Source organism: Stegostoma tigrinum, chromosome 3 (genome assembly GCF_030684315.1).
Source record: "Stegostoma tigrinum isolate sSteTig4 chromosome 3, sSteTig4.hap1, whole genome shotgun sequence".
Lineage (NCBI taxonomy): Eukaryota > Metazoa > Chordata > Chondrichthyes > Orectolobiformes > Stegostomatidae > Stegostoma > Stegostoma tigrinum.
Window position 1 is genome coordinate 31,285,982 of NC_081356.1, and position 115,530 is coordinate 31,401,511.

The 115,530-nt window shown below is 39.5% G+C and overlaps 1 protein-coding gene and 1 long non-coding RNA gene across 2 annotated transcripts; one reads left to right on the forward strand and one right to left on the reverse strand.

Annotated features, from left to right (window-relative positions):
- Nucleotides 1–831: 831 nt before the first annotated feature.
- ecpas (Ecm29 proteasome adaptor and scaffold) lies at nt 832–112,374 on the forward strand. Its single transcript, XM_048527982.2, has 49 exons — nt 832–909; nt 15,242–15,372; nt 25,890–26,006; nt 27,246–27,364; nt 31,989–32,138; nt 33,949–34,102; nt 36,042–36,181; nt 40,568–40,649; nt 48,953–49,072; nt 50,931–51,016; nt 52,758–52,836; nt 53,753–53,802; nt 55,235–55,301; nt 55,396–55,518; nt 56,260–56,363; nt 57,096–57,222; nt 58,899–58,979; nt 61,226–61,445; nt 64,124–64,215; nt 65,075–65,206; nt 66,385–66,547; nt 67,532–67,704; nt 68,682–68,783; nt 70,576–70,699; nt 71,802–71,947; nt 72,390–72,444; nt 76,317–76,431; nt 76,898–76,966; nt 79,798–79,915; nt 80,085–80,252; nt 82,781–82,860; nt 85,588–85,693; nt 86,192–86,239; nt 87,451–87,572; nt 91,415–91,565; nt 91,659–91,724; nt 93,766–93,855; nt 95,420–95,486; nt 96,291–96,382; nt 97,335–97,401; nt 101,130–101,321; nt 103,666–103,877; nt 104,763–104,806; nt 104,980–105,172; nt 106,611–106,746; nt 107,569–107,674; nt 107,781–107,869; nt 107,960–108,031; nt 109,580–112,374. Exons 1-49 carry the CDS (start codon nt 888–890, stop codon nt 109,717–109,719), a joined length of 5,502 nt encoding a protein of 1,833 aa, XP_048383939.2. The 5' UTR covers nt 832–887; the 3' UTR covers nt 109,720–112,374.
- On the reverse strand, nt 80,320–91,289 carry LOC125451173 (uncharacterized). The gene is made up of 3 exons (XR_007247242.2): nt 91,151–91,289; nt 89,230–89,321; nt 80,320–80,551 (listed from the first exon to the last, which is right to left on the reverse strand). It is a non-coding gene; the product is annotated as an uncharacterized LOC125451173 (long non-coding RNA).
- Nucleotides 112,375–115,530: the final 3,156 nt, after the last annotated feature.

The window sequence follows — 115,530 nt, forward strand, 5'->3', positions numbered from 1 at the left end:
ATGTGAGGGAACAACTGAGGAGATGCAGGGGAGTAAGTCTGTGAAGGAGGGAGTAAGAGCAAAAGAGACAACAGTGTGGAGCAGGAGGAATACAGGCAGCATCAGAGTAGCAGGAAAGTTGACGTTTCAGGTTGGGACCTTTCTTCAGATCTTTGAAACGTCAACTTTCCTGCTCCTGTGATGCTGCCTAGCCTGTTAGATTCCTCTAGCTCCACATACTATGTTAACGCTCGACTCCAACATTTGCATCCAGCTATCTCTGAGTAACAGCAATAAAACGTCTCTGTGAGACTGAGGGCAAACACACACACGATCGTCTGCAACGTCTTCTAACCTCACCAAAAACCAATCTGCAAGTCAGGCAGGGAGAGGAAAATAGAGGTTGAAAACCAATCCACTTCCAAAATCCCACGTTTATATGAAATAAATACAAAGATGGAGAGACTCAACAAGTCGGGCAGAATCTGTGAAGAAAGAAATAGTCGACGTTTCGAGTCTGCTACGACAGCTGTAAGGACAGCTGGTTATGCAGCAAATGGTATGAACGCGCGCGATTTCTCACCAGCTTTTTAAAGCTTATTTGCAAAAAAATGTTTGGAAATGAATTACAACAGCAAAGCAATGCATCGCCCACAGGTAGGCACACAAAATCTCGGCACAAGTCTACGGGTTTGACAGCTGCCGGAGGGGATGCGCATGCTCAGAAGGTCGAGCTGTCATTCCGGGGCTGGGACAGGTCTCGTCTCCAACGTGCGATCGGGATGGATGGGACAGGGTTACGCGCACGCCGCGTGGGCTGTGGTGGGGTACGCGCACGGCGCGTAAGTGGGCGTGGTCCTCGATTTGACTCTAGCACGTTGAGTCGGTGTTCCTGCTGCTGCTGCAAGATGGCCGCTCAGGACGAGCTGAGTAAGTTTATAGCGAGAGTTAATGGAGGATGAGGGAGGGGGAAAATGAAGAAGCTTTTATTTATAATAATAAAAACAAAACCCACTCGCACTCTGACACTACCTCACACGAAGAGTGAAGGACCATTAGAGTCATTGCAGGGAGTTTGAAGCCTTATTGTTTTTATTTTTTTGTGTCTCTTACCTATTAATGGATCCGAGGAGGTATTTTACTTATGTTTTTTTTTAATGCAATACCGTTCTATTTAAAAGGTGAGGTGCCCAGGGTTTATCTCCATTTTGACACCGCTTGGGAAAAAAAGTGTGGGCCCAGCCCCTGCGTTAGTGAAGCACATTTAACCCAGTACACTGTCAGGGATTTAAATTTCTGTTGGATAACTTCCTGGATGTATTTTCATTTTTTCGGTAATTTTGAAAGCAAATTACAAGCTGTGGTATTGTAGGCCTCTATTAAAAGATGCCATTTAGCTGCTTCGATATGAAATCAAAAGTGGAAGTCCCGGGTAGGCGTTCTATACAGAAAATAATGCATAAACTCTTACTTGAGAAGAAACATTATTTGTATCTGTTTTAATTCGTTAGTTCACATCTTAACGCAGTTCTGTACACTTCTCACTTTATTCTTCTAGATGTGCATATCATCATTGTGTAAATTGGAATTAGATTTTTGAGGCCTTATGGTTAAGATCGAAATATTTAGAAAATCTAAGAATGACTTGGTGCAAGCCCATTGCATCAGTTTTCTTTTTATAACATTCAGACCATAACACAAACTGTATGCCTCACTTGGTATAAAGTCACAGAGGCTAGGACCCTGTGCCATTCCTAGTTCATAACAGCTAGCTGTTCTCAGTATATAATTGTGAACTCAGGGGGGCTTATGGTGCAGTGGCTGTGCCCTTAACTTTGCTTCGGAGGAGCTGGGTTTGTGCCCAGATACCTTGATTGTGAAACATATTTGAACATTGATAAAATAGTTGTAATTGTGAACCCTAAAGTTGATTTCTGTGCCTTTCAGACAGTGAAGTGGTAGGGGTAAAATACCTCGCATTTTCCAGCCCTGTTTGCTGTTCAGTGATCACAGGAAAAGATGGCCAAGCCTGATAAGATAACCCTTTCTTGCTTGTATTGTCTTTCACAAGAATCTTCATTTGGGTGAGATTTCATAGGGAGCAATGCCTGTGAGTTAGAGGTTAGAGAATAGTGACCAGACAAGGACCTCTGGATGGTTGCTGTTTTGTTTGGAAAATACATAAGGTTCCACAGTTAAGCTTGTGTCAGTTTTTTTGGAAATATGAAATTGTACTCTAAGCAAGATTGTGTCTCAGGTTTTACCAGTTGTAATTGGAGCAGTTACACCCTGGAAAAAGTAAACTACTCCATGGAGTAGTTAAAGTAGAAGGCATTAATAAATTTAAAGGGAAAAGAGTGATGACATGAAGGAAAGGGGATCAGAAAGATACAGGAGTACTATCAGAACATAAAATGATTTGAAATTTGTTGTGCAGTACAAGCACCGTTATATTTTGGGCTGAATGGTCTGCTTGTCTGTTGTAAATTCTGTACAAGCTTTAACCAATAGGGTCAAATGTGATAAACCGTGAGAGAGCTTTCATGTTTATAATTGTAACCTGATCCGCAAAATTAGGTTTCCATCCTTAAGTCAGTTCTGGTCATCTGTTTAACTGTTGTTACTTTATTAAGGCTTTATTATATTTTGGATCAATTAATATGCTCGCATTGGCAGTCTGTGCTTACATTACTAAGGTTATCATTACTTATTACATGATGGTATTTGTAATTAGCAGAAGCCAAATTAATATTAACACTGAGCATCTCTATACTTTAATCCTTTGCAGCAGTGATTAAAGTTAATTCATAGGTAGACTAGCTAGTACATTCTGTAAATTGAAATATAGAGTCTGATTACCCAACTTAAAAGTATTGTACTATTTCACTGCTGTAGAGGAAAGTGAGACACTGCTACAGATTAATGTATTCTTTTGCAAAGTATTCCAATTTTTTTCAAAGGACGTACCAGAAAGTGATTACAAAGACTTATTGGTACATTGGAACAAGTCTGACCCAGAGGCAACTGAACAATTTTAGGATAGTCTTGGAAATAGACAGGGATTAGCCATCACTATAATAAGTTTAATGTACAGTTAGGGTTGGCACGTTGCCTCAGTAGTTAGCACCGCTGCCTCAACTCCAGGGACCCAGGTTCGATTCCAGCCTTGGGTGACTGTGGGGTTTGCACGTTCTCCCCATGTCTGTGTGGGTTTCCTCCCACAGTCCAAAGATGTGCAGTGTAGGTGAATTGGCCATGCTAAATGGTCTGTAGGGATGTGTAGATTAGGTGGGTTATGGGGGGATGAGTCTGGGTGGGATGCTCTGAGGTTCATTGTGGACAAAGGGCCTGTTTCCACACTGTAGGAATTCTACATTGGAGTTCAACACCAAATGGTATCTTAGGCTAAAATAATTTGTTTTTACAATGCTAATATTATGTAATTGATCAGGAAGGCAGAAGGCACTTACATTTAATACAACAATTTCTTGTTTGTAAGCAAATAAGACAAGGAATTGATTTTAAGTTACATCAAAAGAGAACTATGATTATTGGGTTGAAGTGCTAGTTCTTCTGGTGAAATACTATACTGCAGCAAAGAACAAGTTTCATTATCCTGAATTTGTGTTTCTAATTTTGTTTATAAATATTTTCTCACAATTGAGAATTTCATTGTGACACGAATTCTAGTTAATTTATCTTATGGACACCATTCTTTCTGTCAACAGAAGAAGCAAATTTAGTGATCATTAGTCTAATTTGCTGTTTGTGGGTCGTTACTGTGCATATTTAGCTGTGACACTTCCCTACATAACAGCAAAATTTATGGACTGCGAAATGGTTTTAAAGATCCCAAGGAAATGATATTTTGCAGGACATTAAAAGAACATTAGTATTTCATCATCTGCAGAGATGCCATAAAGCTTTCCACTGACCTCAAAGGTTCAGCAATCTTAGAGGTGTGGATGTCAGTTTGAATCTGGCATCAGGTCAACGGAATCTCCAGGCATTCACCAACAGTAATGTCATCATGTAGGATAGGCACTAACATATTCTCACAGATGGCAAACCAAGAAGTAAAAACAACTCATTTTTGTTTTTGTCAGTTGTTAACATTCTATACATGGTGAAACAAATGGTGGACGTAGCAATACAGAAGTTTAATATTCCACAAAAATAAATGTTTCCAAGGTCAATAGGCTGTGTTAGTAATAATTATGAACTTGGCATCAGCTGAAATCCTGTTTATACCTCATTCAATAAGGTGTAATTTTTTTCAGTGTTTTTACAGTGGCACTTGAAAACATAAAAGTTGAAGCTCTCCTCAGTTTACCAGTTTGTAATTGATTGCTAACTGAAGGAACTTGAGCAGCTCACCCTCTGGAGATGGAAGTAAGGAAGGTGATTTGTTGTGTTTAGAAACTAGAAATGCATGACTTGGTTAAACTATCTAGTATCCAAGCCTGCAAAGTACAGTTACAATTCCATACACTCTGATCTTTTCTGCACTCTATAAAATAATTGACTGAATAATCAGAAGCATTTTGGGATTACCTTTGATTAGACTTTTGATCTGAGTATTTTTGGGGGGGGCGGAATGCAGGGGAAGAGGAGAACTAGAGGTCACATGACTTCACTTCCCTTATTCTGTCTTCCCACCCTCATCTCCCATATTTTTTATAACTGAAAATAAAGTTTCAAGTTAACAGGAAATCATCCCATTTAAAATGTGCTTATGGTCTTTGACCGTCCTTGATTGCTTGCATTGGTGCTCTAAGGTCAACTGTTTAATTTAAAACTGTCTTAAAAACACAGGTTTATCCAATTCATATTACAACATTTTTCTGGTAAGGTATGTTGTAATTTCTCTGGGTTGTTCATAATAGTTGAAATTCTGTTTCATTTTGTAGAACTGCAGAAATATATATCACAGGAGGTGGTAATTTGGCCCTTGTGCCTATTCCAGCCCTTTGTAGAGTTACGTAATGAATCCAGCTCATCTGCAATTTCTCTATAATATCATAAATTTTTTCCTTTCAAGTATCGTTATTGTTGAAACTGCTTCCCAATAACCTTTCAGAAATTGCATTTGAGATAGCAACTCATACAGGAAAAGATTTTATCATTCCTTCCTCATTAAACTTATATCTATGTCCTTTAGTTATTGACCCCAAACCAAAAATTTATAGCATGTGTTCAGTTTTCAAATTGTTTTTGCAATTTGAAATAGTGTGAAAGTCACTGTTAAAGCGCTTTCTGGTAGCTGGCTTAGTACATCACCTGCAAAATGAATTAGCTTTATTGTTGCATGTGCTCAAATGTTGAGTACAGTGAAAAGTTTACAAGTTGCCACTTACGGCACCATCTTAGGTACAAAAAGTACTTGGGTACAGATTCCACAGTACAAGTTCTTAGGAAAAAAAGTTAGAAATAAAGAAATGAAAAATCTCTAGTTTTGCAGATTGTAGGAATAAATTAGAAAGTACAGAAATAAAAAGTTAAGAGCAACAGTCCTTGCTACCCAGTCCATACTGCTGTCTATCCTTCAGACTTCACCAGGCTTCCCCTCAAGGTTCTTGGGGCCAGCAGACCACTTTAGACTGGACATTCAAGCTGAGGCCCTGCTGGACCCCTGAGAGACTGCCATGTCAGACTGAAAGGCCGTATTGTTAGGCTGCCGCACCAGGCAGAGAGGACGTCACACTGGGTCTGTAAGGGGGTTGGGAGTCTAAGGCTGAGAAGAGAGGTGATAAACAGACCACAATGCAAGCAGTGTATTGAGTTGCCCACACTCTGACTATCGTGCAAATACCTTGAGTGTAATGCCTTGTAAGCAGTTAGCTTTTGTCCTTTTTATTTATTGGACAATTTCTAATGGAAGCCAAGTGCATTAGCGGAAGAAGTTCCTTGAGAATGAGGGTGGTCAGTAAGTAGTCATAATCTTGTCAGAATTAATAACATATTACTGAAATTGCATTCTGCTCTTAAGCAGTGTGCTCAACCCAGCTGAAATGGTGGAGTTGAGGGCACTTCCATGGGGCTGTGAGGTAATGACCATATTTTCAGATCATTGGTTGGTTAATTACCCAGGCTTCTGCCCCATGTTGTAGGATGTTATGCTTGCTTGTACTGCTAGCCAGTCAAATAAGCAGGCCATCACTCCTGGAGAGTGTTACTGGGAGTGCTGTCCACTGCTGGGACTGCAGTGAGTCTCTCTTAAGGAGTCATGGAGTAGTTGGGGTACAAAATTAGGTATGGTGGCACAACAGGGCCAATCAGGCAAGCCACAGTGAGAGGTTGGTGTTCACAGTTGGGAAGGGTAGCAGTAACTGATGGAGGATCTTCATTAGTCACTTGTCCAAAAAGGAGGTAAATTCTGTAGCCAGCCACCTGTCTACTCTTTTTGCTGTATAAAATACCAGTGACAGCAAGAGGAAGTCCCTTAAATAGCCTTTAATTGACTGCTTTCAGGCCTCAAGTGGGCCAAGATTGGGCCCTTTGGTGTAAAACAGATGATAAACATGGCAGTGGCCTCTGGAAACCCACATTGTTTTATGCTGCAACTTGCACTAAATCCCTCCAACCCCAGCTACACCCAGCATCTGTTCCTGGGTTTCTAGAACTGGGTTGTTGCTGCAATTGATAATCTCAAATTATATACCATTATGAGAGAGAAATATGCATATAAGGATCTTTAGGAAGAAGGGATAACAAGGTGTGGAGCTGGAGGAACACAGCAGGCCAGGCAACATCAGAGGAGCAGGAAAGCTGATGTTTCGGATCTGGACCCTCCTTCTGAAGAAGAGTCCAGACCCAAAACATCAGCTTTCTTGCTCCTTTGATGCTGCCTGGCCTGCTGTGTTCCTCCAGCTCCACACCTTGTTATCTTGGGCTCCAGCATCAGCAGTTCCTACTATCTCTTCAGGAAGAAGGGATTCACTTTCCTATGGCCCTGGCTTTCTGCCAGTTCTTCGGCAGAAGGAAATTGTACTAATGACTTTCCTAACACCTGAAGAGCAAGGCGCATTAGTGAAAAAGAAAATCAGAATGGTGGAGAGGGAAAACAACAACAAAAGTGAAATTTGTGAAACCAGTGGAACTGCGACTGAACTATTTAATGCAGAAATTAAAGAACAAAACCGAGGAACCATTGATAGCAGTCACCAAAGTGTGACTGTAACTGGGTTTCAGGTTTGCAGCTAAAAGTTCTGAAATTTCACATTTGAAGGAATAAAGAGAGGAGAGAATGTCTTAGGGTGATCATAATGCCATATTGGAGCGTAAGGAATGTTTTTTGCAGTTGAGGAATGTTTCTGTTTAATTGCTATCCTGGCAGGGATAGGGGGTGATTCGGTGAATTAGTTCTCCTCAGATCACAATCCTTATTTATATATATCTTCTAATTTGTCGACAGATGTCATCCTCAATTCCCTTTCAGCTAGCTAACAGATGCAAAATGTCTCCAATCATACATTGATTTGGTACTATTCCTCAACCTAATTCATTTTGTATATACATTACGTTAACTGATTAATATTGAGGATACTGCTACCATAGATGTACTAAGTGACCTGTTTCTGCACTGAAATCTATTCTGCCACATGAGTCTGTTTCTCATGAGGCTAAATCGTAACCTTACACGTTATAGACCAGTGATGCTGTGCCATCAGAGACGGATCCTTGGTGACGAAAATGTGTAACATGGGCTCACCTCTTCCTTGGTCAGAGTCAAAGCAGGATATCTGATGTATGTGAAGGCGTGGTGCTGTTCTTGGGCCATCTGTTCAGCCAGGTTACCCCAAAGCATATTTGCTATCCAAGATGTTTTTTGTGGTGGTAGAGCATCAGTTATCTTTAAAGTTCAGGCAGACTTTTCTATAAAGCCGATTTTCAGTTCCGACGTCACACAAATACAGTGTTATTAACTAAATGTAGATTATTTGCTTTCTGTTTTCACTTTGGCCATTTTTTGTGTTCTTTGTGTTCATAGGTGTTGGGCTTATGAGCTGTCTCACTGTTATGCATGCACCTTGACATGTGACAGGCTGGCTGGCTACGGCTGCAAATATGTCAAAAGTTAAACACAAAATCAAAAGTCTGGGTATGAATGAACACAGTATCCCATGGTACTGCAGTACCCTCTGTAAAACAGTTTACAAACTGCAAATGCATTTTTCATTTTGGTATTCTAGGTATGTTTTAGAAATAAGCCCTTTTAAAATGTTTAGACATCTGAAGTAATGTTGCACTATTCATGTGTTTTTTTTCTTCATTATCTGAGCTTACAAAAATGATTATCTTTTTCATGAGGTAGATAAAGCTTTCAAGAACTATTCTGCTGGCAGAAAACCTCATCTTCACTAAAATTTTACAATTGCTTTTCATTGCATCAATATTGTATTCCAGATTTTAATATCCAGGTTATCGCAAGCAAATTATCAGTTTATTGATTGTGAATTATGGTTTCCTAGTAGCTGCTCTGTTCTGAGGGAGATTGGGAAATGAGAACGCTTTCTCATTTTCCAACAGGCTAAAGTGAAAACATAAACACAAATGAAATGCCCTAATAACCTGTTAAAATTGCTGTTAATTTAAAAGACTTCACATCCAGAGGTTTTCCTCAGGTAATGAGTCTATTAGCAATTTGATGGGAAATATTACCTTGTCTCCAACAGTGATCTTGCTAGGTTTTCATCCATAGATTAGGTTTTTGTTGACGCTTATTTAATTCCTGACTGGTTGCAATCTTTTTGGAGGAGATATTAAATAAGTTTTTAATTAATCCATCCTGTGCTCCGAAGGTCTGGATTCTGAAGGGACTCTTCGGGAGTTGATCCTCTATCTTTCTATTGTCACTTCTTTTTAATCATTTGTGGGGTTTGGGCATCACTGCATGGCCAGCATTAATTACTATCCCTAGTTGCCCTTGAGCAGCTGATGGTCAGCTGTCTGCTTGAACCCCTGCGGTCCACCTGATGTAGGTTCATCCACAGCACCATTAGGGAGGGAATTCCTAGATTTTGACGCGGCAACAGTGAAGGAGTGGTGATACATTTTCAGGTCAGGATGGTGAGTGGTTTGGAGGGGTACTGGAAGGTGGTAGTGTTCCCACGTGTCTGCTGTCCTTATCCTTCCAGGTGGAAGTGGTTGTGGGTTTGGAAGGTGCTGTCTGAGGATCTTTGGTGAATTTCTGCAGTGCTTCTTGGAGATAGTAGCAGCAGTATGTACTGAGTGTTGATGGTGGAGGGAGCAGATGCTTGTGGCTGTAGTGCCAATCAACCAGGCTGCTTTATCGTGAATGGTGTCCAGCTTCTTGAGTGTTGTTGGGGCTGCACTCATTCAGGCAAGTGGGAAGTATACCATCACACTCCTGACTTGTGCCTTGTAGGTGGTGGACAGGCTTTGAGGAGTCACAAGGTGATTCCTAGCTTCTGACCTGCTCTTGTAGCCACTGTGTTTATGTGGTGAGTCCAGTTGAGTTTCTGGTCAATGATAACCTCCAGGATGTTGATAGTCAGGGGTTCAGTGATGGTAACACTGTTGAATGCCAAGGGGCAGTGGTTAGATTCCCTTATTCGTGATAGCCAAATTCTGGCAATTGTGTGATATGAATGTTACTTGCCTTTTGACAGGTCAAGCCTAGACATTGTCCAGATCTTGTTGCATTTGAGCATGGACTACTTCAGCATCTGAGTCGTCGTGAATAGTGCTGAACATTGTGCAATCATCGGCAAACATCCCCCTCTGACCTTATAATGGAGGGAAGGTCATGGATGAAGCGGCTGAAGATCCCTGGGCTAGGACATTATCCTGAGAAATTCCTGGAGCTGAGATGACTGACCTCCCAACAATCATGACCATCTTCCTATGTTTCAGGCACGACTCTAAGCACCAGGAGGTTTGCCCTCTATGTCCATTGACTCTTACTTTGCTAAAGCTCTTTGATGCCACACTTGGTTGAATGCAGCTTTGATGTCTAAGGCTGTCACACTCACCCCCATAACAGGCCTTTGGATTTTATTATATCCCCAACCCTATCAGATATCTGAAGGATTGCTTGAAAGATATTGGCTATGAAGTATTTACAATGGCTAAATTTGAACAGCTTCATTAATGAATTCTTCTGACCCCTCTTGAATTTCTGTAATCCCCCCATAGCTGACTCTGGTGTAGCCTGCCCTCTCCAAGTATACCCAGCCATTCTAGGGTAAATATTCTGTTCCACGTACATAACTTAAAAGCATGCGAATACTGATGGCCAAAAGAAGAACCTCTGGCCCATCCAACCTGTTCCTCAAAGGGAGAGCAAGTGATGCAGACAGTGGTTTACATGTGGAATGGTCCACATGAGAATATTCTACGGTCATTTCATTCGATAGGACTCCCTCATAGGTGGACTTCACAAATTCTAGTTGGTGGTTTGGTAACATCGTCTTTAATTAGTCACTATTGCAGCAGGCTACCACCCAGTGTATCTGATTGTGGGTTTCTAGGCTCTCTGCTGAATTACAAGTCGAAATACTTCAACCATCATTTGGGAAGTTGTAGGTTCTGCCTTCTATTTAATACATTACTGTACTCACTAGAAACCTAGACACTGTGTAAAGGTGTCTGGAAGAAAATAGAGGCCTTTGAAATGTGAATGCTAAGACATATGTTGGCCATATTTGGGGAAAATGATGGCCCAGTGATATTTTCGCCTGACCACTCAACCAGAGACACAGGAAATGCTCTGGGAACCTGGGTTCAATTCCCAGCATGGACGAGGTGGAAATTAAATTCAGTAATAAGTCTGGAATTGAGTCCATGACTGAAACCATTGTCGATTACCAGGTGATTTAGGGAAGGAAACTGCCATCTTATCTGGCCTGGTCTGCACATGATTCCAAAGGTGCAGCAATGTGGTTGACTTGTCCTTGGGTAATTAGGGATGGATAATAAATGCTGGCCCTTCATTCCATGAATGAATTTTAAAAAAAGTTCATGTACACTCCAAAATACAAGTGAAGAGGCACTTGAAATTTCAGACCAAAAAGAATTCTAAAAGTGACATCTAGGGAAAATGTCAGCATTTCAGCCAATAGATCAGAGCTGAAAAACTGCCGAAATCTGTTGTAGTAAACAAAGTTGAGGACAGCAGGAAAGGAGTCACCTTAGATATGCTTGGATGGCAATACCATGGAGCAACTGCAGACGAGCTGCAGTGTATATGTGAGGACAGCGCAAGACAGATGAATATCACTTGGCAAGATTAGCTCCAGCCTGCAACAAGGTTCTACTTTTACAGTGCCAAGAATAAGAATATAACAGGTGTGAATTTAGCAGTAAATCTGAACTGATGACATTGTAGACCTCATCTGACTGTCTTCCTCCATCTTCAGACATTTCAAGTAATATCATTTCTCTCAACAAATGCCGCTATCAGAATAGTTGGTGTTTTATCTCATTTGCCACTTTGCATAAAAGTAACAGCATTCAACGGTAATTAGTTTGCAAGTAGCTTTAGCACATTGAGAACATGAGCTTTATAAATGTTAAATCTTATTTTTTAACGGTTTATATAATCACATTCTACAAAGATTGCATTATTTATGCTTCAAGAAAGGTTTTGTGTAAAAATCCTCAACTTAACACACACTTTAAGCTTAAATATCTGAATAAGGCTTTGAAGTACAGTTGCAGTAAGATTTTGGTGTTTTTTTAATTTTAATTTTTCCCACCACCCTTTGAATGCTAAAGACATCAGCCGGCTTGTGCAATTGATATTGTAGGTAAACAGCTGTTCTCTTCAACTACCCTCCCCCGCTTGACACATGCACAGATTTATTTATGTAACTGCCCTACATGAGAGAAGTAAATTTATTTACCTGCTAGAAGCTGAATATGGCAAGTAATATTTTCCACTTGAATATAGGCATGATATATTTCATTACATGATGCTTATAAAACTTTGTACTAACAGACTTGGTGATCATTACTGCACAGTATTCACTGGTACTGTTTAAATACGTATAGCATGAACATACAGCACAATCCATATGTTTCCCTTTGCTTTGTTGCTGATTAATTCTGACATGAAGTCTGAAACTTAACAATACTTTACAATCTGTAATGTCTGACCAAAAACAGTTAAGGCCTTGTGTAATGTTAACCTTTTTGCTTTAAAAATGGGAATTGTAATCTTAATGAGACTGGTTCTGCCTTGGTCACAGAATAATACATTGTTCATGAAATATAATTGAACTGTGCATCACTTGAATTAACATTGTGCCTCTGCACACAAATTGTAACATTTTCCATGCAGAGCACCTGGCTGGAAATTTTTTCTGCAAGTCCATGCAGTTCTCAGATATACCACTCATAGTGCTGCAGCAGCCCTACAGCCAAATGGCAAAAAGTAGACCATGAGCCCAAAGTACTTGTTAAGCTTTAAAACCACTTGTAGCAATGAGAGCCAAGTGTGCTTGGTGTGTCACAATTGTGCACAAACATCCCGAGAAGGAGGAAAGTGTACCTCCTCTTGGGGAATTCCTTGAAATTCTTCCACTCAGGTTCAGTGGGTTCTGAGATGGCTGATAGTCTGCAGACTCTTGCACATTTGGGTTATGTGTGGCTTGCTGTTACTGTTAAGGTTTTCCATGAGGTTCTTGATACTCCAGGTCCTAAACTTCACTTTGAGTGGAAGCTGCCAATTCATGATTTTATTTAAATACCGGGCAGTTGTTGCATACTATCAGACAGTTTTGGCAGAATAGGGTCTTGGTGTGCTGACAAGGAGATTCCAAAACACCTGGTGGCCAAGGTTTGTTACATGCCATGTCAGATTCTGTGCACGATTGTAGGCATGTGTAATGCAGCAGATGACTAATTTCTGTATCTTAATTCAGGAAAAACTGGCATGCCTTGCTGTGTTTCTGCTTAACCCAGGCTGACCACTGTTTAACATGCTTTTCCAACTAGACCAAAAGGTTGGGAAGCAAGAGAAACTGGGTATAAAGATGTGGGTGTGCATTTTAAAATGGATCAGATTACAAAGTAGTTTGGGTAGCACCAGTGTGGAGAGCACACATGCTCCCAGGATGAGGCATTCCACTCGCGAACATCTCAGATGCCCTGGTTTTTCCAAGGACCGCAACTTGGCCCCCTCAATGGGTGACGATGCCCTCAGCTGTGTCTCCCGCATTTCCCACAACTCATCTCTCATACCCCCTCCCCACAGTAACAACCAAAACACAATTCCCCTCGTCTCCACGTACCACCCCACCAGTCTCCGGATCCAACACATCATCCTCCGACACTTTCACCATCTGCAATCCGACCCCACCACCAAAGACAATTTTCCCTCCCCACTCTTTTATCTGCTTTCTAGAGGGACCACTCTGTCTGTGACTCCCTTGTCTGGTCCACACTCCCCTCCAGCCCCACTACACCCAGCACTTTTCCCTGCAACCACATGAAATGCTACACCTGCCGCTACGCCTCCCCCCTCATTCCCATCCCAGGCCCCAAAAAAACTTTCCACTTCAAGCAGGTGTTCCACATCTGCTAATGTACTTTATCCACTGTTTCCGTTGTAGCCTCCTCTACAGCGGGGAAACCAACTAGAGGCTTGGGGACCGCTGTGCGGAATACCTATGCTTGGTTTGCAATAAACAACTCCCCCTCCCATTCCTCAGATGACATGCCCACCCTGGGCCTCCTGCAGTGCCGCAACGTTGCCACCTGAAGGTTGCAGGAACAACACCTCATATTTCGCTTGGGAACCCCACAGCCCAATGGTATCAGTGTGGACTTCACAAGCTTCAAAATCACCCACCCCCCCCCAACCGCACCCTAAAACCAGCCCAGCTTGTCCCTGCCTCTCTAACCTGTCCTTCCTGCCACCTAAACCCACCTCAAGCCCCAGCCCCATCTCCTACCTACTAATCTTATCCCATTCCCGTGACCTGTCCAATCTCCCTGGACTGACCTATCCCCTCACTAAGTCCCCCACCTACTCTCACCTCTACTGACTCCATCTCCACCTCTTTGACCTGTCTGTCTCTTCTCCACCTGTCTTCTCCTTTATCCATCTTCTGTCCGCCTCCCCCTCTCTCCCTATTTATTTCAGAACCCCCTTCCCCTCCCCTATTTCTGAAGAAGGGTCTAGGATGAAACATCAGCTTTGCTCCTCTGATGCTGTTTGGCCTCCTATGTTCATCCAGCTCTATGCCTTGTTATCTGAAATAACTGAAAGTGTCTTTCAAATGAAGAATGTGAATATCTTGAGGTTTGCAAGTCTTAAAGGACATAAAGGAGTGAGGTGTTTAGTGTTTATTGTTGACCATGCTCCATTTTTTTCTGCAAGCCTGTGCAATAGTACATCTAGAATCAGCCAAATTTCAAATGAATGAATTTCAAAGCAGTTTAATATCTTAATACTAGTTTTGGCAGGTATTGTGTACATACTTATACCTCGTTCACAGATTTGTGGTTAGACATTCGAACTTTATCGTCCAGAAAATTCTGAAATCCAGAAATGACTTGCCATCCCCACCACGACATTCCAAACTGCAGAGATTACTGTGTTGTGTTGAAGTTAAATAATCTTGAAATGGTGTCCAAATACCTTGAGTCTGCGCCAAAGCCCTCCGATCAGAAATTAATCAGATGACAGATCCCTTGAAGGACAAAGTTTTTTTCATTATCTTAAAAATGGATTTCAACCAATCAGGAGATACCTATTTGGGAAGAATTCACACCACCTATCTACTTAAGCTATGAGGTGTCTGCAGTCTATTTGTAGACAGTAATTTAGAAATGTTGGCCTGAGAGCTGTGGTGTTTTAGTGGTAGTGCCACTGCTTCTGGCCCAGTAGCCAGGGGTTCAAATCACACCTGCTCCAGAGGCATGTAATAATAACCCTGAACAGGTTGATTAGAAAATAAATAGAAATGCTACCCAAAGGGCTTTTGTTCTGCTGTGGTATGAGGCTGGGTTTTAGTCCGACCTGCTCCAGAGCTGTGTAATAACATTTCCTAACAACTTGATTAAAATACCTAGAAATCTAAGTTCCGTGTTCAACCGGTTCAGTCTGAAGAACTGGGTAACGTTTAATGAGTACCTTTCCAGGGATTTGGTAGCACCTTTTGTTTTCATAGAACTGATCAGGGGACTTGTCCCAGTGATGTCCAAATGATGTAAACTTTCATTTATAATGAGCAGTACACCTAATTAATGATGGTATTGTACAAAGCACTGAATTTTGACTCATACGTTTTAGATCAACTCGAACGAGTCTTTATGCGGCTGGGCCTTGCTGAAACAGATGAGCAACTACAAAGCATAATCTCAAAGTTTCTTCCCCCTGTTTTGCTGAAGCTATCGAGCGTTCAGGAAGGAGTGCGTAAAAAAGTAAGTTTATATTGCACTCTTCGTTGTTAAAACTTAGAGCCTAACATTTTATGTCTGTGTAAGTGCTGTTACACGCTTCCATTTTGTGCAAGTAAATAAAGGAAGTGGGCTTGTTTTGTTTCTTTCAGTTTTATTACTGTGAACAGACCCAAAGAAGTAAGCAGTGGTAGAGCAAGTGATCAGGCTGTGGACAAACTTGCAGATGGGAACAAGGTGTTGAATTTGAACACTTTGGAAATCAGGGCTATTGAAGATGGACAAGGTCACACAAGTGGGATAGATTGCCAGAAACAATATTCCGATGAACTTAAGGCCTCGAAGGTCAAAGTTGCAGAGAAGAAAGTCAGTAATGGCAAAATAGACCGTTGGAAAATGGGTGGTCTTAATCGTGACTAGGATATAAGATTTGAAGTCCCAGATGAGTGATTTGGTTGAACAGAAACCACTTCTTAAATCATATCAATAATTTCTTATTCATTGTAGACGTCAAGGGCTAGGCCAAAGTTTATTGCCTGTTGATTGTCCAAAGGGCATTTAAGAGTCAACCACATTGCTGTGGGTTTGCAGTAACATGTAGGCTAGACTGTGTAAGGATTGCAGAATTCCTTCCCTAAAGAACGTTACTAAAACAGATATGTCTTCACAATAATTAGTTGTCCTTCAAACCCCTGACCCTTGAACACTTACTTGGGTAGATACCAAAGTCCAAATAAATTTAAATCTGATTGCTTTTGACATCCTCGGACCAATCCTTACGTAAAAAATTAATAGGTTATCAAGGGTATAAAAGAGGAGGGCGTTTGAAAATTGGGATGAGAGCAACCGCCATCTATTAACACTAATTCTCAACAGCCATTACCTCTTTTTAAAGAAAAGAGAAAGCCACTGGCTCTCACAAATCTCTAAGATTCCAGAGTATGCACCATCTAAATCAAGATACTATGGCACTCTCAGCTAATATTCTGACATAAGAATTCAACGGAGGAAAACATTCCTGGCTGGAGAACAGCAGTCAGGGCAAAGAACATTCCAGAATGCTTATCCTGGCTGTAATTTTTGAGAGACTAAGTTTTAGTTTGTTTTCCTTATTTCTTTGACACATAAGTGGAACTTATATTTATTGGAACAGCATACCCTTAGAATTTTGTTTTATTTGGGAATTGTTAGTATTTAAGGGGGATGATTGTTTGGTTTGTTAGTGATTCTGTTAATGTGCTCACTGTTTAGAGGTAGATAAATTAACTGTTACTTGTTGCTTATAAAGTGAGCATCAGGGATTTCTTTCATTTAACCACTCCTTTTACAACAGATCGGGGGTGAAAGGCAGATTATACCACTTTTCTCACTTCCTTTAACAGATTGTAAGGCAAAGTAAGCTTTTCTGGGTGTTTCGGTTTTTGCTTGCAGACTTGTGCACCAAGCTGGTGTGTTTGATTGTCGACATTTCGTCACCTTGCTAGGTAACATTGTTAGTGCGCCTCCACTGAAATGTTGGTGTTCTGTCCTGCTTGTTACTGAGATGCCTTGGCTTTCTGGGGTCATTGGTGTTATTCCAGGTTCTGCTTCTCAGTTTGTATATCGAATCCAGTTCAGTGTGTTTGTTGACGGAGTTCCAGTTGGAATGCCAGGCCTCCAGGAGTTCCCTGGCATGTCTCTTTGGCTGCTGCTATTAAGGATGTGTTGTTCCAGTTGAATTTGTCTCCACCTTTGTCCATCTGTATTGAGACCAGTGAGAATTGGTCATGTCTCGGTGGCTAGTTAGTGTTTTGTGTATCCTTTATTCTCCGTTTTCTTCCAGTTTGACTTATGTAATATTTCTCAGCTCTTTTATGATATTTTGTATATTAGAACATAGAACAGCTCAAGCCCTTCGGCCCACGATGTTGTGTTAAACGTTTATTCCAAACCTAAGCTCTATCTAACCTCCACCGCTACCTTGCACTACCATCCATACGCCTATGTCATAACCGCTTAAATGCCCCTAAAGAGGCTGACTCCACTACCTGCTCTGCAATGCATTCCACGCCCCAACACTGAGTAAAGAACCTACCTCTGACGTCTCCCCAACATCCACCACTACTCACTTTAAAACTATGTCCCTCGTAATAGCTGCCTCCACCCTAGGAAGAAGTCCCTTGCTGTCCATTTTGTACACCTCTATCAAGTCACTTCTCATCCTTCGTCGTTCTAAAGAGAAAAGCCCTAGCACACTCAACCTTCCCTTCATTCCAGGTAACATCCTGGTAAGTCTCCTCTACACCTTTTCCGCCGCTGCCACATCTTTCCTGCATTGAGGTGACTGAACCAGGGTTTTGTATAGCTGGGACATAACTTCACGCCTCTTGACCTCAATCCCTCCATTAATGAAAGCTAACACACCGTACGCCACCTTAACAGCTCTATCCACCTGGGTGGCAGCTTTCAGGAAACTATGGACATGAACCCCAAGATCCTTCTGCTCCTCCACACTGCCAAGAATCTTTCCGATAACCCTGTATTCTGTTTCCAAGTTTGTTCTTCCAGAATGAATCACCTCACCCTTATCAGGGTTAAGCTCTATCTGCTACTTCTCAGCCCACCTCTGTATCCTGTCAGTGTCCCTTTGTAACCGAGACCAATGTTTCGAGCCTGGTGACCCTTCCTCAGAAAATATGAGGTGTTTGTAACGTGTTTGCAGCACTGTCAGATGAGGTGTCAAAAGAATATGAAAAAGTAAGACCAACTACTTTGAGTGCCTATGAATTGGTACCAGAAGCGCTCAGACAGCAGTTCAGAAATATAAGGAAGGAATCAGGTCAGACTTGCGTTGAATTTGAAAGAAGTAAACATAACAATTTTGATAAATGGGTGAGAGCATTAAAGGTGGAAAAGATGTATGAAGGTCTTAGAATATTCTGCTGGAGGTGTTCATAAATTCACTTCCAGAAATGATAAAAATGCATGTTGAGGAACAGAAAGTTAAAACAGCGAGAAGAGCTGCAGAGGTGGCAGATGAATACATGTAAATTGAAGTCTAGCTTTTAACAGCAATTTCATTCCATGAAGGATAGAAATTGCAGAAAAAGTGAGGTCCTTGAATGAAAAACAAGTAGTAGATCACATTAGGAACAGTTTACCACATCTGAAAAAAGAAACCTAAAATGGTGAAAGGCCTCAGGTGTTTCCACTGTAATAGAGGGGACACACAAAGTCACAATGTTAATAGATTGAGAGGCACTGGGAAGAAGATTATGGTAAAAGAGGCTAAACCAGTGGGGATTAGTTGAGATTGTGATGGAAATTCCAAGAGAAGTCAAGGAGCTGCAGGAGAGTGCACAGCTTAGTTTCTGGCTGGACTGTAAGATAGTGCCCAATCTCTTCAAAGACTTCACCTCTGTGGTTACGGTTTATTCAGGAAGAACGGGGGGAGAAGGTGAAGAAGTTAAAATATTGACAAAAATTGAAGCTGGTCAGTTTCTAATAGTAAGAAATGAATGTATTTGCACTCCTGAAATATTACTCAAGGAAGTGATAATCTGTGGAATAAATGGAGATAGATTTAGCATTCTCCCATGTAAGGTAAGGCTGGAAAGCACAATCAAGACTGGGGAAATGACGACAGTGGGAGTAATCGAAAGAGTGGCTATTCCAGGAATACAGTTAGTTCTTGGAAACGACCTAGCAGGTTCAAAGGTGAGAGTGATGGAGAAGTCAAAAGAAAACCAGGGAACTGAGGAGTTTAAAGAAAAATACCCAGGAATTTTTCCAGATGGTGTAGTGACAAGATCCCACAGTCATAAGTTAAAGCAACCAAAGAGAAAGGCGAAGGAGTTGAGATTCAGTTGGCTGACACCCTGTTTGATGAAATAGTAAAGGAAAAACCTAGGCAAGTAGAGGTGTTTTTTTTCTTTATTCATTAACGAGATGAGGGAGTTACTGGCTAGGCAGCATTTATTGGCCATCCCTGATTGCCCAGAGGACAGTTCAGATTCAGCCACATTGCTGTGGGTCAGGAGTCACATGTAGGTCAGACCAGGTAAGGATGGTGGTTTCCTTCCCTAAAGCACATTAATTAACCAGGTGGGTTTTTCCTACAATTGATGATGGATTCATGCTCATCATTAGATTCTTAATTCCAGATATTTTATTGAATTCAAATTCAAATTCCACCATCTGTCAAGGCAGGCTTCGAACCCGGTTCCCCAGAATGTTATCTGGGTCTGAGCTAACAGTCTAGTGATAACACCATGAGGCCATTGCCTCCTTAGTTCTGTAATACTAAAGAAGTTACAACAAAAAGATGAGACAACAGAACATTTATATCATGAAGTCTGCTCAGAAAAAGAATCCATGTATTCCACAATGTTATTAGCTTCAGGATAGGATTCTATCCTTCAGGTAATAACATTCTAAGGCAGAATTGGAGGCCTTAGCATGTTAGTGCAAAGGAGAATTGGGAAGTAGTTTACCAGATTGAGACAAGGAGTATTGTGGGTAGCACAAGAATTACCGGTAGTAGGTCATCTAGTAGTGAGGAAGACTCAGGCGAAGATATAGAAATATTTGTATTGGCCTGGATAACACAAAGATGTGGTTGAATTGCGCTGTCATACATGTCAGGTGATTGGAAAGCCCCAGGCAGTAATAAAACCAGTGCCTTTCATGCCAGTTCCAGCATTTGAACTTTCACATGGACTATGATTATGTAAGTCCATTCCCTAAAACCAAAAGTGGGACACAGTATTTGCTAACCATAATGGATATGTCTACCAGATTTCTAGGGGTAATTCCATTACAGAATGTCAAGGCACAAGGGATGTGGAGGAGTTGTTGCTTTCTTTACCAGTTATGGATTACCCAGGGAGATTGTCAGACCAATGGTCTAATTTTTACTGCCAAACTGTTTAAGGAGATCATTGATAGTTTAGGCATCTAACACTTTAAATCCATTGTGTACTATCCTGAATCCCAGACAGCATTGGAAAGGTGGCATCAGATGCTAAAGACCATGGTAAGTCATTATTGCCAGAATTACACAAATGATTGGGATAAAGGTGTCCCGTTTATATTATTTGCTCTTCGAGATGCTCCAAATGAATCGACTCAGTTTACTCCGTTTGAATTGATGTTCGGACATCAAGCCAGAGGTCTTTTAAAATTAAACCAGGAAAATTTGAAAGGTACTAAGTCAGGGATCTCACAGTTGGTTTATGTTTCTGAGGTGAGTGAAAGATTAAATGAGTAGGTGAATTAGCTAGTCAACATTTGAAGGTGGCACAGCATCTAATGAAATGAGAAGCAGGTACGAAATGTAAAATTTGTACTTCACCCTTGGGGATAAAGGACTGGTGCTGTTACCGGTGGTAGACCCCTTCAAAGCAATGTTTAATGGTCCCTATCAGATTGAGAAGATGTTACGTCAATTGAATTATCTGATAAAGATGTCAGTTTGAAAAATAAATTATTGCTTTTGTTATATGAACCTGCTGAAAACTTCATATGACAGGTACAGGGAACTGGAGAAACGGGTATTAGTTACTGCCACTCGGAATGAGGAATCAAATCCAGATGACTTGGATTTTGATGTACCTCCAGAGTAAATCTAATAATGAGGAAGTCCTGAAAGAACAGGATAGGGTCCTAAGCTGTCTGTCTCAGGGACAGAAAGGCTTGTTGAAGCGCTATGAGGATGTATGTAAAAATAGAGTGAGGAGGGCAAACGCTATAGTACGTGAGGTTATGTAGGTAATGCTTTTCCATTAAAACAACACCTCTACAGGCTTAATCCACTCAAAAGCAGGACAGGCACAGAGAGAAGTGGAAATGATGCTCTAAGAAAACATCGTTGAGCCAAGATAAAGCGAGTGGATTTTGCCGATCATGTTGGCTACCAAACCTGATGGTACTCAAGGATTCAGCATATATTATTGGAAGGTCAGTGCTGTGACTAAATCAGTCACGTACCCAATTCCAAGACTGGAGGACTGTGTAGAAAAGTTGGACAAGCCTCTTACATCACAGAGTTGAACTTACTTTGTGATTATTGGCAAGTACCTTTGTTGGAGAGAGTGAAAGTGGTTTCTGTGTTTGTAGCCCCAAATGGACCGTATCAATTTAAAGTAATGCTTTTTGAAATGAAGAATGCACCAGCCACACTTTAAAGACTTAAGAACAGAGTTATGGCAGGATTGACCAATTGTGTCATCTCTTTAAATGACATGATGATCTTTAACCACTTATGGAAAGATCACATGGTGCATTTGGCAGAGCTGTTTGAGACTACAGAAGGAAAAGTTGGTCATAACATTTGGCAAAAACAAAATTCACGAAGATGGCAGTGACGTTCTGAGGATAAATTGGACAAGGATGGATAACACCAAGAAGCATGAAGATGAAGGTCATCAAGGAATTTCTAAGACTATCCTCGAAGAAGGCGGAACTATGATTTTTGGGACTGAGCAGATTCTAAGGGAAATTTGTACCAAACTTTCGTGGCATCGTGGCACCGCTCACAGATGTGTTAAAGAACACAAAATTTCAGTGGACAGACCAATGCCAGGAGGCATTTGAAAGTTTAAAAGCAGTGTTAACCACTGCATCAGTTTTAGCCACACCAAATTTCTTGAAACCCTTTGAAGTCACTATTGACATAAGCGATGTCAGGGTTGGAGCTGTGTTTTTACAGGAGGATAATTGTGGAATTAAAAGACCAATTGGTTATTTTCAAAGAAACTCTATCTACCAAAGAAAATATTCAACTCTTGAAAAAGTTAGAGTTTGGTTCTGGTCTTACAATATTTTAATATTTATATTGTGAACATTGTATCAGAGATGGTTATATACACTGATCACAGCCCTTTGACATTTTGGAAGGATTTAAAGATAAGAACCCCAGACCTTTTTGTTGGAGTGTTTTTTTTACAAGCATTTAATTCACAGATTGTACATGTTGATTAGATTAAGGTCATGAAAATGTTGCTGCAGATACATTATTGCAGGTATAAAAGGAAAATATGCACATGAGATAGACATGGTAGTGCTCAATAATAAATGTATGAAATGTGTAACTCTAGATTAATGACCTATGTATCTAGTAAAAATGGTGTTAAGTTTCAGAAAAAAAGCCATCTTTTCATAATGACGGTTCATTTTCCTTAAGGGGAGCAAGTGTTATGAAGTTGATATGAAACTTGTGAATTGGAAGGCAAGACATTAGAATTTATTTGTAAAATGATGGTGGCGGAAGAGTGCATGGTCCCTTTTAAAAGATGTTTTTTAACGGTTTGGAGATTTTAAAAAAATGCCTGCAGGCAGCATCAAATGCATAGAGTTCTTGAAATTGAAATATTGTATCAAAAGGCTATACCTTTAGCAGGCAAAGAAACCTTTTTATCAAGATGGCAAGTTTTTGAATTTAGCCAATTAATTTAAACCAGGCCCTAGGTTCCAAAGCCCAATTAAATTTGACGACCTCAGACCAATCGTAATGTAAGAAATTAGTAGGTCATGGTATAGGAGAGGGCATTTGAAAATTGGGATGAGAGCAACTGTCATCTATTAAGAAAATAACTTTCAATAACTGTCAGCTTTAAGGAAAGAGAAAGTCACTGGCTCTTACGGAAATCTCTAAGCTGTCAGAGTAAGCACCATCTAAATCAAGCTACTACGGCAGTCTCAACTGATATTCCAACGCGTGAATTTGATGGATGAAGGCATTCCTGGCTGGAGATATTCCAGAAGACTTACCCTGGCTGTAATTGTTGAGAGACTGAGTTTTAGGATGTGAGTTTGCTCGCTGAGCTAGAAGGTTAGTTTTCAGACGTTTCGTCACCATTCTAGGTAACGTCATCAGTGAGCCTCCGATTAAGCGCTGGTGTTATGTCCCGCTTTCTATTTATCTGTTTAGGTTTCCTTGGGTTGGTGATGTCATTCCCTGTGAAACCTAAACAGATAAATAGAAGGCGGGACATAACACTAGCACTTCATTGGACGCTCACTGATGTTACCTAGAATGGTGACGAAATATCTGAAAACTAACCTTCCAGCTCAGCGAGCAAACTCACATCCAGAAACTCAACCTGAGCTACAAATCTTCTCAAAGCTCGCTAGACTGAGTTTTAATTTATTTGTCTTATTACTTTGGTATATAAGTGGGACTTCTATTTATTGGAACAGCATACCCATAGAACTTTGTTTTATCTGGGAATTGTTAATATTTAAGGTGGGACAATTGTTTGGTTTGTTAGTAGTTCTGTTAATTTGTTAGCTGTTAGAGTTGGTTAAATAAACTGTTACTTGTTGCTTATGGAGTGAATATCAGGGATTTCTTTTATTTAACTTCCTTTTACAAAATATTGTGGTGCGGGGCAGGTTATACCACTTTTCACACTTTGTTTAACAAGTTACAAGGTGTGCTTTTCTGTGTGTAGAAGTTTTAATTATCAGAGAGGTGTTAACCACACCTCTGTAACAAGATAAACTTCACTGACCACTATACCACCGATTTTGGTGCTATCTGCCAATTTATTAACCATACCTCCTGTATTCTCATTGAAATTGTTTATATAAATGACAAACAGAAGTTGACCCAGTGCTAACCTTGTGGAACACTGCTGGTCACAGGCCTCTAGTCTGAAAAAACAACACTGCACCACCTCTGTCTCCTACTGTCAAGCCAGTTTTATATCAAGTTGGCAAGCTCACACTGAATTCCATCTGATCTAACTTTACTAATTAGTCTACTGTGTGGAATCTTGGGAGAGATACGAAATGAATATTTCACGTCAGATTTTACTGGCTATACTAAAGTCCATATAAACCAAACTTACCACTCTGCCCTCCTAAATCTTTTTCGTTACTTTCTCAAAAAACTCAATTAAGTCTGTGAAACATGATTTCCCTTGCACAAAACCATGCTGACTACTCCTAATCAATCCTCACCTCTCCAAATGCATGTAAACCTTATCATTCAGAATCATGTCAAATCTTAGCCACCTCCTTACAGCCTTTTCTAAGTAAAGATATAACATTAACCCATGCCCAAGTCATTTGGCATCTCGCTTAGATTAAAGATTATACAACGCACTTGGAGTATTGTGTACAGTTCTGGTCACCGCATTATAAGAAGGATGTGGAAGCTTTGGAAAGGATGTAGAGGAGATTATTTAGGATGTTGTCTGGTATGGAGGGAAGGCCTAACGAGGAAAGGTTGAGGGACTTGAGGCTGTTTTCATTAGAGAGAAGAAGGTTGAGAGGTGACTTAACTGAAACATATAAAATAATCAGAGGGTTAGATAGGGTGGATAGGGAGAGCCTTTTTCCTCGGATGGTGATGGCGAGCACGAGGGGGCATAGCTTTAAATTGAGGGGTGGAAGATATAGGACAGATGTCAGAGGTAGTTTCTTTACTCAGAGAGTAGTAAGGGCATGGAACACTTTGCCTGCAACGGTAGTAGATTCGCCAACTTTAGGTCCATTTAAGTCGTCATTGGACAAGCATATGGACGTACATGGAATAGTGTAGGTTAGATGGGCTTGAGATTGGTATGACAGGTCGGCACAACGTCGAGAGCCGAAGGGCCTGTACTGTGCTGTAATGTTCTATGTTCTATGTTCTAAATGTTTTTGCTAGATTCAGCAGCACTGTCTGGAAAGGATCCACGTAATCATTGTACCAAGATGGTCTTTTTTGGATTTTCTTGTCCTTGGCAATGTTTTCAAGTTTGTTTTTCTCAACAAATGAAATTTTTTAAAACAAGATAGAAAGTACTACACTGGGGGGCAGGGAATTCCAGATTGACAACACTTTGGGTGATGAAATTTCTCCTAAATTCAGTCCTAAATCTGCACCCCTTAATTTTGAGGCCTCTGCTAGTTTCACCTGCCAGTGGAAACATCATTCCTGCTTCTATCTTGTCTCTTCCCTTCATAATTTCATGTGTTTCTATAAGATCCTCCTTCATTCTTCTAAATTCCGATGAAAATAATCAGTCTACTCAGTGCCTCCTCATAAGCTCTCTCAATTCAAAATCAATCTAGTGAATTTCCTCTGCACCGCCTCCAGTGCCAGTACTATTTATTGCCCAGCCTATATTGCCCTGAGAATGTCATGATGTGATTTCTTGTCAAGTTGATGCAGTCTATGAAATGATGAAATTACTTCTAGTAGCCAGTTGGGTTTCTGCAACAATTCAACAGCTTCATGGTCACTTATAATTCTAGTGCTAGCTTATTTCCAGATATTTTTAATATAATTTTCAAACTGGGGGAAAAAAGCATTTTCAATATAAAAATTATTTGATAGCCTCTGTTCCTAAATGCACATTATAAATTCAGTTAGTGCAAAGACCAGCAGCCATAGTTTTTATGTTGAATGTTATTTATCAATACGTAAACATTTGAACAGTAGAGTCCCACTGACATCAACAGATAGTGCTTGGAAAAATGATATTTTTCCATTCGTGCCTGAAGCAAAGGCTCTACGTAAATACAAGTTATAGTTACAGTAACGTAAGCAGCTGCTCTGTTTTCAAATTCAGGTCATGGAACTGTTAGTTCATCTCAACAAGCGCATTAAGAGTCGACCTAAAATTCAGTTACCAGTGGAAACTCTATTGGTTCAGTATCAGGATCCTGCTGCTGTTTCCTTTGTCACAGTGAGTATCTACTAGTCACTTATCCTCTTCCAAGGTTCATGATCACTGATCAGTGTGCAATCATTGGCTTCAGTTTTCTGCAGCTGCTGCTACGCATATACCTCACAGGTCTGTGCAGCAGCTGGAGGAATTAGCGGAAATGTAGCCTACTTAATTTATATGTTATACATTTTTAAAAACATTTTTGGAGTAATTGTTTCCAACAACATGAGAATAAAAGCACTTGACAGGATGGATGCTGAGAAGATATTCTACCCCCCCCCCCCCACCCCCCCCCCCCCACCCCCCCACCCCCCACCCCACCGTGGGAGCCTAGAACTAGGGGATACAGTTTAAAAATGAGAGATTTCCCATTTAAGCCAAAAGTGAGGAGAATGCTTTTCACTCAAAGGTTTGTTAGCATATAGAATTCTCTTCCCCAGGGACAGTGGAAGCTTGATAATTGAATGCATTCAAGGCTAAGTTCAATAGATTGTCAACCCACAAGGGAATTAAGGGTTCAGGGGTGGGGCTGAGAGGGGTCGGACTTGAAGTCATATTCAGAACAACTGTGGTTTCAAATGAAGGCAAATCTGACTTGAGTAAAAGAGCCTGTTCCTAATTTTTGTGTTCTTGTGTTGGATGTGGATATGTTTGGGTTCAGCAGGTGTTCCCTCTACGGTCAAATAGCCTTCCAATAATAGTGTCTTCATTTTCAAGTGAAGAATAATCACAAGGAATGTAGCCCCATTTGCTCCTTTGGAGAGCCAGCACAGAGACAATGGGACAAATGACCTTTGTGCAATGTGACAGTTCTATGGCTCTCTACCAGAGGGTTACACAATGCACAGGGAAAAGTCAGCCCCTTTATCAGTGTTGGGCAAGTAGTTATCAATGATGCCCACATCCCATGAATAACTTTTTTAAAAAGGAAGGAAATTAGGGTGAAAATGTAATGGTCGTCATTGACTCAGTGTGTTTTTGGGATTGTGGTTAATGCTTGTGTTATTCCTGACTTGGGAACACTTGATGCTGCCTTATTTGCCAAAAGATAAAAAATGGTTAGTTTTTTGTTGCAAGTTTTGAATGTTAGATTGTTTGCACTCTGTGGAAAAGAACAGTTCCTCTTTTCTACTCATTTATAATTGTCTGCAGTGAGGTGGCTATGATATTTACTCCAGTCAAGAATAGTTTATCAACATAGTATCATTCTTCTTATAAAATGCTCTTTAACCAATTGTGTTTCTTTTTACATCCCAGAATTTTACAATAATATATATTAAAATGGGATATCCCCGTTTGTCACTGGAGAAACAGTGTGAATTAGCACCTTCCTTGGTTACTGCAATGGAAAGCAAGCCTCAGCCGCAACAAGACAGGTGCAGTATTCATCATTGCAACATTGCACGTTATAGACGAAAACCTGACTGTCAGGGAAATAAAAACATCTCAGTGGAAAGGTTTAATGTCAGTGTTATTAAAGTGCTTTGAAGGAAATAAATTACTTCTCTGATTCCTTGAACTGATACTAATACTTAAAAATGGAAACAAAAAGAAGCAGTCTTCAATGTTTCCACCTTCCTTGGATGAACGCATAAATGGTCATGTACGTAAAGTGATCAATCTGTAGTACCTTTCAAACTTTTTTAATATATGGAAGTTACTTGGGTGGTTTTTTTTAATCCATACCAAATTGCTGATGTTCTCATGACTCATTTGCATTGAATCCTGAGAAAAATCTTATCATAAACTGTTTGAAAATCCAACTCCGTCCATGTACCTAATGTTGCTGATGCCTCCTGGAAACATCTGCCAAATGTGTATTGAATGATGCAGTTCTAGGATTGAGCTCATCAGCCATGCAAGGACCCACAATCCATGACCAATCATATTGAATTTCCTAGGCACTACTTTTGGTAACAAGTGATTATTGCCGCCAGTGATCACCAACAAACCTTTTAGTTAGAGACAATTTCTGTGACCCTATGCAATTTTTTAGGACCACAAAAATTACACCAAGTTAAATGTAAAAATGATCTCCATTTCACTTTCCATCTACTGAAATAAAAACTTCTTAAAACCAGTTTTATAACCATGGTTTCATTTTTCCTAATTTTTCACCCTGTGCCCTCAACCCAAAAAAGCAGTTGGAATGTTGTATAAAATGCCATATATTTTTAGAATTTAAACATCATCTGTAGGGCTGAGTGAGGGTTAACTTGGCTTTGTTGACAGTTAAATAATAAAATGTTTCTAGCTTGCAATTATAGTTAGCCAGAACAGACCATGGAACTTACAATGGCTCAGTGTCTCAATCACAGATGTTAAGGAGACATCACAGTTTACCAAATGGGGAATATTTATCTGGCCTAAGTACGTGCATATAAAACCGTAATTGTTACTGAACATTAATGTAAGATTTTGAAAGGCAGTTGATAGTACTTATAGCCATTGCAACCAGTGAGCTTAACCGTGGCTCATTCACTGCTGCTGTATTGAGAGAATGCTTTATTGCCAGAGTTGTGGCCTGTCTGATTATATGTTAAAAGAAATCGTCATCCCCATAGTCACGTAAATATGTTTTAAGAAATCCTATCACATTGGTCTGGAGTAACAGTTGGCTTACCCAGAAGACTTCTCTCATCTAATACCACAAAACAAGCAGATTGATTCTGAACTGCTGTTTGAGATTGCCACTCTGCAAAATTTGTCGACATGAACATGTCTAAAAGTTAAAGCAGTTTCTTCCTTTCAATGAGTATTAATAAAACATAAAAACAAGAAATACTCAAGAAAGCAGTAGATCTGATAGCATCTGTGGAGAGAAAAACAAAGTTAACATTTTGGTTTGACGACTGGTTGTCAGAACTCTAGGATTGCTTCACAACATTCACGGTAATTTGCTTTTTGTTTTGATCTTAAGTAGGAATGTGCTCACCACGTCAATCTACCCAACCCATTCATGATTTCAAGGACCTCGACTTGTTTCTTATCAACTTGTTCAGAGATGTTTATACACACGTCTGGAGCAGGTGGGACTTGAACCCAGGCCTCCCGGTCCAGGGGTGGGAACCCTACCATTTTGCCACTAGACAGCAGCCTGATCACTTCTAAGTCCTTCCTTTAAGAAAGATAACTTTTCCTGAGAGCTGTCATCTCATGTTACCAACTTTGTATATTTCTTTTACGCTTGAGTTTTTATAGTCTGAAGACCACGATGTCAATAGATGTCAGTATTGTTGAGTTGCCTTTAATTTTGTCCAGACTGGAAATAACAGTGTTATGGATGTAGATTGTATTAATTTATCACAGACTAAATTTGTATTTGTCTTTGATTAATAAAATTAGTTTGCCCAGGGCCAGAAGGTTATAGTATTTTAAAATATCAAGCCACTGATGTGCCTTATGAGTTGTCAGTTATTCATACATTGTTACATCAAGGCTAGAAGAGGTGATCTGTTCCCTCTGAATTTTTTAACCAGCCCTCTGTTCATCATAAACATTTTGATTTATTTTTAGAACATAAATATCACACTTCAATTTAACTTAGTGAACCAGATCAAAAATGAAGAGCAGCCAATTCTCAAGATTTAAAGTGAAAGAGAATGGAGTTTTATTACCTATTAAGCTGGCAGAAAGTAAGTTAAAGCACATACGTACAACACAGGTAATTTAACTTAACAGTGGAGAGAAGGGTGTCAATAGGAAAGTACAGGCAGTTTTGATGAGTCCTTGACTTGCGAGGATGAATTCTGGATCGCAGAAGTGCATCTGATGTCCTGCTTCCTCTGCAATGGTGAAGTTTGCAGACAACCTGGATTTCTTGGAGAAAATTGTTTTTTCACTGTCACTTTTTCACACCTTTGGTTTCTATGATAGAGAGGGAGAGAAGAGCTTTTAATATCCTTCAGAGACAGTAAAATCTGCAGATGCTGGAGTCAGACACAACACTGTGGAGCTGGAGGAACACAGCAGGCCAGGCAGCATCAGAAGAACAGTATAGTATAGGAAAGATGTGGATGCTTTGGAGAGGGTTCAGAGGAGGTTTACCAGGATGCTGCCTGGTCTGGAGGGCTTATCTTATGAAGAGAGGTTGACTGAGCTCGGACCCTTTTCATTGGAGAAAAGGAGGAGGAGAGGGGGCCTAATTGAGGTATACAAGATAATGAGAGGCATAGATAGAGTTGATAGCCAGAGACTATTTCCCAGGGCAGAAATGGCCAGCACGAAGGGTCATAGTTTTAAGCTGGTTGGAGGAAAGTATAGAGGGGATGTCAGAGGCGTGTTCTTTATACAGAGAGTTGTGAGAGCATGGAATGCGTTGCCAGCAGCAGTTGTGGAAGCAAGGTCATTGGGACATTTAAGAGACTGCTGGACATGGATATAGTCACAGAAATTTGAGGGTGCATACATGAGGATCAATGGTCGGCACAACATAGTGGGCTGAAGGGCCTGTTCTGTGCTGTACTGTTCTATGTTCTATGTTCTAAAGTTGGTGTTTCCGTTCGGGAACCTTGTTCAGAAATAGGGAGGGGAAGGGAGTTAGGAAATAGAGAGAGGAGGGGTGGGGCTGGGGAAAGGTAGGTGGGTTGGACATGTCACCCAGGAAGTGGGAGGGCAAGGTAAGTGGGTGACATGTCCATCCTCAGCCTCCTCCAGTGCCACAATTACACCGCAGGCACACTGGAGGAACAACACCTCATATTCTGCCTCGGGACCCTACAGCCCAAGATCTTAACATAGAATTTGCCAGTTTTAAAATCTCCCCAGCTCCGGCCTCATCCCATGTCCAAACATCCCTCTCATCCTCACTTCCTTGACTTGACACATCTTCCCCACCTATCCACCCCACCTTTCCCACCAACCAATCCCCACTACCCCTAACCTGCATCCAACCTATCACCACCACACCTCCTTCTCCCAGCCCCACCCATCCTTCCTCCCACCACCTTGACCTGACACAACTTGTCTATCTTGTCTCCTGCCTATCTGCCCCACCCATCCCACTGACCAATCCCCTTCACTCCCTACCTGGATTCGCCCATCAGCATCCCACCTATCTTTCCCCAGCCCCACCCACCCCTCTCTTTATTTCCCAGCTCCTTTCCCCCTCCCCATTTCTGAAGAATGGTCTGGACCCAAAGCGTCCACTTTCCTGTTCCTCTGATGCTTCCTGGCCTGCTGTGTTCCTCCAGCTCTACACAATGTTGTCTTTCAGTATCCTGGCTGTTCTCAGTATATGCTGCTTCTTTAATCTTCTGTTGCTCAAGTCAAGCTGCTGAAATATGGTTCGTTTTTTTGTTCCAAGTATAGCTTCATTGCCTTTTTTTAAACTGAACTCTTCACAGATGATCTACTCCCAATGTGTGAACATGTATCATGCAGTTGTGAGTAAAATGTGCCTTGCTAGATTTTAGCACTTCTTGTTTAAAACTATTTCTGTGCATTCCATGTGGAAGTTGGACTTTGTCAGATAATCACATCACTCGTTTCCAGTCATTTTTAACCCATACAAGTCTCTAATATTAAAGTCAAATGATATAAGTTGAATGGTAGTAGTCCATTTTAACCAAAATTTAACAATTGGAACAGCATATATAACCTACTGAATTTTAATAGCATCTTTGATAAATTACTGGCATATGCCCGAGGATGTAATCCCATACGGTCTTACTGTGGTAGTCACAACTCCATAACAATGCACACCAGCACACAAAACTCAATTTGCCAATGCGTCCACATGATAGTTCGTCAACATACAACAGACAACTTAAGTTTGTAGATTTAAATTTTGTGCACATTTGAAACACGGAAATGAGAATACTTAGTTTGGATGGAACTTTAACATTTTTCAAAGAGCTTTATAAAATAATTTTGTAAACTGTTAGACTGAAATATTGCACTGATTTTGTAACTTTAAATACATTTGCTACACTGTAAAAGAACATTTTTATACATACCTTTTGGATAGTACAATTCAGATTGAAATCTTTTGTCTTCTAGCCTAATGCAGTTACTAATTCCAGCGTTATATCACGTGAAGTACCCACCAGAGAAGACCAAAGGAACATCTATTTTCAACCTGGGGGAGAAGCCTAAGATTGTTCAGCAGTTGTTAGACTTTATGTTGGACGTTCTATTGATGCCATATGGGTATGTATATAAAGGTTTTCCCTTCTACCCAAATGAAGTCTGTTTACCCAATGATAGTACAGCACGAGAAAATAAAGCAGTCTTCTCTGCAACTTCTTTTTCCCCCCCACTTAGGTTCCACAAAATACAAAATATTTCCACGTCTTGTGTTTCTTGATTATTTAACCAATTATGGTTTTCAACATTTTAATTATTCTGAATTTAAGCGTAGAAACAGGTCATTCGACCCACCCGATTCATAGGAACAGGTTCGTTCATTGAAAGAAGATCAAATTGATTCAGTACTAATCTCATACTTAAACGTGCCAGTTCTTTTCTCTATTCTACTTGTACAATGCTGCTGACAAAAATAGCTTGAAACATAGTTCCAAATTTAACAATATTGCTCCTGGCAAATTGAGTCTTTCTGCTGTTGAGTGGTGGAGAGACAAGGGACCCTGGTAATAAGTGTCAATTTCTTACTGAATTGCCATGTTAGTCACCAGGAAGTTTGGAGAAATAGTTGGATCAAATGGATGTCAGATTTATTACAGTCTAGTGCTTTGACAGTCTTTTGCACCAAGTAATGGTATTTATAGTTCTTAATTCCACGTGACAATATTCCTTGTCACACGGTCCAAGCAACTGAACTGGTGTGTGAATCTTCATTGCTGGCACACTGAGGTTTTCTGAACAGGCATAAAATCAGGATGTCCAGCAGCGTTACTGCTGGTTAAACTTCAGACAGACAATTTTGGGCATCTCTCTTCAGGAAGGATGTAAAAGTCAGGGAAATGGTATAGAGGAGCTTTACCAGGACATACACAATGAAATTGGGAGGAGAGGTAGCGCAGTTTTCCTTGGAATGGAGAAGGTTGTTTGACTCAATAGAAATTGTTCAAGATGCTGAGAGGTTTTAGTGGAATAGAGCAAAACCAATTCTATCTGACAAGCATGTCTCTAATAAAAAGTTATAGATTCAGAATCATTGGAGGGAAAATTAGAAATGTTGTCACTCAGATCTGGAGTGTATAGGAAGTTAATTTCAGAAGTAATTTTAAAAGGCATGTTGAACAGCCATTTAAGGATGAATGTTTTGAGGGTTGATTAGGGAAAAACAGGGATAGGAAGCTAAGCACAACAGCACATGTTTCAGAGTTAGTAGAGACATGATAAGCAGAATTGCCTCATTTGCTGTAATTCTGTTTTATTCAATCCTTTGTATTTCTGTCATAAATAAAAGCTCTCGAGCAAAAGAAAACCTCGAGTCAGGTTGTGGTGCTGTAGCTATGTTCTCTACTAATGACTCAGTAGATGAACTAATCCTCTCCTTGCATGGCAAAATATATATGTGGTACATTTACCTTTGGAGGCATTCAAGAAATGGGAATTTTGTTGGGGTTATTGCACTCAAATGGTCAGCTGTCTTCAGTATCTTTGTCACATGTCATGTGGGTACACTCAAAACATTTAAGTTTGATTGTGCTGTAAGATCCATATTTTGGGTATTGTACGGTGGGGGAAATTTGAGGATTTTGTTTTGAAACAACAAGGGACAATTCCAATTTGTTGAGCATTTATTGTAGTGGTTTCAGATAAGCTTTAGGGAAAAAGCTTTGGAAAAAATTGCAGCTGTCATTGAAATGTGCTTGTACGAATTATTTGTTTTTCTGAAATCAGTAAATGTTTTGTGAAATGGTTCAGTTGTTTGTTAAATTTAAGTAGCTCTCTGTAGTTCTTCTGCAATGATAATTCCAGCTGGAAATATTGTAACAAATGCTACCAGAAACAAGTGGGTTTTGTTGCATTTTACAATTGGTTCCTGTTTTAGGTTTGTGTTGAGCGAACCTCACAATCGTCCAAACCAGAGCCCTCAACAAGGTGCCAGTAGTGGTGGTATTGCTCAGCCACCACCTGGTATGAGTTCATATGCAGCCAAACGTGTTGTTGGTGATAACCCGTGGACACCTGAACAGCTGGAGCAGGTATAGAATTTGTGTTGGTGATCAAGTAAATTACAGCATAAAATGTTAATCTTTTAATGATCTAATAATTCTTGAAATCTGCTAACATTAATAGAATATACATTTCAGCCAGTCTTTCAACTTTGTGAATTAATGATTTGATATTAGGTAAGATGTGCTGAGGTTGACAAATTCCTTTTCCCACTCTAAAACTGTTTACTCCACCAAAAGGAAATAATGTTTCTGTTTGTCATTCTGTAGCTAGCCCTTACTGACAGAGCAGTGGAAATTGGTTTACAACATTCTGCATAAGTGCCACAATGCATACTACTGAATTGCTGACTGATTTATGAAGTAAATATGATTTATAAAATTGGTGGAACTAAATAAGTCTTCATCGATTCCTTTCCTTCTCTTCCTAAGATGCATTTTGTCAAACTGGAACAATCTGCAAACCAGTCAGTCTGGCTATTTACGTTCCAGGAAGTTGAACATATGTCTGTAAAGTCTGGCAATGCTAAACAGAACATTGTGCCATTTACAGGTGGGATAACTTGTAACCAACCTCAGATCAACACTTAATTACTGCCATTACCTTTATCACAGGTGCCACACGGCAGTCAGAAAAAATTGTTTTTTTACTGAGGTTTAATTGCCCCTTGTGATATTGTAGTTAACAGCAACCTCAGTGCAACATGCATGCTTGAAACTGATTTAAAGGCTGTGCAATCTTCTTATAATTAGCTCCCATTAAAACACAGGGGATAGTTAGACCGAAATGTACACATGTAGCTCAGTCTCCATTTAAAGTTTTATTGCCAGTCATTTGTTTCCATTATAAATTCCAAAGTCTGCATTCGTCGTGGGAGATGCCTATATAAACATGTTTAATGCTTAGGCATCTGTCCTGACAGACACTGAAGTATTGTACAATGCCGACTCTTTTATGCATTTTTAAATTTATTATTGAGGATTTCTTCATTGCTGAGGCCAACATTTATTGCCTATTGCTAATTACCCTCAAGGTGGTGGTGAGTCACCTTGAAATTCAACTGAGTGGTTTGTTAAGGCCTTTTCAGTTATCCGTGTTGCCATGGAGTTTCACAAAAACTAGATACAGTCAGGACAGCAGATTTCCTTCCCTAAAAGTACACTTGTGAATCAGTTGGGTTTTTTAAAAAATCCAGTGTTACATAGTCAGTGTTACTGCTGTTGGTTTTTATTCCAGATTTTATTTTTAATTCAGTTCAATTTCTCCAGAGAAGGAGGTGGTTCAGGTGCACCAAATTCGGTCTTGTGGGAAGGTGGGGAGTTGGGCTGGGATGGGCAGTGTATACATATATTGTATATTTGAATTATTATGTACCAATAACTGAATTAAAAATAATTAAATCGAACTGCAAGAAAAGATAAACTCAAAAAAAATTGATGTGCTTGCAGGTGTGGTCCCAGGTAATGGAATGACAACTTTGTGCCATTTCAATTTTAAAAGTTTATAATCTGTGGGGATAAGAGATGGAAGGAGAGTTTGCAGAAAATTTGACAAAAACATGTCAAGAATGAGTTCAGAGCACAAAGCGGACATGTGGGCAGATGTCAGACTTTTAGTAACATATGTATCTGGTTTTAAAACTTCAGTATGCATGGCTTTCATTTCAAGGTGTTCAGTTAGCACAAGAGCACTGCTTTAATTTGTGTATTAGCTGAAGCCACCATGAGTGCCCTGTGTTCTGAATTGTGCTCTTCACCTGAGGTGTCGTGACCTACAGTTTAAACTCACCATCTCTCTCTAATGAGAGAGTAGCCTATGGTCCTCTGGGACTATGGTGACCTTAACTTTCTGAGATCATTGACTTTTCATTGCTTAATCTTGTTAAACATTGTAGCCTCATCATTTTTAAAATAGTTTAAGGATCGGAAAGAAAACAGCCTATTAATCCTAATTAATATCTGAACATAGTGCAAACTGGGAATTGTGAAGTTCATTCAAGCGGAGCATATACCAGAAAATGAAGCAATTGTTCACCTGGTGGTAGCATCGAGTGATACTCGGCATAGCGTGGCAACTGCTGCAGATATGGAGGTGAAAAGCATGCAAAGGCAAGAATTAAGACTCATACTATTTTAAAGTCTTTTAGAATTGGTACCTAATATCAACACCTTTGAATATTTGCATGTTTACCTAGCTTCTTATGATTGGGAATTAAGCCTATGTCCGAAAGTCATCTGCATTGTTTTGCAATGGGCTTGGAAGTGTTCAGTTAGTTTTTCTTTCTCCTCTGTCTAGACAAGTCACACACAATCACTGCTTCAAGGTTGTGTTCAGCTTGTTATCGATACCATTCTAAAGCAGGGTCATTGTAGCTTGTGTACACTGCCTCAATTTTGATTTATCTATGGGAAGCCAAGTTGCACTCTAGAGCCGGATATAAACAAAATAATTTATATTTACATTGCACCTTTAAAATTGTAAAGCTTCCCGAGGACCATAGCTAGGAATGTTATAAAGCAAAATTTGACACAAATTGATGTTAAGGCAAGTAGCCAAAAGCTCTGTCAAAGAGGAAAGTTTAAGAAGCATCTTAAAAGAGGAGAGAAATGTGAAAAAGTGGACAAGTTTACAGAGGGAGTTCCAGAGATTGAGGCCTAGTTAGTTGGAGTGATGGCCCCAATTGGTAGAGTGATGAAAATCAGAGGTGCAGTAAGTCGGAACTGGACGAGCACTACAAAGGTTGCGTTTAGTAATTCGGTGGGTAGAGAACATGTTTCAGTTTCTTGCGAATGATGTAGTGTATCAGATTCAGACTTGTCCACTTTTCTAGCTATGTCCGTACTGTTTGCATCAGTAATGTATAACAGTGTAAACCATGGATCAGAAGTTGACAATATTTTTGCAATGGCAGTGTCATCTTAATGTGATCTAGTTTTTTGTGATGAACCATAATTGTTTATAACCTTGTTTACAACCACCTTGTTTATAAACTGAGGAATTAGGACAAGTCCTGAGACGCTTAGTAAATGTACATTGTGGAAAGTTTACACCTTAGTTAGTTGGGGCCATAACTGTCTTGGGGGAAGATTTGGTAGTGCTCCAGAGAGAGGGTGTAAACTAGTTTGGCAGGCTGTTGGAAACCTCGGAATTCAGACAGAAAATAGAGCTGATGATAGGAAGGAAAATAAGAAGTGAAATTAGCAGTAGAAATAAAGGCCAGTATTAAATATGATCAAAATACTGAAAAATGTGAAGGCAAACTAAAACTAACGAATACGCACAACATTTACAACAAATTAGATAAATTATCAGCATGAATAAAAGTAAACGGTTATGCTAGAATGACCATGACAGAGACATGGTTGCATATTGGTCAATGTTGAAAACAATATTCATGGATAATTAACATTTGAAAAAGACAAGATAAAAAAGAAAGAGGTAGTGCTGTTAATAAAGGATGAAATCAGTATGTTAATGACAGAGGATCTTGTATCAGAAGATTAAGAAGTGGACAATTAGTTTATGTGGAGCTAAGAAACATTACGGAACAGCTAAACCAAAAGAACAGTTCTGAGGAACAGTCACTTGGCCCAAAATGTTAACTCCGGTTTTTCTCCGCAGGTGCTGCCAGATTTGCTGGGCTTCTCCAGCAATTTCTGTTTTTGTAAGGGACAGCTAATATTGGTGGGAGTTGAGAGGCCACGAAATAGTAGTGGCATTGTAGAGAATGGTATAAGTCAAGAAATTGCAGGTGCATGTAACAAGGGTAATAGAATAATCATTGTTGATGTCAATCCACATACAGACGCAGCAAAACTAATCAGCACAAATGCTGTGGAGGATGAAATCGTGAAATATGTGAGAGATGGTTTTCTGGAGCAGTGTGTTGAGGCATAATCTAGAGAGCAGGTTATGTTAGATCTAGTATTGTGTGACAAGAAAAGGTTAATTAATTAATTTAGTGTAAAGGAATCCTTCAGGATGAGTAACCATAATTTGATAGGCTATTCCATTAAAGTTGAATGTGATGTAATCTGAAACAACGGTCTTAAATCTAAGCAACAAAGCTTCATAGGAATGAGAAACAAGTTAGTTTATGATAGTTTTGATGGTAGACATGGTTTACAACAAATACAGTCTCTTTTGAGTCACGGCCTATAAGCGGAAGCATGATCTAACTGTGGACAGTGATAGATGGTAAAAAATTTGAAATCAACGGAAGAAGAGCAAAGGCAGACCATGAAGCTCAAAAATTTTTTAAAATTTAAATTAAACTCGTGAAAAATGTTTTAACTGTATAAAACTTCAATGGTATGTAAAAGGAAAAGTTAGTATAGACAATTGTGTTAAGACAGATTTTTTAGATTTCTAAATAATAAAAATGTAAGGAACATGGGAATAGTATATGGAAAGAGCATTGAGATAGATGATGAGCCATGAATCCTGTAGAATGATAGAGTAGGGTCAAGGGATTGTATAGACTACTTCTGGTTTTATTTAACAAGGTGTAGAGTTGGATGAACACAGCAGGCCAAGCAGCATCAGAGGAGTTGGAGATTGTGGAGGATTCATGGAATAATCCCTCTTCTAAAGCTACACTGGCCCTATCCCCCACCTCTCTCTCCTTGATATCGATGACTGTTTTGGCACTGCCACGTGCTCCCACGAGGAGCCCGCACAGTTCATCCACTTCATTAACATCTTCCATCCCAACCTTAAGTTCACCTGGACCATCCCTGATACCTCTGTTTCCATCTCGGGCAACCACCTGGAAACCCATATCCATTTCAAGCCTACCAATTCCCACAGCTATCTAGAATACACCTCCTCTCACCCACCTTCCTACAAACATGCCATCCCCTCTGTCCAATTCCTTCACCTCTGCCGCATCTACTCCTGAGATGAGGCATTCCACTCCCAGACATCCCAGATGTCCTTGTTTTTCAAGGATGGCAACTTTCCCTCCATAGTGTTCGAAAACACCCTCAACCACGTCTCTCATGTTTTCCGCAACTCATCCCTCACAGCCCCTCCCCGCAATAACAGAATCCCCTCATCCTCATGTACCACTCCACCAACATCCGGATCCAACGCATCATCCCCCAGCATTCCGCCATCTGCAATCTAACCCCACTACCAGACATTTTTCCCTCCCCACCCTTATCTGCCTTCCGGAAGGACCCCTCTCTCCATGACTTCCTTGTCTACTCCAAACTCCCCACCAGCCCCACCATTCCTGGAATTTTTCCCTGCAACAGCAGGAAGTGCTACACCTGCCCCTACATCTCACCCCTTTTCCAGGACCCAAGAAAACCTTCCACATCAAACAGATGTTCACCTGCCAATGTGTATACTGTATGCGCTGTTACCGATGTGGCCTCTACATCGGGGAAAGCGAGCGGAGGCTTGGGACCCGTTTTGTGGAACACCTACACTCGGTTTGCGACAAATAACTGCACCCTCCAGTTGCGAACCGCTTCAACTCCCCCCTCCCACTCCTTGGATGACATGTCTATCCTGGGCCGCCTCCAGTGCTATAACAATGCCACCTCAAGGTTACTGGAACAGCACCTCGTATTTCGCTTGGGAACCTTGCAGCCCAATGACCTCAATGTGGACTTCACACTCTTCAGAATCCCCCAGCCCAGCTTGTCCCCATGTCTGTCCGTCCTTCACCCCCCCCCCCCCCCCGACCTCCACTCCTCCCCCACCTCCACTCCTCCCGTTTGCCCCCCCCCCCCCACCTCCACTCCTCCCGGCCCCCCCCCCCACCTCCACTCCTCCCGCGCCCCCTCCTCCACTCCCACCTCCACTCCTCCTGGGCCCCCCCCCACCTCCACTCCACCCGCGCCCCCCCCCTCCACTCCCATCTCCACTCCTCCCAGCGCCCCCCATCTCCACTCCTCCTGTCCCATCCCGCCTCTCCACCTATCCACATTGAGGCTATTGGGCTGCAGGGTTCCCAAGCGAAATGAGGTGCTGTTCTAGTAACCTTCGGGTGGCATCGTTATAGCACTGGAGGCGGCCCAGTATAGACATGTCGTCCAAGGCATGGGAGGGGGAGTTGAAGCGGTACGCAACTGGGAGGTGCAGTTGTTTGTTGCGAACCGAGTGTAGGTGTTCCACAAAGCGGGCTCCAAGCCTCCGCTTGCTTTCCTTCAGCCATCTTCCAGCCGCCTCCCTCCCTCTCACTGTTTATTTCAGAAGGTCCAGACCCAAAATGTCAGCTTTCCTGCTCCTCTGATGCTGCTTGACCTGCTGTGTTCATCCAGCTGTACACCTTGTTATCTCAGATTCTCCAGCATTGGCAGTTCCTACTATCTTTTTTTTTTCCCTGTTTTCCTATTTTGCATAGGTATAGCCAGTGATAATTGTATTTTAATTCATTTAACAAACTGCTAGTTGAATCTCCCGAGTTTGTTTTTAATTCGAAGTGGTAGAAATAATACAAGTAGTTGTAAAATTTGAAACTTAATTTTGTCATGTTTTCACAGTATAATTGACTGGAACAATCCTTTAATTGTCAATAAACTCTACAAAATTTATCTGGGGGACATACCGCTGAAGACGAAAGAGGTACGTTTGTTTAGTGTGCTGCTTTATCTTTTACTATACATTCTGTAAAGCTGAAAACTCCAGAACTGAGTGTTCAATGTTTTTATGAAAATTATGTTAAATGTGCCCAAGCCCATTTAGATAACCATAAAAGAAAGCAACACTTTCATAAAACATCGATACAGCATTGATTTCTTGCAATTTCCACCAAAATCCACATTTGTTAGACGGTGTCTGAAATGAATTCACTAATCTTGGTGATGAGCATAGGATTGTTCTGTTCATCTCATCAGTCCTCCCCCATTGGAGTGATAAAATAAGAAATGAGCTGTCAATCAACATGATTAAAAAATAAATAAATCTGTTGCTTTCACTATGGCAGTCCCCATCCAATCATGGAACATAGAACAGTACGACACAAGAACAGGTCCTTCGGCATGTCATGTCTGTGCCTGTTTGTGTCTGTCTAAACGTTCCTTAAACTTTTCTCACATTTCTACTTCTATTATCTCCCCGGCAGCATATTCCAGGCACGTACAACCCTCTGTGTAAACAAAAAAAACTTACCTGACAAATCTCCTTTAAGCTTTCCCACACTCACTTTAAACCTATGCCCCGTAGTATTTGACATTTCTTTCCTGGGAAAAAGACTGACTATCCACCCTACCCATGTCTGTCATAATTTTATATGCTTCTATCAGGTCATCCCTCAGCCTTTGAAGCTCAGGCAAAAACAATTTGAGTTTATCCAACCTTTCCTTATAGCTCTCACACTCCCAACCAGGCAATATCCTGGTAACGGATGTAGCACCCTTTTTGGAGCCTCCACATCCTTTCTAAGGTGTGATGACCAGAACTGCACACAATACGCAAGTGTGGTCTAACTAAAATCTTATACAACTGCACTTGATTTGCCAACTTTTATACTCGGTGCTCCAAGCAATAAAATTAAGCATGTCACAGGCTGCCTTAACTACCTTATTCAGTAGTGTTGCCACTTTCAGGGAGCTATGGATTTTGAGATAGTAAGAACTGCAGATACTGGAGCCAGAGTCAATACAGTATGGAGCTGGAGAAACACAGCAGGTCAGGCAGCATCAAAGAAGCAGGAAAGTCGATATTTCGCATTTACATCCTTCATCAGGACTGTGTAAACCTGAAACACCAACTTTCCTGTTCCTTTGCTGCCTGACCTGCTATGTTTCTCCTGCTCCACACTGTGTTGAGCTATGGACTTTGGACCCAAGATTCCTCTGTATGTGAATGCCCTTAACAGTCTTGCGATTAACTGTGTGCTTTCCTCTTTGATTTCATCACCTCAAATCACACCACCATTTGCCATTTCTCTGCCCAACTTTCCAACTGATCTGTGTCCTGCTGTATCTTTTGACAACCGTCCTCTTTATCCACGACTCATCCAGTTTTAATGTCAGCAAACTTCCTAATCAGACCACCTACATTTTCATCCAGATCATATAAATTACAAATAAGAGGTCCCAGCACTGACAGAACAGTACTGATCACAGAGCTCCAGTCAGAAAAATACCCCTACAATATTACCCTCTGTCTTCTATGACGAAGTCAATTTTGTATCACTTTGCCAACTGAGAGTAGATCCTATATAACTGAATGTTTTGGAACAGCCTATCATGAGAAACTTTGTCAAATACTTTAGTGAAGTCCATGTAGACAACATCCACTGCCCTGTTTTCATCACTTCTACAAAAATCTCAATCATATCTGTGACAGGATCTCCCCTGCATTAAGCAGTGCTGACTATCCCTAATAAGTCAAATTTTTCCGAATTCAAGTAAATCCTGTCGTTAAAAATCTTCAATAATTTCCCTGCTAATGATGTAAAACTCACTAGCCCTATAATCTCCTGGATGTTTCTTATTTTTCCCCTTTTAAAAAGGAGCAACATCTTCTATTCCCCAGTCTTCTGGAACCTCACCTGTGGCTAAATAGAATACCAAGATCTGTGTCAAGACTTTAGCAATGTCCTCCCTAGCCTCTTGCAGAATCCTTTGATAGATCCCATCAGGCCCTGTGTGTTTATTCACCTCCATATTTTTCAAGACACCCAAAACAACCACCACCTTAATCTTACCGTCATCTGTGTCATTCTCAGTAAATACTGAAGAGAAGTACTCATTAAGGACCACACCCACTTCCTCTGGCTCCATGCATAAAAGCCCTCCTTTGTCTTTGAGTGGACCTATCATTTCCTTACTCATCCTCTTGCTCCTAATATAAGTATAAAAAGCCCAGGGGTGGTTCTTAATCCTACTTGCCAAAGACATTTCCTGGCCCTTCTAGTTGTCCCAATTTCTTGTTTAACTTCTTTTCTGCTTCCTTTATATTTCTCAAGGGCCTTGTTTGATTTCAGTTTCCTAAACCTTACAAATGCTTCCTTTTTATTTAGATTTTTAAATACCTCATCATCATAGATTCCCAGATCTTGCCATGCTTACCATTCATCCTCCAAGGAGCATGTTGATCCTGAACTCTGATTAATAGTGTCAGCCTGCCAACTTAGCAGCTTTTCTCTTGCATTTTAAGCTATAATGATTGTTGGAAACTTGACATTCTTGCACTTGTGCTTGTAAGATGAAAATCTTCACCATGTCTGCCTCTTTAATCCACAACTGACTGTATAATTACACTTGTTAGTTTTGAACAGCTTCAGTTCCCAACATACTTTACCAGCCATAGATGCCTATTTAGCTCTATCATTCGTTGGTCTATTTTTTTGTCCTTCTGTTTTCTCTCTTGAAAATTCTGACTAACATTGATAAGGAGTTCTAGACCAGCAGTCACTCTCCAACTTCCTGAAATACTGGGTCTAGGCCCAAAACGTCAGCTTTCCCGCTCTTCTGATGCAACTTGGCCTGCTGTGTTCATCCAGCTCTACACCTTGTTATCTCAGACTCTCCAGCTTCCTGCTGTCCACACTCAATCGAGTGATTTGTCATGCAAACATTTCGTTCATACCACCTTCATCAGTTGTGAGGTAAAGACTGGAAGTTTTCTTGGTTTAATGTTTCTTGACAGAAATTATAGTCACACCAAGGGACTTATTGTAAATTATTATTTGTAAATGCTTTACTTTTCCAAACCTGCCATGATTAGTGCAAGTCTTGGAATGATAGAGGTATCCAGAGTGTCCAAATATTGTTTTTTAATTTGAGAATCCTGGCGATTGTAGATTATTTCTCTTACCCAAAGTTTGGAATGTTCTCAAACTAAACAAGTGCAACCTTAGAGCATAAATGCACAACCTCAGGATGTGTGGATCCTATTTGGACTATCGCATGTTAGCTGATCTCTGTTTGAATGATACAGATTTCTACAGTCGTTCTCTGGAAAGGAGAAGTGATATCAGCTCTTGATTTTAATCACTGCCAAGTAACCACATTTAAAACTTGCATTTGCCTGTGTATCTCGAGCTGGAAATGCATACTGTGTTTGGAAATCACTGGAGGGTAGCTGTACGGTCAAATTACATAGCAGCATCAGTTAATAACTGCAGCAGAGGAAAGGAATGTTTTGAAGAGCTGTTTCCTTCTGTCACTATAACACAATTAATAATTTAGCACAGGCCTTTTTATACTGTTACGTAAAGGTCGAACATTTGGTTAGAAATCTCCTCCAGTTTTCAGGTCCATATATTTGTATATTTAAGGAAGCTGCTTGACACACCTACTGCAGTGTTATGTTTTGCAACTATCTACTTAAGGCACACTGTGTAAGAATGAAGGGGATCATGAGATCTACTATGAATTGTGCCCAACAAATGCAGCAGTTGGAGGAGGTTGGGTGGTTGGTGGTCAAGGGGGTGTGGGGTGGGCATTCTTTGTTGTTTAGGGTTTGAGGGAGCCCCAGGTTGTTTTACTAAGAAGGAGCTGCAAAATATTCAGAGTCGTACAGCACAGACAGGCTGTTTGGCCCAAACTGATCCATGTCAACCAAATGTCCATCCGTGCTAACCCCATTTCCTTGCACTTGGTTCATATCCTTCTAAACCTTTCTTATCCATGTATTTGTCTAAATGCCTTTTACATGTTGTTAATGTATCCACCTTAACCACTTCCGCGGCAGCTCATTCTATATGCAGACCACCCTCGGTGTAAAAGAGTTACCTCTTGGGTTCCCATGTATTCTTTCCCCTCTTACCTGAAACTGATGCCCTCTAGTCCTCAATCCCTCAACCCTGGGGAAAAGACTCAGCATTTACCCTAGCCACACCTCACATGATCAAATACACTTTTATAAGATTCCCCCTCAGTCTCCTATGCTCTAAAGAAAAAAGCCCTAGCTTGTCCAACCTTTCCCTCTCACTCAATCCCTTGAATCCTGGCAGCATCCTTGAAAATTTCTTCTGCACTCTTTGCAGTTTGATAACATCCTTCCTATAGCAAGGTGACCAAAACTGAACACAATACCCGAGTACGGCCTCAGTTGTATCCTGTATAACAGCAACGTAACTTCAGTGTCTTGACCAATGAAGGCTGGTGTGCCAAAAGCTGCCTTCATTGCCCCGTCCACCTGTGGCTCCACTTTCAGAGAACCATGTACCTGAACTTCAAGGTCCCTCTGTTCCACTACACTCCTTAAGGCCCTATGACTCACCATAAAACTCCTACTATGACTTGATTTTTCAAAATGCAACACCTCACATTTACTAATGTTAAACTCCATTTGCCATTTCTTGGCCCACTTCCCCAGCTAATCAAAGTCCTGCTGAAATTTCTGATAACTTTCCTTGTCGAAGATACAGCCTATTTTAGTGTCATCCACAAACTTACCAATTGTGCCCTGTAGACTCTCTTCCACATCATTGATATAGATAACATACAGCAATGGGCCCAGCACTGACTCTGGGAGATACACTAGTCAGGCCTCCAAACTGATAAGCATCCTTCCACTATTACTCTCTGCATCATACCAGCAAGTCAATTGTGTATCCAGTTTGCCAACTCTCCCTGGATTTCATGCAATCTAACCTTCCAGAGCAGCCTACCATGACTCTTACAGAAACCCATATAGACTGTCTATAACCCTACTTAGATCAACCTTCCAAATCACTTCAAAGAACTCTAACAAATTGATGAGGCATAATCTCCCATGCACAAAGCCATGTTAGCTACTCTTAATCAAACCCTGTCATTTTAAATGTATGTATATCTTATCCTTCAGAATCTTGTCAAGTAACTTACCTACTACAGGTGTTAACCTTACTAGCATGTAATTCCCAGGCTTTTTGTTGCAGCCCTTCTTGAATAAAGGCGCAACTTTCACTACCCTCCAGTCTTCTGGGATCTCGCCCATGGCTAATGATGATGCAAATATGTCAGTCAGGGCCCTGCAATTTCTTCTCGAGCCTCTTGCAGGGTTCTTGGATATATCTGATCAGGAACAGATTTATCTACCTTCATACATTCTACTTCTTTAGACACCACCTCTCCTGTGATGTGGACTGTCTCCAAGATGACCGGAGCTGCTATTCTGGTGATTGTTAAGCAGTTGTTTTCCAAGTCCCAATGAGGTTTTAGGAATGTCAGATTTTATAAGCAGTTACACTTTAAACAATCTGTTTAATTCCAAACTAAGGTGAGATTGGGTGACTGGAAGACATCTAATTAGAATTTCTACCTGGAAACAAGACCGTGTGATTCCTGTTGCAATGGCAATGAGCATTGGGAGGGGAAGGGTCCACAGCAATTGTACAATCAGGTGCAGGTTTTGCTAAAATGTCACAGAAGTTCACAGAGCATGTCTAAAAGAATCCAAGAGAATGAGCAGCGAAATGGAGGCAATGTGGCTGATGCCTCAACCAGGTTCCTTCAAAAGCACCATCCAAACCCACAACCCATCCCAATAAGAAGAACAGATACATCAAATACGTGAAATCATCATCACCACCTGCAAGTTTTCCTCCAAGTCTCTCACCATCCTCAACTACAGTGTCATTCATTCACTGTCCCAGATCAAGATTCTGGAACTCCCTTCCTGTCAGAACAGTGAGAGTACTTGCACATGTGGACTGTAGTGGTTCAAGCAGGCAACTCTCCACTGCTTTCTTGAGGGAGATTAGGGACAACCAAGCCCTGTGAAAGAATTTGTTTGAAAGTGAAGGATGTGACTGAGTACTGTATTCTGATTAGAACAACTGAGTTCATGTTTGTTTCAAACGAAGGTGGCATGTTTGTCTAGCTTTAATTAGATGCAGGATCTCCAGCATAATCCTCACTATGAAAGCCAGTTTGAGGATTATAAATTGTCTGATTGGAGAAGGAAATACAGCTGGGAATATCTCGACTCCATTTCCACCCCCCCCCCTCCGGCTCCAACTCCCCACCTACATCGGTCACACCACGCATGCCCTCCACCACCTCCAAAACTTCTGACTCCCTGGTCCACAACACCTCATCTTCACCATGGATGTCCAGTCCCTAAATACTTGCATTCCCCATGCAGATGGCCTGAAGGCCCTCTGCTTCTTCCTGTCCCACAGGCCTGACCAGTCCCCCCACTCCAACACCCTTAACTGCTGAGCTAAACTCGTCCTCACCCTTAACAACTTCTCCTTCAATTCCTCCCACTTCCTACAGACAAAGGGGCTGGTCTTGGGTACCCACATGGGGCTAAGCTATGCCTGCCTGTTTGTAGGATATGTGGAACAATCCTCCTTCTGCATCTACACTGGTCTTAAACACCACCTCTTCCTCCATTACATTGATGACTGTATCGGCGCTGCCTCATGCTCCCACGAGGAGCTGAAACAGTTCATCCACTTCATTAACACTTTCCACCCCAACCTTAAGTTCACCTGGACCATCTCCGATACCGCGCTCTCCTTCCTGGACCCCTCTATTTCCATCTCTGGCAACCACCTGGAAACCAATATCTATTTCAAGCCTACTGACCCTCACAGCTACCTGGAATACACCTCCTCTCACCCACCTTTTTGCAGAGAATGCAATCCCCTATTCCCAATTCCTTCACCTCTGCCACATCTACTCCCGAGATGAGGCATTCCACTCCCAGACATCCCAGATGTCCTTGTTTTTCAAGGACAGCAACTTCCCCTCCACAGTGGTCGAAAATGCCCTCGACTGTATCTCTCGCGTTTCCCATAACTCATCCCTCGCAAGCCCTCGTAACCCCTCCCTGCAATAACAATAAACACAAAATCCCCTTCATCTTCACATACCACCCCACCAACCACCGGATCCAACACATTGTCCTCCATCACTTCTGCCACCTGCAATCGAACCCCACTACGAAGGACATTTTTCCCTTCCCACTCTTATCTGTCTTCTGGAGGGACCACACTCTCTGTGGCTCCCTTGTCCGCTCCACACTCCCCACCACCCCTGGAACTTTTCCCTGCAACTGCAAGATGTGCTGCACCTCCTCCTCCCCCCCCCCCCCCCCCCCCCCCCCCCCGCCCCCCCAACTCCATCCCAGGCCCCAAGAAAACCTTCTATGTTAAACCTTCCTCATATTTCACTTGGGAACCCTGCAGCCCAATGGTATCAATGTGGACTTCACAAGCTTCAAATTCTCCCCACCCCTGACTCCATCCCAAACCAGCCCAGCTTGTCCCCACCTCCCTAACATGTCTGTCTTTTTTCCCCACCTATCCACTCCTCCCATCTCAACCTCCGCCTCCACCTCCTACCTACTAGGCTCATCCCTGCCTCCTTGACCGACCAACCCCCGTCCTAGCTCCCCACCTACACTCACCTTTAATGGTTCCATCCCCGCCTCCTTGTCCACCTTTTCTCCCACCTATCTGCTCCTTTATCCATCTTCCATCTGCCTCCCTCTCCCCCCTCTCTCTATTTCAGAATCTCCTTCCCCTCCCCCATTTCTGAAGAAGGATCCAGACCCGAAACGTCAGCTTTCTGCTCCTCTGACATTGCTTGGCCTGCTGTGGTTATCCAGCTCTAAACCTTGTTGCCTGCGAATAGCTTTGGAATGGTTTCTGGAGAATGAAGTGTCCTGAAATGGATGGCAAAATTTGACTGACAGAGGATTTTGGATTGTTTTAAAAGTTAAATGGTTGATTTTTTTTTTCTCTGTAGTACGGATGTTTATTCAATGCTGCTTTTAGTTTTTGTTTCAGTAAAAGTCTTAACATTATTACCTTGTCATGTGATCCTTTCAATCATTAACTGGACATTTGAATTACTTTTTAAGCATTATTGGTCTCTGAGGGTGCATAATACACCTACATACATATAAAATATGTTGATGGCTTAATCAATTTGGCAGTCTTTGTTTCTTTAACAGAAATGTGTACAAATCTTTTGCAGGGAGCAGTGATGAAACCTGAGCTAAAACGAGAACCAGTTAGCACCCGGGTTAAACTGAAGATTCTCCCTCACTTGTTACGCTCCAGACAGGCTGCAGAGACATTCCCAGCCAGCATACAGGTGCATGCTAAATAAAAAACAAAAGAACCGTGGTTGCTGTAAATCAGGAACAGAAACAGAAGTTGCTGCAAGCTCAGCAGATCTGGCAGCATCTGTGAAGAAAAGATCAGAGTTAACATTTCGGGTCCGGTGACCCTTCCTCAGAACTGATGGTAGCTGGGAAAACATCAGTCAATATGCAAAAAATAGGGAAGCGGATGGGGTAGGGAATAAACAATAGGTTAGAACCCAAAGAGAGAGGTTTAGCAGTTGGATAGACAAAGGAGTTGATAACAAAATCGACTTTAACTCCTTTGTCTATCCAACTGCTAAACCTCTCTCTTTGGGTTCTAACCTATTGTTTACTCCCTTCCCCATCCTCCCCCCTTGTTTCTGCTTATATCTGACGTTTCCCCAGCTACCATCAGTTCTGAGGAAGGGTCACCAAATCTGAAACATTTAACTCTGATTTATTTTCTTTGCAGATGCTGTCAGACCTGCTGAGCTTCCAGCAACTTCAGTTTTTGTACAGGCACACACTTATTGCTATTGTCCGTCGGGGTAACTTTCATCCAATTGTGGCTACTTAAGCTCAAGTTTGAACATGTTTCAGCTGAATTCTAATACCATTGAATCTAAATGTGGAGTTTTTCTGCATTCATTATTTATGATTGCCATTTTATCTTTAAGTTGATCAAGTGCCACCCTAGAGTTTGTTTTCTCTTGCACTGTACTTTATTATCAGTTAAAGGGGTATATGCAATCAACAGTTTTGGTTGGAGGCCTCTTCCTTCCCTTATTCATGCTTCATTCAGATACTACTGTGTAATTGTAACTATTCAGTGCCACCTAACAGCTGTCCATGGAAGTGATATATTGCAAGTTTTACAGAAGCAGAACAGTTCCATCCTGTCACAGAATAGTGTGTTTAGATTAGCCTACTCCTCCATCTTCCCATTTCTTATGTGTAACATTCTTCGATGGAGTTCTGTATACAGAATTGAATGAATAGATGGTTCAGTTCAGGATTAGAGGCATCTGCTTGCCACATGTGTACTAAGATTATCCTTTTTCGTATTTTTGCCTGTTTACAGAGAACTGCAGATTTAGCTTTTTTGTCTTTAAGGATCAGTGAAGAGAGGTGGGTGTGGGTATTATTTATAGTATGTCATTAAGTTAACATATTTAAATGTTTGAAACTGGCAGCATGGCATTAGTAGATATTTTATATGAAAATGTGCCATAATCCTTCCCATTGGAATTTGTTTCATAAGTTAAAAATATACATTATTTTGTGGTTTTGAAGGAATAAAAGGGCATGGTGCCATCTTTAAATGATATCGAGTGGGAGAAAATTTGTGTGGAGCATAAATGCCACTGAGACCAATTCCAAATGGCCTGTTTCTGTGCTGTGAATTCTATTATAAACTTCTTTTCCTAGCTCTGTCATCTACTCACCCAGCCGTCCCTTGCAGATTGACTGGCCCTGTGTTTTTTGCCTTAGTCACTGCATGGGCTCCTTATGCAGTTTTCAGTGTTTGATTTCAATTTATGATCTCTGGTTTTAAATTTCTCAGCAAGTGGAAACACCTTCCTTCCTCCACGCTATCAAAATCACTCTATTCACTATATTCAAAGACAGATGGCAAGTGTCCCAAACAAAAGTAAGACTCAGAAATCTAGACTTTGGATGAATGGTCACAGTGTACCACGACCATCAAAGCATCTCAGACTATAATACTAGGAAATTATTGGCACATTGCTTGTTTTCTTCACTGAGTTACTATGCAATGCGCCTGTGTTTTTTCTACAAGTGTTATACTTACGTGAGGATATAGATCTGTTAAAACAGTACTGATTCACAGTCTTGTTTTCGCAGGTGGTGTATGATGGACTGTTTGGTGCCAATACAAATGCAAAATTGAGAGGACTCACCTTACAATTTGTACATCATATATGCTCAGTGTAAGTTGCATGCATATTTGTTTCACTTAAACTACAAATTGTTCATGATATCCCTTCAAAACATTGTTTCTGTGAAATACATTTTATCTAGAAGGATTGTGCCAGGAAGCTCTTGGTTATTGTTTTACAAATTTAAGAAACGCTGAATACATCTCTCAACGTGATAAGTTACCTTAGTGTTAAGATGCAGGTTAAGGTCCGTGATTTCCTGTGTAGTGAATCCCAAAATTTATATCATAGTAAACCATAATATGGTGAAATTTCGGATTAATTTGCATGTGATACATACCAAAGGATTTATGAAGTTGAAAAAAGTTAGTTCTGGTAAAGAGATAATAAAAAATTAACCAGATTGATGGCTGATAAGTTCCCTGGAACAGATAGACTGAACCTGCAGCTGAAAAGCAGCAAATATAACCCCAATATTTAAGAAGAGTTGGAGAAAAGTAACTACAGATGTGATAGGTCAACATCTGTAACAGAGAAAATGTTGGTATCTGTTTTAAGGATGACTGGGCACTTAAAGAAGAAACAATAGCAAAATTGGGCAGTCACTGTGGATTTCTGAAATGAAAATCATGTTTGACAATTCTGTTGGAGTTTTTTAAGAATGTATTTGTAGCATAGAAATAGGAGCACCAGCAGATGTGGAGTATAAAGGATTCTCAGAAGATTTTTGTTAAGGTCCCATACAGGAGTTTTCAAAAAAAAAGGTGTGGGGCATTATAAACTATGGCAGATGAAAGAGGATGTGAATAAATGTAAAGTAACTTTAATAGAAAAAAGCCAGAACTCAAAATATTTTTTAATTGGTGGGAAGTTGGGAACCTGACTGATTTTCTTTGAGTCACTGAAAGCTTGCTCTGAAACAAATCACCCAGATTTTCCAAAAAGAAAATGGAGAGCAATACTGTCAAACTAGTGAAAATAATTGAAGCAACCCAAAGGATGATCTAGGTAATTGGAAATTGGAGGGAGATGTGCACAGGATGTTACCGTTTAAAATATTTGAAATGGCTTGATTTGAACTTTTTTTTTGAATTGGCTGCTTAATCTGCTATGATGCTATTTTCTTGTTGTTGAGATTGAACTGAAGTGTGGCTTTGCATACTACCAAGTTTCTGTCACATTGCAAGATTCATCAGCAGTGTCCAGACATTTTCTGAATCAACTAACATTCTTAAAATAAACACTGCTCGTTGTTTGTGAGAAATCAATTCCTGTACTAGTTTTCTGTCATAAGTTTCTAATGAGCTCATAAATAGCATTATTCTTTTTGTAATTGTTTATTAGAGTACACAGATATTTGATTTGATAATCTAGATTTGCTTAGCCAGCAGAGTTGTCAGTTTTTGATCCAACAACAAATATGAAACCAAATATTGTGTGTTGTCCAATTTGATTTTTTTTCCTTTGATTCTCAATTAGTACAGTGGCAGCTCCATTTCATACTGTTGGCATAAACAACAATATTAGGGGGTCTTTTGAGTCACTATTTAAGATTTTAGCCAGTGTTTTACAAAAGCAGGTACAAGGCTACCATCTTGAATGGAACATCTGTTTGTAGCAAAGTCAGGCTGCTGGGGACATATTCATTGAACGCAAGTAGTGGAGCATATTTGTTTGATGTAGAGTAATCCACTGCTTTTTTTCAATTTAGCATTTGAATAATGTTTGGTTGGCCTTTTTTAAATAGTGCAAGGTATTCTTCACTCTTCATAATCCTCCTTATTGTTTACAGTTGTCCTGATAATAAAATTAAACCTTTGGGACCGATGCTTCTAAATGGGCTTACTAAATTGATCAATGAATACAAAGAGGTAAGACTTATGAAATCTATTTGATCCAAAATTAATGTATGTACTTTGGCACCTGTATTTTGCTCTCTCCTATTCTTTACTTCAGTGCTGTGACAACCCTGGGCTGGAGTTACCCAGTTGTCACCAATCCTCCAGAGTGGCTATCCTTCAAGCATTAAATGGTGCTTTGTCAGGAAACTTTGGACATTGGGCTGCATCACATCCAAATCCATTTTTGTCCTCACCTAAAGGGATCACTACAGTAATTTAGGGCAGAATATTGATGCAAGTTTTATTGATTCTCCAACAAAGAACCAGCTCCACCCAGACCAAGGATCAAAACTGACATTGAGTTCCTTTTTAATTTTAATCTTACCTCTGCACTTTCATACTCATTCCTTACTAGACAACAATTCAATGGCTGTCTTCAGCTATTTGAGCCAAGTGGTTACAAATGTATGATGTCAGATTGAATGGTGAAAGTCAGCAAATTATCTAGCTTTATATTGGCCAGTTCTGTCCATGGCCAGCCAGTGTCCATTCAGCCACAGTTAGGCAGTTCCTTGAGACAGAGGATGATTCTGTTCTACTCACTGTTATGGGTGCTGAAGGTGATGCTAAATAGCTATCCACTAATCTGGTTGATTTGGCTCAAGTGATCCTATTTAGGACAGAGTCAAGTTATATTGCAGACATAGTACAATACTGGGATTGCATCTAGAGACTTTTCTGCCTGAGGTATTCTGCCGTAACTATTTGAGGAATTGAGGGATATGATGTTGCTTAGAGTGCGCTTCAACTCATGGAAATTATAAAGTTTTATCCAAATCTTTGTGCCATTTAACTTGCAAAATTATTTCACAATTTAATCGCTTGCTTAATTCTGGACTCTATAATATATTGTAAATTTAAAATTTGTTCTTTTATTCTGATGAAGGATCCAAAAGCCCTTTCCATGGCATACTCAGCAGTTGGGAAATTATCCAGGTGAATATTTTTATATTTTTGAGATTATATTAATTTTGTAAAATGTTGATGTACATTTGTGATGCTGTGTGTTTTGCATGACCAGAAGCATTTTGTGATATAGTACATTTATTTATAAATCTAATGTAATATGTTTTTATTATATTCTGGCTTTATTTTCAAAACGGGCACTGTGAATTTGTGAGCTTGCAAGTCTGCAGCAGTATATGCTTTCTCCAATTACAAAACACCATGCACAATGCTGTTGTTAAAAGCAAGCCCTTTTCATGCACTTATTGGTTGCTTTGAATGTTCAAGAAACATTCCATAAGACAAAACTAATGGAAATTGTTCTCATTGCCAGAGGAATTTGTAACAGGAGGAGACTGTTTCATGCTATTTGTCAAAAGAACCAGAGGGGAGATGAGAACTTTTCTCTGCAACAATTAATGATGTGGAGTGCACTGACAAGTAAGGGTGGTAGAAGCAGATCCAATAGTGACTCTCAAAAGGGAATTGACCAAGTACTTGAATGTGAAACTTCTCCAGGATTATATTAAAAGTTCAGGAACAGTGGGACTGACCAGATAACTTTTTCAATGAGGCACAATGAACTGAATGTCAGCCTCCTGTGTGGTACGATTTTATGAAAGGGCAACCAAGCATTTTCATTGTACAGTTAAAATTAAACAGTGCCCAGTTTAATAAAATTTAAAGTGAATTGAAATGCACTATGTTGAAAGTAAATATGACATCGAAGGTGTAACAGGCTTGTAAACCGGAGGTATGAAACTATAAAATTCTTAAGTTCTTAAAGAAATCACTTATCTTCCACTTGTCAGCACAAGTAATTTACGAATATGTTCTTTAATCTGTAGCAAGAGAGCTTTGTGTTTCCCACGTATGAATTATTTTGCGGAGCAATAATTTTAGTTTTGTTTTTAATGGTTTAATGTTTTGTACACAGAAATCTAAAGGCAATAATAAGCTATCACTTGCTGAATCAGATTTGCTGGAACAGACCGTTGGAAATATGATATGTCTGACATGGCACTAAACAGTTTCTCTAACTCTGAGTAGCAACAATGGTTAAGTTGTAAATGCTAGATACACTTATCTCTTCCATTGGCACTTGCCTGTCATGATCTTGGTGATTGACAGAGCAGGATTACTCCAGTTTCATGTGGCCTTGTCTGCACTGTTATCCCTCCAGTACGGAGAGTGGGGAAGACAAATCACAACAGAAAACCATGAGGAGGGAAGAGTTTTTACAAGTAATTTAAATGAATAAAACTGCTGTAGCTATTCTTGTACCACTTTAAGATTTTGAAATATTCATTGAAATACAATGAAAATTTTCCTATGCTTAAAACATGGAAAATATAGATATCTGTAAATATTGCATAACCATCATATTTTGTCACTGAAATTTTTTTTTATTCTACATATTCAGCCGTCTACCACAACTTTTCACAAAAGATTTAGCACTGGTACAGCAGTTTTTTGAAGCAATGTGCAAGGTATGTGGAAATTCTCTGAACTTGTCCTTTTGCGTTATAATGCCTGATTGTATTTCAAATAGGGGATTTTTAATCTTTTTTTCAATATTGATAGGAAGCTCCTGATATCAGGCTTTCCATTCAGGAAGCTTTGGCTATGATGGTAGGAGCATACTGTTCTTTACAAGGAGCTTCTCTTACACTCATGGAAGCTCTAGTTGCTGCATATCTGGAGAAGGTATGTCCAAACCTACAAACAAATATTGTTGACTGATATAAACTTTACCTTTCATATTGTGACCATTTTAAACAAAATATTGCATTTATGTAAAACCATTGATGCAATAGAATGTCCAAAGCACTTTGTTATCAAATAGATTTTGACTCCGAGTCAATTGAAGATATCATGAGAGAACCCCAGATTGCATTAATGTGAAAGGGGATATGTTTTTCACTGAAGGATATGTGGAGAGAACTAGATGAGTATAATTGTTGGTTGTAGCCCATGTTGCGTTAACATAATGTATTAAGCATTTTGTAAATTAATTTGCAGATGACCATTAACAGTGTACTTACTTTCTGTCAAATTATTTGGTCATTTATACACAATTTTGATCTTGATTTTAAAGTGCTAATTTGACTGGACAAGCATTTATGACTTTTGTCTTCCTACTGAACAAGGTATTAAACTTATAGTTAACGTTTGTAGCCATGACTTAGAATGTCAGAGCAAACTTTAACATTTCATTGTTTTCCTGTTGCTGTCAGGTTCTGTAAACATGATGTAGCGTGTGGCAAATTAAATATTTATGTCTGTACTGAATGCAGTACATGAGAAATTTCTGAAACAAGTTGTAAAGTCTGTGAAATGGCTGTTGGTATGTGAGACTCCCTTTAAGAAGCAGCAGAAAGAAAAATGAAATCATGTTAACAATGCAAATAGGATTTCTGCAATTATTACTCTTGCTATTTTTTCTAGCCTGAAGTGCAGGTCCGACAAGTTGCTGTGAAATTTGCCAGCAAAGTGTTTGCTTCAGACCATATACCATCCAGATACATGCTGTTGCTTGCTGCAGGAGATCCGTAAGTTTTCAGTCATGGCAGGAAATATAATACAATAGAATACTAAGTGTATACATTTTTATGCAGCATCTTTATTATGGTTAAAAATTTCAAGTGCTTTACAGTAGCTTTATTCAGTTTCACATCTGGTCACCTAGGGATACATGGGAACAGAGAGCTCGATCATAGAGTTAAATTGTAAGGAGCATTTTAAGGGAGAAAAGAGGGGTCTGGAGGACTACATAGCTGAATGCACAGCTGCCAACAGTGGGGCAATGAGAATCAGAAATGCCCAAGGGACCAGAATTGGAGAAAAACTCATCTTCCAGGTTATGTGGTTGTTGGAAGTTAACGAAATGGAAGAAATAAGATTAGAGAGGAATTTGCAAACAAGGACACAGAAGTTAAAATCATGATGTTACTGGACCAAGAGTTATCATGTGGGGCTATGAACACAAAGGGCAACTTTGTGTTAATAGGGGTGTGGACAAGAGAGCGTGGAATTTGTGGGAATTGAATACACTGAAGAAAATAATAAATTAACCTGGCTTTTCAGAGCACTTTTTACTTTTAAATATTTATTACTGTGTACTGCCAACGTGTTTGGAAGTGAAATGGATTGTGTGTATATGCATCATAAAAGCATGTGAATTTGCTACGGTCTACTTGCATGTTTGTAAAAACAGAAAACAGCAAAGGATATTTTTAACCAGAGTCCAATGGATGATCTTCTAATTCTCTCTTTAAAATTAGGAGAGAGGAAGTGTATGGGGAAGCACGACAAGTTTTGAGGGCTCTACCGAATCAAACAACAGAAAAGGAAAGCACCCCTAAGGTCATGCCATCGTTTCCTGAAATGGTCCATTACATTCAAGATAAGGTAATATTTTTCTTTTCAAAAGTGTTATAGTGGAGCTCCATTCGTGTCTCCTCCTTTCCACCTTCACTAATATAAATAACTAGTGTTAAGAGTATGTAATATGCGAACATTCTAACAACTTGTGCAGTCTACTGACTGGTGTGAAGTTGCTTTGTTCAAATTAAGTTACAAACCTAATCAGATAGCCTGCAGTTTATGCCTGTGTTGGTGGTGGCTAAAACTTCACTTCATTCAGATTCACTGGTTCATTTGGATCCTTAAGTGCTTTTCCTTAAAAACGTGGTTTCTTAGACATAAACATCACAATTTTTCACAAGCTTTGACTATTTGCATTTTTTATCAATTGTTTAGCTGATTGTTGGAGCAAAACATTTTAGTGGGTGACAAGAAAACCATTCCATAGTAATGTCTGTGCTGAATACCTAAAGGCAGCTTTAATGTGATTTGTTTGTAAGGAATGATACTTAGTCTGTGTGAAGGTCTGACAAATCTAGAAACTCCAAACTGAGCATCCATGCAGTACTGAGATTCTAAGCAGCAGCAGAATTGTATTCAAACACAATCTATATCATCATGGCCTGGTATATCTCCCACTCTTACCAGTATCGATAAGCTAGGCAATTGACTCTGGTATAATGAAGAATGTAGGAGAGAGTTACCAGGAGTAGCACTAGTCATCTTGAAAAATGCTGAAAGTTATTAACCTGGTGAAGCGATAGCATTGGACTTGCATGCCAAGCAGTAAAGTCATCATGTGATAGATACTCTTGATATTGATGGGATTACTGTGACTAAATCCCCCATTATCAACATCCTACAGGTTATCATTGACCAGACAATGGCTATAAGAGCTGGTCAGAGGTTGGCAGAGTAAATCATCTCCTGACTTCCCAAGGTTTGTCCACCATCTACAAGGCGCAAGTCAGGAATGTTCTAGAATATTTTTCACTTGCCTGGACGAGCATAGCCTCATCAAAAGCTCAACATCATCTAAGACAGACTTCCTTAATTGGTGCCCTGTCCACGAACTTGAAGATTTCCTCCTTTCACTACTGATGCATAGTGGCAACAGTGTGTACCAAGTGCAAGATGCAGCAACTCACCAAGGATCTTTTGGTAAATTTCCAAACCTGTGAACTCTTGAAGGGACAATGACAACCGATATATAGAAGCGTCACCTTCAAGCTCCCTTGCAAGCCACACAATGTTTTGGCTTGGAACGGTCTCGCTATTCCTTCACTGTCTCTAGATCAGTATCCTGGACTTTCCTCCCTAACAGCACTGCAGGTATACCGAAACCTCACGAACTGTAGTGGTTTAAGATGGCAGTTTACCACAACAAATTTTCACATTAATTAAGAATGGGCAAAAAATGCTGACCAACAATGCCCACAGTCTATGAACAAGTAAGAGAGACTAAAGGGAATTGGATTTTTTTTTTGTTTCTTTGAGTCAGCAGTCGTTCAATAACAATGTGAATGTTCTTCTATCTCAACTCACCTTGTTGCACTTTCACACATTCCTTTTATAAATTTCCTTAATGGCCTAAGTAAGGGCATAAAGAATCTGACAGGTGGTTTATGCATTTTTCCCTTAAAAACAGCTTGGCTACTTCCTTCTGTCCTCTGGTGGACAGTAGGAATAGGTATTCTGAATTTGTTTTTCTATCTCCTCAGGCCTCTCAAAGGATAAAAACATCAGCAAAATATACTGCAGGAACATACATTCTGCCATTTAACCCTGCTACATACAATGAGGTAAGAACTGATTAGTTGAAGACAATCACATGGTCTATTTGCAATACTATTGTCTAGTATAATCACATATGATGAAATAATAAAGAAGATGGTGATTTAAATTGAATAACGAGAGGAGAAAGGTTCAGTTAGTGTGATAAATTGTGTGGGGTTAATAAAAAGACGACTCAAATCTTAACTGTTCTTTAAGTTTCCAAATAAAGAATTCTGTTGCATTCAAATTTTCAAGTAAACGTTTCATATTACAGTGCTTGAAAATTACTGGGATGCATTCTCCATTTCACTACCTCTACCAATTAGAATCCATTTGTCAACCAATCAGCACTCCTGTCATGTAGGTCATTCCAGGTGTGCCAAATTGCGACAAAAATAGGTTATGCAGGGAGGTACCCTTTGTCTTGGATTATTATTCTTTTTTTTAGATAATCAGTCAGTTAATCTGTGAGCACCTTTGAGAAAGGTAGTCGAAGACTGGATCAAGAGTTCTCAAGCAGCTTGGACGGGGAATAGAGAGTTGTTAGAAAGTATTTCAAGTGTATTTCTGATTTGGTGTCACTGAGCAACCATGGAATGAGGCCCATGCTTGAACTAGGTGCTTAAGGAGAGAGAGGGCTGCCAAGTGAAAGGACCCTAAATATTCTCATACCTATGAGAATGGTGGGAACACTGAGAATACTCGGTGAATTCCTGAGAGCTGTGGCAACCTTTGGTTTGGTGCCAAGAAAAATGATGGAACCTTGAAAATTCTATAAAATATAGAACAAGTTTTGAGTAGTCATAAAATTTGAACATAGGTTTCTGTTGATATTTTTGGGCTTGAAGAATATGTGAGCCAAATGTAGTGTTCTTAGTATTTGTTTTGTTTAATTCTTGTATTATGAAGTCTTCTGTTTAAACTTGAAATTTAGTGGTGTCATTCTTTCAATTAATAGCTGGGAATTCGAATTCTTTTGAGTTACAGGCCTCTGTTGAGATCTTAACTGCTAATTTAAATGTTTGAAAAGCAGGGATTCTCCTGTTCCCAAATTGTCAACCTTCAGTTTTCTAACTGTAAGGAAAAATGTATTCGCGTGCCATGCAGGAAGAACACTCTTAAACAAAATGTTTGAAGCTCTGACTATACATTTGGTTAGCTGAAACACCATCTCCCATTATATTTCTATGTAAAACTCCCCGAATTTGTCAAAATTACCACAAAATTGGATATATTTAAAACAAGGACTTTCACCTCTGAGTTAGAATACTTTGTGTTCACTGTAGAGTTGAGAGGTTAACAAAAATTTCTTTCAAATTAAGGTAATTAATGTTGTTTGTTTATATAAGTGCTGGAAGCCTGGACATTGTTCTGGCAAAACATCATCAATGTGAAATGTTAACTCTGCATCCCCCCACCCCGTGTTTTCCAGCATTTTCTGTTTTTTTTATTGCAAGCTGCAGTGTTTTGTTGGTACAGACTATCAATTTGACAGTTGTTGAACTTGGTCTTATTTCAGCTGATAATACTTCTTCCATCAACAGTTATTAGATTGAGATTGGAAGTTTGATTACTATCTAATTGCCTTCTTCCCCCTCACTACTGACCCTTCCAAAACAGGAATGCTAAAAGCACTTGACCATGATCTTCGACTTTTCCAAGCTGATCAGCTGCTTCAGTCCTGAGAAGATCTCCACCAGATCATATTGTGCAGTGTATTTTGCTCACTAAATCCTTTGGAGGAGGCCCTTATTACTCTAAAATGCTCTGTCTCGAATTTGGGAATAAGAGAAAAAGAAATTAAGCTTCTTAATTCTTTGTCAAACTGAATTCAATTAGGCTGCTGTGGTACTAAATCAAGATGTTGGTGATCCTTCTGACCTTTCAACAGTTCAATTTTATCTTGGCAGTCACAAGACTATCTTAACAATGCCAAATCAAAATAATATTTGTTGCAATATTTGTGCTTGCATTACCTACAACAACAGATGACTTTTTACTTAACTATATTCAATGTCTTGAAGAAGTCTAAAATAGTGCATGAAGGAGTAATGTATGTAATGTTTCAGTAAACATCAAACTCGATTTAGTCAGCTGTATACTAGGTTAAGCAAGCTGCTTGTCCCTTGCAACAATGGAGAGGTATGTAGCGTATTAAATCCAGACCCATGGATCTGAAAGCAATTTGAACAACTCCTCCCTCTGGCACAGTTTAGAAAACGTAGTTTTTTGCTTTAAAATATTAATGTTATGAATTTGGTTATGTCTATAGATTATCTTGTACCTGCGAATGTGCCTGGCACACAGTGCAGGGGTGGTACCCATATCTCAGAGTTTCGTCGACATGCAGGACCAAGCTCCAGCCATTAGTCGTTATGTCAGAAGTTTGATTCCTGACTCTCTAATTTCACCATCGTCATTAAAGAATGGCGAAATTAATCCAGTGCAAATGTACATTGATCTTCTTGAGCAGCTACTATCAGCCATAGGAGGTAAGATCAATCGCAATATTTGGGAGAACATAATTATCTCTAATTATGAACTGAAAGTCATGCCAGCCTTTGGAACATAAGCCAGCTTGTGGAAAGCTGAGAAAGATTGGGACTGGCAAAGTTTGTCTTGATTTTGTTTTTGTGCAAGGCCTGTTTGCTTTGAAGCATTATTTAAGTTAATTTGCACAGCCATGCACTGCTGTTATTTTCAACAAGCCTGTGTGATTCCTTCAGGTTGTATTGAATCTGTGCATGCTCTTATCTTTGAGAGAACATTTGCACCTGTTCATCATTTCTTGTTGTTTCCTGTGCTCTTGGCAGCTGTCAGTATCCTAACCATTATTTATTCGTTTCTTCCCTTTTATTTTGTGTCCCATTGTAGAAACTAAGAATACATGTTTTGGTTACAATAGTTTTCTGAAATGTACTCTGAGAGTGTCACAAGGGTTAATTGATTATACATGTTTAGGGTAGCAGACTAAATGTACTTTTTTGTAAAAAGAAATGATTTAACATAGATCATGAAAATTAGTGGTGTGTGGATTAGCCACATTTTGTAATTGTCATGAACACAGGCAACATCCATGGAACTAGCCAAGAACCCTTATGGATTACAACTTCCAGTATAAGAGAAGGCTTTATGTTTAAGAATAAAGGGCTACGGACACAGAGTAGAGAGATTTCTAAAAGGCATTTGATAAGATGTGGCATGCACGACTAATTAATAAGACCCATTATGTTGAGGTAGTATATTTGCATGGAGATTGGATTGGCTTAGTACTAGAATGCACAGTTGGCATAAAGTGGGTATTTTCAGGATGGCAACCTGAAGAGAATGCATTGCTATAGACGTCAGTGCTGGTGCCACAATTATTTATAATATACATTTAATGCCTCCAATAAGAGAAGTGAATTTGCTATAGCTTAGCTTGTAGATATGACTCAGAAGCAAGTCGTGAGGCTGATGTAAAGGATCTATATGGGGATATAGACAGGTTAAGTGAGTGATCAACAAATTGGCAGATAGAATATAATGTGAAAATGTAAAGTTATGCACTTCAGCAAGAAGAATAAAGGGCGATGAATATTATTTAAGTGGAGAAAGACCACAGAAATCTGAAGTACAAATGTGTCTATTTGACCTGTGCCATACTTGACATTGAAAAAGATGTACTTTGTAAAAGGCCTAGAATTTCACTGATCTTGTAAGCCGTTTTAAATGGGCTGACACAGTCTGTTTTTTATATTGGAAAAATCTAGTCTAAAATGTTCAACTACAAGGGAATGAATTGTGCATGAATCACAAAGAGCTAGCATCCAAGTTCAGCGAGTAATAGAGAAGGCAAATACAGTGTTGGCTTTTATTTCACAGGGAATGGAGTATAAAAATAGTGAAGTCTTGCTGAAACTTAACAAAACACTAGCCAGACCACACCTACAGTACGGTCAACAGTATTACTCCCCTATCTACGGAAAGATGTACTGGCATTGGAGGCAATCTGGAGAAGGTTCATTAGATTGACTGACTCCGGATTTGGAGGGACTTTTTTCTTTGTGGAGAGGTTAGGTGGATTTGGTTTGTGCTCATTGGAGTTTAGAGGAATGAGATGACTGACCTTTTTGAAACAAGAAAGATTTTGTAGGACAGTTGACAAGGTTCAGACGCAGATCTCACTGTGATTGATGCCTTATTTAAAAGAGATGAGGAGGAACATTTTCACTGAGCGTATTAAATCTGTGAAATTCTTCACCATAGAGGGCTGTTGGGGTTGAGATGTCAAAAATATTCAAGGCTGAGGTAGACTAATGTAATTTGTGAAAGGCAGGAAAGTGGAGTTGCGGATTATTGGATTAGTCATAATCTTATTGAATGACAGAGCAGATTCAAAGGGCCAAGTGGACTCCTTCTGCTCCAATGTCTTACAGTCTTATAGAGATAAATGGAATAGAAGCGTCATATTGGATTCTCTAAGGTATTGTGAATTATAACATCAAAGTTCTATCAGCATTTCGATAACAACTTCGCATCTTATTCCCTAGCCTTCAGAGATAATGGGAACTGCAGAGGCTGGAGAATCCGAGATAACAAAGTGTGGAGCTGGATGAACACAGCAGGCCAAGCAGCATCTTGGGAGCACGAAAGCTGACGTTTCGGGCCTGGACCCTTCATTTTTCTGATGAAGAGTCTAGGCCCGAAACGTCAGCTTTTGTGCTCCTAAGATGCTGCTTGGCCTGCTGTGTTCATCCAGCTCCACACTTTGTTATCTTTATTCCCTAGCCTTGTTCAGATGGATGCATCCTAAAAGTTCATTTCATAATGTGAATTGAGAAAAGATAATCTGATTAAAACAAAAGACCATTTCAGTTAATCAGGTGCTGAATATTTGCACACAACTGATTATTGGTGCATCAATTTCAGATCTCAGTTGTATAATACAAACAGAATAAATGATTCAGGAGAGAATGACGTGCCTGCTGCCAGAGCAGGTATTATATTGAGAAACCAATGAATTTGGGGCAGAAGATAGTATACGTTGACTGACTTCCTGATTTGTGTGTGAAGGCATATGAGTGGCAATGATATAAAGTATCATGCCTCATGATACCAAATATTCCAATTAATTTTCTGCTTTGATTTTGTTGCTCTTCTTTTCTGTCCTCCTGCCTGGAAATGCAAGGATTGCCTGTGATGTACTGTTTGTTGGAAGTAGTCTCAATCTATCCACAGAAGTTGGCTGCACAGTTCACAGACAAGATAGATTGGATTAAGGTATGCTCATTATCTGCTGAAATAATATTTTTTGTGGATGAAACTAAAACAGGCATTGAATACTAATTTTTGACCATTATACCCATGAAGGTTAAATTTTTTTCCCCACTTTATTAAGAATAAAAGTGCATTCAGCCGCTTTGGCTCAGTTGGCAGCACTCTTGTTGCTAGTTTAAGGTTTAAAGTTTCAGGTTTGCTCCAGGATTCACGTGTGCAACCCAATCTGAAGATGTGCCGTAGAACAGAAAGATTGTTGCCATCTTTTGGATGAGACTTTAAACTGGAGCCGTATCTGCCTAATTCAGGTGGATATGGATATCAGAGGTATTGTGGAATAGTTTGAGGAAAGTTTGAGCTCCTTTAGCTGATACTTCCCTATTAAAGGGTGGAAAGCATGTTATTCTTCATGTCAGCACTGTTGATGGGATGTTGCTCCTCAAAAACTGGTTGCTGCATTTCTCCATAATTGTAATGATCACAGTTTGAGACATTTCTAAAAGATGCAAAAAAAAGTGCACACAAAGAAGTTTATCTTAATTTTTAAGACCATTTTGACAGGGCATTTTGGCTAATATAAAATTTAATCCATAAATCTGAAAACATTTGAGTGTAATATAATTTACTTCAGGTGGAAACAAAATCTCATTTCTCTCCAATTGCAGTTTTGCAACAGAAGCAAATTCAACTACATTTTGTCAAAATTATTCCCTGACTAGCTTGAGCATTGATTTTATTTTAAATTGTCTTCAAAGTTTGACTTATGGAGGTAAAAAAAAGAACTTTTTTAAGAATTAAGAAATATGATTGATAAATTGTTTCCCCTGTCTTAATTGTCACTCCCTCCTCCACTTTCTAAAAGGCCCTCATGAACACAAATAAAGATGAGATCCGTGAACTGGCAGCAGAGCTTTATGCAGTAGTGCTATCTGTTATGTCTGGGAATGACTTGCAAATGGCAGTTCAGAATCTCATTAAGAGCACGAAAGATGGTGTAAGTACTTACCTTAATTAATTAAACTTTTGTTGAGTATTGCCAATTTATCTTGCACTGCTGTCTTCTCACTTTCATTGTTTGAATGTCCTCAGGTTACGCACCCCATCTGAGAAGAAGTACAGGCAAATAATGCGGGGCTGATGCATTATCTTGTTAGTAACTCTTTGGAATGTTGATTTTATCCATGAAAAGGAGTGATGGTGGTAGTAGGCTCCCTTACAGCATTGCAGTATATGAGAAGAAGGAACTCCTTATGATCTAAAGAAGTTTCCGCATGTTGCTTTACGGCATGATATATTTGTCTCCATTGCAGCCACACATGTTGTGAATTGATCTTTAAGCTAGTTAATGGGATGCTTATCAAATAGTTGCTTTGGCTTGAATGATGTCAAGCTCACGAGTGGTAGCTGCACCCATCCTTACAATTCTCATCATGCTTTTGATTTCTACTTGAGTGATGGCCGAGATACATTGCAGAATCTGGGGCTAACTCGTTCACCACAGAACATCCAGCATCAGTTACCTTGTCTGCCACTCAACATTCATGTGTCTGTTCCAGTTTTGTCACTGGTGAATGGAATATTGATAAGAGAGGACTCAGCAAAAGTCATGCCAATGATTATCATGAGCAGGTGGTTAGGCTTTTTCTTGTGGTTGCTTGAAATTTTTATGATCTGAATGTTACTTAGCACTAATCACCCCATGCCTGAATGTTGTCCCGGACTAGATGGATGTGGTACAGACTGCTTTATTACCTAAAGATTGCCAGCAGAATCCATTTGTTTCCATTTTTAGTCCATAATTCTAATGAGACCCAGAACTGTCGTTCTAGTGAAACCCAAACTGATATCTTTGGGTCAGCTATTTGTGAATAAATGACTTCTGAAAGCATTGCTGATGACCTCTTCCTTCACATTGATGACTTGGAGTAGTTTGATAGAATAATAGCTGGATTGGTTAGATTTATCTTAGCTTTGGAAATGGGATATAGCTGAGAATGTTCCACTTTTGTTCTGCAATGCTGGCATTATAAGTGTACTTTGCAAGGGGTGTGTTGAATTCTTCACAGTTGGATATTGTCAGGGCCTAGAGTCTTCACTCTGTCCAGTGTCGTCAATATTATACATAATTAAGAGCAACAAAGTAACAGACCTTTCACATTCTATTTTTGGTAGAGCCCTGAAACACAGCACGGAGCATTGTTGGCTTTAGGATTTATGATAGGACGGTACCTGGCCAGGAAGAAGAGAGCAAGTTTAGAAATCCAAGATATGGAACATTCGGATACAGAAGAACCACTGGAAGACCAACTAATCCAATCTACCACAGAAACAATTAGTAATTAACTTGCAATATCACTCTCTATAATGTTTTCGGTGTTTTATTTGTCAGAGCACCCGATCGAGCTATTCAGCTGTTATTCTAATTGTGAATCTTGCTGCCCAATGTTTTCTTTTTACCTGAAATTTCACCCAATGAAGTTACAATTTGTTAAAAATAGTTTTGAAAGATTGAGGATGTTTGAATTTCCTCCGGGCATTTAGACAAGTTCTTGATTGTGTGGTTTTGCTTTGGCAGTGCTTTTGGGCACTTAACCAGAATGGTTTCATAAAGCATAATGCTCTTCCTGCAAATTTCGGTGTTTGCCATTTGAAACCTTGCCTGAAAGGCACAATTCCAAATGTTCATCGCCGGTAAGGACATCTCACACCACTACTTCCACTTGTTAATATATTTACTCTTATGATAGCAGTTGTAGAACCGTAGATTGCTGACCATGTCTGTGCTGTAGCTTTTAACATTGTTGGGAGACGTCCCAGTTTGCAGAACTGTATACAGTATTGTCCCCACGTGTGTGCCACCACCACCAGCCTCCCTAGATGTTTACCTTCCTAGCCACATAGAACTGTACAGCACAGGAACAGGCCATTCAGCCTCCAGCGTTGTGCTGAACATGGTACCAAATTAAACTCATCCCTTCTGCTTGCCCTTAGTCCATAGCCCTCCATTCCTTGCACATGAAACCTATCAGCTGCTTTTGGGCATTGAATTGTTTGAAAAACAAATGTGTGCTGCAGATTAGTAAGTAGAGTACCCTGTTAAGTTTTTTTGTGTTTAGAAGCTTGGTGACCGGTGGCTTCATGAATGGATGAAGCTGCTACAAGATGCATACGATCCTTCCATATGCTCATGAAGTTATGATTACTGAAAGCAAAAATAAATAGTTTTTTTTCTTAGTGATTCAGCTATTATCATATCTCAAGACTGATAGTTTTATCCTTTCATTTTAAATATGGTAGCTAAATATGCCATGTATTTCAGCTTCATTTTTAGATGATGCATCCACTTCATTGGCCATGGCTGCTTGTGTAGCAGTTGGTGAAATTGGAAGAAATGGTGCTTTGCCTATCATAAATGAAGGACCTGGATTCACAAAACTGCACTTGGTGGAGAGCTTGTTAGCTAAAATCCGCTCAAGCAAGGAGAGTAACAAGGTGAGGGTCAGCCTTTATAACAGGTCTTTATACTTGTGTTGCTTTTATTTGGGACGAGACTAATTGAGCAAGACTTCTACCAATAGCACGGGCATCAGTCATTCAATGTATCTTTGTCAAATATCAGTTCGTTATTTTCAAGAGAAATTTCATACATTTTCACATGTCTTCAAGGCTCCATTCTTAAGTCTGTCTTCCTTACATGTTCGAACACAGGCACTGACTAGTACTTTCCAAATGATACCTTGCAGAATATGATTACCCACAAATTAACTTCAGAAAATGCAGATTCCCTTATCAGTGGGAATAGATTGAAACAAATCAAGTTTCTAAGTAGATTTTTGTCATCTTGTTTTGCTGAGATACCAAGTATTTGAAATTACAAAATGAGATTTTAGGACTGTTATTTTTAAGTTTCAATATCTCCTGTATTAAACAAAGAGGTTTAGCTAATGATTATCTTCAGGAGGACATTCATACGTGCATGCTAGGTGTTTGCATTGCCATTGTTGAAGTCACACATTTTTAAATGCCAGATTTTGGCATCAAAGTGTACAAATTAAATTGTTAATCTTATTCCAAACTATTACTTAATGTAAAACAACATTATATTCGAGTTAGTCTAACAAATGATAATTAAAGTTTTGAAGTTTACAGAGCAGAAATGAGTTCATTCAACCAATCAGATGTATGTGAAAGGTTATTACTTCAAATGTGGTGCATAAAGATGATGTTCAAGCACTGAAGAGTAGCCATAAGGATAATTCATTGCAGAAAGAATCTGACTTAAGAGGAACTATGGGGGGGAAAGAAATGGGCTTTTTAATCACCTTCCTAATCATCAGGAATATTGCTCACTTTAGATGTGCTTTTGTGGTCAATAGAAGAGAAATAGAAAACATCATGCTTAACTGCCGATCATTAATCACATCTAGTTATTAATTACAACAACCGGGCAATTATGTTCTATTTTGTAGATGAAGGAACGAGCAGTACAGACACTGGGTTATTTGCCTGTTGGTGATGGTGATTTTCCTCATCAAAAGAAGCTCTTGCAAGGATTGATGGGCTCAGTTGAGGTAAGCATTGCACTAAACAGACATTGAGAACCAAGCATCTCTTTTCAAATCTGTATTGTGCAACACAAGTGTGAATTTCAGTTTGTATTCCTCCTCAATTTCTAAGTGACTGTAACAAGACAGGCAAGAGTTGCCCAGCTTTAGCAGCTCTTAAGATAGTGATCACAATCTTTTTCTTGAACCACTACAGTCCGTGTGATGGACGTATTCTCGTGCTGTTTGATAGGGAGTAGAGATTTCTAAAAGCATTCTTGAGATATGGGTCTCAAAATCAACTCCAGTTTTTATTACTTTTATTGAACCATTGTTGTTATGTGATACCTGTGTACTACTGGGTTCTGGCTCTGTGGTGATAAAGTAACAGCAGTATGTGTCCAAATCAGGGTTATACCTAACCTGGAGTTGGAGACGTTTCAATGGGGCCTGTTGTTCCTGTCCTCGGTGCAAGTTGGGGAGTTACTGCACAGAATCTTGTGTGCTGTCACCATCAAGTTGAAAGCAAAATATTTTGAATGTAGAAGTGTTAAAATATTATGATCTATATTATAATTTCAAAAATTGTTGGTCAAAATGCACTTAATATCCATGATTGGATCATCTCAGCTCTTTCTCTAAGAAGATTTTATCATTCCTTGAATCTACAATAAAGTGGTGTTTTGATCATCAGGACAATGTGGAGAAGTTACGTTCCTCCTGATTCTTCCTTCAGAACTTCAATTTAATCTTCACTCCATTATACCAGCTGGAACTTCGATGCACTCACTGACATTACTGACAGAGCCAGAACGTATCCGGCACTCTTCAAAGAATCAGTCAAGAGTAAAACACAATATAAATTATGGGAATAACTATCTATTCTTGTCTGCGTTTTGGATCAAAGCTTGATGTTGGGCTATCCTATTCCTCTTGGCACATCTCATACCAAATGTACGTTTTCAGACCAGCAATAAAAGAAGAAACTCATCTGACTTTGGCCATGCCACACAGCTATACTTCAGTGTACTATTGAATCAGTGTACCTCTGCCTGCCAGGTACATTTCAACAGGTGCAGTCTTTTCTGTGTTAGCTTTGGCTGAATGGAAAGGCTCTGACTTCAGTTTAGTTCATAAGTTCACTTCATAAGTTTAGTTGTCTCCAAATTGAGACAGTTGAGCATAAAATCAAGACATATCATCCAATGGAACAAGGAATGCATGCCATACCTTGGAGCTCCTTTTAGTTGAGGCATTAACTTAAGGCCCCTCCTGCCCCTTGGTTGACAATAAAAGATCCCACAACCACTATTTCAAAGAGAAGCAGCATTCTTCCCTAGTGCCCTGGCCACTTTATCATTCAGCTAAAACAAATTACTTGGTCATTATCACATTGCTGGTTGTGGAAACTTGCTATGCACAAATGGTCTACTACCCTTCCCACAACACAACCACAGCAACGACAACACAGCCACAAGTTTCTGAGGTTAGCTAAGGTGCTAGAAATGTGCAACTTATCTTTCCTGGTCTTTCACATCTGCTGAAGTTAGCCCTTTGAATTGCCAAAAGGATCAGTGTAGATGGACTCGAGTTACCCTTAGTGTTAACCCCTCCAAAGATGAGTTTGTGGCCGATCCTGAGGATGCCATCTATTGCAAGTATATGGAGAAGCTTAAAGTTGGTTGTTGATCAATTAAGTGAGATTGCTGTCATTGTGATCTAAAGAAATTAGAATGCAGGCAGCCCCAAATCTGTTAGATTTCCAATTACCCTCAGCAATCAAAATCACAAATTGTGGATCTAAATTTGTTCTTACCAGGCAAAACAAATAGAACTGCAGTTCACAGTGGGAGAAGCAATCACCAGTGCTGCAGTCGGAACAAGTTCTCTAGCAGCTCGCGATCTGTGGGTGGTTGCTGAGGAGGAATACACCCCTCCGGTTGGTAAGTTGCACATCCTGTCTGTGTGTGTCTAATCAAAATTTAATGTCTTAGTGACAATTTCTGTAAACATTTAGGAAAGTGAATGAACTTTTAGTGGTGATGATACAAGGTGGGTTGGGGTCAGTTCAGTTGTCTGGGGCTAACTGAAATAGAGCTGTTTCAGAGCATAACAATGTGTAGTTGTATATGTTACAAAGAAAGCTGACCTGTTTTTAAAATGAGTACATCTACAAAATGCCTTCCATAAGCTACATGACTTCATGTGTGGATTCAACTGGGGCCAAAGGAGACTTTAATACTCTGTTGCCTTAAGAATTAGTCACAAGTGTGTCACTATTTCAAGGATTTTGGGACTATCCATTAAGTATTCAAAATTTGTGAAGACTATCCTGTTGAACAGGAGCTAGGACATCACAACAAATTTCAGCATAATTGACTTTACTATGTGAACAGTTCTTCTTCGAAAATTAACATTTGCAGCCATTTTGTTTATTGTGATAAAGTCTGGCTGTGCCAGCCATTTTGCAAGGAGAACCTCTGAACACAATGATAAAGAAATCTTGAAATGGTGACTGCTTCTCAGCAGAAAGGCAGAAGAAGGCACACAAGACAAAAAAAAGGCAAGCTAAAGGAGCTATTGCATTGATCCAGAGTACCAAACGACACACGATGCAGTGCCATAAAAAATGATGGAAAAAACCCTTCACTTTCATCCCTACTTTTAAACTTTTGTATCTGAACATTAACTGATAGCTTTATTTATTTTAACTTAAGTAACTTCAATAACCTTTGTTATTCTGATATAAAATGGGTCTTGTTCTGGATTTTTGAAACCATATTTGGCTGTGTTAGCAGATCAAATAATGCAAATGTGATCTGCTTCAGGCCTAGCTTTACAGCTTTCAGATTGACCATCATTAAAATTTTAGATCGAAATTATCATTCTCTTCTGAATATCACCAAAATGACAAATTGTTATAGTGCACGGAGGCCAATCAGTTATTCTCCCACCTTTCTGTAAAGAAAGATGTATTCATGTAGTTTGGATATATTTCACAGGCTCACCTGCAAATTTCAATGACCTCTTTGTTTTAATCCTCAGCTGTTAAAGTAAATGATGTTGTTCCATGGGTTCTGGATGAAATCCTAAAGAAATACATCATTAGTTCTAATCCCCACGTCCGCCAGGCTTCCTGCGTCTGGCTTTTGTCACTAGTGAAAAAACTGAGCCGACACAAGGAGATCAAGGTAAGGACATTCAATTATTTTGAATTTTTTTAAATCTTTCCAAAACGACTAAATACTTGTGAAGTTTCTCTTGATTGATGTTGTGAAATTTTGAACATAATGCAGCAATCTTTTTTAATTGTAATAATAGGATACAGGCAGTGCTGAATTGTGATTAAGGTGATAAAAATGATTTTTCCAGAGCGTATTTAATACAAGACTTTTAATTTCTTCCTGTGAATGAATAAAATAAAATGTGTCGTGCTAAGTAGCAATCATATTTTCAGTTGTCAAATTGAAAAGATGGCATGGCTGCTCATTTTTAAAATGGTGAGGAATTTAAAAGCAGTTGTTTGTATCAGATCTCAGTTTGTAGCAGTATTGCGGCTTATTTTAGGTAATGGATTTTTCTTAAAACAATCTTGTGTATGCATGTTTAAATTTAATAATGTTTTCTTTACAGTCTCATTTAAAGGAAATTCAGAGTGCATTCATTTCGATTTTATCTGAAAATGATGGTAAGCTTGCTGTGTATTTAATCTGGCTTGTACTGTAATTCTCTCAGTCATCAAAATATTGGCGGGGGGGTGCAAACAAAAGCACCAATTATAAAAGTTAAGCTACTTTTGACACTAGCATATGGACTGAGTTGTGTTGAAGGCAGTGCATCTTTAAATATGTTATTCATGAACCTTCTCGCCAGCAGTATACATGTTTCTATGCAGTTAACCTCATATACATTATTGCCTGCACCTGCAAATCATAAGTGTGCAGTAAAGTTCCAAATTTAGTAATATAGGTTGTAGAAGCTTATTTATTTGTCTTCCTAATTGAAGATTTTTTGGATCCAGTTTAGTTTTGTTCATAAATGATTACTTCGCTGAGTACATCACATTCTTCTATGAATAATAATATGCACAGTCTTAAATGTTGTGTCATCTCACCCTGCCAATCTAATATCATTTAAGTATCGCAGTTTCCGGAGAATGTTAAACCCCAGGCCACCAGTTAAATGTCCTGGGATTGTGATTTGCTCATATCCCATTCCTAACCCTTGGACATCTCCCTCACTGGCTCTGCAGCTCACCACCCTGCTTCCCCTGTGTTTGCCACTCTCTGCAAGCAAGAGAGCAGAGATCAAGGGATGATAATGAGACATCCGAAGTGGAGCATCCAGCGAGATAGTAAACAGGGCAATGAATGAGGTAGCAAGTCAAATGGCCAACAAGTTAGTGAGAATTCATTGGGCACCCAACAGTGACATCAGCAGTACTATGCATGTGCCAACTTTCTTCTGGGTATATTGCGATAATGTCAGTAGCACTGGTTTCCTGTTCCATTGTATTGACAGGATCTTAGGTCACAAATTAGTGGACTGCAACAGAATGTAAGTATTTCCCTGTGTTCATTCATAATTTACTGGTTCTCTCTGGCATGAGATGATTAGCAGAAAATACATACCTCATAGGTAGGCATGGAGGCCTGAAAGAGAAATTCATGCCCTTGCAAACCAGTTTTATAGTAGCCTTTTACAGGGCAACAAAAAAAAATAAGGAGGGAGAAAATTAAATATGGGGGTAAGCTAGCCAGTAATATAAATGAAGACTGTAAGAGTTTCTTTCGGTGTATAAAGGACAAAAGAGAGGCAAAAGTGGACATTGAACCATCGGAAATGATGGTGTAGAGATAGTCGTGGGGAACAGGGAAATGGCTGAGGAACTGAATAATTACCTTGCATCAGTCTTCACAGTAGAAGACACGAGTAGTATACCAAAAATTCAAGAGTCGGGTGCAGAGCTAAGTATGGTGGCCATCACCAAGGAAAAGGTGCTAGTAAAACTGGCCAGAAGGTGGACACATCACCTGGACCAGATGGACTACACCCCAGAGTTCTAAAGAGATAGCTGAAGAGATAATGGAAACATTAGTCGTGATCTTTCAGAATCACTAGAGTCAGGGAGGGTCCCAGAGGATTGGAAAATCGCTAATGTGACACCCCTGTTTAAAAAGAGAGTAAGGCAAAAAGATGGAAAACTAAAGGCTGATTAGCCTACCCTCAGTCGTGGGCAAAATTTTGAAGCCCATTGTAAAGGATGAGATTTCTGAATATTTGGAAGTCTGTAGTAAAATAGGGCAAAATCAGCAAGGTTTCAATAAAGGGCAGGTCATACCTGACAAATCTGCTAGAATTCTTTGAGGAAGTAATGAGCAGGGTAGACCAAGGAGAACCAATAGATGTTACCTATCTGGACTTAAAGAAGGCCTCCGATAAGGTGCCCCATAGGAGGCTGCTGAGTAAGATAAGGGCCCACAGTGTTAGAAGCAAGGTGCTAGCATGGATAGAAGATTGGCTGTCTGGCAGAAAGCAAAGAGCCTTTCTTGGGATGGTAGCCAGTGACAAGTGGTGTACTGTAAGGGCTGGTGCTGGGACCACAACTCTTCACTTTGTACATTTAATGATCTAGTTGAAGGAACTGTGGGCATTCTGGCTAAGTTTGCTGCTGATACAAAGATAGGAGGAGTAGGTTGTCTTGATGTGGCGAGGCTGCAGAAGGATTTGGACAGGTTAGGAGAGTGGGCAAAGAAGTGGCAGATGGAGTACAATGTGGGGAAAGTGTGATGTCATGCACTTTGGTAAGAAGAATAAAAACATGGGCAATTTTCTAAATGGGGAAAAAATTCAGAAGTCCTGAAGTGCAAAGAGACTTGGGAGTTCTAGTCCAAGATTCTCTCAAGGTAACCTTGCAGGTTGAGTCAGTAGTCAGGAAAGCAAATACAATGTTGGCATTTATTTTTAGAGGACTTGAATGTAAAAGTAGGGATTTACTACTGAGGCTTTATAAGGCACTGGTCAGGCCACATTTGGAGTATTGCATGCAGTTTTGGGCCCAATATCTCAGGAAGGATGTACTGGCCCTGGAGCGGGTTCAGAGGAAGGTCATGAGAATGGTCCCAGGAATGGGGTTCCACAGGGCTCTGTCCTTGGGCCTCTACTGTTTGTAATTTTTATTAATGACTTGGATGAGGGGATTGAAGGATGGGTCAGCAAGTTTGCAGACGACACAAAGGTTGGAGGTGTCGTTGACAGTATAGAGGGCTGTTGTAGGCTACAGCGGGACATTGACAGGATGCAGAGATGGGCTGAGAGGTGGCAGATGGAGTTCAACCTGGATAAATGGGAGGTGATGCATTTTGGAAGGTCGAATTTGAAAGCTGAGTACAGGATTAAGGATAGGATTCTTGGCAGCGTGGAGGAACAGAGGGATCTTGGTGTGCAGATACATAGATCCCTTAAAATGGCCCCCCAAGTGGACAGGGTTGTTAAGAAAGCATATGGTGTTTTGGCTTTCATTAACAGGGGGATTGAGTTTAAGAGTCGTGAGATCTTGTTGCAGCTCTATAAAACTTTGGTTAGACCGCACTTGGAATACTGTGTCCAGTTCTGGGCGCCCTATTATAGGAAAGATGTGGATGCTTTGGAGAGGGTTCAGAGGAGGTTTACCAGGATGCTGCCTGGACTGGAGGGCTTATCTTATGAAGAGAGGTTGACTGAGCTCGGTCTCTTTTCATTGGAGAAAAGGAGGAGGAGAGGGGACCTAATTGAGGGATACAAGATAATGAGAGGCATAGATAGAGTTGATAGCCAGAGACTATTTCCCAGGGCAGAAACGGCTAGCACGAGGGGTCATAGTTTTAAGCTGGTTGGTGGAAAGTATAGAGGGGATGTCAGAGGCAGGTTCTTTACGCAGAGAGTTGTGAGAGCATGGAATGCGTTGCCAGCAGCAGTTGTGGAAGCAAGGTCATTGGGGTCATTTAAGAGACTGCTGGACATGTATATGGTCACAGAAATTTGAGGGTGCCTACATGAGGATCAATGGTCGGCACAACATTGTGGGCTGAAGGGCCTGTTCTGTGCTGTACTGTTCTATGTTCTATGTTCTATGTTCTAAATCTTAGTTGGCCTGCTGGTTTATGGGTTGGTGTACGTAACTCCGTTACCTGAAGAAATTTAATCAGTGTACTAGGCATTGCAGTAAGACTGCACCTAATCAGTGTCATCCAGTGAAGAAAGGCAGTGATTATAATACTAGAACTAAGGAATCTACTGCAGTCTATATTGGAGTTTATTGAAACTAATTATGTAATAAGCAGCTATGCAAGTTAATGCTTGTAGGAGTGTTTTTCTTGACTTGAGAAAAAGATTCAGGCAGGCGGAAGATGTTTATTCAGGCAGAAACTGGTTTATGCAAGGAGAGCACCTAAGGATTGTCTCCAAAACTGGCTTCGCAAGATAGATCAATGACACACCCTCTGCTTTTACTTACTTAGCCAGGTACAGGCCACCTCTATAATGCTTTATGCTGACCTATTTGTTTACTTAACATTGTAGAGCTTAGTCAAGATGTGGCATCTAAAGGTCTTGGATTGGTGTATGAATTGGGCACTGAACAGGATCAAAATGAGCTAGTGTCAATTCTTGTGGAAACACTTATGACTGGGAAGCGGTAAGACTACATCTTTCAGCTAAGTTATTTTTAGAAGCTAAATATGTCATAACTGGACTCTATATCAAAGATTTATACAGGAAGATGCCTTTGATTTTACATGTTTCAAACACTTGCCTTTAATGCTGTTTTATTCTTCCGCACACACCCAAGCAATGGAGAGCATGTTGCTGTGTGTGAAGATTTGATCCTTAGATTAGTAGGTTATAACACAACCATTTTATGGAGCAACAAAAAATGAAAATGTTACATAGTCATACCAATAGATTCAGAACTATGCAACAATTCCTAAATTGAATATCTTGCTTCAAAATATTTTCACTAGTAATTGCTATTTACTTTGGTTTCTGGAGTTGGTTCATTTTCAGGTAATTATTTTTGAATATATAACATGTTTTGATTATATTGCGGTTATTGATCCATATTGTCGACTTATTTCATTTACTGGCAGTAATTCCTCTTACAGGATTAAACAAAATTTTTCTGAAGATACTGAACTGTTTCAAGGAAATGCATTGGGAAAAACTCCTGATGGGTAAGAAGGACCAGGAACCACAATTAACATTCTCATTTTCGTGACATTGAATGAAATGATCATTCCTGAAATCCCACATTATTCATTTTGCACTTGAACAACCAAGTATTTATGAAGCAGAATTCAAATATAGGTTTGGATAATTGTTTCTTGCACATTTATAAAGTATACTACATTAGTTTGCTATACAGTAATAGGTCTTTTGACACTTAAGTCCATGTCACCTCTCAACCTATAAAAATTTCTTTCTATTCCTTTCTGTCTCATGTATTTATCTAGCTTTTCTTAATGCACCTGTGAGATTTGCTTTAATTACTCTTAACCAAAGTAAATTCCACTGTCTAAGTAAAATGTTTTCTCCTGAATTTCATTTTAGATTTATTGGTGGCTATCAAGTTTGGTCTTTTTATCACAGTTCCCTGAGACTTCTGAAGTCCTGATAAAATTGGCCCAGATTTAAACATTCTAGATCAGCCTGATAAGCAGGTTTGACCCCATAATTTGCATACAGTTTTGACGTCTTAAGTCGAGCGTGACTATTTGTAGAGGTATTTTATGACAAAAGTAGAATGTTGTTTATCAACTAAAAAAAGTTAATGAATAAGGAAAGTAGGGCAGCAGTGTAGCATCAAGGAAAATGCTTTTCAGGGTTCATATGTTTTCTCCTGGAAATATTTGAAGAATAATTAGTATGCAAATAAAACTATGGACATCCCTAGTTGTACACTCTACGTTGAATATGATTAATATTTTGGGCAGAAACTCACGACTTAACAGGAAACTAACAATGTAACTGGATCCACTTCAGTAGAGGGTATGATTCATTAGCAAAGATTACCAGTTCAAGCATTTCTGGGCTTCGTAAAGTTGAAGCAAAAATTTTAACAAAGAATAAGTTGTAGCATTAAAGTACTCAACATGAATGTTGATGAGAAAGAAGACATGCTGTTGATTTTTGTTTTGCACTGATCAGGGCAATTTCAAACAGAACAGCAACAATTTAAACTGCATTTATGCAACAACACTGGATGTACCAGTGAAGAATGCAGTGTTTCCTGGTGTGGTTCCCATGGCAAAGTCTCATGAATCAGAGCTAACTTGCCTTTTTGAGTTTAAGCAAGACTGGCGGAGTAACTTGGTTGGTGCATTCTCAATGGTAGTGCTTTCACCAATCAGATTCCACTTGCCAATCAATCATCACCATTTTTCTCTTATTTAGTTTGAAATTTGGTATTCTTGGGTTGATCCTGATGAGTGCAAACTGAAAATCTTAAACATGTCTCCTTTCTCAGCAATACTGCTGGATGATGTACAAAGTTAATTTAACCAGGCTGTCAACAAAAATGTAGCAACTCTGTGCAGAGTATCATAGAATAGGAAAGGAATAAATAGATAGTAAAAGAAAATAAAAACTTCAGTTCACTTCAGCTTTGTAAGCTGTGAAGGGGAATATAAAGCTAGAAAAAGTCATAGACGCATGCCAGTCAGCTCATCATGTTTGCAGTAGTTATCAAATGTCCATCTATTCCATTGCAGTTTAATGCCACTTGGCCAGTAGCCTTGTGTGCTATGATGTTTCTGGTGTTCTGAAAAGTTCTTATGTCTTAGGGGTTTCCACCTTGACTACCCCTTAAGGCAGTGAGTTCCAGAAGTACACAACCTTCTGGGTGGGGGGAAAAAAAGTTACCTCTAATTCCTTTCAGACCTCCTGCTTATCTTGAAACAGTGCACGTGGTTATTGACTGTTGTAGAGGGGAAAAGTTTCTCCCTATGTACCCCTGTCTCTGCCTCTCAGAACTTTGTACCCCTCATTCAGATTCCACCTCCCCAAAAGCCCCTCTTTTCTCAAGAAAACAGCCTCAGCCCATTTAGCCTCTCTTCATAAGTGAATCACTCCAGCCTAGGCAATATCCTAGTGAATCCCTTCTGCATCTTCTCTAGTGCTAATTATATTGTGGTATTGCGTCAAAGCAGCACACAGTACTTCAACAGTGGTTTAACTAACTAACAACTCATCATAACCACCTTGTTCTCGTATTCAATGCCTTGACTAGTAAAGACAAGAATCAAATTTGCCTTCTCAACTTAACCACCTTGTCTGCCTGTCTGACTGCCTTTATAGACCTATGGGTATACACACCAAGTGCCCTGCAATCCTTTGTACTACTTAGGGTCCGACCATTCAATATGTCTTGCCTTGTTAGTCCTCTCAAACTGCATCAGCTCACACTTTTCAGGATTAAACTCCATTTGCCACTGTTCACCCCATCTGACCAGCCCATCGATATGATTCAGTAGTCTCAGGCTTTCTTTCTCGTTATTTACCACAACAGCAATTTTTGTGTAATTTTCAGATTAACTGATCATATCTCCAACAGTCACATCTAGATCATTAATGTAAGGTACCTACTCAGTGGTGCACACTAGTTTTCCAGTCACCTAAACACCCTTCAACCATCAGCCTCTGCTTCCTGCCCCTAAGACATTTTTGTATGTAATTTTGCCAAATCACAATGGTGTAATGCTGTGAAACAAGGCCACAGATTAGCTTGAATGCTGAAGGGTAGAGAGTTTGTGTTCGTCTCAACTAGGTGATGGGAAAAAGACTTTGAGCAGTATTTACTGTTTTACTTTGAGAGACCTGGAATTTGCTGTTCTTTTTAAATCTGAGTGGTAAATGCACTTCTTTTTAAATTGTTGAAGGAACTTAAATATTTCCCTTTGCCATTTCACGTTCTTTACATTGATGCATAATTATTTTCTGTTTGACTCTGCTGCTACAACTAGTGAATGTACTGCACTTTAACTTTTTTGTTTTGAACCTTCATTAGACAAGGACTGTCAACATACAAAGAGCTTTGCAGTCTTGCCAGTGATCTTAATCAACCTGATCTTGTTTACAAGTTCATGAACTTAGCCAATCACCATGCAATGTGGAATTCTCGAAAGGTAAATGACATTTTGTTACTGCATGCATTGTGCAAAGAGAGATTCCTAGAAGTCCTGGCAAAACGATTAAATTTAGTCAATCAAGTCTAGTCCTGTGGATTTCTTTGTGTTAATGGAAAGGTCCTGCAATGTGGTGCTGTTGTGAAATAACTGTTCCTTCTCCCTACAGGGTGCTGCTTTTGGCTTTAACATCATAGCAACTAAGGCTGAAGAACAGTTAGCTCCTTATTTAGCTCAACTTATTCCAAGGCTCTATCGTTACCGGTTTGATCCAAATTCTGGAATCCGGCAAGCAATGACCAGTATTTGGAATGCTCTTGTCACAGATAAAAGTGTTGTAAGTGTGAGGTTTCAAAATCAGTCATCCAAAATATGTTTGTTTTATTTTATTTGAATTTGAGCTGTTTACATTGCATCATTCAGAATTTTGTCATCTTAATTTCATTAATTTTTCCAACAAAAGTTACTGGATGTGTTGCTTAGGTTGACATGCACTTGCTCGTAGCAGAGGAAACTTAATTTTCTTCAAGCAGCCTCCAGCAGAACTGCACAATAGCACCAATGACTGCACCCCCAGATTCTGTAGACTCTGGAACAACTCCTATTTATTGAAGGATAGTTAATGTGACCCCACACCTTTAAAAAGGAGATAGAGAAAACAGCGAATTATAGATTGTTTAGCTAGACATTGGTAGTAGTGAAATTCTAGAGCCCCTTATAAAAGATTTAGTAGCAGAGCACGTGGAAAATCAGACAGTGTCTGCATAGAATTACAAAAGAGAAAATGCTTGACAAGTGTGCTGGGATTTTTTGAGGATCTGACTAATAGTCGGTTTGGGGTGGGGGTGTACCAATGAAAATGATTTCCTTGGACTTTCAGAAGGCTTCTGATAAGTGCAAGTAAGAGATGTGTGTGTAAAATTAAAGTGCATGGATTGGGGCTAGTCTACTGACATAGACATCTGGTTGACAGACAGGAAATGTGTAAAAATAAACTGGCCGTCTTCTGAGTGGCAGACATGTCTGTTCGAGTACCATAGGGATCAGTGATTGAACCCCAGCAGTTCAGAATAAACACTATTGATGAAGGAACTAAATCTAATACATCCAAGTTTGTACATAACACAAAACTATGTGGAAGAGTGAACTGTGAGGAGGATGCACAGATGCTTAAGTGTGATTTGGATATGTTGAGTGGGGCAAACGAATGGCAGATGAAGTGTAATGTTGATAAATGTGCGACCATCCACTTTGGTAGTAAAAACAGAAAGGCAGGTTACGATCTGAGTGGCAATAGATTGGGAAAGGAGGTGGTGTGATGAGTGCTGTGTGTCCTTGTACACAAGTCACTGAAAGTAATCATGCGGCTACAGCAGGCGGTGAAAATGATGAATGGTATGTTCGACTGCATAGTGAAGGATTCAAGTACAGGAGGAAGTATGTCTTGCTGAAGTTGCACAGGGCCTTAGTGAGACCAAACCTGGGGTAGTGTGAGCGATTCATTATCTGAGCGTCAATTTGCTGCCTATGTATGGAGTGCAAGGACACTTTCCAGACTGATTCCTGGGATGGCAGGATTGACACATGAAAAGAGGCTTGTTAAGACTATATTCACTAGCATTTAGAATATTTATCTAGTTCAGTAGTGGGATGTGGGCATCACTGGATGACTAGCATTTATTGCCCTTAAAGAGTCTTTATATCAGTTGGTCCACCTGAATGTCTCACTAGGTCATTTCAGAGGGCAGTTGAAGTCAAACGTAATGCTGTGGGTCTGGAGTCACATGTAGGCCAGACGAGGTGAGGATGTCAGCTTTCCTTCCCTGAACTTCATTAATAAACCAGATGGGTTTTTCTAACAATTGACAGTGGTTTCATGGTCACCAGTAGATTCTTAATTCCAGATCTTGTTGAATTTCACCATCTGCTGTGGTGGGATTCAAACTCAGATCCTCAGAACGTCTGGATTTTGCAGTAATACCACTAAGCCATCCCTTCCCCAAGAAGAATAAAGGGGGATTGCATAGAAATTCAATAAAATTTTAACAGAACTAGACAAGGTAAATTCAGGAAGAATGTTCCTAATGACCATGGAGTCCAAAACAAGAGATCACAATTTAAGGATATGGGGTTGGCCAGTTAACAATGTAAAGAGGACAATTCTTTTTCACCCCAGAGTGGTGAGACTGGAATTCTCCTGCTACAGAAACTGGTTGAGGCCAGAACATCAAATGTTTTCAAGAAGGAGTTAGATCTACTTGTTAGAGCTAAAGGGATGAAATGGGATGGGAAGAAATTAGAAACCGGGTACTGAGTTGGCTGGTCAGCCATAATCATGTTAAATGGTGGCTTAGGCTCAAATGGCCTAATCCTGCTCCCTTTTTCCATGTTTCATAAAGGAAAGTTGATTAGGATAATTTCCGTAAGGGAAAATTCATAGGGATAATGTCCTATTAAGGGCCAACAATCCTATGATTCATCCTGCTCTTGCCTTCTGTTAACGTGCAGCTTGTGCAGAATCATTCCAATTTTATCTTTTATGTGCTGAATGAACATATCTTGGAAATGTGAATTTCCCCCACCACATATGCACAGTCCTGTTGATAACTGTACCCTCAATATAGGAGGTACAATGTAAAATATCTAAAATGATCTGAAAGATTAGCTAATTAGCAACTTAAATAGATACAAGAATTATACAACTCTCATCTATTTTTTTTAAAATGCATGGTCCTAATTGATCCATTTACCAACTTCTTCTTTTGTAAAGGGTGTGCCGTTATCTGCATTGTAAATTTGTTTCAAAAGTCATCCATTTGAGATAATTTCACAAAGCAATAGTTAATTGTATATTTCTTTTAACAGATAGACACATACTTGAAGGAGATCCTTCAAGATTTAATATACAATTTAACCAGCAATCTTTGGCGTGTTCGTGAATCCAGGTACTACCATTATTTCAGATGCATGGTATGGATCCTTTGAGAGTAAAGCTAAGTAACATGAGATTTGATTTGCTATACAGATGTCCTTGATATTCTTTGGTGCAGGGGAGTGTCACATTCAAACAGTTTCTACTCTTGATTGCAGTCCAGTTACCCATCCTGAAAAGCTGGCCTTTTATGTGAAGAAAAACCACTTAGATTACAAATGAAATGGAATGGAATTAGTGCTGTCAATAGAGTGGGAAACAAAAAGAATTATGGGATAAGGAGATAAAGGTGGGAATAGAAAATAATTGCTCAGTAGTATCCTTCATTTAATTATATTATATGGTAATGAGATCAGAATCTCCTTGCACAAGGTTTTTTGACATTTATTATGATCTCTGTTATTACCCCACAAGTCAGATCCCAGACAGGAACCTGGGTTGACAGATTGAGGTTTTTTGACTTTACCAAAGTGCAGACTCACTGAATCATAAGCATGGAATGCTGTGGATTTTCCTTTACCAAAAAAATCAGTAGTTTATTAACAAAGGAAATGAAGATAAAATAGAACAAACAAAACTGTCTACTTTCAATACAGATTCAAAGACTCTTAATTTTACTGCGTGCTTAAATTTATAATCCTAGTATACTCCTTTATAAAAGCAAAATGGCTTTTGTTACATTTCCCAAAACGTACTCTCGTACAGTACCCAAGGCACTAGTCACTGTTAAACATAAACCAGAGTCCCTGTACCTAGCACCTCAATAGATTGACAGAGCTGCATATTAACTGTTCCTGAAGCTATTATGCACCTGCTTAAAGTAATCTCTTCAGGGTTTTATGCAACACTTATGGCCTGGGACTAATACTAACTCTTCACTCGAAGGTAACCTAGTTCAATATATATATCCTTTTTCAGGAGCCATAGAACCAATAGAGCCATCCTGTGTCAAGGACTGCTCCAAACTCAGTAAAACAGAAGGAAAAAAGCACTCTCTTTAAGATATGGGTGGCAGTTCTCTTAAGCTTAAGGAACACTCCCCTCACCTCCTATAACCTGGAGCTTGTTTATCCTTTTTGGTTGTAAAACTGTACCAATGTAAATAAAATTTTAAAGTCAGACCTCAAAACATTTTTTCAAAAAATCACTAAGAAATAATTGAAAATTAATAAACTAAGATTTGCAGAAAACCACTGTTCAGAGATGTGTAGATTAGGTGGGTTTGGGGATGGGTCTGGGTGGGATGCTCTGAGAATCAGTGTGGACTCGTTGGGCCGAAGGGCCTGTTTCCACACTGTAGGGATTCTATTCCAGTCTGTCCTATTAACTGGTTACTAACTCAAAAATCAAAAAAACCCAAACTTATAATTAGTCATCTTAAAACATACATATACAAGATCCACAGTTTCATCACATATTAGAAAAGCAAATGCAGAATTGTAATTTGCTGCGATTTATTGCCTATTTTTATAAGAAGGCATGTCTTAAAAGCAGCTAAGTACTCCATCTCCCTGAGGTGAATTTCGTTTCCAAATGCCAAGTAGTTAATTTTCACATTATTCAATCTGATGTTGACAGCAAGCAATTTAATTTTATTTGTTAAATTGGGTGAAGAATAATTAAAGCTCCGTACCTGTGCAAGATTGGCAATTTGAGAAAATTATAGCTTTGAAAATTACACTGATGGAGGAGGATACATTTCAATGAAGCTGAGTACCACCATCACTAGAGAACTGAATAACTTCATGAAATATTTGTCTTTTTTAGAGTAGTGTTGTGCTAGCTAAACAAGTTGGCAGTGAGCCATTAATAGATCACATTTGTAGGAATCAATTTTGGATTGACAAGTCTGTTAGTCTACTGCTTGAGTTGAATCTGCTTTTGAATTTAATCATCAAGTCCTATTAATGGAAAATATTGTGCTCCACAATTTCACTTGCATTGTTTCAAGAAGGGAACTAGTTTTATTGTGATGCTTAGGCTTGTAGGCTTGGTCATTTGTATTGGTAAGTTATGAGGGACCAGAATTATGGGAAAATCTCATTTACAATGACAAAATAAATATAATTTTAAAAAAAAACTTGTAAGTTTCACTAGCTCAACATGCTCAAATTCTTTCCATCCAATTATGTACTTTTGAAGCGTTGCAGGAAATGCTGCAGCCAATTTGCACACAGCAAAGTCCAATTAGAGGCAATATGACAGTGACCAGATAATCTGTTTAAGTGATGTTCATGAGGAAATAAGTATCGGCTAATTTCATTAAAAATCCACAGCTCTTTGTATAGTGCATTGGTGTCCTAACCTTCCTCCTGAAAAAGCGCACAGGGCAAAGTTAATGTCTTATCCAAAAGACAGCACCTCTGTCATTGCGGCACAGGAGTGTCAGCCTAGATTTGTGCCTACGGCTCTTAGAGCTTGAATTCACAGCCTCCTGATGTTGGGTGGGACTGTTACGACTGGGCCACAGGAAAAAACTGACAAAAGACACCTGGAATATTGGCTTGTATAATTCTCTCTCTGTTTTGTCATTTACCTACTAAATGCAGATTGTGCCATTGTACGGAATTTCTTTTGTTCATCTTGCAACAGAACTATGTTGTTTGAGTTTAAAATGAGTTGTTAATGTTGTAAGCATTTTTCAATCATCCTTGAGAACAGAAAAGTGCCTGTTCTGCTCCCAAAGACAAATAGAGAGCCTTCTCCAATTGTATTCTCTCTCATAACTATCATTTTACAGCTGTTTAGCAATTAGTGACCTACTGCAGGCAAGACAAGTGGATGACATTGTTGACCGACTTACAGAAATATGGGAAACGCTCTTCAGAGTGCGTGATGATATAAAGGTACAGAAAATAACTTCAGATATTCTTCCAAGGTGTTTTCGCACAGAAAATGCTACTCTCTAGATAAGGTTGAAGATTGTGTTACCCCTCCTGTGTTCTCTCTACATTGTTCGGATGGTCGACACTTAGCAATTATGATGTGTGGCATAAGGAAAATACAGGCTATTCATAAGCAAGGTTCCCTCACCAATTTTAATTGTTTTTATATATAGTGAGGGAAATATTGGTCCCATTAAGTAGGATTATTTTTGGGCATGATGTGACTGAAAATAACCTGTCAGCATTGATTTGCAAACGAAAAGTGGCCACTTGCTTGAAATTCTTGAGGATGGTCAGCCGAGCAACCGCAGGCTGACATGAGCACCTGTCTATATGGGAGAAAATTGATGTGATTAGAATACACTTCAACATCTTGTGAAAAGTTGAAAATTGAAAATTTCTTGTTGAGGCTGTGAATACCTTTTACTCTTCAACTCAGTGACCTAATTTGTTTAACAGGAGTCTGTTCGTAAGGCTGCAGATTCTGCACTTAAAACCTTGAGTAAGGTAAGTGTATTGCTTACAATTTGCATACATCTGGATAGAATTTACTTTATTTTCTGTTACTAGTAGTATGCTATTAAATGAGAGAAAAATTTAAGGCTTTAGTAATCTCGTTAACATTAAACAGTTGAAGCTTCAGGTCTTTGCAGCTTTGGATTTTCAACCATCTAGATAGTAAGAGGGCATGTGACTTGTCAAGCCACCATATTTTTCGGATGATACAGTTTAAAAAATCCCGCTGTGTTTCACAGGAGCTAATTTGACATTAAGCATAGAGCCTCAATAAAAGCTTGTTTTCCTTTATATATTCTTAGAGAACACTGAAAACTAACGTTGCTCCTTTGGAGGTTGAGACTGGAGAATTAATAATGCAGAGCGAAGAAATAGCAGAGACTGAGCGCATATTTAGTATCTGTTTTCAATGGTAGAAGACAAAATGACCATCCTGAGTTTAGTAGAAAATCTAGGAGCTACAGGAGAGGTGTGCCAAAATGGGTAGAGGAACTTAAATCAATCAAAATCAGTGGAGAAAGTAGAATAGGTAACCTAACAGGTCTAAAGCTGACAAATCCCCTAGACTTGAAGGTTTGTTTCCATGAATTTTAATACAAGTGTCAGCAGAGTTACTGAGTTGATGGCATCCTGTGTTTATGAGAAGGTCCTAATGGATTGGAAAACAACAGTGACATTCAAAAAGAAGAGAGACGCAAAGCAGGAAACTATTAGTCCTTTGCCTAACATTTGTCATTCAAAACATGCAAGAATCCATTGTTAAGAAGGAAATAGCAGGACATAAAGAAAACCATTATCCAATTCGGCAGAATCCACATAGTTTTGTGAAAGAGAAACCCTGTTTAGCAAATTTATTAGATTTCTTTGAGGATATAACAAGCAAGGTGGAGAATACGAAACCAGTAGATGCCAATAAATTTGGATTTCTAAAGACATTTATTAAATTCTCACATGAATGTCTACCATACAAGACAAGCGCATGAAGTTGTGAATGATATATCCGATTGGCCTTCGTTATTGTTCTCATAGCTCTGAGCTGATGTGAAGTCATGTGTGGACAAAGACTTCCCATGTTGATGAAGGGCAAGAGAGTGGCTGAGACTCTTGTGCATATGGTATAAAGTGAATATTTTCAAAATTTCAGCTATAAAGAAGTTAATATGCTTTTTCTGCCACTGTGGCTAAGTTGTTTTCTTTCATAGGTGTGCATACGTATCTGTGAACCTTCCAATGGTGCTGCTGGTCAGCAAGTTATTGCTGTGCTCTTACCTTGCTTGCTGGAGAAAGGCATTATGAGCCCTGTGACAGAAGTTCAATCCCTAAGGTATGTACTTCTATACCGTGAAATCACAGTGGAGGAGCAAAAAATTGAGTCACCTTCAATAATTTATCGAAGTCTTGAATAGACCTAACATAATTCTGTAGTGAGCACAGGTATAAAGAAATTAGAAGCAGGAATAGGCAATTTGATCTTTTGAGGCTGCTCTACCATTCATCAAGATCAGAGCTAATCTGTTTATGGTCTTTCCTGCCCGTCTTCCCTAACACTTAATTCCCTTATCTATCAAAAGGTTATTTTACACAGCCTTGAATAAATTCAATGATTCAGCCTTCACTGCTTTCTAGATTGGAGAATTCCACAAACTAGCAATTCTGAGAGAAAAGTATTCTCCACGTTTGTTTTAAAAAGGAAACCCTTTTACAAGAGAGAACTTCCTCCCTGTATACAGCAGATCAAATTCCCTCAGATTCTTAGATGATTCAATAAGATCACTTCTCATTTGTCTAAACCCCAGTGGCTATAGGCCTAAATTGTTCAATCTTTCTTCAGAAGTCTTTCATCTCAGAAATAAGCCCAGTGAACTTTCTGAATCGCTTATAATGCAATTATTCTTTCAAAAAGGAGACCTAAACTGGATACAGTGTTCTCAGTAAGACCCTGTGCAGCTGCAGTAAAACATCCCACTACTATATTCCATCTCCCTTCCATTAAGCACTAACATGCAATTTGGCATCATAATCACGTGCTATACATATATGCTACCTTATTGTGATTCATGCGCCAGGTCATCCAGATCCCACTTTACCGTTGAGTTCTACAATCTCTTTACATTTGGGTAGTGTGATGCTCTTCAGTTCTTTCTCCCAAAGTGGATAATTTCACATGTTCCCATGTTACAATCCATGTGCCCAACCTTTTGCTCACTCACTTAACCTGACCATATTTCTTGTCCTCTCCTCCTCTTAACTAACTTTCCTGCTTGGCGTTGTCAGCAAATTCACTTGTAATGTGTTTGATTTCTTCATTCAAGTCATTAATAAAAATTTTAAATAGTTTGGCCTTCAGTGCTGATCCCTGTGGGATTCCACTTGTTACAGTTTGCTGATCTGAAAAAGATCCTTTTATCCCTAATCTCTGTTTCCTCTTAGTTAACCAATCCTTTTCGCAAAGCCACATTGACTCTGCCTAATTCCATTGTAATTTTCTGACCATCTTGCTATAACCTCCTTAGTAATTCATTCTCGTAATTTCATATGACAGATGTTAGGATAGCTGGCCTATAGTTTCCTACTTTGTACCTCTGTCCTTTTCTACTCCTTTCTTGGATAATGTGATATATTTGTTGTTTTCCACTCTGCTGAGACCATTCTTGAGTCTAAGTAATTTTGGAAGATTAGAACCAGTAACTCTAATACCTTGAAATACTTAAGACCTGAGGGTGCAGGCCATCGGGACCTGGGGACTTGTCAGTGTTTAGGTCTGTTAGTATTCACAGTTGCTTTTCTATGGCAATGATTATTTTTATTCTCTCCCTTTTCATCTTTAAATTCTCAAATATCTTGGGGAGGTTTTCTGCAGTGAAGACAGTTGAATGAATGTCATTAGTGTTGTGAAATATTCAAAAAAAATACAATCAGTTATATATTATGCTTTAAAGGAAGTTTCACATAATCAGTACTATTTGGTCTTTTTCATTCACCTTGCGACATTGTTGGATCTAAGTTTCCATCAGGTTTTCAAAATGAAATAGAAGCAGAAAATTCTTGACATGCTCAGCAGCTCTGACAGCATCTGTGGAAGAGAAACGAATAATGTGTCAGATTTGATGGCCTTTCATTAGAAAGGCAGCACAGTGGTTCAGTGGTTAGCATTGATGCCTCACAGTGCCAGGAACCTGGGTTTGATTCCACCCTTGGGCAACTGTCTGTGTGGAATTTGCACATTCTCCCCCTGTCTGCATGTGTCTCTTCCCACGGTCCAAAAAAACGTGCAAGTTAGGTGGATTGGCCAAGCTAAATTGCCCATAGTGTCAAGGGATGTTCAGATTAAGTGGATTAGCTAAGCGGAATGCAAGGTTATAGGGATAGGCTGGAGGGTGGTGGATCTGCGTGAGCTGCTGTTTGGAGGGTCAGTATAGACTTGATGGGCCAAGTGTCCTGCTCCTGCCCTGTGGGGGTTCTACGAAGAGAATTGGGAAAGGTTGGAATTTAACAGGTTCCAGCAAGTGAAAAGATGGGAAAATGAATAAAAGAGTAGGTCAGTGGTAGAATGGAAGGCAGGAGAGATTGGTAACCACATGGTAGGTACCAGAAGGCCAAAGAGAGTGGAAAAGGAAGAGGTGAAAAAGCAAAAATTATGTCTGGAGAAGGTGTGAATGGCCAAACCACGAATAGCTGTCATCCAAAAGCTAAAGAGGAAAGTCAAAACCAGCAAAGAGAGAGGAGACAAAACAGGACCAGACACTGCAGTTTGAGATTGCAGAGTTCAGTGGTGAAATGGTGGAAACAGGTTTTAATTGGGAGAATTTCCAAAATAAGAATGAAATAAACATTCTTTAGCATTTACAAGTATTAAAAGAAACAAAAGTAGGTAAACTGGTGGAGTGTTTATAACAATTTGAACTGATTGTTATTTGAGAAAATGATTTGATTCTGGCAGATTTAACAGAACTTAAGGTGGTTAGACATGAGAGCCTGACAATGTAAACTCAAGGCCAGTGGAAGAAAGCCAAAATGGTGAAAAACATTAGGCCCTGACAACTTTTACAGCCTCCTTAGATAGATAGCGTGTTCTAGGACTCTGGAGCATAACCAGTGTAGCACCAATTCAGAAATGGAAAGATGATGGCACCTGATTAGACTAATAAGTCAATGAAAATTTATAATCTATGGTTTAGCATCAAATTTTTGCATTTCAAATCTATAATAATTAATACAACCAGTGTGAATTTATCAAAAAGAAATCATTTGAAAAAGCATCTGAAATGAATTTTCAGAAGCTATTCACTAAAGTGTGTCTCAGGAGAATTGACGGAGAAGTTAGAAATATGGTATAGAGAAAATATAGCAAATTGAATGGAAAATCAGTTGAGCAAGGAACAAAGGATTAGGGTCAATGCACATTTCATGTAGTGGAAGCGACTTATCCTAGATCTGAGGTGATGATCACGGCTGTTTTTAATCTTTTTCATGGAGTGTAAATTATGCGGGCTCGGACATAGCAAGACAGCAACCAGAATTTGGTGTTAATATGATAATTTTTGGCAAATGCAAAGTGGTTGCAAAAGATATCAGCAGAACATTGAATGGCTAATAAAATATACGGGCCGTTGATATTTGAATCATTTCTACTGCTACAGAGCAGACCAAGAACGGATTTAATCCAGATTTTAGGTTCCATTAAGTTGCACTATTAAAGGCTATTTGTTTTGTCCAGATGTGCCAAGACCATTAACTTCAGATTTAGTTCTTAAATAAGTTCAGGAACGGGTTTATATTTAATTAGCAAACTATATTGCTATGCAGTTTGGATTTGTTTTGACTTAGCACTAAAGTGTAGCTTCTCTTATCCCCACTGAGAACTTGACATTTGTTGGCAATGTTCCAATCTGCTTAGAGTACCTCTGTCATTTTGTGCATTCCTCTTCAATTTTGTAAAGCTCATAAGGATATAATTGCGAAATATGTGTTGAGGTTGGTTGGCTCGCTGAACGGGGTTGATGTTCCACAGACGTTTTGATACCGTGCTTGGTAACATCCTCAGTGCAGCCTCTGATGAAGGCGAAAAATGTGTTATAATCAAGTCAAGTGATTTATATTTTCCAGATACTTCAGTTTTATTACAGTGTAATTTTCATCAGTAATCAATCTGTTTTCTTTAAATAGCATCAATACCCTTGTGAAAATTAGCAAAAACGCAGGGACACTGTTAAAGCCACATGCAGCAAGACTTATCCCCACCTTGTTGGAATCACTAAGTGTTCTTGAGCCACAGGTCCTCAATTATTTGAGTCTACGTGCTACAGAACAAGAGAAGGTGAAGTATGATATTGAATTTATATTGTACTGTCTGTTTTGCAATAAGTTTGCTTGACTTAATGAACATTTTCCTTTTTTGTGTTCATATTAGGCTACTATGGACAGTGCCAGACTTAGTGCAGCTAAATCGTCGCCAGTGATGGAGACCATCAACATGGTAGGTACAAAAAGCTGAAGTTTAATTATTATGTTAATCTGCAGACCAAATGAAACTGTCTTGGCTGAGAGCTGACATAATTTTGAATATTGGTGATATAGTAATATGTATTTGCAGAATTCTGGTTTTAAAATTTACCCTTCCACAAGTCTAATCATTTCTCTTGGTTAATATAGAAATATAGAAGATAGGAGCAGGACTAGGCCATTTGACCTGTCAAGCCTGCTGCACCATTCAGTACAGATCGTCATCGATCTCAGTACCCTAGTCCTGCGTTCACCTTATCCACTGAGCCTTTTTAGCTGCAGAGCCACATCTAGCTCCTTCTTGAAAACACACAATGTTTTGGCCTGAACCACTTCCTGTGGTTACAAATTCCACAGGCTTACCACACTCTGGGTGAAGAAATTCTCCTCAGCACAGCCTTAAAAGGCTTACCTCATTCATTAAAATGTGCCCCTGATTCTGGACTCCCCAACCATTGGGAACATCCTTCTTGTGTCTAACCTACCTAGTCCTGTTGGAATTTTATGGCCCTGTCACTTTTCTAAACTCCAGTGAGCACAATGCTACCCAACTCAATCTCTCCTTGTATGTAAGCCTTGCTCAATTTGCTAAATCTTCTGTCACTTCCTCTACAGCAAGAACATCTTTCCTCTGATAAGGACCAAAACTGTATACATGTCTCCAAGTGTGGCCCCATGAATACCTTGTATCATTTCAGAAAGACATCCTTGTTCCTGTACTCAAATCCTCTCTCTATGAAGGCCAGCACACAGTTTGCCTTCTTTTACTGTTTGCTGCATTTGGGCAGGCACTTTCAGCAACTGGTACACAAGGGCACTCATTGAGCATTCCCCTCTCAATTTACAACCAATCAAAAAATAATTTGCCTTCCTATTTTTAGCTACCAAAGTGAATAATCCCACATTTATCCACATAACACTAAGTCTGCCATGTATTTGCCCACTCACTCAGCCTGTCCAAATCACAGGTCACTTTTCCACACAGGTTTGTGTCATCTTCAAATTTTGGGATATTGTATTTAGTTCCCTCATCTAAATCGTTAACATTTATTGCGAGTAGCTGGGGTCCCAATACCAATCCCTGTAGTACCCCATTCGTCACTGCTTGCCATTCAGAGAAAGATCCATTTGATCCCACTGTTTCCTTTCTGATGGCCGATTTTCAGTCCATCTCAAAACACAACACCCAATCCCATCTGTTGTAATTTTACACATTCATCTCTTACATGGGACTTCGTCAGAAGCTGTCTGAAAGTCCAAATAAACCTATTGGCTTTCACAATCAATTCTGCTTGTTGTATCTTCAAAGAATTCTGGTAGATTTGTCTGGCATGATTTCCTTTTTGAAAATCCATGCTGACTGTGTCTGATTCTATCACCATTTTCCAGTTCCCCTGCTACACAATCCTTGATGGTGGATTCTAGCATCTTCCTCACAACAAACGTCAGTCTCATTGATCTATAATTCCCTGTTTCCTCTCTACTTCCGTTCTTTAATAGTCAGGTTACATTAGCTAGCCTCCATCTATAAGAAATGTTCCAGAGTCTAAAGAATCTTGAAAGATGACTACCAATACATCGACTATTTTTAGGGCCACTTTCTTGACGACTCTGGGGTGCGGATTTTTCAGCCTTCAGTAGCACCAATTTCTCCAACACCAATTCTCTACTAACACAGATTTGCTTCACTTCCTCCCTCTTACCAAGCCCTGTGTTCCCCATCATTTCTGATAGATTATTAGTGTCCAGCTTTGTGAAGACAAACACACAGTATGAATTTAAATTGTCAGCCATTTCTTTGTTCCCTATTATAAATTTCCCCGTTTCTGACTGTAGTGGAGCTACATCAGTTTTCACCAATCTTTTTCTTTACATACTTTATGATCTTAAGTGCTCTTTGACAATATTAAAGTCACACTATTTACCCTGTCTACAAGATTTAATAATTTACAATTCACAACTGACATTATAATAGGAATGTTTCCATTCTTGCCTGAGTTTTTTGTGTTTTATAGTGTCTCCAACATCTAGATGCTTCTGTTCTCGGAGAATTAGTTCCGAAGTTGTGCGAACTGCTGAGGAGTGGCGTTGGCCTTGGAACCAAAGTGAGTCCTAAAATATGACAAAAAGATACATGCAACAAATATGGTTAGTCATGCTTGTATATTTATCTCAAACACTTGCATAATTCTAAGTATCCCTCATAAATGCGTGGACTGCTGAGAATCCAACAACCTGCTTTTTGACTATCCATGTTGCTTCATCTGTGAGATTTAGTGCCCTTAACTACTCATTGTCATAAGCCCATCAGCATGGTAGCAGTGAAAAGGCGAAGTATTTACCTAGTATTTTAATGAGATTGTTCCCCTTTGCCTTCAGTGGATAAATCTGCAGCCCTGTGTAAAACCTAATCATGTAAAGTGTAAAATTTATAACTTGAATTTGGATTATAGAAGGAGGTCATTAAGCCCGTTGTGTCCATATGACTGTTCTGCAAGAATTACTCATCAATTACCACTATTTTGCCTTCAGAATTCTGCAGTTCTTTTTTTTCTTGAGATAATTATCCAACTCACTGGAAAGCCACAATTCAGTTAGCTTCCTACACACTCCAGACCATGGTGTAAAATTGTTTTTTTTCCCTCATGTCATCATTGCTGCTTCCGCCATTCATCTTAAAGGACATACTTTATTTCTCAAACCTTTTTCACACTGAATAAGCTTTCTAGACCCTTGCAATTTTGAATGCTTGTCTCAAATCTCTCAACGTTCTTTAAAGAGAACAGTTGCATCTGCTCCAGCCTGTCCTCATAACTCAAGTCTCTTGTGCTCAGGACAATTCTCATAATCTTTTCTGCACACTTTCCAGTGTTTTCATAAACTTCTTCGAGTATGATGCCTAGAATCAGATAGACTTATAAGAATTCCTGATCTCTGTCACATTGGCTGATTTCAGTTGAGTGGATGTTGGGTAAGAGTATTGCAGTTGGCTCCAGTAACATTTGATTCAGTAGTATTTATTATGTAATCCCTGCTGAAAGGTGCACGTGTAATAAAGTGCTGTAATACTTCTTCCTTCACACACACTCCTACGCCCCATAGTGTCTCACATCTTCCCATAAAGCTACAATCCAGGCTAATGAATGAAGAATGCTTATGAGTTAAATATTGGAGAATTACAAGTGTTTGTGCAATTGCCCATTGAAATTGGTTAGCTCAGTCGGTGGTTGGCCGGTTTGTGACTCAAATGATGCTGATGCATGTCTTTATTCTCCACATTGACCTGAGGTCTTTATGAAGGACTATCTTTGCCAACTTTTTCCCCTTGCTTGAGACATGGTGACCCTTGGGTTAAACCACTGCCAATCATCGCTCCCTCTAAGAGAGTAGCCCTGTGGTCCTCTAGGACTATGACAACTTCGGCCTTACCTTTATCCCCTGCAAAAGTTAACATCTTCAAATTGAGACACAGAGGAGCGTGAGAGAAGTAATATTGAAGTTATTTTCTTCAGTCCTAATGTAATTTTGGAGACTGTTGCTTTGATATGTAATTATATACCTATGGTGCCTTTCAGTATCATTTGTTAATTAAAACCATCACTTTATCATCTTCAATGAATATGATCAAAATGCTAATCTTAATGGTTAATCTGCTGTTCTAATTTACAGGGAGGTTGTGCCCATGTGGTAGTTTTTTTGACAACCAAATGTCCACAAGATTTAAATACCTATGCAGGTTAGTATAAAGACTCATTACTGCGTGGAGGTTTTCTTCATAGAATCCCTATAGTGTGGAAGCAGGCCACTTGGCCCATCAAATCCACACTGTCCCTCTGAAGAGCATCCCACCCAGACCCACCATCGTATCCTTTCCCTGTAATCCTGCATTTCCCATGTCTAGTCCACCTAGGCTGCACATCCCTGGACATTATGGGGCAATTTAGCATGGCCAATCCACCTAACCTGCACATCTTTGGACTGTGGGAGGAAACCCACACAGACATGGGGAGAATGTGCAAACTCTGAGAGTCACACAAGGTTGGAATCGAACCTAGGTCCCTGGGATTGTGAGGCAGCAGTGCTAACCACTGAGCCATTGCACCACTGTAAATTTTAGGAGAACACTACATTAGGTTTACAAGTATAATTATTTAACTCTTATCTGTTTTCCGTATTGAATTCATGAAATCACAAATGGAGGCCATTTGGCTGAACATGGCTGTGCCAACTCTTTGAAAGGGCCAACCAGTGAGTACCCTTCTCTTTGCCTGTTACTGAGGCAAAACTTCCTCTTCAAAGTATTCAGTTCTTTTGGAAGTTTCTATTGAATTCACTTACATCAGACTTTCCAAATTATATAAATGTGATTCCAAAGTCAGGTGATTACATTTGCTGTAAACACTTTTAAGTTGAAAAGAAATTGTCACAACAATGAAAAAGAAACTGTGCACCTCAAGAAGAACAAATTAGTTGAGTGAAACGGGAAAATATTTGTATTGTCTGATTCTGTTGTAACATTGTCCTCTCTCATGGCTGACAGGTAAATTGATGAGTGCCCTGTTATCCGATTTGAATGATCGTAGCAGTGTCATTAGAAAAGCATACGCTGTGGCAATAGGTCATTTGGTTCGGGTAAGCATCAACAGTATTTTAAGGATACTGATAACATGCACTTGGATATTACACCATACAGAATTAAAATTGGTTGAGAACGTTCCTAAGTTTCTAAAGATTTCTGATCGGTGTTGCTAATGGTCAGAAACTGAAACTGAAACCAAAGCAAACAGACTATTAGGTTGCACAAATAGAACAGTGTAATGTAAAAGAGCAGTGGATGATTATATTTGGAAATCTGTGTCCAATTTTGGCCCCCTTAGGTGCTGAGTAATGTAGGAGCAAAGTTCAAAAGCTTATTCTCTTGGATGATCCACAATTTAAGTGTCTTAAATTATTCAGACAGCTTAAAAGACTTGCATTAGAAATCCTTCTAGAAATGTGTAGAATTTGGGATGATTCGATAAGTATGCAAATACATTAAAGGGTTTGACTGTGTTCTTCTTAACCAGTTCCTCCAGATGGATGGAGGAAGCCCAGAAGCAGTGCAGTCATACATATACATTACAAAAGGGAAAGATTAGTTTAGACATTGGACAGATCTTTTTTTCTTACCCCCCAACCCGCACAGTGTTGGACTAAGAGCAAGCTGCTAGCTCAAGTGATGAAAGTGTGCACTCTGCACATCCAGTCCTGTTTCTCGCTAAATATTACAAAATGTCAATAAAATACCAGGTTAATTGATCTGGTCCCGTGAAGTAGTTTTGATTGCTTCATTGCAAAGAGGATCGTCCCAAATTGCTTTATTATTGTTGTCCTGATTGGCCTTGTGATTTCTTTTCCAACTCCCCCAGGAGATCACAGTACTGATGTTCATGGATAGACATGCTTGTGGGATGGTTGCCTAATCATGACATTAAGTATTCTGTGTGGTTGGCTTGATGCACTGCGTGTTCTTTTCCTCCCTGTCGATTTTGTATATTTGTATTTCATGTGATTCTTTTAATAATCCAGGACTATTATCTTACAGACAGCACGGACTAATAGCACCGAAAAGCTATTTCAAAAACTCAACACTTGGTACCTTGAAAAAGATGGTAAGTATATCTGTCTGAGCTACATCTCCTGTTGATATTTCTAATGGAGATTTCCATGTAAATTTTATCCAATCACTGTTGCATTGGTTTGCCATTGTTGTCAGCAATTTGCAGTCTTATAGGACTCTAAATTTCTTTTAGAGTGCTTAGTTCCTTGTCAGGTGTTTTAGTCATAAATACAGATGAAGCCAAATTGGAGCCTGGTGACAAAGTAGTTCAGTTTAATAGGAATATTAGACTGAAGTAAAGGAAGATATTAATAAACTTGCTTAGATTATGTGTAATTGGTAAAAGCACTTCAATATCGATAAATGAGAGAGGGGACATTCTGTTAGGAATAATAAGATTACGTGGACTACAGAAAATGACTGAATGGAGAAAAGGAAGGGAAGACTAGGGGTGCAGAATCACAAATCACAAAGTAAATTGCAAAGGTGAAGAATATATATCCACCATTTCCAAAACTAAAACTATTTCAGCTTTATAAAATGTTGAATAAAGAAAGGCATTTGACAGACAGGTACCTAGGCCTCTCGGGTATCATGAAAGCATGAAAGGCAATATGAAGAGAGAATCTAAGGAAACATTAGAACAAACATTCAATTTTACACAAATAGATCGTTACAAATTGCAAAATGTTACGTAAAAAACCTGAGAAAAGGGTTGAGAGTTAGTGCATAGTAATCAGAAATTAATAGGCATACTGAAATATTTCCCTTCAAGACTTCTCTGTCATAAAATAAAGGCATTGGTGAGAAGGTGAAACCTGAATTGCTTTAATTTCTATTAAAGAACTATTGTAATAAAAGTAACACTTAATTCTACTCAAAAATCATGTTTATAAAATAGATCTATGGCAACTGACTAATGCTTTATGTCTTGCACCCTATTTATGGTTGATCTTCATCGCTAATAGCTGTTGAAACCAATGAACCATAACTTAACAACAGAGTGGTTGCTAAGCTGAAAACAGCAGTTGTTTTATTTAAAAGCACAAGAATGGATTCAGAAAAAAATTTTTTAGCTATTATACACAATGTAATGGAAAAGGTTAAAAATGGAAGTGCAGTTGATGTGTACAAAGCACAAATGACGATTTATAACATACTACATAATAGACTTGGATTCAAGGGGCAGAGAGAGTAGATGTGCAATGGCTAACAGACAGCAAGCTGAAAATAGTGGTGAGTGATTTTTTTTCCCCAAGATGGATGGCAAGCCTGCAGTGGTTATTTGCAGATGAAATAAAATGCAGAAATGTAAAGAATGAGAATGGTGATGGGCTTCAGAAGGATCAAATTAATTTGGTGAAATGTACCAGAATAGAGCAGTACACAGAAGTATGTGCAGTGTTGCAGTTTGATAGAAAGAATGAGAAGAGGCCATCTAAAGGTAATGATACCTTTTCCCTCAGGTTTTGAGCAGAAGTCTCACGTCTGTCGTCTGCAAGGTGTTAGAAAGGATTCTGAGGGATAGGATTTATGACCATCTGGAGGAGCATGGCTTGATCAAATACAGTCAACACGGCTTTGTGAGGGTTAGGTCATGCCTCACAAACCTTATCGAGTTTTTTGAGGATGTGACTAGAAAAGTTGATGAGGGTCGAGCTGTGGATGTGGTGTATATGGACTTCAGTAAGGCATTTGATAAGGTTCCCCATGGTAGGCTCATTCAGAAGGTCAGGAGGAATGGGATACAGGGGAACTTAGCTGCTTGGATACAGAATTGGCTGGCCAACAGAAGACAGCGAGTGGTAGTAGAAGGAAAATATTCTGCCTGGAAGTCAGTGGTGAGTGGTGTTCCACAGGGCTCTGTCCTTGGGCCTCTACTGTTTGTAATTTTTATTAATGACTTGGATGAGGGGATTGAAGGATGGGTCAGCAAGTTTGCAGACGACACAAAGGTCGGAGGTGTCGTTGACAGTATAGAGGGCTGTTGTAGGCTGCAGCGGGACATTGACAGGATGCAGAGATGGGCTGAGAGGTGGCAGATGGAGTTCAACCTGGATAAATGGGAGGTGATGCATTTTGGAAGGTCGAATTTGAAAGCTGAGTACAGGATTAAGGATAGGATTCTTGGCAGTGTGGAGGAACAGAGGGATCTTGGTGTGCAGATACATAGATCCCTTAAAATGGCCACCCAAGTGGACAGGCTTGTTAAGAAAGCATATGGTGTTTTGGCTTTCATTAACAGGGGGATTGAGTTTAAGAGTCGTGAGATCTTGTTGCAGCTCTATAAAGCTTTGGTTAGACCGCACTTGGAATACTGCGTCCAGTTCTGGTCACCGTATTATAGGAAAGATGTGGATGCTTTGGAGAGGGTTCAGAGGAGGTTTACCAGGATGCTGCCTGGACTGGAGGGCTTGTCTTATGAAGAGAGGTTGACTGAGCTTGGTCTCTTTTCATTGGAGAAAAGGAGGAGGAGAGGGGACCTAATTGAGGTATACAAGATAATGAGAGGCATAGATAGAGTTGATAGCCAGAGACTATGTGCACACATGAGGATCAATGGTCGGCACAACATTGTGGGCTGAAGGGCCTGTTCTGTGCTGTACTGTTCTATGTTCTATGACATTTTGAAATTTGTAATGATCTATTTGTGTAAACTTTAATGTTTGTTCTAATATTTTCTTAGATTCTCCCTTCATATTGCTTATCATGCTATCATTATACCTGAGGGGTCTAGGTACCTGTCTGTCAAATGCCTTTCTTTATTCAGCACCTTATAAAGCTGAAATAGTTTTATTTTTAGAAAGGGTGGATATATAGTCTTCATCTTTGCAACTTACTTTGTGATTTATGAATCTGCACCCCCTCCCCAGTCTTCCCTTTCTTTTCTCCATTTAGTTATTTTCTGTAGTGCATGTAATCTTATTATTGTAGAGAGGGTATATGAACCTAAATTTTAGCAGCAAGACAAGTTGCTGTTTTAAAAATAAGTAATACAGCCTTATCTTGATAACTAGAGGCGTAGAGTGAAAAAACAAGGATGTTGTGTTAAACCTTTGTAAATTATTGGTTAAGTGCCAACTGGAGAATTGTATCTTATTCTTGGTGATATGCTTAAGGAAGGATGGCATAGCCTTAGAGAAGATCCAGAGTGGATTTACCAGGAAGTGAACTTCAGCTACAGGGGAACTTATTAGAGCAATGAGAATTAAGGAGGGACTTCATAAAGAGAATGGAGGTAGTAAATAAGAAGAAACTGTTTCAATTGCCAAAATAATTAATGACCAGATTTATGGTAACTGGCAAAAGAATCAAAGGTGAGACAAGGAAAAATAATTTTGCGTAGAGTTATGATCTGGAATATGGTACCTGAGAGCACGGTAAAAGCAGATTGAGTAGTAGCTTGTCAAAGGGAATTAGATAAACACATAAAAGCAAATTTTACAGTACTGTGGGAAAAAGTCAAGCAAGTGAGACTAATTGGATGCCTGTTTCTAAAAGCCTAACACAAAGATGAACAGAATGGCCTCCTCCTGTGGTGTATGGTTCTGTGTGGGTTACCCTTTGCACTAGCATATTTCTGTTAATTTTTTAAATAGGTAGATGTTGAAAAGAGAGACAGTTTGAATTTGGAAACTATTTTTGTACTCTGATAAAGTATGAAGTATGAAACAGCACATCTATCTTTCTGGGGATCTGTTAGAGTAAGTGATTTAACTAAATAATCTCCATTGCCCAATTAACTGTCTTAAGGAATTGGCATATCTTGTGCATTTTCAGAGCAAGTCTATCGATCGGCATGTGCCCTGACAGTGCATGCAATTGCGCGTCATAGTCCTGATGTAATCAAGCACCATGCAGCCGTTGCCTTGCCCCTTGCATTTCTTGGAATGCATGAAATTACAGATGAAGATAAAGGGGAAACCAATGAGTCTGACCTCTGGACTGAAGTATGGCAAGAAAATGTACCCGGTAAAAAAAAAACCTTCATTTATACAAGTTTAAATCTGTTCAGTGTACAAGATATCCTTGTTTTTAAACAGTGTTAGGATTGCACATTCTTCAGATACCGGAGCAGACTGCCTGTAAGCAGCAAGACCTGGATAACATCCAGGTTTGGGCTGGTAACTGGAAAGAAACATTTGAATCAAACCAGCATCAGACACTGACCAGTTCAAATAAGAGATATTCTCATCATCTTCCATCTGACATTCAGTGGCATTACCATCGCTGCTATCTCTATCCACTCTACTTTCAAAATTCTGGGAGCTACTATTGATGAGGAACTGAACTGGACCAACCAAATAAATACTGTGACTGTAAGAGCAGGTTAGAAGCTAGGAATTCATTGTAGCAAGTCACAATTGATAAGTTGTCTTGCCTTTGAAGAAACAATATTTGTAACAGTTTTTAGCTTCAAACGGAAGTTTGCTAAAAAGACAACAGTGGTTATTGACTAGAATTGGCATGACTGAGTGCCTTCAAACGTGTCAAACTGTAAGAGTTAAATAGTTTGACCATTGTCTGAAACAGCTCCAATTGTTACCTGATCCTTTGTATACACTGTTTGATGTAATTTCTTGATATTTCATGATTCATTGCTCAAAAAAATCAACATTTTTATGCTTGTCCATTCTATAATTTGTATTTTCTCATCTTGACAGCAAATTGTCTGCATCTTCCCTTGTATTCAGATACCGTTTGTGGTTGGCCTCTTGTCCTTCTACCACTGTCTCCCTCCCCGGCCCAGAAAGGCTGTATTTGTTAATGAGATCAGGACATTGCTGAGTTCAGCATTTTATGCCTGTCCATTTTATCTTTGAGGAGGTGATATTGAGCTGCTTTCTTAAACCACTGCATTGCAGACGGGAATGGAATTCCAGGATTTTGACCCAGTGACGGTAAAAGAAATGTGATAAATTTCTTGACATTTGGAAGAAAACTTGCAGATGATTCCAGTGTGTGTACTCTGCTTGTTCTAGCAGGTGGTGCTGTCAAAGAAGTTGCTGCAGTCCATCTTCTGGAGCTACACACAGCTATCACGGTACAGCAGCGGTGGAAGGCATTCTGATCAAGGTTGCTTTTGTCCTGGATAGCATAGGGCTTCATGTGTTGTTAGAGTTGCAATTGGGCAGAATTCTGTCACACTTCTGACTTGTGCCTTACAGGTGGTGGAAAGGCTTTAGGGAATCAGGAAGTAAGTTACTTGCTGCAGAATCCCCAGCCTCTGACCTGCTGTTGTAGCCACAGAATTTACATGGCTGGTCCATGATGCTTCTCAGAATATTGGGGTGGTGGTTTGGTGATGTTGATCCTTTTGAATGTCAAGAGGAAAGAACCAGACAATCATTGGATCATGTCATAAATGTTACTTGCTATTTAGAAGCAATAATGTTGTCCAGATCTTAATGTAAGCAGGGACAGACTAGGAGGGAAGGTCAATAATGAAACAACTGAAGATGGTTGAGCTTAGGACACTGCCCTGAGGAAATCCTGCAACACTGTTCAACAACCACAACCATCTTCCTTCTTCTAGGTATCACTCCAATCAGTGGAGATTTTCTCTGATTTCCATTATAACCAGATTGCTTAATGTTACACTTGGTGAAATACTGCTTTGAAGACAGGAACAGTTATCCTAACCTCTGTTTTGTCCATATTTGGAGAAGGGCTGTGTTGAGGTTCAAAGCCTCACAAAACCCAAACTGGGCAACATGATAGGATTATTGCTAGGTAAGTGCTGCTTGATAGCCCTGTTGACAACACTTTACACTACTTGGTTAATGATTAAGTGAAAACTGGGACCAGATTGGGTTTGTCCTGTTTTTTGTAGACAGGATTTACCTGTGAAGCTTTATACATTGTTGAGTGGATTACAGCATTTTACTTCTATTGGAACAGCCTGAAAGGAGACAAAGCTAAAGCTGGATTGTAAATCTTCAGACAGACTGTAATCTGGGCCTAAGCCTTAACCGTTTTTTTGACACGTGGGCTGATTTGAATTTGGTAAAGACTGGGATCTGTGTTTGTAACCTCTCTGGAGGAGTTGAAGATGGATTCTTCACTTGGGACTACAGTACTTTACATGTTTGTTATTTACTTACAGCATCAGCCAGAGTGATGGCAGAGAAAAGGCAATCAGAAGTACGATTACAGCTTTGTGTTTTGAATTTTTGCAGAAATAATTGACTTTGTATTTATCTGCACTTAATTGCCAAAATAGTGTATCAGCCTATACTTGGCTGCGCATTTTAGAGAACCAGTTTTTGTATTTGTGATTTGCACTGACAGATTGATACTTGTGCTTTGTTTGTAGGCAGTTTTGGTGGAATACGATTATACATGGAAGAATTGATCGTTATTACACAAAAGGCACTGCAATCCCAATCATGGAAGATGAAAGCACAAGGGGCTACTGCTATGGCATCCATTGCCAAACAGCAGGCGGGCTCTTTGGTTCCGCCGTACTTGGGACTGATATTGAATGCACTTTTACAAGGAATGTCTGGTCGAACGTGGACAGGAAAGGTAGAATATCTCATTTAATTCCGCATTACAGAACCGTATTTTCTTTAAGAAAGGTGACTTAAGGACACATGGTTTCAGAAAAGATCTTAATAAGTAGATGTTACTTTGTGTTTAAAATATTCTCGCTTGGGACAAATTTGGTGTACCAATTACTTGATCCAACTTATTTCACCTCTTCTCTGTTTTACACTTTTCTATTGATGGTAGGAAATATGCAAATGAGTGTAGAACTTCACAACTCTGAATGAGTTTGCTGCCTATATCTGCTATTTAAAATTTATGTCCTGTTTAATTGTTTTTGTGATCATGTATAGCAGTGAGACTTTACGGAGAGTTTTATAGACCCATAGTCAAATGAGGTAAAGATCAAAGCTGTAGAAACTGTCCTTTCTGAGTATCTAAAAACAGACATTTCTTTGTATGCTAGAAGCAGCGTAGGGGTGCACCACAGGGCTGACAAATAGTTATTGGCAAAGCCTGGAGAAACTTGAAGTTTTCAAAGTAAAAAATAGAGAAGTTCTTAGAGGAATATAATATTGTCAAGGAAATGGAAAATATAAACTTGGAATATTAGTTCAAACTAAATTGCAGAACAAGGGAAAGGAAGGTAGCTTTTATACTGATTTCGGAGATTTTTCCTTTGCAGTGAGGGATACAAACATGTAGAATATACTTCAAGATTATATTAGTGCTGGCAGAATAAGTGCAATCACTTAAACAATTAGATGCTACAGTGAGAAAATTTTAAGGTGGATGGGTCGATTGGGATGAGCTGAATGGATGCCGTCACCTTAAGTTATTAACAATTAGGGTAGTATCACTGAAAGAACTGGTATAGCAAAGTCAAAGGGGCAGAATTCTCTAAGAATTTTTTCCTTCTTTCAGGAGGAACTGCTGAGAGCTGTTGACAGTGTGGTGGTTGCATGCAGGTAAACATTAAGTAGGAGTGCATTATGATTTATTTCATTTTTATAATAAGTCAATAATATGAAAAATCTTTAAGAATCATGAAAGGTAATATTATGTGCAGTCTGCCAACACAATTTCTGTTCGTAGTGATCCACTGTAGCATTGTGTTTTATCCTTCAAATTTTGTATCTAGTGCAGAGTTGGAGAAAGCAGTGCCTGATCAGCCCAGTATAGATGCGATCATTCAGGTCATGTTAAAAGAGTGTCACAAGGAAAATCTCCGGTACAAGATGCTTGCTTTGAAAAGCACCGCCAACATCTTGCAAGCCACAAAAGAAGACCGTTTCAAAGATTTGGTGGATATTCTGTTTCCTGTTATTAAAAAGGTAATTTAGTTTCACATATGGAAGCCCACAACCCTGATGAGACAACAGTAACCAGTGGTAGTTATGAAAAGGTTTGAAGGTTCATAGATTTGGTAATACTGAAGTTTACTTTTTGTCAATTGCTAGCAAGTAGAGTAGGTGTTCGTTTTTACAATTGTTTTTAAAACAATTCAGTCATTCAGGGGAGTTGATGGCACAGTGGTATTGTCACTGGATGAGTAATCCAGAACTCCAGGATAATGATCTGGGGACATAGATTCAGATCCCACCATGATAAATCGTGAAATTTGAATAAAATGTTAGTCCAGTGGAAAATCTCAAATTGTCATAAAAACCCATCTTTCTGTTATTCATTCACATGGACATCACTAGCCAGGCCAGAATTTACTGCCAATCCCTCATTGCCTAAAGGGCAGTTGAGAATCAACCACATTACTGTTGCAGGTGTAGAGACATGTAGGCCAGAGCAGGTGAAGATAACCGATTTCCTTCTCTAAAGGTCATTAGTGAACCAGATGGGTTTTTTCCTGACAATTGGCAATGGTTTCACGGTCATCATTAGATTTCTTTTTTCTTGAATTCTTTCTTGAAACCCAGACCAGTCTCTGGGTTTCTGGATTCATAGCCTAGCGATAACGCCACTAGGCCATTGATTTCCCTAACTGGTTCACTAATGTCCTTAAGTTGACTGCCTTCTGCGCAATTAGAAATGGGTTGCCCTCTGTGCAATAAGAGATGGGTAATAAATGTTACATTTAACCAGTGCAGCTCGCAACCCCTGACTGAATAAAAACATTTGTTATGTTATGAAATTAAGAAATATTGCCCAAAGTTTGAAGTATAGTTTTGTTATTGGAAACAGCTATTCCCTAAATGCATTGTATATGCAATGCTAACAGCCTTTTCTGTTCCTTCCTTTCTCAATATCCTTAAATACCCTATTTGTTTCTTACAGTTCTTCTTGAACAGTCAGATTATCCCCTGCGCATTGATTCCAAGCTTGTTACTTCAACCATCGCTGGACTTGCCTCATCACCTTTGACTGGAAAAGATGCATCTTAATCACTTAAATTCTATTTTCTTTCATATCAGAATCTTGTTTCCCTTCACAAGCTTGTATCAATTGGAAATCCGAGTCTGTTGAGAGAGATATTGAGGCTGGGTCATTAAGTATAACCAAAGCTGAGATCAATATTTGAAATAAAGACAAATGAGTGATTTTTGTGGGGTTTGCTGACAGGAAAGTGGACCAGCTAGGGTCTAGGCCCGAAACGTCAGCTTTCCTCTGATGCTGCTGGGCTTGATGTGTTCATCCAGCTCTATACCTTGTTATTTCAGCTGTGACTTATTTGAATGGCAGAATAGTCTCAAGGCCAAATAATCTAGGCCTGCTGCTATTTCCTATATTTTTTAGGTAACTCTTTTTCTTTTTTAAAAGAGTACAGCAGCTGGATCTTCCAGGGAAGATGATCATGAGGAGGAGGAGGAGAAAGAGAAGGAACTGCGAATGGAATACCTGCTTTGTGCTTTTGAAACTCTCGGAAAAGCATGGCCTAGTACTCCAGAAACACAAGGTAGGATTTGACAAAATGCTCGTTCCTAAAGTATGAATGTGTATGTTAGGAACAGGAGGTCCTTATGCCTGTTCTACTATTTAATGAGATTGTGACTGATCTGATAGTGGTCATTACTAACCTGCATTCTTAGAAACTTCAAATATTTTAAAAAGATGAATTGATTGTAGTTTTGTGCTGTTCATGGACAGCAGTATAATTAAAGCATTTACTATTTATCACGGCTTTCTGTGTATCTTCAAAGAACACAACACTGTTTTTAAAAGGCTATTGAGTTATCTGTGTGTACTTCTTTTCTGTAACTTTTGTTCATCTTTTGCTTCAAGCTTCTTTTCATTGAAAATTTCCTTCTCCATAAGGAGTTTTCAATGTAAATTTTTCATACTGTAATTGGTAGATCTACAATGCACTGGTTTGACATCTGGGCTATATTGAAACAAGTATCTCCAAGCATCAATCTTCCTTTGCTTGTCAAATGCCAACAGGCTTTGTTATTTAACTACAGAATATTAAACAGCAGATATATATAAAAAGGGGGCAAAGTTTGTCTGATGAAAATAGAATCTGAACATTGGTCTAGTTATCTCCATCATTTAATTCCACATCAGCTAAAGACTGTATTTGGTCTTGGTAGGTATGTTATGCCATAGGAAAAGCACCCATTTAGTAAATAGCTTTTTGCCCAATTTAAAATCTTCCGTAGTTTTGTTAAACACAGATCATTGTGAGGTGCTGTCTCGAATAATTGCTAAACTGAACTAAAGTTTAGTTTGAGCATTATTTGGTAATGCATCAATGAGAATATCTTTGTCTTCTCTGCAGCTCAGTACCGCTTAGAAATGTGTCAATTAATGTGTGAAAGACTAAAGCTGAGTACGTGGAAAATTCAACTCGGCGTGCTTCAAGCCATGAACTCCTACTTCCAAGGGTAAAATAAATGCACCTTTTTGAACGTGCAGTTTTAGCATCTAATTTATAAGAACTCCATTGATGCACTGTTTCAAAAACTTAATAACAGAGTAATGTCCCTGCAGCTTGTTGCTTCTAGGCCAAGACAACAGAGATGCAAGTGCATTGACTGAAATTCTGAAAGATACTTGCACAGCGCTCACATTTCCATTAGGTATGTTCACATAAAAGTAATGAACTTGCAAGATTCAAGTAAAATTTTTAACAAAATCTTTCAGGTTTTTAAGTTTTCCCTCTTTTCCAGAAAACAAGAGCTACTCGTCAGTACGGGCAGAAGCTTTATCAATATTGGAACTTCTGTTTAAACAACTGGATGGTAAGCATTTTATGGTTATTTATCCAAAAGTGCAAGACAATCATTGCCATTATCTGAAATAGGCTTCAGCAAGTTAAAAATTAAGTGCTCCTTGGCCAAATTTTTCATGTGATGTATTGTCATTGGCCCATCTGTTGCCAGTCTCTAATAGCCTTTTGAGAAGATTGTTGTTAGCTACCTTCTAACCTAGTGTTTCTGCTGCACCATATTAAAGAGCAGTTGAGAGTAAGCAACAGTTCTGTGGGTCTGGAGTCAAACGTAGGCCATACTGGGTAGCGTGGCAGATTTCGTTCCCTCAAAGGGCTCTGAACCAGATGAGTTTTTACAAGAATCTGGTAATTTCATGGCAACCATTACTGATACTTTTATTGCATATTTCTTGATGGATTTAAATTTCAACAACTATTATGGTCATAGTTGAATGTGTATCTCTGGAGAATTAATCTAAGCTTCTGAGTTACTAATACAGGAGCATGATGAGTGTTCTGCATCTTCATTTATGCTTGGCATCCATCCCACAGAGTACTTATAAGTGCACTTGTGTATAGATAGCGTTCATGATAATATCTCTGTTGAGCAGCCGTCACATAGCAGCCAAGCTGTCACAACACTATGTCCTGTGTTAAATTCTGTGGCTATGTAAAGGTAGTGCATATTGAATAGGTTGGCATCACACAGCCGTGAAATTTTAAAGGGAACGTTGGTGTTCTCCATTGGGACAAAAATTTGTCTTTAAAACAAGGTGTAGTTGGTTTAGTATCTTTTAGTTCGTAAGTAATAGATTTTTAATTTCTTAAGAAAAATTTCCATTTATCTAAATTTAATGGACTAAGTACAGAACAATACTTTTCCCAAAGAATTTTTCAACAATTTCTCTGATCCCCATATCAGGATGCAACTCAGCATTGCCAGAAGGTACTATTTGTTGTCTGAAAGTCTAAGGATACCAGTTTGTGAGGTCCCGAATTAACCATGTTTGCAGCAGCCCCACAAAAGCTCTGTTAGACAGTTATCCTTGTGATTTCATATACAAATTCCATCTTCACTACCAAAGAGGTGTTTTTTTGAAATGTAGTCATTGTTGTAGGAAACAAGGCAGTCAAAATGCACAAAGCTGGCTCCCATCAACATCAATTTGATGATGGCCAGATAATTTGGTTTTTGTGATAACCAGATAATCTGGATTTTGTTGTGATGTTGATTGACAGATACCCCAATGCAAGGGGGAATAACACAATTGCACTTCTTTGAAATATTGTCACAAGTGCTTTTGAATCCATCTAAACAGACAGATGGAACCTCAGGTTAATGTCTTGTCCAAAAGGTGGCTTTTCTAGCAATGCAGCACACTGTGAGTATTGCACTCCAGAGTGTCCGTTTTGACTTCTGTGTTTGAGCCTTGGACTGGGAGTTGACCCTGTGATCCAGAGGCAAGAGTGATACCAGTGAATCAAGGCCTACACACAGTACCTTGGATATTTTCTCTAAATGCCAGTAAGTCAAATGTTGTTTTACTATTTGCTTGCTAAAATCTGATTATTTTTTCAGAAACAAGCCAGTGGGCAACTTTGACATCAGAGAAGAGGGACATCATTCTTAAGTCCCTAACCAGCATGGAATCAGACAAAAGGCCAGAACTGAAAGACAAGGCCTTGGACCTTAAGAAACATCTTGCAAATCTCCCGTAATCCTGCTGTGACCCATGTTCTGCAATGGAATGACTTACCTGAGGATTTGACAGCCCAAAATCTGGCTATCCTGTCTGGATCAATAAAATCTAAAATATTGTTTCCGGTGTTGTTGGGTTGGCCGTTTCAGAGTGTAAAACTGATGCTGTACCTGCTCTTCAGAAGAGTGGAAAGAGTAGTGAATTCCCTTCTCAGATATAGGTTTATGCATACATTCATATAAGTCTATATTTTGCAGATTTTCATTTTTGCACAATAAAGCAGGAAAATGCAGAAGCTGAGGAGTTACGGTCATGGAACAGCTAGTTAACGCATATGTCAAAACAGTGGTTCAAAATTGACAGCAAGGTGCATGTATCTACACCAAAACGCATTCTGTTGAAAATACTTGGGTTTAGTTAGTATCAGGTCTGGTAAAGCTAAATGTTAGGCTAATAAATTACAATATGAAGATATGTAAATTGTTAAATTCTAAACCATCCAACACACTGCCATCATAGGTGCGCCATTCCTCCATCCTTTATGTCATTGTATTCTGCCATTGAAATGATATATCTAACATGTTAAATAGTTTTAATCTGTAAATTACTCCTGTACACACAAAATACACTCTGAAATGCAATCCAGACATACACTCTTAGTGGTAATTCCAGCACTTGTTCATGTTGCCAGCATTTTGTTCCTGTTCAGCTGAATTAAAGTTTAGCGTAATTTTTATGCCCGCATTTCATTCAAATGTTTTTTGTTGGGTTGCATTTCTACATAATTTGAGCACTGGGAAGATATTAATGAATGCCTTCTTGTTGATGTCCTGCCATGCTGGATTTATCCTTTTCACCATTAACTTGTGAAAAGGAAGTGGTGTTAACTAGGAATCCGGCATTCACCATATGCTTCACACTTGAGTTTGGGACAAAACATCCACTGCATGTGAAGTGTTCTGTTGTGCTTGTAACTCTAGCAAATCAATAATTTCATCAAACATATAACCGACTATTAAGATCACAAGTTTATCCTTAAATCTCACCTTTACTGTCTTTGTGTCACAAATTGCAAATTAATTATTTGGATTGATTAAATTGAATTTGAGGTTGTTCATTTAGTTATTTAGATTATAACCTGGATTCTTTGAGCTTCTCCTTTCAAATGTTTTTAGTTGCTTGCTATAAAAATTAAAATTCTGTAAATTAATATTTCAAACTATAATCTCAACATTCTGGCTTTTTCTTTAAAACGTAGTCCTATGTAAAGCAGCCTTAAGGGATCCACCTTGATGATATAGCTAGTGCAAGGAGCCCTCCTGACTTGTCATCAGTACTCTGTAATTAAGAATGGTGATGTTCACCTTTCATGAGACAGATAAGAAGGAAGTGGTGAATAATTATTCTCATTCCCAACCATACTTGTTATTTAAATAATAAGTTGTAGTGACGGCTTCTGTAGATCATATGCACTTTTACAGGAAATAAGGGAATTAATGAATAACAATTTCAAATGTATTAGCGTTTTGTCACATGGTAGAACACACCCTAGCTGAGCTTAAGGGTTTGATGTCAGTGCCAATTGGTTACTCAGTTCCTCCAATACCTAGTTAATTTTAGTTAGGTCCTAGTTAAGTTCCAATGGAGCATCTCCCAGAAGAGGCAGTGATTGTCCAGCTCCTTGAATTGTGCTTCATAAGTCAGCGCTAATGTGTGGTGAGAGATCTGCAATGGAGAGTTTAAAACTTTAAAAATTCAATAAATAAAATGTGGTCTTTGTTTGAAATATAGTTATTCATCTAGCTGAATGAAATATAGACTTGTAATTGATACTGGGTTGTCCTTTAATGTTGTATGGTACTGTACATGACAGTTTGTTTACTGAATGAAATGTCACTTAAGATAATCTGCGTTTTAGAATTCTTGATTTGTTTTGAACTAAACTCAAAGTCTTGTGATCAGAAAAGAGATTGGTGTGAACATGCCAGCCACAGCCAAGGAGAATGTGGCCTTCCTCAAGTTTTCTACAAGAACGATTGCACTATTTTACTAACTTTGAACACTGTTACCTTGCCCTGTGTGGGCATTGACTTGCTGCTGCAGCCATTCACTGGTGAAGCTTTGTAATGAAAATTAAATCTGCTTTTGTTCGACTGTCATGTTCTCGACATAATTTATTTTTTGCAAGAGAAACTGCAACTTGAATTGGCCAACATGCAAAAGAGCAAGATTTTAATTCTCAAACAAATCTGTGTAAACCTACATATGCATACATGATTAAAAATTAATTTTGAATTGATTGTGTCCCTGGGGTACAAGTGCTCAGGTCAGAATTAGCTACTCTAGCCACTAGTGCCAGTTTAATCCTGAAGCAAAAAGATTTGGAAGGAATTGTGATTCCTGTGACAATCTCATTTGAATTTATGTAGCACCTGATGCGTATGCTTGATTCAAAACAGTTATAATATATATTCTACCAAAAGATGGATTTGTAAATATTAGGGATTCAGTGTGTTTAAGAGTTAAGGATTGAAAGAATGTCCAATGGAATTGTCCTTGCATGATGTGTATAATATTATTTTGTTTGGGTTTTTCATGGAATCTTACTTATGGGTGAGGAGAAAATGAGTATAGGCACTTTGATTGCCAAAATCAATAAACGCTGTTGTGCTGATGTAGTTTTTTTGGTTTTTGAATCTTCAGTTGCCAAGATGGGTAACTGCATTATTCTGTAAATGATAATACTGTCACTAACTAGACACATGCTAATTTATCTGTAGTTTAAAATAAAAACTCAAAGCTGTGGGCAATTTATGCCAAAATTGTGTTCAGACCACTCACTTTAGATGGGATGTATTTGATTTTCTCCCATTCATTCCCCAATTTGTTGTTTAAAATAAACAGCTTTGCACTGAGAATGAATGTGTAATGACAGCAGCAAAACAGTTGGTAGCTCAAGACTGAAGACTATATGCTGGATGAGAATTCTTCATCGATGAAGTGAACTCAAACCCATTCTCCATAAAAACCGATTGCTGGTACAACGCAGCAGGTCTGGCACTATCTGTGGGGAGAAAGCAGAGTTAATGTTTTAAATTTGATGACTCTCGATGCTCCAAAGAAGTCACCAGACTTGAAATGTAACTCTGCTTTCTCCCCATAGATAGTGCCAGACCTGCTGTGTTTTCAGCAATTGTTTTTGTTTCAGTTCTCCAGCATCTGCAGTTCTTTACATTATCCATTAGAACTGTGACAACCTGTCGAAGTTGGAATGGCGTTGTCTCCCAGTGTCACTAAAGATTGAGCTGTGATAGAATTGCTGAGTGGATTTATGAGTAATCAGAAAAGGTGTGAACTGAGTCCTAACTTTGCACCACCACAGCCCTTCCATTGTCCCCTAACATCCACACAACTGTCACACCCAACTTTAAACAGAGTCCCCACTCCCGTCCTGATTCATCAAACCCCAACCCTCACTCACCTAACTCCTATCGATGTGCCACCTCATCCAGCTACTCCTCCACACCGAGACGTGCACTTATTACCATTCTGTCACATTCTGACTCCCTCCATCCCAGCTCTACTTATTTTGTTTCAGGCACGCTGTTGGTAAAGAATCTTGCCTGAGTTTCGTGTTGGAAGCATTGAATGTGTTGACCCTGGTTGAGCCGTTCAGGATTTGAACAGCCATAACATTCATAGCTAGAGGGCAACCAGAAGTGATATTCACAAAAGTGGTCCTTGTTTTGTCCAACAAATATAATCAGCGTTTTAGGCTTATCATAAGAATATGGCTGTTTGCTTCCCTCTCATCTCCCTGTTGTTCAGCCATTTTCTGATGATTTTTCCACAGGGCAGCCATAATATGACAAATAATCTATTCGGGACACCACCCGCACATTAATACTAAAAGCCATTGAATGTGTTGGGATCGATGTGTCACCCTGAATTCTGGTAGACAAACTCAAACAGGCAATAAATTTATCTGAAAACGTTGACTCACCCGCGCAGGGAACGTTATTTTCGGCCGTGTCTGACAATATTTGAAATGTGATTTGCAGCTCAGAGCGGGATATTGGGACACGACAATTCCCACCTCTCTCCGATTATTATTCACGTGCACGTGGAACTGAAATTCCATTCATATTGGGATCATCATATTCCGAAACATCTAATGTGTTTCATCGTCGTTGATATTTTCATTTAGTACCCGAGCAAACTAATTTAGTTTCCCATCTGCAGCCCCACTCCGATTAATCTATAATGAATTAGAGCCGGGCTCCCCAGGGGTGATATTGGGAAACCTTCTGATGTCGGGATTAGAATCCTGGAACTCACCGCCTCCCCCCAACCCCCAACAGATACTAGGCTGGCGACAGGATGGGGTGTAAATTGGACATTTCAAAATTGCGGTCAAAAGATTTTTGTTAGAGGGCGGGTCTTTAGGATTTCAGAACCAATGTAGATAAATTAGATAAATAAATAGGTCAGCCTTGATCCAACTGAATGGTCTGCTTTCTCCATGTGTTAGCCGGCTCAGTTGATACAAACTGCTCCAAATGTAATCGTCTACGCTGAGAGTTGGTCTGTGGTGGCGCTGTTGTTGCTTGCCAGTGAAGAAAGCAGATAGTCAAACCCTTATTGTCAGGTTGACAAAACAATAATAGTCATTTGGATGAAATGACAGAAAGTGACTCTGCTTATGGACTGAGAAGTGAACTGGTAACCTCTCGATACAGTGACAAGCTGGAGTAACACCAGTTCAGGCAGTACTAGGGGAGCAGGAAAGTTGATGTTTTGGGCCTAGATCCTTCAGGACGATGTCAACTTTCCTGTCTCCTGTTGCTGCCTGACCTATTGTGTGTTCCTCCAGCTCCACACTGTTATCTCTGACTCCAGCATCTGCAGTTCTTGCTATAGCCAGGTAAACTTTCTGATTGATTTTATTTGAGATTGGCGGTAAATCCGATGTAGGTGCTTCATTGCGGGGCATTTCCATAACCACCTCTTTACAAATCCTCCCAAGAGCTCAGGGTCTGAAGGTTACTACACATCTCCTTGTTTGTGACCCATAATGGATGATACGGTCTTATGCTGTGCCTCTATTCTTAAATCTCTCCATTCCATGCCCTCTGCACTCTCCATCTGAACCACCCATTTTAAAACCCAGCTTTCCCCAAACTTTTGGCTACTTTTATACTGCGTTCAAGCGCCTCTTATCGATCTCCATTGTGAGTCATCCTTGAGGGCTTTTAATTGTAAGGCAGTAGGCGTTAAGAGTTTAACGATGACCATAAAACAATGACCGTAAAAGCTTTTCTGATGAAGGGTCTAGGCCTGAAACGTCAGCTTTTGTGCTCCTACGATGCTGCTTGGCCTGCTGTGTTCATCCAGCCCCACACTTTGTTTTCTCAGATTCTCCAGCATCTGCAGTTCCCATTATCTCTGACCATAAAACCATTGCCGATTGTAGGAAATCCCCGTGTTGGTTCATTAGTGTCCTTTAGGAAATCTGCCATCCTTACCTGGTCTGGCCTACCTGTGACTCCAGATCCACAGCACTGTGGTTGACTCTTAACTACCCCTCCAGGCTATAAATGCTGCAATGCCCATCCACATCCCTTGAACGAATAAAAACGACTCTCACTAACTCCGACCGATCCTCCCAAATCTCCAACTGCTCCTGTCTTAATCTCCACAGTCCAATTCTGCTCCCCACCTTGAGCCCTCTACCCCTCTCCCAATGATGCCAGGACTCTTACCTAACCTGACTTCACCACCTTATCCCAGGTACCAGACTCTCAACCGGCCATCCGACCAACACACCAGA

Bases quoted from the DNA above. Each gene is read 5' to 3' on its own strand.
- ecpas (XM_048527982.2), top strand. From the start codon at position 888: ATGGCCGCTCAGGACGAGCTGA. The intron at 80,253-82,780 runs GTAAGTGTGAGG...TTCTTTTAACAG, and splicing joins TTGTCACAGATAAAAGTGTT to ATAGACACATACTTGAAGGA. The intron at 86,240-87,450 runs GTAAGTGTATTG...TTTCTTTCATAG, and splicing joins CACTTAAAACCTTGAGTAAG to GTGTGCATACGTATCTGTGA.